The sequence below is a fragment of the Geotrypetes seraphini genome, chromosome 9, assembly GCF_902459505.1.
Source record: "Geotrypetes seraphini chromosome 9, aGeoSer1.1, whole genome shotgun sequence".
In the NCBI taxonomy this organism is placed as follows: domain Eukaryota; kingdom Metazoa; phylum Chordata; class Amphibia; order Gymnophiona; family Dermophiidae; genus Geotrypetes; species Geotrypetes seraphini.
The window spans coordinates 188,735,193-188,863,357 of record NC_047092.1 but is presented as its reverse complement, the minus strand read 5'-3'; the positions used below and the strand labels follow the sequence as shown (position 1 = coordinate 188,863,357).

Here is a 128,165-nt window from a genome sequence, read left to right as displayed (position 1 = left end):
TCTTGTGTCCATATGTCCCCTTCCTTTGGCACATATTTGCATATCATTTCCTTTCAGCATTATGGCTTGGTCCCCGAGAGAAAAGGAGAAACAGCAGCATGAACAGCTGGCAGGAGAGCGGTATTAAAAGGCTTTTCATGGGAGGCTTGGCAAGGAGCTTAGTGGGGGTTCTGCACATCATTTTCTGTAATATTTCAGCCCCTTTATGCAGACAGGGGTTGCATGCACAGTTGTACACTTAGGGCTAAATTGAATATATGACATTGAAAAAATCAGTATTCTATAAAAGATGGGCAGCCAGCATCAGAATCCACACCCAGCTTTGTGCACAAGAATTTACATCAACTGAAACCAGGTGAAAAGCTCAATGTGGATCCCCTTAATTCTATAACATAAGAATTACCTTACTGGGACAGACTGAAGGTCCATCAAGCCCAGTATCCTGTTTCCAACACTGGCCAATCCAGGTCACAAGTACCTGGTTAGAGCCCAAGTAGTAAAACAGATTTTATGTCGCTTATCCTAGGACTAAGCAGTGGATTTCCCCAAGCCATCACAATAATGGCCTATGGACTTCTTTTTTAAGAAATTATCCAAACTTTTTTTAAACCCCGCTAAGCTAACGGATTTCACCACATTCTCCAGCAACAAATTCCAGAATATAATTACATGTTATGTGAATAAATATTTTCTCCAGTTTGTTTTAAATCTACTATTTAGTAGCTTTATCGCATGTCCCCTAGTCCTAGTATTTTTGAAAAGCGTGAACAAGTGATTCACATCTACCCTTTCTACTCCACTCATTTTATAGACCTTTGTCCTATCACCCCTGAGCTGAAAAGACTTAGCTTCTTTAGCCTTTCCTCATAGGGAAGTTGTCCCATCCCTTCTCTGTACCTTTTCTAGTTCCGCTATATCTTTTTTGAGAACTGAACACAGTATTTGAGGTGTGGCCGTACCATAGAGCGATACAAGGGCATTATAACATTTTCATCTTTGTTTTCCATTTCTTTCCAGATAATTCCTAACATTCTATTTGCTTTCTTTGCAGCCGCCGCACATTGGATTAGATTTATTGCATTAAATATACAACTTCAGCATAGATATTAAGTGGTTTACAATACTAAATTATAGGCATTGAGTTGAGGGTTTCAATGTATCCTCAACAATGACACCTAGATCCTTTTCTTGGGCAGTGACTCTTAACACAGAACCCAGCATCATCATAGCTATAGTTCAAGTTCCTCTTTCTCAGGTGCATCACTTTGCATTTGCCCACATTAGTCATCTGTCAGGCGGTATATTAAGTTTTTAAATAAATGCATACATTTCCCTAGGCACATTAGACAGATTGTGAGCCCACCAGGAAAGACAGTGAAAATGTTTGAGTACCTGATTGTAAATTGTGATTCAGTGTAGGAGGGTATCAATGAGAATTCCACTAACTTGGAACATAAAGATGTTACTGGCCAGACTTTACAATGGAGGGTGATAGCGATGGGCACATGCGCAGAATAAATGCAAACACCCCTAAAAACAAACTGAAGATCGGCAGAAGGGAGGGATGCTCCCTGACACCCCCATGGCAGCGGGAGATGCCCACTCCTTCCCACCACCAAGCAACGCCTCCCCCCCCCAACCCCTCCCCTCCCTGGCAGCAGGAGAATTGCCCAATCCCTCCTGCCGCCATGCAACCCACCCTGACAACCCCCCATTCTTCTGACGATCCCCATCTCCTCCCCCTATTAATGATGGCTGGCCAGAGGGATGCCTACTCCCACCAGCCAGCAGGCCCACCTCTTCAAATTGGTGGGCCTTCCCCTCCCTGGTGCATCCTGGGCCAATCAGAGCCTTAGGCCCCTGCCCAGTGCATCCGGGGCGAGCTTGAGTATCTGATTTGCCCAGATGCCTAAGGCCATTCCCATAGGAAGGGACTTAAAAACAACCTGGGCCAATCAGAGCCTTAGGCTCCTCACAGGTGCATCTCAAGATGCACCAGGAAGGAGAAAGTCTGCCATTTTGAAGAGGTGGACCTGCTGGCTGGAGTAGGCATCCCTCTGGCCAGCCATTATTAACAAGGTAAAGGGGAGGGGTAGGGGTCTTTGGGGGTGGTTGCATGGCAGTGTGTGTGTGTGGGGGGGGGGGTGTCAGGGGAAGAGAGTGTTGCTTGGCAGTGGAAGGGAGTGGGCATCTCTCCCGCTGCAGTTTTGTTTAAATTTTCTTCTCTTTGTTTTAAATTAATATTTGGCTTAGCCCCTGCGTATTTGATCTCTCATTTTATTTTGGATTGTTCCAACAGGCCTACACGTAGAATTCATATGTTCACTTATCCAATAATAAAGGCCTGCCATTATAAAAGATTCCTGGACAGAGAACTCTTGCTTTCCAGGCAGGTAAACTGAATGATTGGCTGGGTAATATTATGCATTCCTCATCCTACTTTAGTTTTAGAAAATCAGTAAAAACAAAATTGTTTAATCGATTTATAAACCTAAGGATTCATTGTTTTACTTCTTTTTATCCTGTATGTATATATTTCTGATGATTTTATATTGTGCTTTTTCTCTGATTGTCCAGAACTTCTTATTGTAAACCGCCTTGAACTATTATGGCTTTGGCGGTATATAAGAATAAAATTATTATTATTATAGGGTGGGTGAAGTATAGCTCTGGGCTGGGTCCTTGTTGTTCCACATGAAGGGCCACACAAAGGGCCCTTTGGCGTAGCCCTTCAGTGGGGCCTGCCAGCGGAGCAGGCCCACCTGTTAGGTGGCCCTTTAAGGGCCGATGGGAGGCCTGAAACTGGTAGGCGGGGCCTTCCTTGCCGCTGCATGGGAGATCAGCACTGGTAGGGAGAGGAGGGATGATTTTCCAGTTCCCTTCCTCTTCTCCTTGCTGGGGACTTGCATGCATTGGTGCCCTGGGAGAGTTCTTTTTTTAGTTTTTAAAGGGCCAATGGGAGGCCTGAAGCTGGTGGGCAGGGCCTTTCTTGCCACCGCATGGGAAATCAGCTCCGGTAGGGAGAGGAGGGAAAATTCTCTGGCTCCCTTCCTCCTCTTTTTGCTGGTGGTTCGTGTATGTTGGCGCACTGAGAGAATTGTTGAAATTTAACTTTACAGCATACTTAAGGATGAAAATCCTGTAAAGCACAAAGTCAATGCATCTGAAAAACTTTCCTCGCACTTGTTTTCCTTTTAGGAGGTTCTATGGTTTCTTCAGTTTCAATTAATTCAACATTACCTGAAAGTTGGAATGAAGCATGCGAATATTCAAGAAGCTCATGTGCAGTTGAGAAGAATTTCATTTTCATCTCAAACCGTTTTAGTTTAGTTTATTTGAGAGACTACAAATATATACAAAGGAGTAAAATCTCTTCGGTTTACAATTTAAAAGAAGATACAAGGAAGGGACCTTAAGTTAGCACACATGACAACTGTAAAAAATGCATCTTCAAACAGATTCATAAATTATTCTGTAACAGATTTGTCTCTAAGAGTGTTTTCTTTATTCTATCATCAGAAAGGATGTTGATGGGAGTATCCCTATTGCAGGGTCTTTAGAAATAGGAATCCTGGATTCTCTACAAGGAGAACTGTTCCAGCACCCACGTGGGATGGGGTCATTCTGGACTTAGTGCTTACAAACGGGGAAAGTGTTTCTGATGTTACAGTGGGTGATCAAGAACTAGTTGAGTGGAAGGCGACAGAGGGTAGTGATCAATGTGCCTCAAGGTTCTGTTCTTGGACCTGTTCTTTTTAACATTTTTATAAACAATATTGCTGAAGATTTGCCTCTTTGTGGATGATACCAAAATCAGCAATAGAATACACATGCTGGATGGTGTGAATAAGAAAGAAAGACCTGGCGACGCTTGAAGAATGGTCTGAAATTTGGCAGCTAAAATTTAAAGCTAAGAAATGCAAGGTCATGCATTTGGGCTGCAAAAACCCAAGGGAAGGGTACAGTTTCGGGGCTAAAGAACTTATATGTACAACAAAAGAACGGGACTTGGGTGTGATTGTATGTGATGATCTTAAGGAGGCCAAACAGGTTGAAAAGGTGATAGCGAAAGCTAAAAGAATGCTAGGTTGCATAGGGAGAGGTATGGCTAGTAGGAAAAAGGAGGTAATGATGCCCCTGTATAAGACTTTGGTGAGACTTCATTTAGAATATTGTGTACAATTCTGGAGGCCACACCTTCAACAAGATATAAAAAGGATGGAGTCGGTCCAGAAGAAGGCTACTAAAATGGTGCGTGGTCTTCGTCATAAGGAGTATGGGGCAGACTTAAAGATATCAATCTGTATACTTTGAAGGAAAGGCAGGAGCAGGGCAGGATTAACCAATAGGCCAAGTAGGCACGTGCCTAGGGCCCAAAATGGTCAGGGGGGCCTGATGAAGGAGGACATCAATATTGTTTTTCCAAACAGCGATGGGCCCCTCCAGCATCGATCGGCAACGTGCCCCCCCCACGATCAGCAACGCAGGCCCCCCCCTCCATAGATGGAAAGTAAGACAAGCAAGCAACGCGGGTAAGAAAGGCAACGGGAACTGTAATTGTGCAAGCGGTGCTGTTTGCCCAAAGCTTCCCTCTGACGCAGCTTCCTGTTTCCGCATGGGCGCATGGTGGGAGGGGGGGCGAGGGAGGGGACCCAGTGTTCTTGTCTGCCTAGGGGCCCTCAATGAATTAATCCTGCCCTGGGCAGGACAGGGGAGATATGATAGAGACGTTTAAATACTTACATAATGTAAATGAGCATGAGTCGAGTCTCTTTCATTTGAAAGGAAGCTCTGGAATGAGAGGGAATAGGATGAAGTTAAGAGGTGATCTAAGGAAATACTTTTTTACAGAAAGGGTGGTAGATGCATGGAACAGTCTCCCAGAAGAGGTGGTAGAGACAGAGACTGTGTTTGAATTCAAGAGGGCCTGGGATAGGCACATTGGATCTCTCGGACAGAGAAAGAGATAATGGTTACTACGGATGGGCAGACTAGATGGGCCATTTGGCCTTTATCTGCCATCATGTTTCTATACTTCTCGATGCATTCAATGCTGACAGTAAATGTGATAAGCTCTGAGCACTTAAAAACACTGAACAAAAATCAAAAACACTGAATAAAATAATAAAAAGTGAGAGCCAAACAGAAACACTCCTTAACATAAGAACAGCCTTACTGGGTCACACCAATGGTCTATCAAGCCCAGTAGCCCGTTCTCACAGTGGCCAATCCAGGTCCCTAGTTCCTGGTCAAAACCCAAGGAGTAGCAACATTCTATGCTATCAGCTCTCATACAGAAAGGAAAAACTGCAGGTGGCAGTAGAGCTCTCGGTGAAGTAGGAGGGTCACAGAAAAAATCTGGAGTGGATTCCTTCTGCATATGGTTTGTGGCCATGGGGAGATAACCCGCTTGCCCAGAATGACACACCTATTGCACTGGAAAAAGGTTTTACTGTGTGTTTTTGTTTCCAGCGCAATCTTCTTTTCAAGGTCTCTCTTTACCTTCCTTATTAGTGCTTGGTATTTGACTTGCTGTTTACAATTATTTTCAATTTGGATCTTTCTTTCACTTTCTTAAGAATTCTTCAACTCACTCGTTAACCACACCAGTTGCCGTTTGGTCTTCCTTCTTTCTTTTTTAATACATGGATTATATCTAGTCTGGTCTTCCAGGATGGTATTTTTGAATAACCTGATATAAATTTTTGACCTTTAAAGCTGCTCCTCAACTTCTTTTTTACCATTCTTTTCATGTTATCATAGACTCCTTTTTTTAAGTTAAATACTGTTGTATTGGATTTCCTGTGTGAACTTATTCCAGGGATTATATCAAATCTGATCATGTTATGATCAATGTTATCAAGTGGCAGCACCATTACCTTCTGCCCCAATTCATGCACTCCACCAAGAACTAGGTCAAGAATCGCTTTGCCTGTTGTTGGTTCCAGAACCAGCTGCCCCATAAAGCAGTCCTTGATTTCATCAAGTAATATTATCTTCCTAGCATGCCCTGATGTTACATAGAAACATGACGGCAGATAAAGGCCAAATGGCCCATCTAGTCTGCCACATTTACCCAGCCAATATCTGGGTAGTTGAAATCACCAATTATTATGATGTTACCCAGGTTGTTAACTTCCCTAATTTCTGATAACATTTCAGCATCTGCCCATTCATCCCAGTCAGGTGGATGGTTTTGCACTCCTATTGTGTCAAACCATGTAGCTCAGAACAGTTTATGGATCAATAAAAACAATACATACACTTATGAAATAAAAATGATCTATAACTAACAAAGAATCCCTAACATTTTAAGTATTTATTGAACAGCCAATTGTTTAACTGTTTACCCCTTTACCATCAGCCTGTACCTCATCATACACATTGCATTTTATTCCCATTACAATATACCTCCCTCACATCAGCCTGTATCTCCACAGGAGCCAGCTCTGTGGGTGCTTGAGCACCTCCAATATTGAACAGACTCTGACTAGTACATAGGTTTGTCGTGCCACTGGGGCTTATGTGCATCTGACAAGCTGAAAGCTATGCCTTCACTACCAGAGGGCCTCCCAAGGCGGACAGATTTCAGTGGAGATGTCAGACTAAAGATGCACCACCCATCTGGGCAGCAGCAGATGGCAAGTATTGGAGGCAACAATGGCGACACCATCAAATTTATACTGCGCAGAAGGCCCGGCAATCTACTTCTGTATTCTGCCACGAAAACTTGATGTTCATCCAGTCGCTAGGACTCGAACACGAGTTGATGGCACCTAACAACAATTCCCACTGGGTTCAGCACCCTCTATTTTAAAAACTTGGCTCCTCTGTTTACCTCATCATACAAATAGACCTTTCCCAACACTGGCTGCTGCTAGGCTCTTTTCTTTACCTCATACACAAGATGTTTAATTTGTGTGCTGGTAGTTTGCGTATGTGTATAGAGCCTTCTGTCATGTGACACCATAGAACTAAAGAATAACAGGCAACATCTGTTCTCATTTCAAGTACCTGCAAAGCTCTTAAAGGTCAGTCCACCTCCAGGCTTACTATGATGCTTGTTTCCCAGAGAAACACCAAAATACCCAACAGGGAAATACAATGAAAAGAACTGGAAGGTGCCTTTAGGGAAGTTTACAAAGGAGTGTGTCTTTGTAGAGCATACCATCTGGCAATAGCATACCCTAGGGCGACACACCCCCTCCATCAGTCAGAGGGATGTGTGGATCAGCCGCAGTCTGTATACGTACAGCTGTCAGCCCTGCTGGACCCTCACCCCAGAACAGGAAATTGATATCAAAGGGGGAGGTGCTGGCAGAGCTGATGGCTGTGCCCCATTATCATTTCAGTACCCCCCTGCACCTGGGGTGGCCCCCCGCCCTTCCTAAACTAGAGCCATCTATTATTATACCCCTACCGGATGTTCATACAGTGGTTCAATCTAGAGTTTATATCACTGAGGAACCCCTAGTGTCCATATGAGTTTTGAGTTGGAATTTTAGGGAGAAGGTGTTTTGATTCTTTCCTCCATTGAGACCTTGCAGGCCCTGATGCTTTGCTGTTCGATACTTCAGGTTCATTTTGCTACTAAACCACATGTAGGGCTGGTGATCTGTTCCACTGTTTTTGTACAAGGATTAATTTTTTCATTTGTAGAATTGTTTATTGAAACTCAGGTACAACATTACAGGATAATAATGCAAACAGTAGCAAAAAGTATATAAATACGTTCTCACCAGATTATACCACAGAGTCAGACAAACATAAAAGTAGCAAATATAATGTTTCCAAACATTTATAAGATTTTGTTGTATGGAGGAGTTAAGTAGCACAGCCATGCCACATTTTTTTATCATCACATGAATTAGAAACAAAATATTGTACAGGAAAATTAGGATGGGCTAACTATCTTCCATATCGCTTGAACAAACGAGTTTCTTGCGACAACACTATACGAGGTTGAACCAATGGTGTAGAAAGGGGGGGGGGGCGGTCTACCCTGGGTGGTCTTGGTAGGGGCACCAGCACCTGTTCTCCTCTCCACCCCCCTGCCACGCCTCTTCCCTTCCCTCGTGTCTATTTAATTGTCCCTGCGCGAGCAGCATTGCAACCTTGCTGCCCACATCGGTGTTGCCTCTCTTTGACATTACTTCTGGGCCCCGCCCCTAGGAAGGATAACCCACACAATGCGGGCAGCAAGTTTGTGAGGTTGCTCGTGCCTGGAAAATAAAAAAATATATGGGGGAAGGAAGGGGGTGCGTGTGAGGCAAGGGGGGTCGAGAAGGAGCAGAGGGGGACACAAAGAAGAGGGGTACCACTCACCCTCGCTATGCCACTGAGTTGAACCCTCAGCAATTCTCGAAACAAAGAATGCCTTATAAGGAGAGCTGAAGTTTTTAACATCAGCATCTTCCTTCATATCAAGCAGCAGCATGGGCAAAGATCCAGATCAATCGCTCATTTTTACTGAAATTTATGGGGAATTTAGAAAACATCTAAAAACACATTTATTTCTGAAGTACTTAGGTAGTTAATTTATAAAAAATTTATATTATGTAATTATCAGATTTTAGGGTTTTAGTCATTGGTTTTTACTTTCTAATTTCCTTCTGCTTTTATTGTATTTCAAATGTATTTTAAATTGTGTAAACCGCATAGAACTTCACAGTTTTGCGGTATATAATTACACTGTTGTTATTATTATTATTAAACTGTTATTATTGTAAGGACTTTCAAGTCAACACTCAACTTAAGAACATAAGAATAGCCTCACTGGATCACACTAGTAGCCCATTCTCAACAGCACCTGACCAAAACCCAAGGTGTAGAAATATTCCATGCTACTGATCCAGGGCAAGCCGTGACTTCCCCTGTGTCTTTGTCAATACTGTACAATCACACCCCATACTCATCACTACCACCCAGTTCTCCTCCAGAAACCCATCTTACACGTCCATGAGGCTTCCAACCATCAAAAAAGAAAGAAAGGGAAACCACAAGGTGGGACCAAGCGATGCACCAAACACACTCACTCCCCATCACCACCATACACAAGTTCCTAATAAAAGAAATCTCAATTCTTTGAACAAGTAAAACTGGGAAAAGCAAATGAGCAGTTTAATCACCAATCCATAAACAAAAGACTGTTTGTCAAGTCAAGCACAAAAACGCAAACAGTAAGTCAAGTTTGACTCACCAGAGAACCACTTGCAGCCAACATCTGTTTAGAGCTAGCAGACACCCTCTGCCACTGCTAGGAGGCTGAGCACTAGAAGCAAGACCAGCCTCATGCAAAATTTGTCAGGCTTCCCCCAGAAAACACACTTGATGTAACTTGCTGGTAATCACAGGGCGAAAGGAAAAGCGTTATTCAGAACTTCAAGAGCAAAGCAACAGACATAGTAAATGAGGGCAGATAAAGACCAGAGGGGTCCACCCAGTCTGCCCAACCATACATGCTCCATAAATTAATTTAGTTTAAATGGTCTTTTTCTCATATATTTCTGGGCCAGAGGGTGCTTAGGTTCCATCTACTGGAGTCTCCATCAGGTTTCAAAGTTCATCATTGCTGTAAAGTGTAAGTGGATAAGACTAACTTTAGCATCATTGTAAAGATCAGAAGTTTGTCATGCTTTCCTAAAATCCACTCCTCAGCAAAATGTGAAAACCTAATGATTATACCCTGAGGTCTGTTCTCTTGCGGATTTCCCAAGGAGTGATGCGCTCGCTCTAAAAGCAAAGAAGCCAATCCCTAGTCTTAGGTCTACTGGACTATTGCAATTCCTTTCTATCCTAACTCTGTAAACCGTGCCGAGCTCTACGCCTGTGGAGATGGCGTGGTATACAAACCTAAGGTATACAAACCTATCCCCTACCCTCTTCAATCTCTACACTGCTTCTCTAGGAACGCATCTGGATAATCTAGGCATAACCTCCTATAGTTATGCGGATGACATCACCATCCTCGTCCCATACGATCATTCTAAACCTACCATGACAGACAAACTTCACCAAACACTTGAAGCAGTCACAACCTGGATGAAAAATCACAAACTTAAACTCAACCAAGACAAAACCAAATTCATCCTCCTAGAAAATGACAAAATCCAAACCACAACCAACCTAGACATAAACGCAACCAAATATCCCATCCAAACCACCATAAAACTACTAGGCATGACCATAGACAGATGTTGCACAATGCAACCGCAAATAAATAAAACAATTCAAAAATCATTCGCAATCATGAGAAACCTGAGACAAGTCCGAAAATTCTTTGAAAGAACACAATTCCAACTTATAGTACAATCCCTAATACTAGGTATATTGGACTACTGTAACATACTCTTCCTTCCATGTCCTGCAACTACGATAAGACAACTCCAAACAATCCAAAATACAGCTTTGAGACTCATCTACTCATTGAAAAAACATGACCACATCACTGAAGCCTTCATCAACTCACACTGGCTCCCAATCCAAGAAAGAATCCATTTCAAATTTTACTGCATATTATTTAAAACCCTACACGGAGACAGCCCATCATACCTGAACAATCGCCTCATCCAAGCACCCAGTACCAGACACAGAAAAACGCACTCACCATTCATACCCCCCCTAATCAAAGAAGTAAAAAGAACAAAACTACACGACGGCCTCCTAGCCACTCAAGCCGCAAGACTGGACAACCAGATCTCCAACCTTCTGATGACCACCCCAGACTATAGGACATTCAGAAAAGAAATAAAAACCACACTTTTCAAGAAATTCCTGAAACAGCAATAACAACACGACCTCTAAATGCTCTTAAGATCTACAACTTACCTCTCTAGCTAATCATTGTAATTCTGTCTTTTTTAAATTAACCTTTTGTAATCCGCCTTGAACCGCAAGGTAATGGCGGAATAGAAATCCCTAATGTAATGTAATGTAATGTAATGTAAGGTTTAGTTTAGTTTAGTTTATCTACCTTATCCTGCCAACATGATAAAACAACTTCAGACTATACAAAACTACTCCCTGAGAAAATATGATCATATTACAACTGCCTTCCTAGACTCTCACTGGCTACCTATGCAAGCACAAATTCTACTGTCTATTATTCAAAGCATTAAACGGCTCCGCCCCCCCCCCCCCCATCTAATCAACCGCCTGAACCAGATCCTCACCTCAAGACAAAGAAGAACTCCGAACCCTTTTGCCTTCCCTCCACTCAAGGGCACTCAGCGCAAAAAGATGTTTGATAACCTTCTGACGACGCAAGCAGCAAAACTTAACCACTCCATCTCCAACCTGTTGATGGCAACGGGCGACTTCAAAACTTTTAGAAAAGAAATCAAAACTCTACTTTTCAAAAAATTTATCCAGATATCTTAACCCAACCCTTCCCTCTCCTCCTAGATAAATTCTCCCCCAAAACCTCCACTTAAATAATCTCTTCCTCCCCAAAACACCAGCCAAGTATTCAGATCCCTGAAATGTAACGTAATCTTATTTGTACTCTAACTGTAATCTATTTGTTATATCACACAGTAACGTACAGTCAATTTAATATCCAATTTGCAAGTTCTTCCGGAATTAATCCAGCTACCTCTCCTCCCTTGTAACAAAAAAAACAAAACAACCAAAACTGTTGTAACTTCACTGGAAATGTCCAGTTAGCTCTTTTGTAATCCGCCTTGAACTGCAAGGTATAGGCGGAATAGAAGTCCCTAATGTAATGTAATGTAATTCTCCCTCTGGACTCAGCAGTGGTCTGCTGCTTGCTTTTTTATTTGAAATCTGTTTTCATTGGCAAAAAGAATAACATCCAACAACCACATGTGACAAAGAAGAATTGGTACATTTCCAACTGTATACAAACAGAGGGTCACCCACCACCAGGAACAAACCCCTACCCTCACAACCCCCCAACCCCCTCCCCTCCCAAAGGCCCCAGAACAAAGAAAACCAAGGTCAGACAGATGGGGTAAGATACAACTGCAGTCTGTTCAAAATTTGACTGCGACTTCTTGGAGACAAAGGCCCTGATTCTCTAAAGTGCATCCCGATTTTAGGCGTCCTACAGCTGTCTAATCAGCCAATCGGGATGCACGTTTTTTAAAAAAAAATGCTTCCCAGGCAAGCCTGAAAGCACCTCCGGGAGCCTAGGGAGACCCGCAAGATGCCTAAGCTCGTCTAAGGGCCTTAGGCGGGCCTTAGGCTGAACCTAGGCGGCCCTACGCGTCTCCCTAGTAGAGGAGAAGCTTAAAATGTAGACCAGCAAAATGCTGGCCTACATTGTAAGTAGACACGGCCGCTATACTTATCGCGGCAAGGGATCTCTCTGCCGCTATAAGTATAGAGACCCTCAGGCACCTCCCATATATCCGTGAACATCTTGACTATGCCGGATGACAGGAAAAGAAGCCACCTGTAGTCATTACTCATAAGAGAGCATTCTACAAGCTTGGAATGCAACTGCAAGGAGGAGCATAGACATGGCAGGGTGGCATGGGCAAAGGAAGGCCCAACTTACAGAATACTATATGTTACATGCACTAAAGTGCAACATTTACTTGCTAATATTTACATCTGCTTTTTGCATTGAATGGTAGCCATCTAAATGTTGGTGTGCAACAGTCAAGGTACGGAGTGGCCATGGTAGAGCTGCTGCCTCAGCACACTGATATTGTGAGATCAATCCCAGCGCTGTTTCTTGTGACCCTGGGCTTCTTTTACAAAGCTGCACAGCAACAGAGGACAGCAGTGAGGCACTTTCGGAACTTTTCAGTCTTTCAGCTCAGCAAATGATACTCCTTCGATTTCACCTACTGAGCCTCCAGGATTGTCAACCAGGGCCTAATTTGGACATTTTGGCAGCCTCCTGAGCAGAAGATCTGCATTGCTCACTGACTGCCCAACAAGTGCAACAAGTTTTAAAAAACATTAGGAAGGTTTCTTCCAACGTTCTTCACTGGGAATTACAATTTAAGATTGTACTGCGATTTTACTTCTCCCCCGAGCAAGCTGCTCGGATGGAGATTACTCCTACCCAAAATTGCCCAAAGTGTGCTCAGGCCCACACTTCTTTGGGACATATGCTTTGGACATGTCCCCGTATTCTACAGTTTTGGCATGGTCTTGGACATTATACAACATCTCTCTGGGGAAGGCGATGGTCTCCTACGCCAAGAGCACTCTTCAGATATTATACTATCACAACGCCGAAACCTAAAGGGATGACAGCCTTTGTGACTAGAGTGTTGCTCATGGGCAAAAAAGCGATATTGGCCAACTGGCTGTCCCAGGACCCACCATCATATAGCCAATGGAGATCCTTGATGATCGTTCACGCCTCTTTGGAGCGGGGACAGGTTGGGGATCTTGACTGAGGCCCAGGTCATCGCTTTTGTCAGATTTGGGAACACTTCTGGATGGACCTTACTCCTCATGCTCGCGGTAGATTACTGAACTTATGAGGTTTAACACATGCTACCTGAGTTGTTGTTAGACTTTACTCTAGACGTGGGGGGATTGGTTTGTGCACATATGTAAGACTTTGGTTCATGTTTGTTACTGCTTTACTTGCACTTTCATGAAACTTTAATAATAAATACTTTAACATACACAGCTGCACAGCAAACACTCCATCCATTAATTCCCTATGCAACGTCGGAATGATTACTGCAGCAGCAGCCCCTAGAACAGCTTTGTAAAAGAGGGTTCAATCCTCCATTGCCCCGGGTACAAAATAAGTACATATACGGTATATGTAAACCACTTTGAATGTGTAACCACAAAAAGGTGGTATACAAATCCCATTCCCTGTTATAATATTTGCGTTCTATTTAACACCCAGATTTGGTCGACCTCTATTGAATTACCCCTTAAGTTTGTTCCTGAGGCAATGAAGGTTAAGTGATCACAAAGAGCAACAGCAGGATTTGAACTGAGCTTCCCCGATTCTTAGCCTGGTACTCTGACCACTGGGCTGCTCCAACTCTTAAACATTACTTTTTACATAGAAACATGACAGCAGATAAAGGCCAAAGGGCCCATCCGCAGTAACCATTATCTCTTTCTCTCTCCGAGTTCTATTCTTTCTTTAAATTTGTTTGATGATGAAATAATTATACAGCCTAATCATCAATGCAAACTGTTTCTAGCATGTTTAGCTTATCAATATTTAAGTAATCTGATTTATATTAACTCACTTTGATTGGGTTCCACCACTTTTCTCTTTTCTAAGAATAGTAAAAGGGATTAAAACAAATAAAGAAGGATTGTTACTTATGTATTTATTTATGAAAACGCTTACATCTCCAATTAAAACTGTTGTCTTTCAGCTGTAAACACAAAAGAACATAATTAAAATGTAACAGTATCAACATACCATGCAAACAAATTCACAGCATTCTCTGGGTTCTTTTGCTGTAGCACTTCCATGTTTTAGTCTCCAGCTTCAAGGGTTTTTTTTTTCTTAATTAAGATAGTAATATAGTTATATGCAACTCGATTTACCTATAATAATTGTATGTGGTTCTTTCCATAATGAGGTGTACATATTCTCTGATGTACAATTCTCTGATGTACAATTTGTTTCTTGTACTTGTGAACTGTTTTATTCATATTAAATAAATTAAACTTTTTGAACTGAAAAAAAAGATAGTAATCTAGATCCAGGTCATCGTATTGTCCAGTTGACATCATTTCCTGTCCAGATCACCCAGATAAGTCCTCGAGATCAGTTTGAGTTCTTGCTTGGTTTCCCAGTGGTTCAATAAGGAATGGCTGGGGAGTTTCATTAGTTTCTCATTTATGGAGTCCTGCAAAGAAAGGTGCCAGTAAAATCCACTGTATTCTCAGACTAGAGATAAAAGCTACACAGTTTTGTCCAGGATGTACTAAGTTTGTCCCTCAGCAAAGAAAGCAATATAAAGATGTGAATCATCAGTATGCAGAGTGCACCCTGCAGTAGGTCATTAATGGTGACACCATGCATCTCTGGAAAATTCCCTAGATCAGAGGGACCTTTACTCCCTAGTAGAGAATGACACGGGGAAAAAATCTGTCCCCGTCACTGCCCATCACTGGACTACTGTCCCCTTCACTGCCCCGTCCCCGCCATCCCCTTCACCATTCTGACCCCATCGCATCCACCCTTCCCTCTCGCCACCTCACTGCCCTTCAGCAGCCCAAGAATCTCCCTCCCTCCCCTTACCTTTGCGGCACATTAGTAAAGAATTGAAACTAAGGGGAGGGAAGGAGCGTGGTCCCCTCCCTAACTACGGCCAAATCTATCTCCCTCCCTCCCCCTTACCTTCACGGTGCTTTCGTAAAAAACTTACTGAAGCCGGTGAAGCTTGCCTGCAGTCGTGTGTGTGTGGGTGGAAGCTTCTCCTCTGATGCAACTTCTGGTTACATAGAAACATAGAAGATGAACCTGAGCTCCCTTCAGTTATTCCGCAAACAACTGAAAACCTGGCTTTTCAGCAAATTGTAGCTCTATCCTTCCCCCCTTCTACACATAAGTTCATGTAATCCTTTTTCTTCTTCTCTACCCACTATTTTAAGTTCTTGTAAACCGTGTCGAGCTCCATTCTCATGGAGATGATGCGGTATATAAACTTAAGGTTTAGATTAGATTAGATTAGATGACGGCAGATAAGGGCCATAGCCCATCAGGTCTGCCCACTCTACTGACCCACCCCCAAGTCTACTATCCTAGGGATCCCACTCCTGGTGACAGGTTCCCTTGGCTTAACCCTCTAAGGGATCCCACATGGGCATCCCATTTGCTCTTAAATTCTTGCACGCTGTTTGCCTCGATCACCTGCACCGGGAGCTCGTTCCAAGGATCAACCACTCTCTTGGTGAAGAAATATTTCCTGGTGTTGCCATGAAATTTCACGCCCCTGAGTTTGAGCGGATGCCCTCTTGTGGCTGAGGGTCCTTTGAGAAAGAGAATCTCTTCTTCCATCTCGATACGGCCGGTAATATACTTAAACGTCTCGATCATGTCTCCTCTCTCCCTACGTTCCTCAAGTGAGTACAGCCGCAAATTTTTCAGCCTTTCCTCGCACGATAGATTCTTGAGCCCCGAGACCATCTTGGTGGCCGTCCGTTGCACCGACTCTACTCTCAGCACATCTTTTCGGTAGTGTGGCCTCCAGAATTGCACACAGTATTCCAAATGAGGTCTCAGCATGGTTCTGTATAATGGCATTATGACTTCAGGCTTCCGGCTGACGAAACTCCTGCGGATGCAACCTAACAACTGTCTTGCCTTAGATGAAGTCTTCTCCACATGATCAGCAGTTTTCATGTCTGCGCAGATGATCACTCCCAAGTTGTGTCAGAGGAGAAGCTTCTGCCCACACACATGCGACTGCAAGCAGGCAGGCTTCGCCAGCTTCAGTACATTTTTTACAAAAGCGTCGTGAAGGTAAGGGGGAGGGAGGGAGATAGTTTTGGCCATAGGGAGGGGGGCCACGCGCGATCGGTGACCGTGCATCTTCCCTCCCTTAACTGCGGGGACAAGGCCATTCACTGCTCCACGGGGTGGTGGATGGCCTTGTCCCCATGCCCGCAGTGAGCACTCCCCCCCCCTCCGTTTTGGCGGGTTACTCGTGGCTAGCCGCAGGTAACTGCCACCGTGTCATTCTCTAGAACTTATGTCAATACCCAGTTTCAGTGCTTCCAGAGCCCTGAATCTCTCTTCCACCCTCCTCCCTTCGTACTTACTTTTGTTCCTTCTCTCAGAGCAGCCTTCATTCTCTCTTCCACTCGGATCCCCCCACCACATTTCTCACACTTATTCCACTTTTGATTCTTCATTAATTCTTGCTGCAAATTGTCAAACTTGGTTTTAAACAAGCAGTGTGCTTCTTCTAGATTGACAGAAATCTGCATGGATTCAGAAGCAGCAGATAGTTTAGGCTATATTATATGCACTGGGATATGGAATGGAAACAGTCAAATAAGTATTACATATGTTGCACCTAGTGATATGAGATATAAATTACAGAGGGTGTACAACGTTCATATAAACTAAGTGAAGGAGAGCTCCTCAGGGGTGATCTCCCTTCATGGGGAGAGGAGGGGTCTGACAGGATACCAAGGGAGCCTTCCTCCGAGAGAACCTCTGGACCCTGGAGCAGTCCATAACAGCCTCTCAGAAGTAGTCCTGAGTCAGTGCCTGTCTCAGTCCACCAGGCTGCTGGCCAGGCTCTGTGCGGGAGCACTGAGAAATGGGCATCCTCTTGTGCTCGAAGGAAACTTCCTTCCCTGAAGGACTGGACAAGGACACCGTCTCAGTCAGTGTGAATTCTGTTGCCCTTCAATGCATCGGCATCAATACTCGCTGAACCAGCAGGGCATAGGCCTACAGGATAGCTTCATGTTGAGCGCTTCATCTCCTCCTGAAGCATGGTCCAGATTCATTCCTTGAGACCGCTCACTCATAAATGCTGGGCCACAGCTAGTATGGTCACATCCCCAGTAGGAATCAGGGCTAAATCGGAGGCCTGTTCCCACTTGACAGAGGCCAACACATCCAGCCTGGAGACTTGGAGAAAGAGCTATCCTCACAATGTGGACTGCTTTTTGGATATCACCATTGATACCCCGATTCTTCCAGTGCTGTACTTTGAAAAGGACTGATGCTGATGCTTCTTGGTCGCCACCTAATGCATGGCACTGGTGTCCCTCAGTACCAATGAGGATGATGTTGAATCCTTATATGTCCTCTGGATAGATCAGAAGATGCCTGATGCTGGTGGGAATTACCGATATTCATTATCAAGGCAGGGGGAGACCTCCTCTATGCCGCTACATCCCCAGTGTCCAATGCAGTTCTGGGAGCAAAAAGGACTGATGGCAATATTGATGGACTAAACTTGTTCATGCTAAAAATATTTCTGTGTTGGTATTTGACTCTTAATACTTCTTGAAGAAAGCTGTGAATACAGTTTACAAAAAGACTGGGCATGCAAATGGCAGAAGAAATTTAATGTGATATGTAATACAATTGCTACTTTTTGGAAGGACAGGTCATCTTTTGTTCATTGATATGAACAGGTAGTGGAGATAAGTTATCTACTGAGGCTATCTCACTTGCTTAAAGGGCAATATGTATTATAAAATTTGGGTTAAATATTGAGGACACCAGGAATGCATGGCTCAACATCAAATATGCTACCTTTCTACTTCTCATAACTATTTATATATATTAATGGATGGTTTAGCATATGGATGTTTGTTTTGGTTTGCATGGTGAATAGTGTGGCCTATATGCAAAACGTATTATAAGTAAAAATGTATCTATTGCTTGTCAAATTAAATAAGGAGAAATTAGGTTCTTACCTGCTAATTTTCTTTCTTTTAGTCCCTCCAGACCGGCACAGAACTGATGGGTTATAATGCACCTCTACCAGACACTAACTTTTTGCTGTAGTATAAGTTGGCTGTGCAGTCCTAAGTACAATCAGTCTAACGAATAGCCAAGCAGATCTAAGAAAAAATTACTAACTGTGAACTATAAACAGCAACATCACTCCCACAAGGAGATTAGCAACTAACATAGAGAATACTTTTGGATATTGATTAGAATAAGAACCTTCAAAAAACGTCCCCACAGCTTGCCAGCTATGACAGATGAACCAAACACCACTGTTCTTATAATCTCCCCTAACAATCCAGATAAAAAGACACCGCAAGAAAAAACCATACTCTGTACAAAACCCCGGATAAAAAACAACAGGGTGGGGTCTTTGCCGATCTGGAGGGACTAAAAGAATGAAAATTAGCAGGTAAGAACCTAATTTCTCCTTCTTTATCATCTCTCCAGATCGGCATAGAACTGCCCCGAAGAGCTGCCACAAAAACACGCTCACCGAACACCGTGAACGTCCACACGGTAATGACAAATAAAGGAATGGAGAGAAGACCAAACAGCCGCCTTAGAGATATCCACCGGAGACACAAGACGACTCAGCCCAAGAAGCCACCTGCCCCCCCGAGTGGAATTAGGTTTGAGAAAATCTGGAACAGGCATCTTCTGAAGAAGGTACGTTGAAACGATAGCCTCCTTGTTCCAACACGCAATGGTAGCCTTGGAAGCACCGTCCCCCTTACGAGGACTGGCTGAAAGGACAAAAAAACAATCTGACTGATGGAACTCCTGGGTTTACTGAAGATAAGCGTGAAAAACCCTACGGACATCCAACTTGCACAACTGCCTCTGCTCCAAAGAGCCCTCCCAACTACCCAAAACCGGCAGGAAAACAAACTGGTTGACATGAAAAAGGCAAAATCACCTTCAGCAGAAAAGAGGGGACCGGCCGCAGCACGACCTGCTCCCTACAGAACTCCAGGAAGGGAGGCCTTCACGAAAAGGCCTGCAGTTCGGAAACGTGTCTCGTGGAAGTAATGGCCACCAGGATAACTACCTTAAGAGTAAGGTCCTTCAACATGCAGGAGCCTAGAGGCTCCAAAGGAGGACGAATGAGCACCGAGAGCACCAGATTGAGATCCCAGGCCAGAACCGAAAGACGTACTGGAGACCAGAACAATTTTGCCGCTCGCAAGAAACGAACCACAACCAGAGAAGAGCCCAAATGCTGACCATGTAACAAGCCACAAAAAAGAAGACAAATCTGCAAGCTGAACCCGGAGGGAGGACCGGACTAGGCCCCTGTCCAGGCCATCCTGCAAAAGCTCCAAGATGTGTGGCAAAGAAATACGAAAAGGAACCATGCCATGTGCAGAACACTACTCTTCAAAAAGATGTAAAATAGGCATATAGACCTGAAAGGTGGAAAGTCTCCAAGAACCCAAGAGGGTGGAGATTACCTTTCCTGAATAACCTTTCTTACTTATGCGTTCCTTTTCAAGATCTGCCATGAGAAGACAAACCAGATATGCATACCACGGGTGCCTGGGCCAAACCGGAGCCACCAGGATCATGCAGCCTGCATGTTGAGCAATGCAAAGAATTACTCTGCAAACCATTGACCACGGGAGAAAAACATACAGAAAGCCGTCCATCAGTCAAAGCTGCACCACAGCATCCAGCCCCTCGGCTTGATAATCTCTGCACCAACTGAAGAACCTTAGTGCTTTGGTATTGACACTCGTGGCCATCAGGTCCATGACCAGCTGGTCTCAGGCCTGCACAGCCAACTCGAAGGTTGCGGGACCAAGACATCACTCGCAGGGATCTAGCACATGATGACTGAGGAAATCTGCCTGGATGTTCTCCAATCCCGTTATGTGGGAAGCCAAGATGTCCATGAGCAGAGATGCTTCCTGTGCTATCAGATGACTCCTATTTCCTCTCTGATGACTGACGAAAGCCACCGCCGTGGCATTTTCCGAGAGAACCCAACCGATTTGCCCTCCAGCAACAACTGGAAAGCTAGTAACGCCAACAGGATGGCTCTGGTCTCCAGAACACTGATTGACCAGCTGCCCTGAGCCGATAGACCGAGACATTGAGCTCCCCAACCAAGAAGATTGGCGTCTGTAAGAAGCACTTTCAAATGAGACTGAACCAGACTCACTCCCTGCACCAGATTGGAAGAGCGTAGCCAATCAGCGGAGGCTGCGACGAACTAACCCCTAAAGAGGAACAGGAGATCCTAACAGACTACTGTCGTCCTCCCCAGCATGTTCCCTCTGCCGTGATCCCACCCCTGATGTTAGAGGATGAGCAGAACCATGGCAGAGGGAATGTGCTGGGGAGGCCAATGGCTAGGATCGCTACAGCATCGTCAATCCTCTGCAGGCTGCCCTAATTAGCTGAAGGTGAGACCGGGAGGCCAGGGGGGAAGCCAGAGGACGCTACAAAGAAGGGGGGAACATGCAGGCCTTCGGGGGGCCCTTGTGTAGAAGTACACAGAGGGAGGGAGGGAAGAGGGGGTCCAAAGAAACGTGCATATGCCGGACTGGGGAGGGATGGAGGGGGGAAAGAAATAATGGGTCTAAAAACAGAGGAGAGGGAGAGAGATGGTGGACAATGGGATAAGGGATGGTGTAGAGGGGGGAGGGTAGTTAGGAAGAGAAAGGAAAAGCTGGTGGACCCTGGGGTAGTGGGGAAGGAGGGAGAGATGCTGGATGAAAGGGTAGTTGAGAAAAGGAGAGATGGTGGATCTAGGGATGATGGGGTCCATCGCTGCAGCTGCCAGGATGGAGACGAAAAAAGGAAAAATGCCAGACCTCCGGGGGAAGGAAGGGAAACAGAAGGGGAGGACAGAGATGGAAGATGGATGGTTAGCACGGAGAAAGAAGAAAACAACAAATGGGCAGGAGACCTTGGCAGAAGATGTTTATCGCAGAACATGGGACCAACATGATTTGAATGATGACCAGACAACAAATGGTAGAAAAAATATTTTATTTTCTGTTTTGTGATTACATTGTGTCACATTTGAAATGTGTATCCTGCCAGAGCTGGTATTAGACCGCGAACGTGAGCTAGGATTTAACAGAGAGAGGAAAAGTCTCTTTTGTTTATACCACAGTGCCAGTATGGATATGAAAGGGAAAAGGGGGTGAGGTAGGTGAAGAGGCTATAAAATAAACCCACCAGGATGTTTGAAAAAACACCCAATTGGGCAGAAAAATCAAACAAATCAAAAAATCAATTCAATAGGCTGAAACAAATAGAAATTTTTTCCCTGAATCGGGCAGCACTGCTTGGGACTACACAGCCTACTTATACTACAGCCAAAATTTAGTGTCTCAGTCTCCACCTGCTGGTAGAGGTATGTTATAACCCATCAGTTCAGGGCCAGTCTAGAGGGATGATAAAGAAAAGGTTTTAAAGTGAATTTAAAGTGGACAAAGGCAAAGTGATGTCCAGTGGGGAAAATAACCCAAATTATAGCTAGATAATGCTAGGATTCACAGGAAAAGGATCTAGGTGTCATCATGGGCAATATTTTGAAATCTACTACTACTACTTATCTTCTGGCCTAGTAAGCAGCAGTAGCCCAAAAAGCAAAAAAGAATGCTAGAAATTATTAGGAAAGGAATGGAAAATAAAACAAAGAATATTATAATTCCTCTGTATCACTCCATAGAAAAGGTACAGAGAAAAGTCCCTAAAATGATTAAGGAGATATCTTACATTACATTACATTACATTAGTGATTTCTATTCCGCCAATACCTTGCGGTTCAAGGTGGATTACATAAGATTTATCAGGAGTTACAAGAATTGTAACTTTACATAAGAATTGTCATAGGAATTACATAGGAGTTATATAAGAATTGTCGGGAACTTGAGGCGATACATGTTGGGTAATTAGAAACATTTTAGATTTGAAAGGGGTAGTGGGTGGAGATTGGGAAGGAACTGGTTGTGTTAAATAGGTTTTATGTATTTTTTGAAGAGTAGGGTTTTAGTTATCTCATCTTATATGAAGAAAGGCTAAAGAGACTAGGGTTTTTCAACTTGGAGAACAGTTGGCTAAGGGGGGGATATGACAGAAATCCATAAAATTCTGAGTGAAAAGTAATAAACACAGATTGGCTATTTACTCTTTCAGAAAGTACAATACTAGGGAACATATGAAGATACAAACTGGTACATTTAAAACAAATTGAAGAAAATATTTTTTTCAATCAATGCATAGTTAGGCTCTGAAACTCATTTCTGAAGGATGATAATAGCTATGTTTGGACAAATTCCTGGAAGTCCATAAACTGTTATTAAGGTAGACCTGGGAAAACCCACTGCTTATCCCTAGGGATAAGTAGCACGGAATCTTGCTTCTTTTTAGACTTAATTTGTCAGACATGCTTTGGTTTGGCCACTGCTAATTAGACACAGACCATTGGGCCCATATGTCCACTCATGTTTCTTTTATAGAACAAAGTACAGGATGTGTAGGACATCAGCTTGGCTCTTTAGCAATGATTCCACATCTCATCTCTACTTGTCCCCATTCCAATAATGGCTCTCCTACCCTCTTTGCCCCAGGACCCACTTCAGCTCTTCTACTCACCTGTTCAGATTCTTTGCTGGCTGCCTTCAGTTTGTATTCCATTGCCTCCTTTAATTTCTTTAGCTGTCTGACTTTATCTTCCAAGATCTGTAAAGATTTACCACAAACTCAGAATGTTGCCTTCTTAGTCTGTGGTCCTCTCCTCACCAGCTCCCTTCCCAATCTAACACCCTCAACATGTCCCATACCCTTCATTCTGCTTTATTCTAACATGATTCTCATGTACAGCACTTATCTCTCTTAAGACTCACTCTCTCACTCTTTACAGCCTTCACGTTCTACCTTGCCACTCTCAACCTACACCCCAATGTCAGCTCTCACACCTTATCTACTTATTTTATCCTTCTGTAACCATGCTCTGCTATAATCCCTTGATTCTTCCAACCTGTATACTATCCTAATCTTTACCAGCCCACATCCCATTCTCAGCATTTCCTCTCCCAACCTGTGTCCTATCATCATTGCTTTCTCTTTTCTGTTCTTAGCCCACACTTTTTGAAGCAAAGAAAAAAGCACCAAGAGCCTATCTTTATTACATGACGTGATGCGGGCCATGTTTTCACATCTATACCTCGAGGACGGTGGTGCTATGACATAAATGGCAAGGTATGGCAGACCTTTTGTATCTTGGGGAGTATAAAGGAGCAAATTGTCGGTATATGCAAACAAAAATTAAGAACAGGAGAATGTAGATCTTTTTACATACAAGAAAGGATGCAGCCAGCAGATGACTAAGAAAAAAACTGTGCATAAGTAATGCGATCTGAAAAGAATCAATATAAAAATATGTGAGCTCTTGTTGCATCTTTAATAAGAATTCAGGTAATTAAAGTAGAATTAGAAACTAAAATTTGCAGAGGCAGATATTCAGAACTTTGCCTTATAACCAAAAGACTTTGCCCCCTCTCCCCCCCACCTTCTTTACTTCTTGTCTTTAGCCCTGGGTATGTTAGCTGATTCCAGTTTTTCAGTCTTTGCTCTTTGTTGCTTCCCTTTTGCAGGATTAAGGCTCCTGAGGCAGGCCATATTGGCTGAAACACATGCGTGTTGAGCCATTGCACAGACTTTTATGATTATTGAATAAGCTGCACACCAACATTTCATCTCTCCACTGTGTTGTGTTTGTTTCCACTTGGTTTGTTTTACCTTAAGGAAGAGACATCTTACCCCCGGATTCTCTAACTGATCACAAAGAAAGGCGGCTCAGCTACTTATCTTTGAAAAGGGATCCCTTGCCAACAGCTGATCATGGCATGGGAATCCCCAATCAGCTGAGCTGGCAGAACTCCCTGAAACCGTGGCTCAGCTGATCAGGGGGGAATTCCCCTGCCATGATCAGCTCAGCCAGCTGCAGAAGGAAGAGGACCCCCCCCCCAACATCCACAACCCGAGATCGGAAGGAGGGAAGTCAAGCACATTTGCATGAGTGACTGTCATTTTCTAAATTTAGTTTTATTAAAAGCAAAGTGGATTGAATTATAGAGTAATAAATCTGATAGGATAAAAACATTAATGGTAGTTCCATTCATTGTAGTTACAATATTTTTACTGTTCACTCAAAAAATATTATACTAGGCTATAACTTTCTTACTTGCATTTAAGTAAAATTAATGTTTTCTTCACTGTACATTTACTTAAGTATCAAAAATACATGTATTTTTACTTTTACTTAAGCACTTTGAACAACACTGAGTATTTCAAAGGAACGCTGATGGCATGTCTGGTTTTCTACTTGTGATCTGGCTTGGAAAGAGGATACTGGACTAGATGGACCATTGGTCTGACCTAGTATGGCTATTCAGGAAGGAGCAGCTACCATCAGATTTTGCTATGAGGAGAAGAGGGCGAGGAAAGAAAGAAATACCTGCTCTTGCTCTCTTTTTCCTGCTCTCAACCCTCTTTTGTCCTGTGCTCTGCACCCTGTCTTCAAGCTTTGCCTCCTTCCTAGGCTCTGTCCTCAGCCCTCGCTTTGTTCTTCTCCCAACCCTTTTTCATTCTTACCTTGCCCTCAGCCCTTAATCACTCCCTCTCCACCCTGTGCTGTGTCCTTGCCCTCACTCCTCTGCATCTTCCATTCTGTCTTCAGCCCTCATTCCTTCCTGGATCCCTATTCTCAAGCATTTCCACTTCATGCCTTATCTTTCTTATGCCCTACCTTAGGCCTTGCTCTCTTCTTCCTAGTTCCTGTCTTCATTCTTTCCTGCTCCATCCGCCATGCCCTCAGCCTTCCTTCTTGCTCTCTATCTGGCATCCTGCATTTCGCCCATTTTCCTCCCTAAATGCATTACATGCAGATGGTTTTCTAAGGAGGACCATTTGTAACACCCACAGACTACACTCAGTGTGTGTGTCATGTGAAATACTCTCACCTGGCACTTGTTTTCTAGTTCTAGCCGTTGTCTCTTTTCAACTTGTAGTTGACTCTCTTGCTCTTTACTCTCTAGTTCAGCTTCTTGCTTACTCTCTTTCAGCTTCTGCACCTCACTTTGAAGGCTCATCATTTCCATCATAAACTTCTGGATTTTCTGTAACTAAGAAAGAAATAAAAGCAAATGCTACCTTCCAAGCAATAGGAATGTATTCTCCATTTCAAACATCATCTGCATGCCACGTTCTAGCATATTTTCTTCTCACCCAATGTTCCAGCAATAAGAACATAAGAATTGCCACTGCTGAGTCAGACCAGTGGTCCCTCATGCCCAGCAGTCCGCTCACGCGGCGGCCCTCTGGTCAAAGACCAGCACCCTTACTGAGACTAGCCCTACCAGCGCACGTTCTTGTTCAACAGAAACTTGTCTAACTTTGTCTTGAATCCTTGGAGGGTGTTTTCCCCTATAACAGCCTCTGGAAGAGCGTTCCAGCTTTCTACCACTCTCTGGGTGAAGAAGAACTTCCTTAGGTTTGTACGGAATCTATCCCCTTTCAACTTTAGAGAGTGCCCTCTTGTTCTCCCTACCTTGGAGAGGGTGAACAACCTGTCCTTATCTACTAAGTCTATCCCCTTCAGTACCTTGAATGTTTCGACCAAGGAATGGAGAAGAAAGGATCTTCATACACCAAAAGTACTACTCACTTGTTTTGTATACCCTAAAGTAAAGTCAATACAGTCAAACCTCGGTTTGCAAGTAACGCGGTTTGCGAGTGTTTTGCAAGACGAGCAAAACATTCTCGTAAATCTTGTCTCGCAAACCGAGCATTGACTCGGTTTGTGAGCACCGCCCCAAGAACTGGCATCTCTCCCTCCCTGCTCACGAATGACCCCCCCACCACGGCACCCCCCGCCCGAACAGCATTCAGCCTTACCCCCCATCTGGCACCGGCATGCAGCCTACAGGACGAGCCAGTGCCGGTGAAAGAAGTTCCTGCCTCTTGCGGGGGAGGATGAGGGAGCGTTCGCGAGTGGGGGTGGGGTGGAAGCGATTTCCAAAAAGCCTTTGACAAGGTACCACATGAACGCCTACTTCGGAAACTGAAGAACCATGGGGTGGAAGGAGACGTACATAGATGGATCAGAAACTGGTTGGTGGGCAGGAAACAGAGGGTAGGAGTAAAGGGCCACTACTCAGACTGGAGGAGGGTCATGAGTGGTGTCCCGCAGGGCTCGGTGCTTGGGCCGCTGCTATTTAATATATTCATAAATGATCTAGAAACAGGGATGAAGTGTGACATAATAAAATTTGCGGAGGACACCAAACTATTTAGTGGAGCTCGGACTAAAGAGGACTGCGAAGAATTGCAAAGGGACTTGAACAAACTAGGGGAATGGGTGACGAGATGGCAGATGAAGTTCAACGTTGAGAAATGTAAAGTATACATGTGGGAAGCAGAAACCCGAGGTACAACTATACGATGGGAGGGATGTTACTGAATGAGAGTACCCAAGAAAGGGACTTGGGGGTAATGGTGGACATGACAATGAAGCCAACGGCACAGTGTGCAGCGGCCGCTAAGAGAGCAAATAGAATGCTAGGTATAATCAAGAAGGGTATTACTACCAGAATGAAAGAAGTTATCCTGCTGTGGTATCGGGCGATGGTGCATCCGCTTCTGGAGTACTGCATCCAATATTGGTCACCGTACCTTAAGAAGCATATGGCGTTACTCGAGAGGGTTCAGAGGAGAGCGACACATCTGATAAAAGGTATGGAAAACCTTTCATACGCTGAGAGATTGGAGAAACTGGGACTCTTTTCCATGGAGAAGAGGAGACTTAAGAGGGGATATGATAGAGACTTACAAGATCATGAAGGGCATAGAGAGAGTAGAGAGGGACAGATTCTTCAAACTTTCGAAAAATAAAAGAACAAGAGGGCATTCGGAAAAGTTGAAAGGGGACAGATTCAAAACGAATGCTAGGAAGTTCTTCTTTACCCAATGTGTGGTGGACACCTGGAATGCGCTTCCAGAGGGCGTAATAGGGCAGAGTACAGTACTGGGGTTCAAGAAAGGATTGGACAATTTCCTGCTGGCAAAGGGGGATAGAGGGGTATAGACAGAGGATTACTATACAGGTCCTGGACCTGTTGGGCCGCCGCGTGAGTGGACTGCTGGGCAAGATGGACCTCAGGTCTGACCCAGCGGAGGCATTGCTTATGTTCTTATGTTCTCGGAAGGGGGGGAGTGGATCAGCGCCACTGGCCTCGGGGGGTTGGGGGGTGGGAATGTATCAAGTGAGTTTCCCTTACTTCCTATGGGGAAACTCGCTTTGATATACGAGTAATTTGATTTACGAGCATGCTTCTAGAACGAATTATGCTCGCAAACCAAGGTTCCACTGTATGTAGAATGGACAGAACGGTGATTTCTGTTTTCAGACATAATGAAGAAATGGAAAAAAACTTTGCTTTCTCCGTAGACAAACAGGGGATATGAAGGCACACTTGTAGGTGAGTCCCAAGTTGCAATTAAGACCTGGGTGGTGAAAAAGAAAATTACAGTGCGAACAGGTTCCTTAAGACTGGCCATATCGCACATCTTGAGCAAAACTCTGATCTAGATACTGAGGACCAAGTTGCAGATTTGCAAATATCTTGAATAGAAATGGATTTTAAGTTGGCTTTTGAAGAAGCTGTTGCTGTGACCTTATGAGCTCTAATCGTACCAAGCGACTGAAGTTGCGCTCTTGTGTAGCAAAAATTGATGCACTTTGCTATCCAAGAGGATAGAGCTCTTTTTGATGCTGGTTTTCCTCGAGTAGCTGGGTTATAGGAAATGAAAAGTTGGCCTCGCTGCGCTCATGTCACCCCTCTCCTTAAGTCACTTCATTGTCTCCCAATCTGCCATCGCATTTGGTCCTCGGAATGGGCTACCAGAAGCTAGTCATCTAGGTAAGGAAGAACCATATGATGATGCTTTCTTAGGTGCGCTGCCACTACGGTGAGGCACTTTGTGAAAACCCTCAGAGCTGATGACAGGCCAAAGGGTAGTACTTTGTATTGGAAATTATGATTTAGGAACGTGAAGCATAGGAAATGCCAGTAGGAAGGATGAATTGGCATGTGAGTATATGCATCCTTGGAGTCCAGAGCGGCTAGCCAATCATATTGCTTCAGTAGTGGTAAAATTGTCAGAAGTGAAATCATTCTGAATTTTTCCTTCTTGAAGCAGGCGTTGAGGGAACGGAGATTGAGAATAGGCCGGAGACATTGCGTCTTCTTGGGAATAAGGAAGAACTTTGAGTAGAAGCTTTGGGTTGTTATGGAGTGTGCTACTTCTTCGACTGCATTGCTATGAAGAAGGGAGACTTCTGCTGCAAGTTGTGGAAAGTGATGGTGCGGAATATTGGAAGGAAGAGGAAGGTGGAATGAAATGGGCTTTGAAAGGATGCTGAGGAAGTATCCCTGGCCAATGATACGGAGCACCCACTGATCCGTCGTGATGGCCTGCCAGACCGGAAGAAATGGGATAGCCCCCTCTAGACCCCACATACGTTTTTCCATTTAGGGGAAAAAAGATTGTCCAAACATACTTGATAAGATTGAGACTTTAAGAAACCTTTAAACCAATTTAACACATTGCCAGTCAACCATATAGCTTCCAAACATCCCAAAAAGATACGATGGTCAACTAAATCAAAAGTGCTGCTAAGATCGAACTGCACGATCAAAGCACTTCCCTATGAGGAAAGGCTAAAGCAACTAGGGTTCTTCAGCTTGGAGAAGAGAAGGTTCAGGGGAGATATGATAGCGGTCTATAAAATAATGAGTGGAGTGAAAAGGGTAGATGTAAATTACTTGTTCACTCTTTCCAAAAATACTAGCATTAGAGGACATGCAATGAAGCTATTAAGTAGTAGATTTAAAACAAACCAGAGAAAATAGTTCTTCACACGACGTGTAATTAAACTCTGGAATTCATTGCCAGAGAATGTGGTGAAATCAGTTAGCTTAGCGGGGTTTAAAAAGAGGTTTGGCTAATTTCCTAAAAGAGAAGTCCATAGGCCATTATTGAGATAGCTTGGGGAACTCCACTGCTTATTCCTAGGATAAGCAGCATAAAATTTGTTTTACTACTTGGGATCTAGCTGTTTACTTGGGACCTGGGTTGACCACTGTTGGAAACAGGATACTGGGCTTGATGGGCCTTCAGTCTGTCCCAGTATGGCAATTCTTATCCTTACTTAGCAATCAGTTTAACATACAAGGTGTCCACAAAAACACGCCTTGATTTTAAATGGTTACAAAAGCAAAACTTATTGGAATATGTTTATAAATAAGATGCCAGCAAATGCAAGTCCCAAAAAGCACAGTTAGCAAGATCTTACACAATTGCTTGCTTATAAGCTGCAATTGGTGCAGAAGTTACAACCTATATAGCTTCTTATACCTCACAAATTTTAACACGGATTCATTGAGGTTTACAATAAGATTCTTAGGTAATCAGCAGATATCATATGAGACTTTATGAGTTAATGAAATTGTAGCCTCAAAGGTGAACGAATAGTCCAATAAATTTTGGTTTTGCAAAGGCGTGTTTTTGTGGGTGCTCCATTACAGCTCGTTTGAACTCATCTCACCAATGCCCTCTCTCCAACACTGTCCATCCTCAGGGCAGAACCACCTCCTCACATTTCTAAATTCATACCTGCTCATAATTCTTCTTTTGATATTCCTCCTTCACCAGCTCCATCTGCTTTAGCTCAGTTTCAATCTCCTAAAAAATATAGGAGAATGTTGGAATAATCTACATTATGCATTCTATCACAGTGCCCTATGCAATGCCCACTTCCTCCTATTCCTCCACTCTCTCTCTGCTGCTATAGTGCCCCATTCCCTCCATTCGGTCCCTGTTAGTAAGGTAAGTGAAACACATATTTTCTCCCTATATTCTTCCATTTTGTATTCTTTCTTTCCTGGAATGGTATCCCGTGCAGTGTATTAATTATGGTTTACTGAGACTTGATTGTTTGTTTTTATTAGGATTGCTATTAGAATCATTATTATGGAGATGTTAACTGCTAAGTATTTTAGAGGAAAAAAATTATTATTTTAACTTTTGTTTTTATTCTTTTCTATCCTATTTTTAAATGGAGTTCCTTTTTTAATGTATGTGTATTATATATTGTCTACCACTTGGATCCTTTTTTAGGTTCTGATAGTATGTGACCTGTGCAATGCTCATGTCTCTTCGTTCTGTCATCTGTTTTCTCATATACCTTCATTCGTTCTATGTTTTGCCCACTGCTTGTCTTGGCATCCTGCTGCTGCTGCTGGATCTGTTTCTTCTGGCTCTTTAGCTTCACTTGTTGATTGCTCACTGTTTTTCCCAGGTTTGCTACTTTCTGGTGCAGTTCTCTGTTAGCCCGTGAAAGTTCAGCAGATTTGGAAGTAGCCTCATTGAGAGCATTTCTCAGCTATTGAAGGAGAGGTATAATCATTTTTTAAACTAATCAACTCTCCTCTCAGCAAAAGACTCAAAGGTTCTTTATCGTTCTCAATAAAGTGATACACAGTGATCATTAAGCTGAATCTCAAATGTCTACAAAATAAGAAAAAATTAAATATCACCTGCTAATTTTCTTTCTTTGTCTCTCTTCACACCAGTCCATACACATAGGTTTATGCTCTCCTACAAGCAGATGGAGATAGAGTACCACTGGTTTGATGATTCTACCCTATAAAGCAGGGCTGCCCAAGTCCGAGATCTACTGGCAGGCCAGGTTTTCTGGATATCCGCAATGAACATGCATGAGAGAGATTTGCATATCAAGAAGGCGGTGCAGGTAAATCTCTCTCATGCATATTCATTGCGGATATCCAGAAAACCTGGCCTACCAGTAGATCTCGAGGACCGGACTTGGGCAGCCCTGCTATAAAGGGTCCTATACAGTTCACAGCCAGCCAATATTTTTTCTGAAAGCAACATAACTACATATCTCTTCACATAAATGAAGGGAAAGGCACAACTGAAAACCTAAAAAGGTCTAGCAAGCAAAATCAAACTAAAACAGCTCTACATTACCAGAGATTAATTCCCTCTAGCTCCCTCACAATACTACTCACTAAATATTCCAGGCAGGGTATACAACTGGTTCCAAGGATTCCTTAAATCTAGAACATATAGAGTAAAGACAAACAATCTTAAATCAGAACCCTGGTCCAACCCCTGTGGAGTTCCTCAAGGCTCACCTCTCTCACCTACCCTCTTCAATCTCTTTTTATCCTCCCTTGGTTCTACCCTAGATAACCTAAATGTAACTTCATTTAGCTATGCAGATGATATCACCATACTCCTACCCTTCGATTCTCCTGATCCCCCCCATCAACAGAAAAACTGGAAAAAACTCTACAAGCAGTGGAAAAATGGATGGCAGACCACAAATTGAAGCTGAACACAGACAAAACAAAATTTCTATTGCTCGAAAAGGACAAAACCCTTCCATCACAGAACTAGAAATTAACACCACCAAATACCTTATACAAACTGCCCTCAAACTCCTAGGAGTAATGATAGATAGATGCTGCACTATGAAGGTCCAAATCAACAAGGCCACCCAGAAAGCATTTCTAACCATGCGTAACTTACGAAAAATTAGAAAATTCTTCGACAAAGAGCAATATAGGCTCATAGTCCAATCCCTAGTCCTAGGTCTATTGGACTACTGCAACATCCTCTATCTACCATGCCCTGCAACCATGATAAAGCAACTACAGACAGTCCAAAACACTGCACTCAGATTGATCTACTCGCTAAGTAAATTTGACCACCTCACCACTGCCTACCTAGACTCACACTGGTTACCTATACAAGCACGAATTCAATTCAAATTATACTGTCTACTATTCAAAGCAATAAATGGCACAGCCTCTGTTTACCTAAACAATTGCCTGAACCATAACCTCTCTACTAGACAAAGAAGAACTCAGACCCCATTTACCTACCCTCCACTCAAAGGCACTCAGCACAAGAAGATGTTTGACAACCTACTAGTGACGCAGGCAGCGAAACTTGACCATACCATCTCCAACCTTCTGATAACTACGAGCGACTTCAAATCTTTTCGAAAAGAAATCAAAACCCTACTATTCAAAAAATTTATCCAGATATCTTAACTCTAACCATGAAGACCATATAATTCCCCCCAACCTCTCCTCATCGCCAGCTATCCTTTCTCGTCAAAACTTCAAGCATGTCAATTGCCTCCCAAATTGTACATTTACGGGAATTGCACTATCTCCTAATCGTACAGCTCCCCAAATTGTAAATCTACTGGAATAGCCCAGTCATCTTTTCTGTATCCTATTCACTAAATTGTAATTCTCCAATCTTCTTGTAATTCTCCTGGAAATGTCCAGATGTTTCTTTTGTAATCCGCCCAGAACTGCAAGGTACGGGCGGAATAGAAGCCATTAATGTAATGTAATGTAATGTAATATGGAAGGAATTTTAAAAATTGAAATGTAAAATCTAATTTTTTCTCTCTCTTCGTTCCTTCAGTCTAGTCGAAACATATGGAAAGTACCAAAGCAGTATCTACTGAAGGAGGAACCTGGACAAATCTGCCTCCAATAGCCTGTATATCAAGTTTGCAGTGGGATACAAAGGAATGTAAGGACAACCATGTGGCCACTTTACAAATATCCTTTGGCAGAACATGACTATGATCTGCCCAAGAGGAAGCTTGAACTCTACTTGGGTGCATCTTCAGAGCCATAGTCATTGCCTGCTTCTGAAGAATGCATGCTGAAGTGATGGCTTCCTTAATCTAGCAGGCCACTGTCACCTTCAACACTGCTTCTCCCTTCCTCAGTTTCCTAAATAATATGAACTGTGATAGGCCAGAACACATTGCAGGGGTTCAAGGAAGGTTTGGATAGGTTCCTAGAGGATAAGGGGATTGAGGGGTACAGATAGAACTAGTGGTAGGTTATAGATAGAACTAGAGGTAGGTTATGGAATAGTCAGAAATCACTTCACAGGTCACAGACCTGATGGGCCGCCGCGGGAGCGGACCGCTGGGCGCGATGGACCTCTGGTCTGACCCAGTGGAGGCAACTTCTTATGTTCTTATGAACTGATGATCTATCATCAAAACTCTTTAATTCTCTTCAAGTAACAATACAATAGTTGGAGTCACCTCATGTTCTTTCATCTCCAAGTTTCCAAGTTTATTATGTTTTTTCTACCCTGCGCCTTGGGGAAACTTTCTGGGCAGCTTACAGTCTAAAGTACAGTAAGATACATACAGTAGGTACAATAATCATAGTTAGACATAATGAGCAGGTGCACAAGTAGGTCATGTGGATGAACTACATAATACAGTAGAGAAAAGAGAGGGGAGGAAACATAAGGGGAGGTTCAATTTTACTTGATGCTCTCTGCGCTATATATTCAGACATCAGAAAACAATTTGACTGGTGGCGATATTTTAGACAAAAAGGAAGAAACAACTCTTTCATATGATATCACCAAAATGTGCTCAAGGAGGAGGGGGTAGTCTATCCCGTGTATTCATTGGAGGGGGTGCTCCAGTCCAGAGTCTTGTTCTTCCACACTGCAGCCTGCAAGCTTCGGGCCATCAACATTGTTAATGTGCTGAACACACTGCCTTTGGCAGCCCAGAAGCTTTCTCTCTGCTACAACATCTTGCCTCTTCAGGGAAAGGAAGCTGAAGCAAAGTTTCCAGGGCCATTGGCAACAGCATGTTCAGCTCATTAACGTTGCCAGCGGCCCAAAGCTTACAAGTGGCTGAAAGAGAGGCACGAGAAATGTCACACCCAGTTGGAACAAGGGAGAGGTAGGTAAAGGAGAAATTTGCCAAATTGGAAGGGAGGAAGGAAGAAAGAAGGACCTCCAGGAAAGGGAGAGGAGAAAGAGATGCCAGGCTATGAGGGATGCGAAGCAGAGAAGAGGAGAGGGGAGGATGGAGGAGAATAGACAGAGATGCCAAAAGGTGAGGTGAGGTGAAGGAAGGAAGGAAAGGTTTAACCAAGGATGAGAAAAATATCAGGCTGTCTACCGCAGGAAGTTTCAAGTTTAATGAAAATTTGATATACCTCTAAGCGGTTTGTACATAATAAAGATAGTCAAATAGGTTAACATATATTAAAACATACTGGACCTACTGGAACGATAGGATTAAGGTAAAGAATTACATCATAAAATAAAAAAGAGAGCCATATAGGGGAAATACAAAAGGAAGGGGGATTCCATCTGATAACCAAAGCAGAAATGAAGCTAATGTTGCATAAGATAAGTGCATTAGAGGTTGAACGCATCTTTAAAAAGAAAGATTTTTAGTTTTCCTTAGAAACGATCTAGCATGGATTCATCCTATAGTTCCGAGGGCAATGAGTGACGGAGACAGAGAAGTTTATTGTTCATGTAGCGCTAATAATATGGAGAGATGGAACCAGGATGGAATGGAAACAAGGCCTTTAACCGCCCTGTGGGAGTGGTAAAAGGTCTTGCTCCCCTGGAAAAATAAAAAAAATTTGCACCCGGGTTGGCATCTCAGTGAGTCGTTCAAGTGTCACTGTCACTATAACATGCTTTCTAATCTTAAACCTCCTTCCTTACCAGACCTCCTCAAAGCCTTCCAATCGATAAACACCCCTAATAATCCAACTGAAAGCATCCCTTCTTCAATTCTAAAAAAATTATTTGCGATTTTCGGCCCATTCATCTAGTACTGAACCAGCTCACAGAATTCCTCGACAAAACCAACGCGCTTCACTCATACCAAAACAGCTTCCGCTACAACTACTCCACAGAATTATCATTACTTGGTCTCACCTCTACTATACACTACTTCCATGATCACCGAAAATCCGTCCTTCTTATCTCTCTAGACTTGTCAGCTGCTTTTGACACTGTTGACCATCACCTCCTTATTGATCCTCTTAAAACCTGCAGTATCACAGGTTCTGCCCTCTCATGGTTTGTTTCCTACTTTCAACACCGTAATTTCAAAGTCCACTCGAAAGAGAAAATCTCATCTCCTATTATTCAAACTTTTGGCGTTCCTCAAAGCTCTATTCTTTCTCCTTTACTATTCAATATTTTTCTTGCCCCTCTTCTCACTCTAGCTCAGTCCATCGGCTTTACTATCTTTGCTTAACGCAGATGACATCCAACTTCTTCACCCTGTTGATCCTTCTTCACCCTGTTGATCAAATATTTGCGAAATACAAGAAATAAACACCAAATCTGATAAAATCAGTGACTGGCTCCGCATAAATAAACTTTCCCTCAACATCAATAAATTCTGTGGTATACTTTTCCCGATCAGGAACAATGATATGATAAATGGACAAATCTTTATTAAATCTTGCCCGATAAAAATGGAATCAAAAATAAAATTGCTCTGAGTTATTCTAGACAAAGATTTAACCTTCCATGACCAGATAAGCTCCATCGTAAAAATCTGTTTCCACAAACTTCGGCTCATTCGTTCTTTAACTTCAATTCTTGAAACTGATGCTATCACAACCCTCATTCACTCACTGGCCATTTCTCATTTAGATTACTGCAACTTCCTATACAATGGAATTACTCAAAAAGAATTACGTCATCTGCAGCTCATTCAAAATATGGCAATCAAACTTATCTATAAGGTTGGGAAATATGATTATGTTACTCCTCTTCTGCAAGAAGCTCACTGGCTACCCATCACCCAACGCATCACCTATAAAACTTTAATGCTGGTCTTTATAATCAAACTTTCGCGTCTCCTATCTTTTCTTGATAAACTCATCATCCCCTTTTGCCCTCACCGGACCCTTAGATTGGCTGATCAGAATTTACTGACCATACCTTCCATCAAAGAATTCTACTACACTAGAAAAACTAACTTTTTCGTTGTAGCTCCAACTTTATGGAACCTCAACTCCACCTTGAAAATTCACTCGACAAATTCAAGACTAAACGAAAAACATTCTTATTCCAAGACGCATACCATAGTGTCTAACTATTTCCTTTCCAACAGTCTGAAAAATAAACACGAACCACTTTTAAGAAGCGATCCCCATTCCAGGTGTTTTATCCTCCCCCTCTTCCCTTTAATTAATTTGTTTTTAATGATGTAATTATTAATTTTCCCCTCCCCCTTTACCCTCAAGCTCATGTTCGTATTTGTAATTTGTCTATTTAATGTTCACATTTCCCCCCCCCCCTACAAAAATTTATTTTAACCTTTCATTTTTAGCATTGTAAACTGGCCAGGTGCACGTCGATGGTCGGTATATTAAAATTAATTAAACTTGAAACTTAAACTTGAAGCTATTATGTTTTACAAAGAATTCTTAAGACAATGTATTAGACGTGGAGGGGCATAATCGAAAGGGACGTCTAAGTCCGTTTACGTCCAACTCGCAAGTCGTCCAAAGTAAAAAACAGCCTAGGACATTTTCGAAAAATACGTCCAAAATTTTTTTACTTTCGAAAATTGTCTAATTATACGTCCTGCAGATCTGATCATCCAAGTCACTAAATCGTCCATATAAATCAATATAAATCCAAGTCCGTATAAATCGTTTATACCACATTTTCTTCTAACTTTTTGTCCAAGTCCAAAACGTCTAGAACAAGCCCTATTGAATTTGGGAGGGGTCTGCAAAGTGATGGACTGAACACCCAAACATGCCACCTAAATAGTGGGATACCTTACAGGGCACTGCTGTGAACTTCACAAAAAGGGTGCCATGGCTTCTCCTCACTCCCTTATAGGTCACGGTGAACCCCCCAAACCACCTCTAGAATCCCCTAGACCCACTTATCTACCACCCCAATAGCCCTTATGGCTGCAGGAGCCATTTATATGCCAGTACAAAAGGGTTTTGGGGGTGTATAGGGGAGTGCACATGTTTCATTATCAATGCAGTGATTACAGGGGCTTATGGGCATGGGTCCTCCTTTCCATGAGTCCCTAACCCATCCCCCAAGATGACTTAAGCTGCCTCTGTGCTGGACAACTAGGCTTTCCTATACCAGATGATGATGGTCTGGAGGCTGAATTTTAAAGGTGTGTTTATATTTTTAGGGGTGGGGGGGGTGGTCGGAGATCACTGGAGTAGTATGTGTGAGTCTGTTTTATGTGTTTGCAGTGCTTCTCAGGTGACTTTAGATGGGTTTTTGTGACTTAGACCATGTTTTACATGGTTTAAGTCACAACGTCCAAGTTCTGTCAATCCTGGGCTGTATAACTTTCGGTTATACATGCTGTCTAAGCCGGCCCTTTTTGATTTAATAGGTTCTTTTTCTCTCTATTCTGGTTACAAAATTAATCAACATAAAACAGAAGTTTTACCTCTTAACACTTATTCTCAACTGGCTTTAGTTCAACCTTTTCATCTTCTTTGGTCTCCCACAAGTATGAGATACATAGGAATTGATTTATAAGCTACTCTGCCTATTACAATACACCACAATAGTGAAAACTTATTGCTTATATCAAGACTCTATTACATTCCTGGCACCCTCTTCATATCTCTTGGTGGGGCAGAATTGAAACAATTAAAATGATCATAGCTCCTAAGATTAATTTTATCCTTAGTATGATCCCACATTTATTTTCAACTTTGTTTTACAAAACGATTGACAAACATATTTCATCCTTTCTATGGAATCAAAAACCACCGAAAAATGCCTTAAAAAACTTAAGACTCTCAAAACTGCGGCAGGTGTATTACTACCTGATTTTCTGACATACCACAAGGCTTTTATTCTACAACAATCAGGCCAATGGTTTTCATTGTCCTCTGACTATTGTCCTCTCTGGCTACAGTTGATACACTCCCTCTGTACTTTCTCTCCGTCGCTAATTGCACTGCTGACATCCCACTCAAAACTTCACGAGAACAACCATATCATCTCCCAATCTGTTTCTTGTCTACTTGAGCTAGATAAACTACTTGAAATTTCTATTTGTACCTCTTCTTTAACTTCACTATGGTTCAATCCGCATTTCTTAATTGACAAAGTACCAATTTTATGGTCTTCTTCGGCTAAATTGGGGATATGGTCCCTCAACGACATATGTACGCCAGCCTTACAATTGCTAACATTTGCAGAACTAAGTAGCAAATTTGCTCTACTGGCTTCGGCTTTTTACCAGTGGTTACAGCTAACTAGTGTAATCACTAAATCAAAATTTTTACAATCAGTAGTTGTTGGAACCCCTTCTTTGCTCTCACACTGTTCCCTGCTTATTACAACAAATTATGTTGCGTCCCGAATGTATAAATTACTTATCATCCCTTATACAAAAACTGACACCTCACTACGTAAAACCTGGGAACTTGATGTGGGACACCCAATATCAGACAGGCAATGGACGACTCTTTGGTCTACAGTCATCAGAACAGTTTCCTCTGCAAACTCGACCCAATCAATGTTTTTATTACATCATAGAATGAACTGGATACCCCAAAAGCTACATATTGCTGGTCTCCTTCCATCAAATAGATGTTGGAATTGTAAATCTCTCCCTGGCACATTGCTTCATATGTTGTATGAATGTCCTCTGCTTCAATCCTTCTGGTCGGACATATGATCTCATCTTAGTTGGATTTTTAACATCCAAGCTGCTCTTTCTCCTTCAATTATTTTACTAAAATCTGAGGCTCCTATGCTTAATTTACCTCAAACTCAACACTTTATTTGATACACTTATTATTATAGCATTAAGACTTATACTCTCTAATTGGAAATCATTTGAATCTATTTCAATCCATTTTTGGTTTCAGTCAGTGCTTCTTCAATATAAACGTGAAATGTTGATTTCCACTTATACACCTATGTCTTCCAAGGCTCGTCTAAAATGGTCTGCCTTTATAGACTATCTTAACCTTCTTTGAGTCTCTCTTCTAGCTTTCTCTTCTCTTTCTCTCCTTCTTCTCCTTTCTTTCCTTGACCTCTGAGGGATTTTCTTTTCTACCCTCTCCTTCCCCTTTTTTTTCCCTTCGTTTAGCCTCTCCTCCCCTCCCTCTTTACTTTTTTTTCCCTCACCCCCCTTGTCTTCTCTTCCTACCACTTTTACCTTCCCTTTTTGTGTAACATAATTGGACATGCTTGACCATTGTACTGTATTATATTATCTATTATCATTAATCCCTGATTTCTTTGATATTGCCTTTATATGATTGTCCTTGATTGTTCTTATGACCCTTGTACACCTTTTTCCTTTTTGTATTTCACTAAAACTCAATAAAATTTCAAGTTTAAAAAAAAAAAAAAACATACATACTACAGTTTACGAGTGCACCGGTTTACGAGTGTTTTGCAAGAAGAGCAAAACATTTGCAAAATCAGCACCTCGGAAACAGAGCGTGCCTCGATTTGTGAGCAGTGCCCCCCGCGATCCGGCACCCTACCCCCTGTGATCCGGCCTTCCCACCGCGATTGGGCACCCCCCCGCCGCTGCTTACTGTCATCTGGGTACCAGCACCGACATGTCCTGTGCGTTGGTGCTGGTGCCCAAAGAACAGCCTCCTCTTCTTGCTGGGCCTTGAGCATCTGCGCATGCTCAAGGCCTGCGAGTTCATGGAGAGAACGGTGGTTATTTTACTATTTGTATCACACAGGCATTTGTTTGTTACCTTTATTTACTTTGTGGTTAATTCTACACCTTATTGACTATGGACCCCTGAGGAAGGTGTGTTGTCCGAAACACGGACCGTGTCGGGTCCCTTGATTGGTAATAAGGTTGTATATTACTGCATTCTAGTTTGGTACAATAAACATTGCCTGCATCTTGTACATAGCCTGTAGTTTCTTTTGGTTTCTTCTTGCTGTTTGGTTCACTGCAGACTACGTTGGATTTTTTCCTTGTTACTCTATTCCTCCTAACAGATGGTGCAATAGAACCTGTTCCACTACAGGAAAGAGGGATTTTACTCCAAGTATTTCCTGATCATAAAGAAGATAGGAAGATTCCATGCCATCCTATATCTGAGGGCCCTGAAGAAATACCTCCCCGGATGCTTTCTTTAGGCTCCTTTTTGCCACTTCTCCAAGGAGACCAACTAAATTCTTGCTGGAGTTGTTAGGGTTATCAAAACCGTCCCAAATTTCATTTAAACTCAACACCGTCACCATTTGCTCTCATTGTACACAAAACACATGTAGGAAAGTACTTTATCTAAATGTCTGGGGCTTCTATCTATTTCTGTCACTTTTTCCCTAGTATTTTTTTTTTAAATGACACATAGGTGCCTATCAGGCTCATAATCAAAAAATATAGACATCCAAAGAGCATCCTAAATTGGCACTTGGATGTCTTAATTGCCAGAACGCCCTAGTGCCGATAATCGAAGCCGTCTTTCTGTACATCTAGCGAGGTGTTCCGGCCTCTGTGCGTCCAGAGCATGAGATGGATTTGGTGGAGGCGTGTTATGGGTGGGCTTTGGGCAGTCTCAAAGGCGGGTTATTGATATGGACATCTTGCAGCGATAATTATTTTGCAAGACATCCTGAATGGAACATATACATTTGGAACTAGACCTGTTTTAGAAGGGTCTAAGTGCCACAAAGGTGCCAAAACTGACCAGATAACCACTGCATATGTTAAGGTAAGACACCCCCACACTCCCCCAGTGCTCACTGACTCCCCTTCCATCAAACAAAAATGAGAACAAAAAGGTAAATACCTGTCTCTAAAATAGTAGCATCTGGTATGGGGAAGCCTAGTAGAACTGTACACAGGTATCTTAAGTAGCCTGGTGGATGGGCTAATGAACCATAGAGAGGACAACCCAGGCCCATAAGTCACTCTAACCACTACATGTGAGCCCACTTAAATCCTACTATACTACCATATAGATGCCACCTACAGCCATCAGTGCTATTGGGATGGTACACAGAAGGGTATACACTTCCCCATCCGTACTTGCGGGGGTTAGGGGTGGAGCCGGCCCGCAAATATTAAAAAACCGCAAATAATATTCAGGCCGGTTCTGCCCCTAACCCCCGGTTATTTTAAACCCTGAAAGCCCTCCCCCTTAAGCCTTACCTGGTGGTCTAGTGGGTTTTCGGGGCAGGAGTGATCTTCCTATGCTCCTGCTCCGTACAGATTGCTCACAGGAAATGGCTGCCTTGAGCTCCCGTAGTCTCTCGAGCCATTTCCTGTGAGCGATCTGCATGGGGCAGAAGCTTGGAAAGATAGCTCCTGCCCCGAATACCCACCAGACCACCGGGTAAGGCTTTCAGGGCTTAAAATAGCCCAAAAAATTAAAATGTATTCTTTGATTTAAAACCATGAATAAGGAAATCCATAGATACGGAATTCGCGAATACTGAGGGGGAAGTGTAGTAGGTTTTGGGGGGCTCACCCTAAATTATAAGGGGGTTATGGTGAAATATACAGCTGGCAACCTTGATGTGAAGTTCACAGCAGTGCCCTCTAAGATGTCCCATTGCTCTATTGCGATGTCTATGTGGCCTGTCCATTACTATGCTGGCCACACCCACATCCAAGTGGTCAGGATTAGGACGCTTTCAACCTGGATGTTTTTCTGATCAAAATAGGGTATATAGTTAGACGTCCTAGTGGCCGAGACGTCTAAATAGAAGATTTAAAAAAAATATATATATATATATATTTGGACATCCAGCAGTTTGCCATTCAAAAATGGCCATTTTTGTTCCTCCAACTCTGGACGTTCAGCTGGAAACATCAAAGTTGGACTCAAGACTTTTTTTTATTTTTAAAATGCCCCTCCATGTGTCTTTATAAACTAGGCTTGGACCAGGCACCTACTTTGCCCTCATATATAGGCAACCTATTATAAAATAACCCCCTACATATGCACATTTGTTGTCATGTCTGCAGTAACACACCACCAAAAGCAGGTCTTTAAATCAGCAGCATCTAAGCAAAGGGGCAGAGAGCGGAAGCTAAGTCAGCAAAACCCCCCATGTCCCTCCAGATAAAGTCAAATGAAACCACACTCACCTAGCTGTTCACACACACATGAAGATGCCAGCAGAGGTATTAGGACTTGTATACTGAGCAGATTCAACAGCAGGAAAAGCAAATTGCAAAACAAATACTACAGACTATTTTAGACCTCACCTCTGCAAGGTCCTTCTGGACTGCTTTCCTGGCTCCAGCTTGTTCCAGCTGAAATTGCTTCTTCAACGATTCCAAATGCTGACTAAACAACTTGGCCTCCATCTTGGCCTCCTCAGCTACCTGTTCCCTGAGACAGAAGCAATAGAACTGCATGATTCAATGAGGGGAGTGGATTGTTCATCAACAGTTACAGGATTCCTGGGTACTACTGACTACTATTTATCACTTATATAGCACTGAAAGGTGTATGCAGCACTGTACATTTTGACATGAAATAGACGTTCCCTGTTCAGAAGGGCTTACAATCTAACTTGGATAGACAGGGTTAAAGATGTGGAACCCAAGGTGAGAGGAGTTAGGAGTTGAAGGCAGTCTCGAAGAGGTGGGCTTTTAACTGGGCCTTAAACACTGCCAGAGATGGAGCCTGCCGTAGGGATTTGGGCAGCTTGCTCCAAGCATATGGTGCAGCAAGGTAGAAAGGATGGAGTCTGCAGGAGGAAGAAGAGAAGGGCTCTCTCATCAATTTTCTGTGTGACTATGAAAAGATGCTCTTTAGGTAGGAAAGTAAGAGAGTCTGTGGAGGTGTTTAAAACTGAGCACCATAAAAGGAGCTGGGGAAAAATTTAAGGAATATATAGTAAGTTAGTAATAAAAAATCAAAACAAAAAACCACAGCTCTTTTAGTCTGCCCAGTTATTCTTAATATATCTTAGCTATAGATGCTTGAGCACTTATAGAACAATTTTTTGGTTCAGGTTCCTGTGTTATTTCAATCTGGAGACTCTCAAAATAGAATTCAATAAGCCAAGATCTATATTTTATGTTTCAACAATTTTTATTGCTGATTTCACAACAGTACAGCAATAAAGAAAATATAACATTACAACCCTTGTCATCCTCTTTTTTGTATACAGAAAAAAAAAAGTTTTTGTAGCAAGTCCATCTAATAAATAAAGGAGACTTCTTTAATGTTGGATGGGAGAAAATACATCATTAACCCCAGTATAAAAATCTTAGGCGTTACTCTAGATCAGATGTGAAATTTGAAGCTCATCCAGATATTCTGGTTAAGAAATGCTAAATACTCTCTGGAAACTGTATTTTTTAAAATCATATTTTGATTTTTCATCTTTCAGGTTACTGGTTCAGTCTCTCATATTGAGTACTTTGGATTATTGTAATATCATCTACTTGGAATTTTATTTTAAAAAACCATCAAGAGATTGAGAATTATTCAAAATACAGCGATACGATTGATTTTTGGTCAAAAAAATCTAAACATATTACTCCATATTACAAAAAATTACACTGGTTACCAGCTGAGGCTACAATCATATTTAAATTTGTATGTCTATGCCAGGGGTGGGCAACTCCGGTCCTCGAGGGCCGGAATCCAGTCAGGTTTTCAGGATTTCCTCAATGAATATGCATGAGATCTATTTGAATGCATTGCTTTCATTGCATATTCATTGGGGAAATCCTGAAAACCTGACTGGATTCTGGCCCTTGAGGACCGGAGTTGTCCGCCCCTGGTCTATGCTATAAGACATTGTTATGCTTTGCACCTATTGATCTTCTAAACCACATTGATCTTTCAGTAAATTTACGACATCCATGTGGAGCTTCCTTGTTCTCATTTCCAATGTTGAAGGATGTGTTTACAAAAGATTTTTAGATAAAACTTTATCTTACCAGGCTGGTGTCTGGAGCAAAACCATAATTGATCTGCTCCTAAATTCTTTATCATATCAAACATTTAGAAGATCTTTGAAGACTTATATATTTGATAAATTTGTTGTTTTTTTAAAATTTTATTTATTTATAAGATTTTCAATTTTTAATGCAAGCATTGCATTTGCAAATTGCTACAGATCCAGAAATTATATTCAATAAAACATATGAAGGAAACATTAACTATCTCTTATTTAGTCCACCAAAATGAGGATCAAGAAAAGAAATAAACTTCCATCAGAAATAACAAAAATTAGCTTAAGGTCACGGCATTAGATTCCCGAATTACAACCAGATGGTAGGTCATACATCACTAGACATGGTTACCAACCTTTCTTTTGATTCAATAAATTCTAAAAGTTGTTTAGGCTCAAAGAAAAGAAAATTCTTACCTTGGTAAGATACATAACACTTTGCAGGAAATTTAACAAGAAATAAAGCCCCCAAAGCAAGAGTTCTTGGCCTCAAGGTCAAGAACTCTTTCCTACATCTCTGGGTTTTATGAGCCAAATCTGGAAAAACACGAACATTTGAGCCTAAGAACTTATCATTTATATGACGAAAATACAAGCGGAGGATAAATTCCCTATCACTCTCCAAGGCTAGAGTTAACAGCATGGTAGTTCTTTGGGTGACAACCTCAAGGGAACTTTCCAGAAATGAAGACAAATTCATGTCCACTGCTTTATCTACCGGAATGTTTGTAGGAGTGGATTCCCCTTGTGGCATCTTTATATTCAAATAATAAGCACTAACAATTGGAGGTAAATTTTCTGATGGAATGGCTAAAAGTTTCATGGAAATATTTTCTAGCCATCTCAACTGGTGATATAATAGGGCACTTTGGAAAATTCAAAAATCTTAAGTTATTTTTCCTCAGTTGATTTTCAAAATTCTCCATCTTACGAGAAACATAAGATCTCTCTTTAACCAATTCCATTTGAACCTTCTTCACTTCACTCAAATTATTATCTTCTTCCTCCAACTTTTCACTCAAATTAGTTAGATGTTCTACCTTGGAGAAGACCATTCCATAGTCTGTTTTAATAGTAGAAAGACTCAATTTAAGGTTGGAGTCCATGACTGATAAGGCCTGCCACAACGCCTCCATATCTATTTTCTCTGGTTTCTTCATCTCCCCAAAGCTGATAACATTCCTTCCCGAAGCACCTCTCACTTCCTCCTCTCTACTGCAGGGAGACTTCTGATGATTCCCATCTCCACCTTCTTTCAAAGAGTTCAGTAGAGATGTCCCTCCTGTACGGAGGTTGAGTTCTCCCTCTCGGGGCTGCCGGACTCCAGACATTCCCTGCAATGGAGTAGTTCCGGGTTGGGGAGGAACCAGCCTAAGCTCAGGGCTTAACGAAGCCTGGCTCACTGTGCTGAGGTCGCCCAAAAATTCTGGGTTTTCCCCTGAAATAGTTCGGGTCACTTCACCCAAATGAGCAAAGTCGCTCTAAGCATCGTCTGAACCAGCCGTTGAGGGGAGTCCACCGCTGGAGGGACAAGGTGGGGAACACCCTTTCTCTTCCCCATATCACTGCCGGAAAAGAGAATCACAACGCGGCTCCAGGTGAGACGAGCAGCACAGCTCGTTCAGGCATCTGCTCCTGACGCCATCTTGATCCCGACTCAATAAAAATCTTATCTTTGATAAATTTGTTTAAGCTATTTGAGTGATGTATTTTCTGCATATGTTCATGTATGTATCTTCGCTGCATTTTTTGCAGACCTTCTTGATGTTAACCATTCTGAACTGTAAGGTAGTGCAGGATATAAATAAATTTTTTAATTATTATTATTTTAAGTACATCCTACCCCCCTCTCTCTCATTTTTATGTTTAGACAGTTATTGGATTTCAATAAAATACAATATAAAACCAACAATGAACAGTCTATTTACTTGTCTTGTGTTAAACCGCTATGAAACTACCCTATCTCTCACATACCACCCCCCTATTGCCATATTACATTCCCCATCCTCCGGTACAAAGTTTATGGTAGCAACTTGTATGAATTTTTCCATTCAAGAATTATATAGATAATCAAGTGAACAAAACTGAAATTTGCGTCACTTTGGAAAGAAAGAGAAACCCCTCTCCCTCCCCCTTCTTTAGTAATCCTATCCTGTGAGAGTGTTGTGGATGGAAAAATACAATTACCCTCTGGGTACCATTCATAATGCATTCAAAATTTGATTAGGTGCTCTGTGGGGAAGGGATTGTAGATAAGGGTTCCAAGTGAGCATAGATTGTTTTTTTCACTTATGGATAACCTTAGCATCTTGGGCTTCCCAGCTCATTAATTCTATCAGTTTCGGTTTCGGGTCTGTTACCAGGTTATCTTGTGTCTCATTTTTCTTTGAGTCATGCCACGTAGAGTGCACTTGTTTTCATATCCCTCCATAAAATCCTGTCATTATAAGAAGTTCCTCGAGAGAACCCTCTCATTTCAAGCCGCTAAATTGAATGTATGGCTTGGAAAAATTATGTTAGAGGTCTCTTCCTATCTTGATTTTAGAAAATTGTTAAAGACTCAACTCTTTGATAGGCTGGTATCTTAATGCATTCTGCTCCATTTTTTCAATCAATTCCTTATATTCAACTTGATATATTTTATCTGTTCTATGTATTACTTCTTTCCCTGAGTGTATGTGAACACTTTACTTACTTTATAAGCCAGATATATGTTTTGCTTATTTTTATACTGAGAAGTCTTATCCAGTTATAAGGTATTACTTCTTTCCCTGCCATGGCGGTATTTTCTGCATTATATTGCAAATGCTTTCTGTCTTTATCTGTTTTTAAGTCCATTATTCTAATTTGTATTTTATCTGTATCCCATGTATCCCATTGTATCTGTATCCCTTGTTGTGAACCACCTAGAACTTTTTCGGTATGGCGGTATATAAGAATAAAATTATTTTTATTATTAAATACTCGCTCTCCATTTCCAATAGAAAGAGGGTTATGTTGTCCATACCTGCAGTATTATTTTCAGTCCCAGTAAACTCAACTTCTGGACCCAATGTTTTGGGCCCTTCTCTTTGATCCCAGGAAACCTCTGTAGGCCCAATAAAAAAAAAAATAAAAAACCAACTTCAGAAGAGAGAGATATTCTGTCCCGTAACCGCCTTAAGTAAGCACATGCCCACTTGCAAAATAAATGGGTATCCTGTCATGTCCTTTCATGAATCTGGAAATCAGAGGATGAGCAGTAAGAGGTATACCGTTCACTGGTTGATGAAAGGCAATGATAATACTGATATAGACTCTAATGGATGTAGACTTGAGACCAGAGTCAGATAAAATAAAGAAGATAATCCAAAACTAATGAAACAGAGATGGATTTTGGATCATAGTTTAAAAATTTGATTAAACAGTTAACATAAAATTCAAAGCATTGTACAGTAAAAGTTGTTTAAAATATTAATTAGGGAACAGACTACAAATAATAAACATAATCTTACGAGACAAACAAATTTGGAGGGGAAGAGGACAAGAAAACAAAAAGGGAAAAAAGGGGAGAATTACAATTTATGAGAAAAGAGAACAAATGGATAGAAACAGTGGGATATGATAAGGTTGGGATTGCAAGAAAGAGATGAAGGAGACAGGAAACACCAGGAAGGAAAAATGTGTCCACTGTTTCTGTTAACACTGCTGAGTGGCTGGTTTTTTGGAAGCTTCTGAAATGAGCCTGACAGGCTGCCCTTACTGAAGTCTGCAGGGAGGCGCTTTCGGAACTCTTCAGCCCAACAGAGGATTCCTCTACAATTTCATATTGTGGGGATCCGGGATTGCCAACCAAGTACGAATCTGGATATATTAGCGACAGCGTGGGCTGAGGACTTGCATTGCCAGTTGACTGCTCAACAGTTACAACGGGTCCTGAAGAACATTCAGAAGGTGTCACCCAATATTACTCACTGGGAAATGCAATTGAAAATTGTTCTTAGACTTTACATTCCACCGGAACGTGCAGCCCGGATGGGGATTACTGCATCGCATTCTTGCCCGAAATGCAATCAGGCTCATGCATCTTTGAGTCACATGTATCTTTGAGTCACATGTTTTGGGCCTGCCCTGCAATCCAACAGTTTTGGAGACATCTTGGCCTATATACCACATCGCTTTGGGGAAGGCGATGGCTTCCACAACCGAGGGCGTTATTTGGATTTTATAATATAGCCTCGTCCAAACCCAGGGGAATGTCAGCATTTATCTCCAGAGCCCTTTTGATGGGAAAAAAGCCATCCTCACCAACTGGCTCTCCCGTGATCCCCCGTCATATGCACAATGGAGATCCCTAATGATAGTGCACGCAACACTGGAGAGACGCATGGTGGGAGACTTGACTCTTGGCCCGGGTCGCAAATTTTGTCAGGTGTGGGAGCACTTCTGGCAGGACCTCACACCGCGTGCTCGCAGTAGACTTTTGAATCTTTAAGATTTTATTCCCACTCTCAGCTGTTGGACGGCCATGGATTCTTGGGGAGGGGAGGGGAACTGATTATATTGTTGAAAATGTTATTTCCTGAATGGTACTACTGTTTGTATTTGCTTCTTACTGCTGGAATAATAAAAATCATTTAAACATAAAATGAGCCTGACAGGCTGGGATGGATAAAGATCAGTTGAATTCAGCCCGAGAAATACCAAGCTGTCAGGTGTAAAGACCGAAGGTTGGGATGTAGAAGAGAACCGTGACTCTGCATAAGGAGAGATGGAAAAATCAGCAGAGGTATTGGTTCCTTGATACTGAGAGCTGAAGTAGAAGATAGAACCAAGGCTGCCTGGGCCACCGAGGATCCATGAGTATCATAGTGGCCGACTCCTGCTTGGCTTTGACAAGTGTCTTGAGAATGAGAGGAATGGGTGGAAATGCATAGAGGAACTTGTGCGTCCAATCCAGAAGAAAAGCGTCTGCCTCCAGATGGTGAGGAGAGTACAGACTGGAACAGAAATGGGGCAACTTGCTGTTGTGGGGAGATGCAAACAGATGCAATTGGGGCATCCCCCATTGAGAAAAAAGGGGATGGAGAACGGCAGAATTAAGCGTCCACTCGTGAGGATGAAAAATTCTACTAAGTTTGTCTGCCAAGGAATTCTGGTCTCCTTGAATATAGACTGTTTTGAGAAAGATGTTATGAGCAATCGTCCAAAGCCAGATCTTTTTAAGACTCCTGACAGAGAAGGAGAGAACCTGTGCCTCCTTGCTGGTTTATATAGTACATGGCTACTTGATTGTTCATGTGAAGCAGAAGGACATGGTTGCCTAGTAAATGCTGGAAAGCTGTGAGGGGTCGCTCTTCTTTGAACCTTTTCTAGCACTGCTATATCTTTCTTGAGATAAGGAGACCAGAATTGAACACAATACTCCAGGTGAGGTTGCACCATGGAGTGATACAGAGGCATTATAATATCCTTAGTCTTGTTAACCATCCCTTTTTTAATAATTCCTAGCATCTTGTTTGCTTTTTTGGCTGCCATTGCACATTGGGTGGAAGGTTTCATCATAGACAATATGATGTGACCTTCCGGCCAATGTGTGGCAGCAGCCAAACAAGCAAACAAGATGCTAGGAATTATTAGTACCAACTTAGATCTTAAGCCTTCTGGTGTAGGACGATATTTACTATACCAGAATTGTTTCTTGCCTTAAACTCAGGTTTAATTATTCACCTTTTCAAATCAAATTCCCATCTCCTGCCAGTGCTGTATTCCTGCATTTGTCTTTTATTGTTGTACAAATGCTTGCATACAGAATGAACTCATGTCTCCCTCCCTCAGTCCTTACCTGCAGGCCTCCAGGTGCTGTTGTAAAATGTTCTTGCTATCCAGCTGATCCTGGGTCTTGGATAGTTTACTCTTTATGCTGCTGTTATTCTTCAGAACCTGCTCCAAACTCAAGGCAAGTTTTTTATTACCTTCTTGTGACACATCTAGAGCTCTTCGCAGGGACTCTACCTAGATGTCAGCAAAGAGGGACAGCAATGTGCATTTCCAATAAAATACAATACAATGCACCTTATTATCAAAGTTACACTGGCTTCCTGTGAAAGCGAGGATTATCTTCAAATTTGCATGCTTATGTTCAATATCATCAAAATTTGCCCCTTCCTCTCTGAGCATACTATCCGGACCCTTGTCCAAGCTCTTGTAACCTCACGCTTAGATCCCTCAGTGTTGCCTCTCCCCCTTGCAATCTGTGCAAAACTCTGCTGTGCGACTCTTCTTCTACCAACCTCGCTATGCTCATGTCACCCCTTTCCTTAAGTCATTTCACTGGCTCCCTATCTGCCATCGCATACAGTTCAAGATCTTATTGCTGACCTACAAGTGTGTTCATTCTGCTGCCTCTCAATATCTCTCCTCACTTCTCTCTCCTTATAAACCTCCCAGAGAACTCTGTTCCTCAGATAAGTCACTCTTAGCAGTACCCTTCTCCTCCACTGCCAATTCCAGACTTCGTTCCGTTCATCTAGTTGCCCCCTTTGTCTGGAATAAATTACCCAAGTTTGTCCGTCAAGCCCCTTCCCTTCCCTTGTTAAAAGCAGACTGAAAACCTACCTTTTGATATAACTTTCAATCCTTAACCCTTCTCCTCTGCCCTCCAACCCAGCCCGCTGATTGACCATTCCCTTTGACATCCTGCTTGTCTGTCTTGCCTGTTTAAATTTTAAGCTCTTTCGAGCAGGGACTGTTTTCTTATTCTTTGTGACTCTGTGCAGTGCTGCATTGTCTGATAGCACTATAGAAATAATTAATAGTAGTAGTAGTATGTTACAAAACAATATTTGGTCTGGCTCCCAATTATCTGTTGAAACACTGTGCTGCCTCAAATTAATCGTAGAACCTGTAATATTACGTCCTTGAAAGGTTGTACATGTAAAAGGTTTCTGGAAAGGATTTAGCCTTTCAAGCGGATAAATGGAATGGGAATTTAAGTGGATTGTTCATGTCTTCTTTTTCTTATCAAGAGTTCAGAAAATCATTAAAAACTTATCTATGAGAACGCCAGCCCAAGCTGGATCCAAGATGGTCGTTGCATGTCTGCTGCAGTGAGGATGCCGTCAAAAGTTTCCTCTAACTATGCCGAAAAGACGGGGAAGGAAAGTCGGAGGAGCCTCCCGGCGACCCTTAACTCCAGCGGTTACCATTGATGATTTTCTCCGACGCCTACAACGGGAGCAAGAAGAGTCGGGTGCCAGCTCGCTGGGGACGCCACCGGAGAGTAGCGCGGTGGTGAGATCCCCTGGGCTCGATGTCACTCTTAGCCCCGACGTCAGGACGCCACCCCTTCAACCGACGCCGCAAGCAGCTAGCTCTCCACGGGACCAGAATGCACCCAAGGAGGTAGCTTCTTCTTCGTTCCCAGAGGCTAGCATGGAGGGCTCGCCGAACATAACAACGCAGAGTGACATGCTCTTTCTGCAAGGACTTGCGACCGGGACAACAGAGGCTGGGGGAATACAAGACGCCACTGAGGTAAAGCTAATTTCAGAACATTTAGATATTACACCATTACAACTTTTTTCACCTACAAAACCCCCTAAAGTCACACTTGATGCATTATGGGACTTGGTAGTGAATTTGGGGAATTCTTTAAATCCTCAAATAAAAAGTTTGGACAAAGAATTAAAAGAACAAAAAGAAAAAATAAATGTCTTAAAGCAGGATATTTCTCAATTAAAAATAGAGTCACAAAATACAAGTAAGGAGCTAATGTTTTTGAAACAAAATCAAGATTTGTTGGTTAAAGATAATATAATACTCAGGAGGAAGTTGGAAGCGCAGGAGAATAATGGTCGAATTAATAATTTGAGATTTATAAATTTTCCAAAGATCTTGTCAACTTCTCCTAGAGAAATGGTGAAAAGGTATTTTATGGAAATATTGGAAATTCCTGAAAGCTCCTTACCTCCTCTTACAAGAGTGTATTACCTTCCTGCCAAGCCCCAATCCAAAGAAGAAGAAAAAATTGAGGAACCCCGGGAGAGATCATTGGACATTTCCGCAATACTGGAACAATCGGATAGAGAATTGGCTGATCCAGCCACTCTCTTGTTGTCTGTGGCTTTGGCTCCAGACAAGGATTGGAGATTAAAACTTTTCTTTAAAAATAGGTCCAAAGACTTCCTGGGACATCATATTCAGATTTTCCCTGATGTCTCCAGAGAGACTCAAAAAAGAAGGAAAGAATTTCTACTTCTAAAACCTGGAGTGACTCAAATAGGGGGTATTTTCTTTCTGAGATATCCATGTAAATGTGTGGTTAGATATTTATCATTGAAGTATATTTTTACAGAACCATCTCAACTGATTAGTTTTCTCTCAGCGAAACGTCTTGAAAAAGGAATAACAGCGTCCATGGAAGGTTAGCTCCCCACACTGTAGTAAGACATGGATTTTCTTTTAATTAATTTGATTTATATTTGTCCTACTCTTTAAATCTTGGATCCAATATATGGAGGACTAGTGTGTGATCAGCTAGATTATTATTACTTTATTTATCTATTTTTATTTTCAACTGAATTATGATTGTGGTATATCTTAATTTTGGAAACTTAGTTCAGTATGTTGTTTGATCTCACTTTACTGTACAAGATGTATATGCTTGGTAATATTGTAAAATTCTATAAATAAATAAATAAATAAAAAAAAACTTATCTATTTGGTAAATTTGTACCATGACTTGTTAGTTTATCACATCAATGATATTGTTGATATTATCTTACAAACTGTGCACAGAGATGGGCGGAGGTGCGAAAACGTAGCCTGTATGCTGTGGAACACCACTGAGCCCCCTAAGCATGCTGAACAGTCTGAACTCGACCCTCCCCTACTTAACAGGGAGTGAGAAGATCAGGGACGACCCTGACATCCAAGGAAGACTAGCAGACTGGCTGACAGGTACCCCGAAGGGATCATGGATTGGCCTGTCAGCTACAAACCGAAGTCTGTGAATTCTCAAGCAGGCAGCACTTCAAATGTCCTTAGAATGCAAAAGAACCGCAAAATGGAATGATGAAACTATGTCAAATAAAAAATAAATTGGAGAAAACAGAGCACACTGTAAGCACATGCAGAAGAGAAAGACTAATGGGAGGAGCTCAGCTAGCCTGTGATGTACCCTAGAGGCGGAATGAAAAATGTATAATTCTCTTCTGCAACCCATGCGAGTAAAGGGAAATAACCTTATGGTCTAGAATGTTTCACCTATTGCACTGATATGGAGGTTTACTCGGTCTTAGAAGTACCTGCCTGTCAGCATTTTTCACTGCAGCTGAATTGAAGAAAAAGATTTTCTGTCTCAGAACAGCTCCAAAAAGATCAGGCCTGAAGATCTGTAATCTCCGCCACACAAATCCTCTCTATACAACTGGGTGTGGGAAATGCAGCCTGCACCCTGAAACCCAGAAGAGTTTTACTCAAGATGCATAAAACCTGTGCTTAAACCCCTGTCAAGGTCAGAGGGCAAGCGAGCTTCCAGGGGAATGGACCCCAAGTCCACAAAAGGCTGGCTCCACAGATCCACCAAAGTTTCTCAGTGAAGCAGCAGTCTGGCTCAGCGGGACTGCGTCTTTCTTCTGACAGACAAATTTTAAAAAAATGTTTGTAGACTCCTGAGGCAGGTCTTATGTCCAAACTCGCACAATTTGAGTCTTGACTACAATAAAAATATTGAGTACTACAGGTCGCCTTCTCTGTTTTCTTTGGGTAACTGTGTTACCGATAGGTCTGCCTGTTTTTTTTGGGGGGGTTCATATAGGCACAGAAAATGGCCTCCCATGCTATACCCCCGATGATCCCAGTACCAAAAGAATCAGATGGGATACCCACTTCCTCCTGCTGCTACAACACCCCCCTTCCCCCCCCCCCCCCCCGGCTGAACTTACTGCCTCGCCAGGCCCCCCATGGCCAAGTTTCAAGTTTCAAGTTTAATATTTTTCTTGATTTATTGCTTAATCTTTTATGTTTTAAGTTTTTTATTGATTTTTTCACATATCAACAAGTGTTATAAATTTTCCATACATTTATCTTAACAATACACTTGATATCTCTATAATGTATTTTATATAAACCATATTTTATATTATTTTTCTTATGAATTTATATAACATATATATTGTAATGATTTTATCAATTATTATTTAATTATGAACTTTTTTCCCTCCCTTTATCACATTAATTTCTCATAAGACTATCATTCATTCACACATTCAGGCATGTGAGCTCCTCCCTCTGCAGTCCATTGGAGAGATCAATCTACCTGCTTTTAAATATCAGCAACAGTGGAAAATCAACTGCTTTTACACCTCAGCAGCAGCGGAACTATCCGCAACTACCAAGAGCACACAGACCCGATCCAGCCAAAAGTGTGAGCTCCACCTCCTCCTGCAGTCCACTAGGAAGATCAACTGTTTTTTACACCTAAGCAGCAACAGGACCAGCCACCATTACCGAGAGCCCTTTGCCCTGATCCAGCCAGACAAGTAAGCTCTTCCCCCAGCATTCCGTAGGAAAAATCAATATGCTTGCTTTTAAATATCATCAGAAGGAGGAGATCCTGCCAGGATTGTGAACTCCTCCCCCTGCAGTCCATTGGAGAGATCAATCTGCCTGCTTTTAAATATCAGCAGCAGTGGAGATCAACTGCTTTTACACCTAAGCAGCAACGAGACCAGCCACAACCACCGAGAGAACACAGACCCGATCCTACCAAGAGTGTGAACTCTTCCCCCCCTGCAATCCGCTATGAAGATCGACTGTCGGCTCCGGGCGGCTTTCCCGCAGAGGAGAGAATCCTGCATTCACCGTGGGCCTCATCTGGGGCAGCCTCCTTGGAGTGGCTGGGGCACGGGCAGTGTGTCTGGGAGGGAATGCATGGATGGGAGAACATCGCAGGGGAGGAGACATAGACATCCTGTGACTGTCGGCCAAGTCTCTTCCCTGAAGAAGCCCTTTTTCTGGAAACGTCATCGCTCCTCCTAAACTTACTTGCTCCACTTCATCACTGACGCTGAAACCGTGGATTGAAGACAAAGTTTTATTTTATTTTTCTTTCCAGCTTATGATTTATCTTTAATCTTATCTATTGTTTTGCATTTTGTCTTTGTTTTGTTCTATTTCTATCATTTAAATTTCTCCAGAATTCTACTGTTCAACGTCTCCCCCTTCTGCTTCTATTCCTTTCTCTCCTCTCTTCTACCTCCCAAAGTATTTAGATCAATGCTGTCTTGTTAAAATGTTTATTTTATTTTTATTTTTCCTCTAACTCTACTTTTCACTTCTCTATTACCCTCCAGGTACTTTAGTTAGATTGTGAGCCTTCGGGACAGTAAGGGAATTTTTCAAGTACCTTTCCTATTTCTAATCTTAATGTATATTTTCTGTAAACCGCTTAGAACCTAACGGATGTAGCGGTATATAAGAAATAAATTACATTACATTACATTACATTATGATATATTTTTTATAATGTATAATAAAGAGAATAAATTCTTTACCCCTTCCCTCCCTCCCTTCTTTAACCATTATCTTATTATGGGAAAAAATTAAAATCAGTCATTGCAAAAATCTGTTAATGGTCCCCAAATCTTCTTGAACTTATCCATATATCCTTTTTGTGTTGCAAATGTACGCTCCATCTTATATATATGGCAAACTGAGTTCCACCAAAAATTATAGTTCAATCTGTCATAATTTTTCCAATTATGTGTAATTTGTTGTACTGCTACTCCAGTCAATATATTTATTGCTTAATCAAATTCTAAGCGATGAACATATTAAAATATAGTCAAATAGAGACAAAACATTACAGACTTTAAATAATAACATCCCTACCTCCCCAGAAATAAAAGAGGCAAGGGGGATGCCCACTCCCTCCTGCCATGGTGAGCCCCCTCTGCTGAACTTAACCCCCACCAGGCCCCCCCTCACACTGACCCCTCCGCTCTCCTTCCCTGCTCCCTTTCATTAAAAAACAAAATCAGAATGAAGGATGCCCACTCTCTCCTGCCACCGGATACACCCCGCCCCTGGTACCTTGAAATTAGTTGACAACAGGAGAGATGTGCAGTGCCTCCTATTCAGGCCTGCCACTGCAAAATGGTGGGCCTTCCCCTTCCTGGTGCCGGGGAAAGGGGCCTAAGGCCCTGATTGGCTCAGATGCTTGTGAACCTATCTATAAGTTCTCTTTCACCAGCAATGATGAAGAGATGGTTGTCTTAAGATAACAAAGTACCAGTGTTGTCACAAGACCCTTGGGTATCCCCTGTAGTTTCTGCATAAACATTTTCCTTCAAAAGAGTCCAGTCCATCTATAAAGCCTTGTCAAATAGGAACATCTGGGAAATGTGACTGGAAAAGCAATAGTAACTCATCACCCAACAAAAAGGCATAGGGGGCTCAGCAGCACTGCACCACCAAGTATGAGCCGGGGCTTGGCAGCATGGCACTACTAAGAAAAGGAGGGACTAGTAGGTGAATGAAGGCCATCTACCTTACCAGATATACACACATACCTGAGGGAGGCAGAGAGAAAAGAGCAGAGGTGGGAGTGGGAAGGATTTATGAAAAGGAGTCAAGCTTGAAAAAGAAAATAAGGCATTAAAAAATCTGGTAAATGTGGACAAAGAGAAGAGGAACGTCTAAAACTGCTTTTCACAGTTTACACTGTATACCACCTTTTTTGTAGTTTTACAGCCACACTGAAAGCGGTTTGCATATATGTACTTCAAGCATTTTCCCTATCTGTCGGTCAGTCTAGAAGAAAAATGCAGGCAGATTGATAGGCTTAAGAGCAACAAATCTCCGGGACTGGATGGCATCCATCCGAGGGTCATTAAGGAACTGAAAGGGACTATAGCTGAACTGCTTCAACTAATAGCTAATCTGTCGATCAGATCGGGAAAGATTCTGGAAGACTGGAAGGTGGCGAATGTTATGCTGATCTTTAAAAAAGGTTCGAGGGGAGTTCCGGGAAACTAGACCGGTGAGTCTGACCTCAGAACCAGGAAAGATGGTAGAGGCGCTGATAAAGGACCGCATCATTGATCACTTTGACGGACACAATTTGATGAGGACCAGTCAGCACGGCTTCAGCAAAGGATGATCTTGCTTGACGAACTTGCTGCACTTCTTCGAAAGGGTAAACAGGCAGATAGACAAGAGTGACCCGGTCGACATTGTATATCTGGATTTTCAGAAGGCGTTTGACAAGGTTCCACTTCTACTTCAAAAAATTGATAGCCATGGAATAGAGGGTGAAATACTCACATGGATTAAAAACTAGCTAGTGGATAGGAAACAGAGAGTGGTGAGGTAAATGGACAATACTCGGACTGGAAGAACGTCACCAATGGGGTGCCGTAGGGCTCGGTGCTTGGACCCATGCTCTTCAACATATTCATAAACGATCTGGAAATGGGTATGAAGAGTGAGATGGTTAAATTTGCAGATGATACGAAGTTATTTAGAGTAGTGAAGACGCAGGGGGATTGTGAAGATCTGCAACCCGACATAACCACACTTGAGAAATGGGCAGCGACATGGCAAATGAGGTTCAACGTGGATAAGTGTAAGGTAATGCATGTCGGTATCAAACTCCCATACACGAATACAAGGTGTCCGGGGTGATACTTGGAGAGAACCCCCCCAGGAAAGAGACCTGGGAGTACTGGTTGACAAGTGAATGAAGCCATCTGCGCAATGCGCGGCAATGGTGAAAAGGGCAAACAGAATGCTAGGAATGATTAAGAAAAGGATCACAAACAGATCGGAGAAGGTTATCATGCCGCTCTACTGGGCCATAGTACGCCCTCACCTGGAATACTGCGACCAGCACTGGTTGCCATACATGAAGAAGGACACGGTACTACTCGAAAGGGTCCAGAGAAGAGCGACTAAAATGGTTAAGGGGCTGGAGGAGTTGCCATACAGTGAGAGATTAAGGAAGCTGGACCTCTTCTCCCTTGAAAAGAGGAGACTGAGAGGAGACATGATCGAAACATTCAAGATAATGAAGGGAATAGACTTAGTAGATAAAGACAGGTTGTTCACTCTCTCCAAGGCAGAGAGAACGAGGGCACTCTCTAAAGTTAAAAGGGGATACATTCCGTATAAACGTAAGGAAGTTCTTCTTCACCCAGAGAGTGGTAGAGAACTGGAATGCTCTTCCGGAGTCTGTTATAAGGGAAAATACCCTCCAGGGATTCAAGACAAGGTTGGACAAGTTCCTGCTGAGGCAGAACGAACGTAGGTAGGGCTGGTCTCGGTTAGGGGCGCAGGTCTTTGACCTAGGGGCCACCGCATGAGCGGACTGCTGGGTGCGTTGGACCACTGGTCTGACCCAGCAGCGGCAATTCTTATGTTCTTATGTTCAATCTATCTAATGTACCTGAGGCAATGGGAGATTAAGTAAATTGCCCAGGGTCACAAGGAGCAGCATGGGATTTGAACCCACAACCTCAGGGTCCTGAGGTTGTAGCTCTAACCACTGTACTAAACAGGGTAGGTTTCATGTAATCTTAGCTGGCAGGAATGACACACTGGTGTATATCCGATGATTTTTGGACATCATGCATACCAGCTATCACTGAGTAAAGTCCCTTACCAGAAAAATTTAAGAATTTTGGCTGGTTTGTAATAAGCCCTGTTTAGGAAATATGATGGTGTTGTTGCCACTACTTGATAAGAGCTGCAAGATCAGGGAGAAATGAAAGGAATATGGAAAATTTAGCTAGATGCCAAGGGTCTTTATGGAAATGCATTTGGAAATTACTGTTATAACTATTTGTCAAACCTCTTTCCTCCAATTATTCTGCAAGGAGTTATCTCCTTTCAACTCTGTCTTGTGCAGTTACCTCCTCTGCAAGAAGCTCTTTTTGTCTCAGTAGTTTCTCTTCCTCCTCTCTTGCTACTTCCAGGTTCCTCTCTAATTCAGCAATGGTCGATTCCTGAAGCTCCTTCTGTGTGACCAATTTTTCTTCGGCAAGACAGGCCTTCCTCTTGCAGTCAGTATGCTGGGTATGCAGCGACTTTCTGTATTGGACAATATGTACAAATGAAGCAAGACAAATGGGCAGAATGAGGAAGCAAGTGATTGCTACACAGGTCCTTCATTTACAAGTAGGGGAATTCAGGCAGATCCCTAAGCTATCATATCACAGGGCAGTCAGAGACACCTGCCTGGAAGTTGCTATAGCTCAATAAGTAAAAGCTCTGTGCTTCTCTTCCAGAGGTCATAAGTTCAAATCCCAACCAGCTCCTCCAGGACATATTTTAATTGTGGCATTCTACCTTGCAGGTGTACCTTGATGATCTCACAATAAGGTCAGCATTGTGCAGCTGCAGACCTCCATTTGCAATGAAGTAGAAGCCATGCTAAGGTCTGTATCTGGTTTTTTCTGTTTTTAACCTTGTGCAAATGAAGTTATGTATGTTCCCCGTTTATGTGGTGCCTTATTAAATGTATTTTGAGCTTAATAAAGCAAAAATAAAAACCCATTGAGCTATTAAGCTGATCGCATTAAGGACATCCAAACTGTGCCTAAGTTCTGGAAGAACATCCAAAGAGTGCCTAAGTTCCGTTCATAGAACTAAGATCTATTTGAAGCCCAAACTAAGCTCAAAAGTAGACCTGGTTTTCATTCGCCTACAATATATGCATGATATGGACGCTCTAGGTCGCTCAGTGTTATGTAAATTAATCAAAGGTCGCTCAAATTGAGTCATTACACAAACCACACCCATGCCTATTGAGTTAGGCGCAAGTTTTAAACATGGGTGTCCATGAAATTGTGGCTGCATCTACAAAGTAGCATCTATGTCCTCTGGACGTCTATCTACCAATTATTGCTTGTTAAGACCCTTAATTGGCTCATTAATTACCTAGTTAGATTGGATGCCTAAAGCACACCTAACGTTAGGCATGACTTAGGCACCCTTTAAAGAATCGGGGCCTAAGAGTCTTTATTTGAAACTCTCAGATCTACCTTGTTCGCTTTTACTCAAGGTAAATTAATCATAGTGGGAGATTTTTATGCTAACATGTAACTTGTATTTGATCACACAGCTATATCACTAAGCTTTAGGAAATTGGTTTATGATTTAGGCTTGTTTGACACCTGGCACCTTTACTCTCACTGAAGGTCAATTCCCGCAGCACCTAGGAGAAATCATAATCACTCCAATTGTGAAGGATCACAAAGGCCTAATAGATAACCCCGCTAACTATAGACCCATCGCCTCAATACCAATATATGTCAAAATTATAGAAGGACTTGTTGCCCAATACCTCACAAATTACCTGGAAGACCATAATCTTCTCCACCCCTCTCAATCGGGGTTAAGATCCAACCACAGCACGGACACCCTACTAGTAACCCTACCGACAGCACCTCAGCAAAGGCAGAAGGATGCTGATAATTCAAGTTGATCTATCCACAGCATTCGATCTGGTTGACCACACCATCCTACTAGACACTAGAAGCCATAAGGATTTCAGGCAGGGTATATAACTGGTTCCAAGGATTCCTTAAAATCAGATCTTATAGAGTTAAATCAAACAATCTTAAATCAGATCCATGGTCCAACCCCTGCGGGGTACCTCAAGGATCACCACTCTCACCTACTCTCTTCAACCTCTTTTTATCATCTCTGGGTTCCTAAATGTAACCTCTTTCAGCTACGCTGATGATATCACCATACTTCTACCCTTTGATTCTCCTGACCCCACTTCTACAGAAAAATTGGAAAAAACCCTACAAGCAGTGGAAAAATGGATGACAGACCACAAACTGAAACTGAACACGGACAAAACAAAATTTCTACTCCTCGAAAAGGATAAGAACCCCTCCACCTCAGAACTAGAAATTAACTCCACCAAATACCATATACAACCCACCCTTAAATTCCTGGGAGTAACAATAGACAGATGCTGCACAATGCAAGCCCATATCAACAAGACCACCCAGAGAGCATTTCTAGCCATGCACAATTTACGTAAAATCAGAAAATTCTTCAACAAAGAGCAATATAGGCTCGTAGTCCAATCCCTAGTACTAGATCTACTGGACTACTGCAACATCTTCTACCTGCCTTGCCCTGCAACAATGATAAAACAATTACACAATCCAAAACACTGCACTCAGACTGATCTACTCGCTAAGAAAATTTGACCACGTCACCACTGCCTACCTAGACTCACACTGGTTACCAATACAAGCGCGAATCCAATTCAAATTATACTGTCTATTATTCAAAGCAATAAATGGCTCAGCCCCCAATTACCTAAACAACCGCCTGAACCAAAATCTCACCGCTAGACAATGAAGATCTAAGACTCCATTTACCTACCCCCCACTCAAAGGCACCAGCATAAGAAGATGTTTGACAGTCTGCTAGCGACACAAGCAGCGAAATTGGACCATGCCATCTCCAACCTGCTGATGACAACAAGCGATTTCAAATCTTTTTGCAAAGAAATCAAAACCCATCTATTCAAAAAATTTATACAGATGTCATAACTCCAACCTGGATTCCCCTCAGTGTGACTCCCCCATCCTCCCTTCTTCACCAGTTACCCTTCCCCTCAAAGCCCAAGCTTGTCAACTGCTTCCCTAACTGCATATATACTGAAACTGCACTATATCCTATCTGTACAGCATCCCGAATTGTATATCCACTGGAATATCCTAATCCTCCTTGCCGTATCCCATTCCCTAAACTATACTACACCATTCTTCTTGTAACTCCTCTGGAAATGTTCTTATTCTTGTAACTCTTCTGGAAAAGTCCAGAAGTCTCTTTGTAATCATCCTGGAAATGTCCAGATGTCTCTTTTGTAATCCGCCCAGAACTGCAAGGTTGAGGTGGAATAGAAATCAGTAATGTAATGTAATGTATTTGGATTACTTTTTCCCATACTCATGGTTCTTATTCTAGATTGGATTACATATTTTTGGATAGGACATTGCTGGATAGTGGGGGTGGCTCCGGCCTAGGCAACACTACTGTTTCTGATCATACCCCGGGTTAATAGTCCCTCCCTCCATGTAACATCTTTTACAAAAGGCAGAACCCAGAATGTGGACTAATTTAAGAGCGAAATTTTGTTTAATTATGAAATGGACAGTATCCAGATATATTTTTCCTTTAAAAAAATATGTGGAAGTTCTCTCTTTATTTTCTTATACAAGCAATGTATATGTATCTATATATAAAATGATAAAAAAAAAAAAAAAAAAAAGAAGGCGTTCGACAAGGTTCCACGTGAACGACTACTTCGGAAGATTGCGAGTCATGGAATCGAGGGTGAAATACTCACGTGGATCAAAAACTGGCTGGAGCATAGGAAACAGAGAGTGGGGATAAATGGACAATACTCGGACTGGAAGAGCGTCAACAGTGGGGTGCCGTAGGGCTCGGTGCTTGGACCCGTGCTCTTCAACATATTTATAAATGATATGGAAACTGGTACGATGAGCGAGGTGATTAAATTTGCGGATGATACTAAGCTATTCAGAGTAGTGAAGACGCAAGAGGATTGCGAAGATCTGCAACGTGACATAAACATGCTTGAGAAATGGGCTGCGACATGGCAAATGAGGTTCAATGTGGATAAGTGTAAGGTGATGCATGCCGGTAACAAAAATCTCATGCATGAATACAGGATGTCCAGGGCTGTACTTGGAGAGACCTCTGGGTCAGTTAGAGCGGGGGCTCTAGAGCAGACTTAGGGGGTGGGTCTATGGAGTGGGCAGACTTGATGGGCTATGGCCCTTATCTGCCGTCATTTTCTATGTTTCTATGTTTCCCAGGAAAGAGACTTGGGAGTTCTGATCGACAAGTCGATGAAGCCATCTGTGCAATGTGCGGCGGCGGCAAAAAGGGTGAACAGAATGCTAGGAATGATTAAAAAGGGGATCACGAACAGATCGGAGAGGGTTATCATGCCGCTGTACTGGGACATGGTACACCCTCACCTGGAATACTGCGTCCAGCACTGGTCGCCGTACATGAAGAAGGACACGGTACTACTCGAAAGGGTCCAGAGAAGAGCGACTAAAATGGTTAAGGGGCTGGAGAAGTTGCTGTACAGTGAGAGATTGAAGAAACTTTGCCTCTTCTCCCTTGAAAAGAGGAGACTTGATCAAAACGTTAAAAATATTGAAGGGAATAGACTTAGTAGATAAAAACAGACTGTTCACCCTTTCCAAGGTAGGGAGAACGAGAGGGCACTCTCTAAAGTTGAAAGGGGATAGATTCTGTACAAACATAAGGAAATTCTTCTTCACCCAGAGAGTGGTGGAAAACTGGAACACTCTTCCGGAATCTGTTATAGGGGAAAACACACTTCTAAATACACTGCTAAACTGAATGTATGCAGGTGAGGCTAGACTCATTTAGAGCACTGGTCTTTGACCTGAGGGCCACCGCGTGAGCAGACTACTGGGCAGGATGGACCACTGGTCTGACCCAGCAGTGGCAATTCTTATGTTCTTATCCCCCAAATATAAGGGATCTGCAAAATGATCATCATCATTAGTATTTGCCTGAGCAGGGTCTCCCAAATAAAGAATAGTAACAGACTGCAAAGTAGATGTGCCCTGTGAGGCAAAGCCACTGGGAGACAAATCCGAGGAAGAGCAAGACTGTGCAGGTGAAGCCTGGCTCTCATGAAAGGCATTTCACAAAAATTTCATAAAGTCTGAGAAAGCCTCTGAACCCTAGAGTCACCCCCCAAAGGACTTATTCTTGCGTTTCTTGGGCTTCAGGGCATCCGCATCCTTTCATGTGGATCTGTCAGCTTTATGGGCCCCCAAAATAAATAAGGCCGCCTGTTTTGTCCCCTCCTGAGTCAGGGGAGAGTCTAAGCTTGGCGCTCCCGTCTCTCCCAGCCGCGCCATGCTGCAAAAGGACACTCCTGTTGCACATATTTTATGCAATCCTTTCAAGCATTCAAGTTATCAGAGTCCAAGGACTCCATCTCAACAAATTTTGAGGCAAAAATTGAAGTTATGGCAGTGCAGGAAACTTGTGAAAATAATGGCTGCCACTAGGATTTTTGCGCCAAAAATCATGATTTAAATACATTTAGCAAAGTTCAAAAACAATGATTTTAGGACTTTTCAGGTGGGGGAACACAGGGGGACATGCAGAAACCTTCAAAACTTTGAATTTAAGACTTCCCCCCGTCCCCAAATCACCTCATAGGCTGTAACAGCCTTACTTATTGTGACTTGTGCTGGAAATGTGCTGCAGCCTGTCTCAGCTCTGAACAGTAACTGAATAGAGAAGAATCACTGCTTCAATCTGCCTCCTCAACATTGATCTTCGGGCTGCCGGTCACACACGGAGCCTAACTGTACCCCCTACTCCTGCGGACCGACAGATATGCACTCAGAAGGTGGGGGAGGCAAAAAATGCAGCTGCCACTTTGCGAGACACTGCTGAGCCTCCAAAGGTGCCCAACAGCCTGCGTTGAAATCCCTGATTGGCAGTGGATGAAAAAAGATGGGAATGGCACCGAGCTCCTGCACTCATGCAGGCTAACACTAGGGATTGGCCTGACAGCTGCAGACCGTAGTCTGCTTCTCTCTGTAGGCCGAGCTAAATGGGAAAGCTCAGAGCACTGAAACTCTGAGAAACTTCGAAAAACACCGAAGAAAATAACAGAGAGAGAACAGAACAGAAACACTCCTTCCAGCTTGACTGCAGAAGAGAAAAACTGCAAGTGGCAGCAGAGTTCCCTGTGAAGAACAAGAGAGTAAGAGAAAAAATCTGGAGTGGATTACTTCTGCAAATGCATGTGGCCATTGGGAGAGAACCCGCTTGTCATAGAAACATAGAAGATGACGGCAGATAAGGGCCATAGCCCATCAGGTCTGCCCACTCTACTGACCCACCCCCAAGTCTACTATCCTAGGGATCCCACTCCCGGTGACAGATTTCCTTGGCTTAACCCTCTAAGGGATCCCACATGGGCATCCCATTTGCTCTTAAATTCTTGCACGCTGTTTGCCTCGATCACCTGCACCGGAAGCTCGTTCCAAGGATCAACCACTCTCTCGGTGACTCATCTATTGCACTGGAAATAAAAATTGGGGAGGTGAGGGAATGGGGAGAGGGACTCAGTCTCCCGAGTGTGTCATCCACAAGGTTTAATGCCCCCCCCCCGCCCCCCCAGAACCAAAGCTCAATCCGAGCAATAAAAGGCCAAAAACATCAATCCCTAAGGCAAGGCCCTAGAAAATAGAACAGAACTTACAGGCTTACCACCTCTCCCTGCAGTAGACTGAGAATACACAGTCCACTTGTACTGCTGATAGAATTAAGTCTGTTCTCAGTCTCCATCTGCTAGTAGAGGAGCATTAACCCATCCGTTTGTGCTGGTTTGGAGGGATGCTAAAGAATGATTTATGGTTTGTTTGTGATCTAGGTCAGTCCTCAGAGACTATCTGGCCAGTCGGGTTTTCAAAGTCTCTGTCATCTATATTCATTGTGGATATTCTGAAAACCTGACTGGCCAAGTGGTCCCTGAGATCTGGGTTGAATGCCACTGTTCTAGATGATACATATACCCCTGAGGCAGGCCTTCAAGTCAAACTACGACCAATATGTATAACCTTCAGCTTTGTAAACATCAGTAAGCTCATTTCCCCTGTCTGTTGATGTAGAAAGTGAAGTTGCTTACTTTAATTGGGGGTTTTCTGTAGACAGCATGGCATTCAGCCACACTTTCCTGGTTTCCTTCCTTTCTCAACTGTAAAATTCATAGCTTTAGTATCGACTGAGGAATAAGAGGAAGCTATCTAGTAAGGAAACCCATATAAACCTCTTAAGGTTCTCCGAAGAGCACCATCTGAGCCTGAAGTCCCCTGCTTGTCTATGAAGAACCCCTGTTCTTCTAGTTCAACAATTCTTACCTCAAGAGGCAATGTGAAGAAAAATAAACAGTGCGAGAGTTGCTCTTTTCAAAGCAGTCTCTTTGCCTAGACTCACAGTTCTTTCTCAAGGTTCAGACGCTCACTATGTGCATTCTGCAGCTCTGCTGTGATGTTGGCACGGGCTGCATCCAGAAGAATATCCTGCTCATGGAGTTTCTGTATCATCTGTTCCTGCTCTGCCTGCAGGAATGCAACAACAACAAAAAAACAGGGCTTATACACAGCTCTCCTACAGGACTTGGGGCAATGGGGGCAATTTAAGCACCCCAAAGAAGGCCAATGGCAGATGCCTATTCTATAACACAAGTGAAGCACTTATGTTCACAGAATACAAGTGTAATCTAGTATTGCTACACCTAATATTTAGGTGCTTGTGTTCACTCAAACCATAGAGCTGGTATAAGCGTATGCAAATAAATAAAAGCATGAAATTGACAGTTAAACACATCTGTGCCTATGTATAGCTCCTCCCCCCTTTTGCAAATACAAGTCACATAAATACTAGTATTCTAAAATTTGTATTGTGTACATGTGGGTACCTATGATATCAACTCTAATCTAATCTAATGCTTAGTTTTGTATACCGAGATTCAATCCAGGAAAGCTCGACTCGGCTTACAATGATGAAGTTAGGCCAATAAGGGCATATAGAGAATTCTCAAGAAAGATTAGTTTCCAAAATATTTAGTAAACAGAATGGTTTTCAGAGACTTATGAAAAAAGGGAAGGGAACCAGAACTTCTTAAGTGAAGTGGAAGGTCGTTCCAAAGTTGAGTAAACTTAAAAGACAGAGATTGACCAAGAAGAGAATCTATAAGAGTTCCAAGATAAAGGAACTAGGGGAGTAAAAATACCACAGAGGATTTTAAAAACATAGAAATAGATGGCAGATAAGTGCCATGGCCCATCTAGTCTGCCCACCCCAATGACCCTCCCCTACCTTTGCCCTGTGAATAGATCCCATGTGTCGATCCCATTTGGCCTTAAAATCAGGCACGCTGCTGGCCTCAATAACCTGAAGTGGAAGACTATTCCAGCGATCAACCACCCTTTCGGTGAAAAAGAATTTCCTGGTGTCCCCGTGCAGTTTCCCGCCCCTGATTTTCCACGGATGCCCCCTTGTTGCTGCGGGACCCTTGAAAAAGAAGATATCTTCTTCCACCTCGATGCGGCCCGTGAGATACTTGAATGACTCGATCATGTCACCCTCTCTCTGCGTTCCTCGAGTGAGTACAGGCACATTTAAACTGGATTCTAAAATATACAGGGAGCCAGTGGAGATTATAGCAGTGGGGTCACATGATCAAACTTGCATTTCCTGAAAATCAATCTAGCAGCTGTATTCTGGACCAATCAAACTAGGAATCCCACTGGGATACAGGTACATTAGCTAGAGTCCACCAGGACAGACAGGGAAAAATGCTTTGAGTACCTGAATGTAAACCACTTAGACCATAAGTGGTATAGAAATACTTAAAGAAATAAATAAAAATACATACAAACTGGAGTTTCTGTACACCCTGCCTCAACAGTGGCATGAAGTTTGTTATTCTTACTCCCTGAACAACTTTAAATAACTAAACAACTTATCAACCCTAAGATTTAGACAACTTTTGGAAGGAAGGAGGGGACAGCCCGGAGAATAAAACCCACCTCTGTGATCCTGAGAAAGCTTGCAATTCCGAGATACATCTCACCGAGATGACTGCCACCAGGAACACTGTCTTGACTGAATTCAAAAGGGATGCATCTTTGAGTTGCTCATATGGGGCTTTAGTGAGGCCCTTTAAGAACATAAGAACATAAGCGTTGCCTCCTCTGAGGCAGACCATAGGTCCATCTTGCCCAGCGGTTCGCACCCGCGGCGGCCCATCAGGCCTATTGCCTGAAACAGTGGTCCCTGACTAATTTTTTAACTTACCTCTACCTCTATTCTTATCTGTACCCTTCTATCCCTTTGTCCTCCAAGTACCTATCCAAAGCTTCTTTGAAGCCCTGTAGCGTGCTTCTGCTTACTACATCCTCCAGCAGCGCATTCCATGTATCCACCACCCTCTGTGTGAAGAAGAACTTCCTGGCGTTTGATCTAAACCTCTCCCCTTTCAATTTCTCTGAGTGCCCCCTTGTACGTGTGGTTCCCCTTAATTTGAAAAGTCTGTCCCTGTTTATTTCTGGCACAGGTGTCAAACCTTAAAAAAGGAAGTCATAATGAGCATTGGAAAATAATTAATAATAATAATAATAGGGTAAAATGCTTGAGTACCTGAATAAACTCATGTAAACCGTTCTGAGCTCTCCTGGGAGAACGGTATAGAAAATTTAATAAATAAATAATAAAAATAGTACACATTTAATTTTCCCCAACACCAAATTTCCCCGTCCTGCCCCATCCAGCTAGAAAAACTTTCTGGGGAGAATACTGTAAAGGCTCATTTCAGGTTGTTATAAGAGCCTGTTTATAACTGTAATAGCATGATATAAGGATCTAATATTCCCCTCAAGAGATTAACTCTGGAAGGCATCGTTAAAAAGAAAACTTTTAAGAATGCTATTACATAGAAAGCTAACCAGGTAATGAGTATAGAAACCCAACAGGTCGTGCAGGGTTAGGACTTAGATGGGAAGATAGGACTTCAATGAGAAACCAAGGTGGCAAGGGAGCCCCTTCTGGTGATTCAGACAGGTCGTGATCTGTTTGGGCCGCCGCGGGAGCAGACTGCCGGGCAGGATGGACCTATGGTCTGACCCGGCGGAGGCACTGCTTATGTTCTTATGTTCTTATTTATTTAATTATGTTTCTTCTCTCATGAATGTTGGAAGGTGATTCCAAGTTTATGGCACAGTTATAGAGTCCTTGGCTGGGCCAGGGTTGAACCAACGTGTCCAACCCTAAGCTTCCTGGTTCTTCTCTTCAACTAAGAAGTGCTTCACTTTCGAGTTTTTGGCAGAAGTCATCAAATCCATTACCGGTCTGCACCAGCTATGCACAATGAGATTAAATGTCCTTTGGGATAGAAACTATTCCCCTGGGTTCAGGAACTGCTGACTGAGAAAGTCAGCCTGAACATTTTCCACTCCGGCCACTTATTTATAAATGATCTGGAAATTGGAATGATGAGTGAGGTGATTAAATTTGCAGATGACACTAAACTGTTCAAAGTTGTTAAAACGCATGCAAACTGTGAAATACTGCAGGAAAACCTTAGGAAATTGGAAGACTGGGCGTCCAAGTGGCAGATAAAATTTAATGTTGACAAATTCAAAGTGATACACATCGGGAAGAATAATCCAAATCATGGTTATTGGATGCTAGAGTCCACCTTACGGGTCAGCGCGCAAGATAAAGATTTGAGTGTCACCATTGACAATACACTGAAACCTTCCACCCAATATGCGGCAGCAGCCAAGAAAGCAAACAAGGTGCTAAGAATTATTAGAAAAGGGATGGTAAACAAGACTAAGAATGTTATAATGTTTGCATCCGCTCAATCGTGCGACCTCACCTTGAGATGCTTGCTTGGTCTCTCCTGCTCTGAGACCCACCAGTCCAAAATGACAGGCCTTCCCCTCCCTGGTGCATCATGAGACGCACGGGTCATATAAAAAAAAAAGTCCCAACAGCTGAGGGGTTCCCTCTTCCACTCAGGGCTTCCCCACTCTTAGAGCAACTGTTTGGACAGGGATTACCACAAACCTCCATGCAAATAATTTGCATGGAGGTTTGTTGGTGCATCAATCGCTGGACCAAAGTTGGCAAAAAAATCAGCCAACAATGATTCATAATATGGTCTTGACTGTTTTATGCTTTCAAGTTTCAAGTTTATTAGTTTTTAATATACCGACCATCAAACAAATATCTGGCCGGTTAACAATAAAATTTAAAAATAATAAAGATAAGAAAATAAAATAATTGCATTTTAAAATAAATAGTGCGAACATAAATGATATCGACAAGACAAACTTGAGAGTGAGGGTAAAAGGGAGGGGGGGGGAAAAGTTACATGTTTGAGAAGAAAAGGAGAAAGTAGGAATGGGATAAAACGTATAGGGAAGGGTCGCTTTGTTAAAGCGGTTGGTTGCTTGGAGAGGAAATGGAAGTAAGAAAAAGAAGAGAGAAAGAAAAAGAAGAGAAGAAAAGGAAAAAAAAAAAAACCCACCATAGAAGATAAGTCTAGGCACAGCCAAATGCGTCACAAAATAAAAAAGTCTTTAGGCTTGTCTTGAATTTATCTAGATGTTGTTCATCGCGGAGTTGCTGTGGCAGAGAATTCCATAGAGTTGGAGCAGCTACTGCAAAATTTATTTTCCGTGTATAGTAGAAGTCTTTTATGGAGGGAATATAGAGAAGTTTTTGATCAGTTGACCTTAAGAGTGCGTGGGGAACTTTTGGGGATGAGAAGTTTATCAAGAAATGAGGGCTGGTGAGAGAGTTTTATTTTGAAAGAAAGTAAGATGATTTTATAGGTGATACGGTGAGTGATGGGGAGCCAGTGTGCCTCTTTTAGAAGAGGAGTGACATGGTCGAATTTGCCTATTTTATAAATGAGTTTTATTGCAGTGTTTTGTATTAATTGTAGGCGTCGGATTTCTTTTTTTTTTTTTTTTAATTTTATTTATTAATTTTCCATTCTTACAACAACTGAATCACAATTAATATAATTAAATACTATACGGATTTCTTTTTGAAGGAGACCGTTGAGAAGCGAATTGCAGTAATCTAAATGTGAGATAACTAAAGAGTGAATCAGGATGTTGATTGAATTGGTCTCTAGAATTGGAATTAGCGACCGAATGATGCGGAGTTTGTAGAAACAGATTTTTACGACCGAACTAATATGGTCGTGGAAGGTAAGATCCCTATCAATGATGACGCCTAATAGTTTTACTTTTGTTTCCATTTGTATTGGAGTGGATTTGATAGAAATTTTTTCCAATAAGGATTCGCAAGTTTTGATTGAAAGTAGAAGGCCTCGGGATTTATCTATATTAAGGGAAAGTTTATTTGAGTAGAGCCAATCATTTATGATGTCCAGTTTGTTATTTATGTCTTTTATGTCTGAAATGTATGAAGTGTTGACTGGGTGAAGAAATTGTATGTCGTCTGCATAAGCAAAGATTGTGAATCCGATAGATTGAGCCAATGTAAGAAGAGGGGAAAGAAAGATATTAAATAGTAATGGGGATAGAATCGAACCTTGCGGGACTCCATAGGATTGTGATATAGCTGAAGAAGTTTCATTATTTACATGGACTTTAAAGTTGCGTTCGTTAAAGTAAGATATGAACCATGAAAGAGCTGGACCTGTAATACCGCAGTCTTTGAGTCTATTAATAAGAAGAGAGTGATCGATAGTATCAAAGGCTGCTGATAGGTCAAGAGAGATAAGAATGACAGATTTTTGATGGTCGTGGTAATAATGTATGGTTGAGATAAGGCCTAGCAGAGACAATTCTGTTGAATGTGAAGAACGGAAACCAGTTTGGCATGGATGTAAAGCATGGGTTTTTTCAATAAACTCTGTAAGTTGGGAGTGAGATTTGAGTGTTTCAGGGACAGGATTTTGGTTTAGCTAGATAGTAGTGGAACAGAGAGGAACAGGTTCATTATCTAAACTCCAGCAGGTTTTTTTTTTTATGCTATTGCACATACAAGAGATTGTTAAGAAATCTAGACAGCCTGAAAATGTCAGAAAGTTGTAAATTGGTGGGAAACTGGACAAGAGTATGAATAGTGGTGATCAAATTGTGGCAGGCACAGAGCCTGGGGTTTCCCAATCCACGGCTGCAACATTGACTGGCACATAGACCAGAAGCTTACACACACACTACCACTGCCCCATGTACTAGTGCTACACTGGCAAGCAGAAAGACTGCTGTTTTCACACTACATTAAATTTCACAGTATACTGAAACTCACCTTCAGTATAGTTTGATGATCTATGATGAGCTTTGCAGTCTCCAAAGTAATCTTTTGCAGTGAGGCTCCCAATTCAACACACTGATTGTTCAGCTGCTCATTCAGTGCCTAGGACAGGATGGTAGATTGTCACTGATGTGCAGAAAGGAATGGAATGCTTTTAGAGTTATCTGCCATCACCCATATCCAACAATAGCTAAGTACTAGGATGAAGGTGGAGATATGTTCACATTACACCCTATCTCCAGCAATTATACTAGCTGCCAGTTGCATTCAGAATTCAGTACAAAGCAGTGATGATTTGTCACCAATTCCTGTACGGTACTATACCTGAATTATTTAAGAATAATATGACCAACTATTTATCAAATAGATCACTGCACTCTGAGAATTCAGTCTTATTAAAGGCAAATGTTAACTCAAAATATGTTAAGACCAGCTCAATGACCTTTTGTTTTGCAGGGGTCAAACTGTAGAACTGCTGAAGCCACTGCAGGGGATCCCTCCCTGCTTGCCCGTCTGCCCACCCGCTGCACCACCCCCCACCCCTGAAGCCGACCCTATTACTTCATTGGAGCCGAACTAGCTCCCTCCTTCCCCAGCAGTACTTTGTGCAGGGATGCAGGCAGTGACTCACCAATGTCAGAATTGATGTCAGAGGGAAGGCTTGTGGGACAGCCACGTGCAGTGTGTGAATCGCTGCACATGCTGTCCCTGCACAGAGTTGTTGCTGGGTGATAGAGCAAGTCCGGCTCCAACAAAGTAACAGAGTCGGCTTCGGGGGTGGGAAGTGGTGCAGTGGGCAGCCAGACAGGCAGGCAGGCAGGGAGGGATCTCCGGCAGTGGCTTCAGGGGGCAGGGATCCCCGGCGGTGCCTGCAGCTTCTGTGGACGTGTTGGCTTCGGGGGCGGGTAGGCAGGGATCCCCGGTGTGCAACTTAATTTTGGGACAAAGCTGGAAGGCAGGGAGGGGGAAGGAGCATGAACTCGACACAGAAGGAAGGGAAGGGGCACTAACTTGGGATATAGGACAGAGGAAATAGAAAAAAAGAATTGATGGGCATGAGTGTGTGAGCAAGAGATGGTGCTCATGGGGAAAGGAAGAAAGGAAAATTGGACATAGAGAGGAGTGAGGTAGAGATGCATGGGGAATAGAAGGATGAGAAGGAGAAATGTTGTATATGGTGGTGGAGAAGGCAGATGGAAGGGGATGCAAGGGGGAGGAATGTTGGACATAGTGATGGAGGGAGAAATGTGGCATTGTGCTGGAGAGGGTGATAGAAGGAGAAATGGGCATGGGGCAGGTGGGCAGGTGAAAAATGCTGCACATGATCTGAGGGATGAGAAAGGCAGAAATGTTGGATGTGGCAGTAGAGGGAGTGGGAAAGATGCCTGGATCTCTCAAGACAGATAGACAGTGAGAGAGAAAGGGGGACACATTGCCAATTTGGGGGGAGGACAGAGGAAGAAAAGTTGGACTCATGGAGGGACAACGAGAGAGAGATATTGGCTGGGGAAGGGAATGGAGTCCGGAGGAGAGGAAGCATGCAGGAGGCAGAAAGAAAGAAATATTGGATACACAGTCAGAAGGAAATGCAACCAGAGACTCATGAAATCATCGGACAACAAAGGTAGGAAAAATAATTTTATTTTCAATTTAGTGATCAAAATGTGTTAGTTTTGTGAATTTATATCTGCTTTCTACATTTTGCTCTATATTTGTCTATTTTTCTATAGTTGTTACTGATTGCATATTTTAAAGTCATCTGCCTTGACCTCTTTAAATAAAACCTAGAATATAAATTATAATTAACATTTTCTATGTGTACAGTGTGCTTTATGTTTTTTTTTAATTTTGTAGTTACCATTATGTATTAATAAGATTATATTGTGCGTATATGAAAAAGGGATGGAAGAAATTGTGTTACAATTAGTACTATAACTTGGGGGTGGGATCAGGGGCGGAGCTTGGGCAGGGGTACTTGGTTGGTATTTGTTAGGCTTAGGGGGTACTTGGCTTGAAGTTGAGAAACACTGCTCTAAACTGTAGTCAGTGCCAGTATTGGTGGCAAGTCGTACAGTTGAAGCTCCTCTAGATTCATAAAAACCTGTGGAGGTGGGGGATATAGGGAGATGGACTCAACCCTTCCGAGTGTGACACTCTCTCCCCTCCCTGTGGTCAGTAGGACCCCTGAAAAGGTCCCCCAAGCTCAGTCCAGACAAAGGGACAACAAAGATTCACTTAACAAACCTCAGCACAAACAGACCACTCTACCTGCTGGAGACTGAGAAAAGATCGATTGCAAAGCCCACTTGTACCAATGCCAAAAGTCAGTATCTCAGTCTCCATCAGCTGGCAGAGGAGCGTAAACCCATCCATTTCTGTGCTGGTCTGGAGGGACGATAAAGAAGGAGAAATTAGGTTCTTACCTGCTAATTTACTTTCTTTTAGCTTCTCCAGACCAGTAGAGGTTAACTTTACGAATGGGTATATATCTAATCATGACCAGCAGGTGGAGACTGAAAACAAAACTTTGGGACAGTATATCCTAGCCCCTCCTCTCTATTTCCCTCAGTCTGCCGAATAGCCAAGCAGAACCAAGAACTGGAAAACAACAGAGAGAAAAAACAATACTCCAAAAGGAGTAACAAATAACATACCCAAAATGCTGTTGGAAAATGCAGAGGAGAAATTCCCGAAGGAAGAATGTCCCCACAGCTCGCCAGCTAAGCCAGCCGAGCCACAGCCGCTGTTCTTCAATTCTCCCCGGCCCTAGAAAAATACTAGAACCCGCAGCAAAAACCAAAAACTGCCCGCGCAACAGCCCCAACAACAACAACAACAGACAGGGTGGGGACCTCTACTGGTCTGGAGAAGCTAAAAGAAAGTAAATTAGCAGGTAAGAACCTAATTTCTCCTTCTTTAGCACTCTCCAGACCAGTAGAGGTTAACTTTACGAATGGGACGTACCAAAGCAGTCCCTCTCACGGGCGGGACCCCCGAAGGGCCGATACCAGTACACGCTCACCGAACACCGCGTCCCGACGCGCCTGCACATCAACCCGATAATGACGAACAAAGGAATGCAAGGAGGACCAAACCGCAGCATTACAAATATCCACTGGAGGCACGAGCGACGACTCAGCCCAAGAAGCCGCCTGACCCCGAGTGGAATGAGCCTTGAGAAACTCCGGAACAGGCTGCTGTTTCAGAAGATAAGCGGAAGCAATCGTCTCCGTGATCCAGCGCGCAATAGTAGCCTTAGAAGCGCCCGCTCCCCGACGAGGACCCGCCAGGAGGACAAAGAGATGATCGGACTTCCGGAATTTCTGGGTCCGCTGCACATAAGAGCGAAGGACCCGACCGACATCCAACTTGCGCAGCTGCCGTTGCTCAGAAGAGCCCTCCCGACCACCCAAGACCGGGAGAACCACCGATTGATTGACATGAAAAGGAGAAACAACCTTCGGCAGAAAGGAAGGAACAGGCCGCAAGACGACCCGCTCCCTAGAAAACTCCAAGAAGGGAGCCCTACAAGAGAAAGCCTGCAGCTCAGAAACACGCCTAGCAGAAGTAATGGCCACCAAAAAGACCGCCTTCAAAGTAAGGTCCTTCAAAGAACAGTCGTCCAAGGGCTCGAAAGGCGGACGCACCAAAACAGAGAGAACCAGATTAAGATCCCAAGAGGGAACCGAGGGCCGTAGGGGAGGCCTAAGCAACTTGGCCGCCCGCAAAAACCGAATCACATCAGGAAGAGCCGATAAACGCTGACCTGACACCAACCCTCGAAAGGCCTACAGGGCCGCAATATGAACCCGGAGAGAAGACCAAGCCAGGCCTCTATCCAGGCCATCCTGCAAGAACTCCAGAATGTTAGGCAGATAAGCGCGAAAAGAGGTCACTCCCCGCGCCCGACACCATTCCTCAAAGAGACGCCAAACCCGCACATAAGCCCGAGAGGTAGAAAGCCTCCGGGACCCCAACAGTGTAGAGATCACCTTGTCTGAATATCCCTTCTTGCTAAGGCGACCCCTTTCAAGAGCCACGCCGTAAGACAGAAGGGAGACGGGTCGAACATGGGAATGGGACCCTGCATCAGAAGGTCGTCCGAGAGAGGCAGAGGAAGAGGATCCGCTACCAGGTGCCTCACCAGATCCGCATACCACGGACGGCGAGGCCAATCCGGCGCCACCAGCACCACCAAACCCGGATGGTGAACAATGCGAAGAAGCACTCTGCCCACCAGCGGCCAAGGAGGGAACACATACAACAGCCCCTCCGTTGGCCACTGCTGGACCAGAGCATCCAGACCCTCGGCCAGACCGTCCCTGCGACGACTGAAGAAGCGGGGCACTTTGGCGTTGCCACCCGTGGCCATCAGGTCCATCAGGGGCTGCCCCCAAGCCTGCACTATCAACTGAAACGCCTCGGCGCCGAGACACCACTCTCCTGGATCTAGAAAGTGACGACTGAGGAAGTCTGCCTGAACATTTTCTACTCCGGCTATATGAGAGGCCGAGAGGTCCAGCAGATGGGATTCCGCCCAAACCATGAGCAGAGCCGCCTCCTGCGCCACCTGAGTGCTCTTGGTGCCCCCCTGACGATTGACCTAAGCCACCGCCGTGGCATTGTCCGACAGCACTCTGACCGACTTGCCCAGCAACAGGGAGTGGAAAACCAACAGCGCCAGACGGACCGCTCTGGTCTCCAACACGTTGATCGACCAGGCGGCCTCCTCCGCGGACCAGGTGCCCTGAGCTGAGTGACCCAAACACTGAGCCCCCCAACCCAGGAGACTCGCATCCGTCAGGAGCACCGTCCACTGCGGGAGATCCAGACCCACCCCCTGAACTAGGTGAGGGGTCTGGAGCCACCAACGCAGACTGCAGCGCGCCAAGTCTCGCAGGGGGACCGGAACATCCATCCCGTGCCTCTGGGGAGACCACCTCCGGAGCAGAGCATACTGGAGAGGACGCATGTGGGCCCGCGCCCACCTCACCACGTCCAGGGATGCCGCCATCGACCCCAAGACCTGGAGGAAATCTCGCGCCCGAGGACACCGGGACGCCAAAAGCAGGCGAATCTGAGATTGCAATTTGCTCACCCGGCCCTCTGGGAGGAAGACCCTCCCCAAGGAGGTGTCGAACAGCACCCCTAGGTACTCCAGACGCTGAGCCGGGACCAACCGACTCTTGGAAAGGTTGACCACCCAGCCCAGCGACCGGAGAAACTCCACCACCCGAGCAGTAACCCGGGAGCTTTCCTGCAACGACTTTGCCCGAATTAACCAGTCGTCCAGGTAGGGGTGTACCAGGATGCCCTCCGACCGCAAGGCTGCCGCGACGACCACCATCACCTTGGTGAACGTCCGAGGAGCCGTGGCCAGCCCAAAGGGAAGCGCACAGAACTGAAAGTGCCGACCCAAGATCGCAAAGCGCAGGAAACGCTGATGAGAGGCCCGAATGGGAACATGCAAGTAGGCCTCCGTCAGATCGAGAGAAGTGAGAAACTCCCCCGGCTGAACCGCCAGAATGACCGACCGCAGAGTTTCCATACGGAAAGAGGGAATCTTGAGAGCCCTGTTGACCCCTTTCAAATCGAGGATGGGCCGAAAGGTCCCCTCCTTCTTGGGCACCACAAAGTAAATGGAGTACCTGCCCGTGCCCCACTCCGGAGGGGGCACCGGAACAACTGCCCTGAGATCTAGCAAGCGTTGAAGGGTCTGGCGAAAAGCCTGCGTCTTCCCCGGAGTCTGACATGGAGAAGCGAGGAAAAAAAAAATCCGGCAGAGAGCGGGCGAACTCCAGGGCATAACCGTCCCGCACCACCTCCAGGACCCACTGATCGGACGTGATCTCGGCCCATTTGGGGAAAAATTCGCGCAGCCGGGCCCCCACCGGAACCAAAGGGGGCGCCGGCAAGGCGTCATTGTGCAGGACGGGAAGCGGGGGAACCGGCGGAGGGATTCCCTGCCCCCCGACGGGCCCCCCGAAAGGGCTGCATGCGCTGGAAGAACCGACCCCGGGAAAATCCCGGAGACTGGAAAGAAGCAGCCCCACGCCCAGGGCGATACTTGCGAAAATCCCGCAAACGCCCCCGGGCCGCACCCCCCCGAGACGCCGGACGGGCACGGTCCTCCAGCAGACGGGGAACTTTCGAGTCCGACAAAGTCTGAATCAACTTATCCAAGTCCTCTCCAAACAAAAACGACCCCCGAAAGGGAAATTTAGTAAGCTTAGCTTTGGACGCAGCATCCGCCGCCCAAGCGCGCAGCCACAACACACGCCTTGCGGCCACGCCAAAAGCCATAGACTTAGCCGAGATCCGCACCAAGTCATATAGAGCATCTGAGAGGAATGAGGCCGCCATCTCAATCTTCGCTACCTCCTGATCCACCAGAGACCAGTCGTCAGACTCTCGATCCAAGACCCGCTCCGCCCACCGAAACACGGCGCGAGCGACCAGTCCCCCACAAATAGCCGCCTGGACCCCAAAGGCAGAGACCTGAAAATTTTGCTTAAGGATGCTCTCCAATTTGCGCTCCTCAGAGTCCCGCAAGGCAGAACCGCCCTCAACAGGCACGGTATGCCGCTTGGAAATTGCCGAGACCACCGCATCCACGACTGGCGAAGCTAACGTAGCCCGATCCCCTTCCGGAATGGGATACAGGCGAGCCATGCTGCGCGCCAGCCGAAACGGCGTCTCCGGCGTTTTCCACTGCTCCAGAATAATATCCCGAATATCCTGATGCATAGGAAAAGAGCGGGAAACGGAACGGATCCCCCGTAACAGGGGGTCCCCCACACGCGGAGTCTCCGGCGGCGCGTCCTCAAAACGCAAAACCGAAGAAACCTGCTGAATAAGGTCAGGCAGCTCATCTTTCTGAAAAAAGGCGCACCACGGACGCCTCGTCACTGGAGAACGGGAAATCCGACAACCCGCCGCCAGCTTCCGTCCCCTCCAGAGAGTCCTGGAACTCCTCAGAAGGGTCCAGGTCCTCCTCCAGACCGACCCGTTCCTCCGACCACAAATTCTCGTCCCACGACACCCGCGGACGCTTGGACAAGGGAGGCGGCGGAGGGGACGTCACGCCAGACGAAAGAGGCAAAGCCGCAGGGAGCGCGGAGGAAAACCCACCCCCCGAAACCCCCTGGGCGCAACCGGGACCCCCAGCTGCCTGAAAATAGGCTCTGCATAAAGAAAAGAAAAATTCAGGAGAAAACCCCCCCGAGGGTCCCAAGGGACTCCCTGCCACAGCAGGGGACCCAGCAGAACCTTGCCCCTGCATAGTCAAAACAGGGGGAAGGTCACCTGAGGTGGAAGACAAAATGGAGGGGCCAGACAGAGAAGATGGCGGTTTTCCCGCCAAAAAAGCTCCCTCCATAGCCTGAAGCGGCTGAGAAACCTGAATAGTCTCAGCCGCTAAAGCAGGCAAGCCGGCATCAGCTGTCAACAAATCAGCTGAGAGGGAATCCTTCGGGGAATCCCTCCGTGGGCGGTTGTGGAAGACCGGGCTTCCCCACTGCTCCAAGCCGACTCGCGAGGCACCATCGGCGGGGAGCTCTGGGCGCCTGCAGCCGCTGCCGACGGAGCTCCACCACCTCACCGACCCAAACCGCCGAGTTCAGGCCGGCCGCGAGTGCCTCGCGGCTGGACTAAAATTGTGGCCTACTCCCCCGGAGAAGGGCACAATTGCTCCATAAGCGACCTAGCTATAAAAAAGTGCTGGTTACATGAAAAAATACAGTAAAATACAGTTTTCTTAAAGGGAAACAACCCTTCAGACCAGCACTACCTCAGGATTTTTTTTTTTTTTTTTTTTTTTTTACAGAACAGACTCCACAGGCTCTCGAAGCAATATGCCTTGCTTGATTTAGGGGGCAAGGGATACTGCTGAGGCTCCTCTAAAAAAATGTGGGGAGGTGGAGGAAGTGGGGGGAGGGACCCCGCTCGTGACCCGCCGGGTTTGACACCCCCGAGGTCGGACGAACCCCCAAACAGAGTCCGCCCAAGCTCCGTCCGGCTAAAAACAGGGACAATAAACCCCCTAAACAAATTCCAACAGCCCTACCAAGGGAGATGGGTACAGATCACTCAACACCTGCTGGAGACTGAAAGAAGACTGAGGGAAATAGAGAGGAGGGGCTAGGATATACTGTCCCAAAGTTTTGTTTTCAGTCTCCACCTGCTGGTCATGATTAGATATATACCCATTCGTAAAGTTAACCTCTACTGGTCTGGAGGGACGATAAAGAATTGGCAGTTACACTTGTAAATACACTAGGCTATAGTCTATAAGATTGTTCCTAAATGCTATAGCACGTAACTGCTTGCATGTCATTTATACAATACGCATATTAATGCTTGCCATTATTAACATAAATGGTACCACCCAAATTAAGTGTGCCAATTCAAGTCTACACTAATATTCTATAACAGAATCTTACCACACAGATGCCATTATAGCAGCATTAGTCCACCTAAGTGGAGGTGCAAAGTTATAGAATTTCCCCCATACTTGTTTAGGGTTCTATCAGTCTCTGCCATATACTTTGGGAACGTAAGATCAGGCTTTACCTGCAATCTTTCTGCTATCTCTCTTAATGATGCTAATTCAAACCGTAGCTGCATGTTATCCTCGTTTTCTTTATTAAGAGATGATAATGTATTCTGAAAACAAATAGAAGGTCATAAGAGGGAGTAAGATACAGGAGTCCTTGTTAGTGTTGATATTACTAGTTACTTAGTCACTGTTCTGCAAGCTAGTTGCCAATATCCAACAACACTTAACTGGACAATGCCACTGACTATCCACTTTTTAAGTAGGCTGGGGAGGAGTTGGCAACTAATAAAACCAGGTTGAGGAATTATGCTGTCCAGTTTGGGTGGAAGTTTGGAGTTAATAGCCTCTGACGCAGCTGAACAATGAAACATAGCCATGTCAAGCTAAACTTGGGAGCTTTAGAAATGATCTAATTAAAGGACTATTTCACTGGTGAATTTGTAAATTTACAATGATTAATTTTCATTTTCTTCCATCTTGAATATTGTAAATCGATTGCCTTGTTGTTTTATTGGCCAACACCTGCATTGTTTCCAGATACTCACCTGAAAGTATGCCAATCCTTCTACTCATTCCTGGAACATGAAGATACCTTACAATCCCCCCTCCTTCCTTCCCATCCCTCCGGAACATGAAAAGCCCCCTCCAGGATCCCCCCCCCCAAGTCTACCTGCCCATTCCCTGGTAGTCTAGCGATGAACAGGCAGGAGTGATGTCCAGTCAATTTTGCTCATCATGGTTGCTCACAACCTCTAGGAAGACCAAACGAGGCCCTTCTCCAAACCTTCCTGCAAAAAATCCAAGATACAGGACAAGGACATCCAGGATGGTGTGAATAGCATGAAGAATGACCTGGCGAAGCTTGAAGAATGGTCTGAAATTTGGCAGCTAAGATTTAATGCTAAGAAATGCAAGGTCATGCATTTTGGCTGCAAAAACCCGAGGGAAAGGTACAGTTTAGGGGGTGAAGACCTTATGTGCATGACAGAGGAGCGGGACTTCTGTGTGATTGTATGTGATGATCTTAAGATGGCTAAACAGGTTGAAAAGGTGATGGTGAAAGCTAGAAGGATGCTATTGAGCATAGGGTGAGGTCTGGCCAGTAGGAAAAAGGGAGGAATGGATGCCCCTGTTTAAGACTCTGGTGAGACCTCATTTAGAATATTGTGTACAATTCTGGAGACCGTACCTTCAAAAAGATATAAAAAGGATGGAGTCGGTACAGAAGAAGGCTACTAAAATGGTGCATGGTCTTTGTCATAAGGCATAGGGGAGCAGACTTAAAAATCTCAATCTGTATACTTTGGAGGGAGAGGGGAGATATGATAGAGACGTTTAAATACCTACGTGATATAAATGTGCGTGAATTGAATCTCTTTCATTTGAAAGGAAGCTCTGGAATGAGAGGGCATAGGATGAAGTTAAGAGGTGATAGGCTCAGGAGTAATCTATGGAAATACTTTTTTACAGAAAAGGTGGTAGATGCGTGGAACAGTCTCTCGGAAGAGGTAGTGGAGACAGAGTTTGTGTCTGAATTCAAGAGGGCCTGGGATAGGCACGTGGGATCTCTTAGAGAGAGGAAGAGATAATGGTTACTGTGGATGGGCACATTGGATGGGCCATTTGGCCTTTATCTGACATCATGTTTCTATGTTTCTATTTGTAAACCGAGTGGCACACCAGATTTCAAACAATCTTCAAATCTGCATATAGGCCTGAGAAGTAGAAATTTTCCTGGACTCCAAAAGGGTGGAAACAAATCTGCTTGAGAAGCCATTCCTACTTAGCCATAAGACAAAAGGGACCCAGATCGAACATCTGAATGGGTCCCTGAGACAAGCTTCTGAAGCTCCTCCCAGTGAAGAATGCATATGACTGAAGCATCCTCGCCAACAGGTGGTTCCGAACTCCAGTTATCTGCCTCATCCCTCCACCCCCCACTCCCTCCCTCACCCCCGAGAAGGTCCTGGGGATCTCCCAAGAATATAAGAATAGCCTTACTGGGTCAGAACAATGGTCCATCAAACCCAGTAGTCTGTTTTCATGATGGCCAATCCAGTTCCCTGCTACCTGGCCAAAACCCAAAGTGTAGCAACATTCCATGCTATCGAACCAGGGCAAGCAGTAGTTTCCCCCATGTCTTTCTCAATAAAAAACTATGGACATTGATACACATTGGGAAGAATAACCTGAATTACAATTACCGGATGCTAGGGTCCACCTTGGGGATTAGCACCCAAGAAAAGGATCTGGGTGTCATCGTAGACAATACGATGAAACCTTCCGCCCAATGTGCGGTGGCAGCCAAAAAAATAGGATGCCAGGACAGCTTTAGCGGTCAGGGAAATTTAAGACCACCGGTAGAAGAGACGGCTGGGAAAATCCCTGTGTGGGTGGTGGGGAAAGCCCGGGCCTCCCTGCTGCCCACAGCCAACAAACTGCAATCGGCTGAAGAAGAATCCTGCCAGCCGGCATGCAAAGTTGACCCGATGAGGGTTCTGCAAAATGGTGGGCCTTCCCCTTCCTGGTGCCGGGGAAAGGGGCCTAAGGCCCTGATTGGCTCAGATGCTTGTGAACCTATCTATAAGTTCTCTTTCACCAGCAATGATGAAGAGATGGTTGTCTTAAGATAACAAAGTACCCGTGTTGTCACAAGACCCTTGGGTATCCCCTGTAGTTTCTGCATAAACATTTTCCAGTAGCCCGTCATTTTTAGAGCGGTTTTTTAAAGAATCTAGGCCTTAGCATGCATTAACCTCTGAATTAACATGCATGAATTCTATTAGTGAACCTTAAAAATTTCTTACATGCATTAAATTTTTTAATTAAACAAATATGTGAAACAAACAAAAAGTTAAAATCAGGAGAAATGCTCAAAATAACCAAAGACAGACTCTGAAAATGTTTACCCTGTGCACATCCCTAAAAGATACTGCCACTCAAAATCCACTTAACTATATGTATGACAGCAATATTCAGCCACTCTGTATAGTGAAGAGGTTTAACTTATGCCAGAAAAAAGGCTGTTATTAATGCAGTGGCTGAATATCACCACTGTACCACTGCCACCAGCATCATTACACAAATAATCAGCACTACTGTCTATTCAGATAGTGACACTGAATATATGCATTTTTTTAAATGCCACAACTGCCACGGCTGTAAATTGCTCTATTAATGAGTGCAGTTTTAAACCCCCAATCTGAACACCCCCCCCCTCCCCAGAATGCTCTCTTTTTAATCTGTGGAAGCCTATTTGTACTTTTAATCAAGCAGAACAAGGCACTTCTGCAGACAAGTCAATCTACCCAGGTAAAAAGCACTGAAAAATAACCTATTAAGCAATATTTTCCTGAGATGCATTTTTTTACCTTTTCTTCTTCTTGAAGTCGACAAATGGTGGCATCTTGAGCATCTATAAACATAAAAAATAATTCAAATATATTAGCAATGGCAAAATATTATTGTTAGATTAAATACCTCCCTAAAGACCTGATCAAAAACTACAGAGATTTATTATCTAGATATATCATTCTTTAGAAGCCTTTCAAACTGTTTTCAGATGTATTAATATCTGATAGTGAAAATATGAAAGGAAACGAGAGTAGAGAGGATACAGTCCGTATTGCAGATCACCCAAGGCAACCCCGGGAGTGAAAGCAATCACAACAGCATCATGGAATAGAAGTGTTTTCAGATTGCTTTTAAACTGTACGAGAAAGTGCACTTCAGAGAGAAGGTCCGATAACACTAGAAATTTAAGATCTAATAAAGCCATGTGAGATTTGCCGAAGGGAGAGAATCAGAAGAGTGTCAGACTGAGAAGTACATAGTAACACAGTAAATAACAGCAGTAACATAGTAGATGACGGCAGATAAAGAACCGAATGGTCCATCCAGTCTGCCCAACCTGATTCAATTTAAATTTTTTTTTATTTTTTCTTCTTAGCTATTTCTGGGCATGAATCCAAAGCTCTACCCGGTTCTGTGCTTGGGTTCCAACTGCTGAAGTCTCCATCAAAGCTCACTCCAGCCCATCTACACCCTTCAAGCCATTGAAGCCCTCCCCAGTAGAGAGCTGCACGGGAACGGGGACGACGGAAATCCCACGGGACCTGTGGGGATCCCGGGGGGACGCCCCCTAGGGTCGCTGGGATCCCATGGGGATGCCCCCTAGGCGGGGTTCCTGCGGGTTGGATGTACTCGCGAGACTCGTCTTCTCCCAGCTGCCCTGCCACAGCACACAGCCAATCGGAAGTCTTCCACGATGTCAGCGCTGACGTCGGAGGGAGGGCTTAAGCAAAGCCCTCCCTTCCTCCGACGTCAGCGCTGACATCGGGAAGATTTCCGGTCGGCTGTGTGCTGCGGCAGGGCAGGTAGGGAAAGGCAGTGGTGTACCAAGAGGGGGCGTGGAGGGCGGTCCACCCCGGGTGCAGCCTTAGGGGGGGGGTGTGCACAGCCGGCCAGGTCCCCTTACCTTTGTGGCGCTTCCCCTGACCAACCGACAACAGGCCCAGTCCGACAAACCTCCCTGCCCTGTAGCCGCGAATCTAAATTACCTTCTTACAGCAGCTTCAATACTCCAGCTCCTGCTCCGTGAAAAAGAATTTCCTAACATTACTCTAAGTCTGCCACCCCGCAACCACAATCAATGTCCTCTAGTTTTACCAATTTCCCTTCTCTGAAAAAGATATTAATACCTTTCAAATACTTAAATGCCTATATCATATCACCCTTCTCTCTATACAGCCTCATATCCTCCTGGCTACAGCTATCGCCTTGTCACACTACTTTGTTGCCTTCAGACCTCAGATACTATCACCCTAAGGTCCCTCTTCCTGTTCGAGCATATCAGCCTCTCACCTCCCAGCACATACATCTCCTTCAGATTTCTGCTCCCCAAATGCATCTTTCTGCACTTCTTTGCATTGAATTTTAGTTGCCAGATATCAGACAATTCTTCTAACTTTTGCAGATCCTTTTTCATGATGTCCACTCCCTTTGGAGTGTCCACTCTGTTACCAATCTTGGTATCATCTGCAAAAATTCCAAAGCGTGGGGGCTACTCCTGAGAAGGCTCACTGGCGGGTATTACATTATACAATTTCTTTTGATGAAGGTACGAAGAGTGATGCTCCATGAGAAGACCTTGGCCCATCTGGTCTGAAGACCTTGTGTGCATGGCATTGCAATTGTATTTATTTTTGCATTTCTATTCCTCTCTATCCAATGTTCTAGACGGATGGCAAAGGACTCTCACAATAACAATCTGACAATAGACACTGATCAGTGATGTTTACAGTAATCCCTAGATTTGTATAGGTGGGTTATAAATTGGATTGATTGATGTTGAAAAGAGGACACAAAAGGTAGTAGTTTGACAATGAACAATCTGTAATGCTTTCAGTCAGAGTGGAATAGAAAACTGAATAAATAAATATGTTTATGTTTTATTAACATTTGATATACCGCTTAAGCATATTACAGATCTAAGCGGTTTACAATAAAATACAGGCACTTAGAACTTCCCTATATGTTCCGAAGGCTCACAATCTAGCTAAAGTACTCGAGTAAACAATTAATAATAATAATTTTATTTCTTATATACCGCCCAACCAGAAGATCCAGGCGGTTCACAGCAAGAGAACTGAGGCATATCAGTGAAGATGTAAGATACAGTACGAATCAGTAGAATTCAATGCTATACAATACAATAAAATACAACATGATGCAATGTAGAGTGATATAAAGCAAAGTCATCGCATGAATTTACCAAACAGATTGGGCAATCAGAGAACACATCCAAGAGTTCATTCTCCCTGCTTGAAAGGCTAGAGTTTTGTCTAAGAAACTTTTAAAATGGCAGGCTGGGAGGGAAGGGGATAAATTTAATTTGATAAGATTAATTGTAGAATTTCAAGTGATATAGCTATGTTAAAATGTTAATACCAATGTTGATGTACTTGATGTAAGTTATAAAATGAATAAAGAATTATAAAAATAATAATAATAATAATAATGAAAAGAAAAGAAAAGAAAAAGATAAATAATGCCACTTCTCCGTCCTTTTTACCTACCCTATCCCTCATGAATAGATTATAGCCAGGTATAGCTACATCCCATGGTTGTACTACATCTCCATGACCACCACTAAATCCAATTCAGCTTCTAGATCTGGAAACTTTGCTATCCATGTTAACAGTGATACAGTCTTTTCTGAACTCAATCCCTACATGTAATGTGTTCTGGTTTCTATCTAGAAGTGGTAACACACCAAGATTACTTTTCAGCTGCTTGCATTCCTCCTCCAATTGTCTGTTTTTCTCTTCCTCAGTCTGCAGCCTGTGCCGGAAGATCTGTCCTTCATCCCTCAGGCTCTGGCAATCCTGCTGCAATACCTGCACCTGTAACACATTTCCAAATAAGCACATTTACTCCTGGTGCTAGCACAGGAGTGGAACGGAAGGTCCTTTCCGTTCAGTCTGAGATGGGGAAAGCTTTCTTCAATGCAAGATTGCTTTATCCCTTGGATATCTCTGGACAAAGTTAGTAAACTATAGCAGGTATTCTCTGAGAAGAAGAAATTAGGTCTTACCTGCTCATGTTCTCTCTTTTAGTCCCTTCAGACCAGCACAGATGGATGGGTTTATGCTCCTCTGCCAGCAGGCAAAGACTGAGAACAAACTGAACGGTATAAGTAGGCTGTGCAGTCCCCTTGAGATCAGCCCATGAATAGCAAAAGCAGGAACCACAAAAGTAAAAATGTCCTTTTTAAAAAATAAAAATAACGTGAACAGTTGAAGGAAAAATAGAACAGGTAACCATTTTGAAAACCACAGTTCACTAGCTAAACCAGTCGAATCAGAGCACGCTGCTCTGCTCATTCATTTCCTTTTTTAAGAAATACTCCCCAAAAGACCACGATATGCAAAAACCAACTCTTAGTATCACCAAGCAAAATCACCAAAAAAAGTCACAGGCCAAGTTCTGTGGTAATCTGGAGGACTAAAAGAAAGAAAATTAGCAGGTAAGACCTAATTTCTCCTTCTTTAGCATCTCTCCAGACTGGCACAGAAGGATGGGACCCATTCCAAGCAGTGCCCATCATGGGTGGAATCCCCAAAGAGCAGCAACAAGAACCCGTTCACCAAAATCCGCATCCCGACAAGCCTAAATGTCAACCTGGTAGTGACACACAAAGGAATGTAGAGACGACCAAACAACAAACTTACAAATATCCGCCAGGGGCACAAGAGAACTCTTTGTCCAAGAGGCTGCCTGACAATGCATAGAGTGAGCCTTGAGAAAGTCATGGACTGATTTCTTCTGAAGAAAATATGCTGTAGCAATAGCTTCCTTAATCCAGCGTGAAATAGAAGCCTTAGAAGCACCTTCCCCCTTACAACTGCCCGCTAACAACACAAAGAGACGATCCGTCTACCTGAACTCTTGAGTCCTCTTCACATAAGCCCAGAGGACTCTGTGGACATCTAACTTGTGCAACTACTTCTGCTCCAAAGAACCTTCCCAACTCCTCAAGACTGGGAAGGAAAATGTCTGACTCACATGAAAAGGGAAAAGTACCTTTGAGAGAAAAGATTGAACGGGCCACAGAATCACTAGAAAATTACAAGAAGGGAGCCCGACAAGAAAAAGCTTGCAACTCCAACAAACGTTACCATAAACACTGCCTTCAAAGTAAGGCCTTTCATTGTGTAGGAATGCAATGGCTCAAATGGAGGATGAACCAACACCGACAAGACCAAATTGAGATCCCAAGCTGGAATCGAAGGCCGAAACGGTGGCCAAAGCAGCTTCACTGCTCTCAAAAAACGGATGACATCAGGAAGAGAGGACAACCATTGCCCTTGCACTAAACCTCTGAAAGATGCCAATGTTGCAACTTGAAGCCATAAGGAAGACTAAACAAGGCCCCTCTCTAGGCCATCCTGTAAAAAATCCAGAATGTAAGGCAAAGACGCATGAAGAGGAAACACCAACATCAATATGGAACACCAATCTTCAAAGAGGCGCCAGATGCATACATAGGCCCAGAAAGTCGAGAACCAATGAGACCCCAGGAGAGATCACCTTATCCGAATATCCTTTTCTATTTAGATGTTCTCTTTCAAAAGCCAAGCCATAAGAAAAAAGGGACCCTGATTGAACAAGGGAATGGGACCATGAGTCAGAAGGTTGTCCAAAAGGGGCAGAGGAAGGGGCTCTACGACAAGAAGATGAACCAAGTCCCAATACCATGGGCAATTGGGTCAATCCAGTGCCACCAGAATCACACAGAAGGGCACAGTATGAAGAAGAACTCTGCCCACCAGAGGCCACGGAGGAAAGATATAGAAGGCTGTCTTTCGGCCAACTCTGCACAAAAGCATCCAGCCCCTTGGCCTGAAAATCCCTGCGCCAACTGAAGAATCGCTTCACTTTGGTGTTGAAGCATTTGGCCATAAGGTCCATCATCGGCTGACCCCACGACCAAACTATCAGATTGAAGGCCTCCATTCCTAGGTACTACTTGCCAGGCTCTAGCACATGATGACTCAGAAAATCAGTTTGGACGTTCTCCACTCCCACTATATGGGATGCCGAGAGGCCGAGCAGGTGAGTCTCCACCCAGGCCATGAGGAGTGCTGCCTCCTGAGCCACTAACCAACACTTGATTCCTTACTGCTGATTGACATAGGCCACCGCTGTAGCATTGTTGGAGAGAACCCTGACTGTCTTGCGTGCCAGCAAAGACAGAAAGGCTGAAAGTGCCAGCCAAATGGCTTTGGTTTCCAGAAAGTTGATCGGCCAGAGACCAACTGCCCTGAGTTGATCGACCGAGACACTGGGCTTCCCAGCTGAGAAGACTGGCATCCGTTAGGAGAACTGTCCATTGAGGCTGATCCAGACTCACTCCCTGGACCAGACTTTGTAAGTGAAGCCACAAACGCAGACGGTGGCAAGCTAGCCCATGAAGGGGTACCAGCATTTCCAAATCATGAGCCTGTGGAGACCACCTCTGAAGGAGCGTGTACTGCAGGGGACGCATGTGAGCTCACACCCACTGGACAACCTGTAACAAAGCTGCCATCAATTTCAAATCCTAAAGGAATTCCGGAGCTTGAGGACGAGAGCCCATAAGACTGCGAATCTGCAACTGCAACTTCTGCACCCGGGTCTTGGGAAGAAACATTCTTCCTAGACCATTGTCAAAGAGAAATCTAAGATCGTTACTAAGCCACGGAATAGGGGGAGAAGTGCATAGATGGATCGGTAAATGGTTAGAGAACAGAATGCAGAGGGTTAACATAAAAGGGAAATTCTCGGACTGGGTGAAAGTGACTAGTGGAGTGCCCCAGGGCTCGGTTCTTGGGCCTATTTTGTTCAATATTTTTATAAATGATCTTGAGGAGGAAATAACAAGTAATATAATAAAGTTCGCCGATGATACAAAATTATGTCGGGCAGTTGGCTCTCAAAGGGACTGCGAGGAGCTTCAGAAGGGTGGAAACATGGGCGACAAAGTGGCAGATGAATTTTAACATTAATAAATGCAAGGTGATGCATCTAGGAAAAAAGAATAAAGAACACGAGTATAAAATGTTTGGGGTAACACTAGCAAAATGCGAACAGGAAAGGGATTTGGGGGTACTGATTGACAGAACCCTGAAGCCATCGGCACAGTGTGTGGCGGCAGCGAAGAGAGCAAACAGGATATTGGGCATAATTAGGAAAGGGATCACAAGTAGATCTGAAGAAGTCATAATGCCGCTTTATAGAGCAATGGTTAGACCACACTTGGAGTACTGTGTCCAACACTGTTCTCCTTATCTTAAGAAGGACATAACTCTGTTGGAGAAGGTGCAAAGGCGAGCCACGAAACTAGTCAAAGGTATGAAAAAGTTGAGCTATGAAGAACGCCTCAAGAAACTGGGACTGTTCACACTCGAGAGGAGAAGACTGAGAGGCGATTTGAAAGAGACTTTTAAAATATTAAAAGGATTTGATGACATAGACCAAGAAGCAACATTACTAAGATTTTCAGATGTGACAAGGACAAGAGGTCATAGCCTGAAACTGGGTGGCAGCAGGTTCAGGACGAATGCCAGAAAGTTCTGTTTCTCACAACGAGTGGTGGGCGCTTGGAATTCTCTTCCTGAGGGTGTTGTGGCGGAGCCTACTCTTCGGGGTTTCAAGCACAAGTTGGATATACACCTTCTTGCAAATCATATTGAGAGATACGGTAATTTCAGGTTTTCATAATAGAGAACTAAATGGGCCGCCGCGTGAGCGGATCGCCGGACTTGATGGACCTCGGTCTGATCCGGTGAGGGCATTTCTTATGTTCTTATGTTCCTGGAAGGATTTCACCCAAATCAACCAGTCATCCAGTCAACCAGTCATCTAGATAAACCAAAATTCCCTCTCTGCATAAGGCCACCGCCACACCACCATAATCTTTCTGAAGGTACACGGAGCCATGGCTAGGCCAAGCAGAAGCGTACAGAATTGATAATGCTGTCTCCAAATCACAAAGTGAAGGAATCGCTGATGAGCTTCTTGAATAGAAATGTGCGGAAACACCTCCGTCAGATTGAAAGAGGTCAAGAATTCACCCAGTTGGACCACGAGAACCAAGGACCTGAGCGTCCAGCTCATCCCCTTAAGATCCAGAATGGGATGAAAGGATACCTCTTTCTTGGGAACCAGAAAGTAAATGGAATATCTCCCGGTATGAATTTCATTGGGTGGAACCGGAACCACAGTCTGGAGGTCCAACAACCTCTATAGAGTGGCAAAATGCCTGCTTCTTCCAGGAGGACTGTCAAGGAGAGGTAGGGAAAAGATCTGGTACAGGCCAGTTGAACTTGAAGGTATAACCTTTGCGGATCACCTTCAGAACCCACTGATCTGCTGTAATTGTGTTCCACCCCCGATAGAAAACTCGTAACCTAGCTCTTACTAGAACCGGGGAAAGGACCTGAGCACCGTCACTGTGCTGGAGGAGAGACCAGAAGAGTCATGGTTGCCACAGTGCATGACCCGAAAGGACTGCATCCACTGGAATAAACAACCTCTGTAAGCAGAAGACAACACTCTACCAGGGCGATAACAGAAAGACTCCCAAAATCATTCCCAGCCTAAACCTCCTCTACCAGATTACCGAGGTTTGTCCTCTGGCAAGCAAGGGAGCTTAGAGTCCCCTAAACTCTAAACCAGCTTTTCTAGTTCCTCTCCAAAGAGAAAGGAACCCTTAAAGAGAAACCTACTGAGCTTAGACTTTGAGGTACAATCCGCCAAACAACCACAGAGCCACAAAGACCATCTAGTAACCACACTTAAGGCTATAGATTTAGCTAAAGAATGCAACAAATCATATATAGCAAATGAGATTTAACGTGAGAGGGGACATGATAGAAACATTCAAGATAATGAAGGGAACAGACTTAGTAGAAACAGGTTATTCACCCTCTCCAAGGTAGAGAGAACGAGAGGGCACTCTCTAAAGTTAAAAGGGGATCGATTCCGTATAAACTAGAACGCTCTTCCAGAGGCTGTTATAGGGGAAAACAGCTTCCAGGGATTCAAGATAAAGTTAGACAAGTTCCTGCTGAACCAGAATGTACGCAAATAAAGCTAGTCTCAGTTAGGACACTGGTCTTTGACCAAAGGGCCGCCGCGTGAATGGACTGCTGGGCACGACGGACCACTGGTCTGACCCAGCAGTGGTAATTCTTATGTTCTTATAAGAAGAGCCTAACTTAATCTTTGCTAGCTTCTGATCCACCAGAGACCAATCACTGGACTCTTTTTTATCCAGTGTATGTTCGGCCCAATGGAAACAGGCCCTAGCCACCAGACCACCACAAATGGCTGCTTGGACCATCAAGGCTGCCACATCAACACTCTCTTTAAGAATGGATTCCATTCACCAGTCCTGAGGGTCCCTCAAGGCCGAACCTCCTATCACTGGTACTATGTGACACTTAGCAATGGCTGAGACCACAGCATCTACCACAGGAGTCCCTATCTGCATCAGGAATAAGGTACAAATAGGTCATAGAACGAACTAGCTGGAAACTGGGACTTTCCATTGTGCATGTACAATATCATGGATATCTTGATGCATGGGAAAGGACTGAGAAGCAGCCCGAATATCCTGAAGGGGGTCCAATACACGAGGGGTCTCCTTAGAGTCTTCCTCAAACCTGAGGACAGAGGACACATGAAGAATGAGCTCCTGAAGCTCTTCCTGGTGAAAAAAACACTCAACTGAAGAATCCTCACCTGCGGGCAGCTCCAAATTCCAGTCATCTGCCCCCCCCTCCCCTAAGGGTCTAGCAGATCACCAGAGACCCAAATCCTCATCAGGGGATACACTGTCCACTTAAAAACTTGGTTCTCCCAGGAGAGACATTGCCACTTGAGCAGAGGAAGTTGGGTGAATAAACCACGGAACCAGAGGAGGCAGCCATCCCTGAGGAACCCAAGGCCATCAGAGAATGTGCAGAGACACCAGCCAAGTGCATGCAATAAGCCTTGTACATGGCCAGCACAAAATCAGAAGAAACCCCCATTGTTGAAAGAAAGGCAAGCACCACCTCCAAGGAAGAGGCCTGTGAGACCTGTTCTTGTTTCTCAATGTAGGCGGGAACTCAGCAGTAGACTCAGTCAAGATAGTGGAGTTTCCCGCCAAAGAAAAAACAACCAGCAAAAAAGGTTCCCCCAAGTCATGAGTAAAGAAAAGGCCTGAGAAATCAAAGCCACAGTACAGAAATCCCCAGAAAAGCCCAATGCATTGGCAGGGGATATCTGCGGCAGTAAGGGAACCCTGGGACTCCCCACTTCCAGCTGGCGCGTCTGACAAGATAACTCCCCTGTACAAGGGAACCCCAGCCATCTCCACCGCCGATTGACTTTCCCCTTGTGATGGCCAGGGAATATCCTTTGCCAGTCAGCAGGGCAGCCCATGAAACCGACTCAGCAGAGGATTCCCCTTCTCGTGAACAAAAACCCCCCACAAATGCCAGCTTCAGTGAGGCATCGGCAGAACAAGCAGAGCACACCTTTGGCTGAGAAGTGCTCATTACAAATAGTTACGTGTTAGGCCTCCCCTCAAACAACCTGGTAGGAAGGAAAGTACAAATTAAAACAAATTAAAAGCTTTTCTTCAAACCAGCACCTTTTTGGGGGTTTTTCTAACTTAATTTAAAAAAGAGCAGATCCCCACAGGCTCACTAAGCTACAGTCACTGCCTAAATGTAGAGGTGTACAGCTGAGGCACCTCTAAAACAAAAGGGATGGGGAATTGGAAGAGGGGACTCAGTTGTCCAAGTGTGGCACCCCTGAGGTGAAAAAAAAGGGACCCTATCTCCGTCCGGGCAAAAAGGGCCAGTAATGGCCACTGCCTATCCCCTCCAACAGAGAATCACCAAATTTAAGCAAAGGCTAAACAAGGCTGCAGAGCCTTAGCACTTCCACCTATACTAAGCCAAATCAACAAGTTAAAAAGTGATAAATCGCCTGGACCGGATGGTATACATCCCAGGGTACTAAAAGAACTCAAACATGAAATTGCTGACCTGTCACTAAAATCGCTGTAGTACCTGAAGATTGGAGGGTGGCCAATGTTACACTGATTTTTAAAAAGGGCTCCAGGGGAGATCACGGAAATTACAGAGTCTAGGGGACACTTGAAGTTAAAGAGAAATACTTTTAAAACCAATAGGAGGAAATATTTTTTCACTCAGAAAATAGTTAAGCTCTGGAATGCATTGCCAGAGGTTGTGATAAGAGTGGATAGCGTAGCTGGTTTTAAGGAAGACATGGGGGAAGCCACTGCTTGCCCTGGATCGGTAGCATTGAATGTTGCAACTCTTTGAATTTTTGCCAGATACTAGTGACCTGGGTTGGCCACCGTGAGGACAGACTACTGGGCTAGATGAGCTAGATTGTGAGCCTTCAGAACAGATAGGGAAGTTCTAAGTACCTGTAACATATAACATAGTAGATGACGGCAGATAAAGACCCGAATGGTCCATCCAGTCTGCCCAACCTGATTCAACCCAAATTTTTATTTTATTTTATTTTAATTTTTCTTCCTAGCTATTTCTGGGCAAGAATCCAAAGCTCCATCCGGCACCGTGCCTGGGTTCCAACTGCCAAAATCTCCGCCAAGACCCACTCCAGCCCATCCACACCCTCCCAGCCATTGAAGCCCTCCCCTGCCCATCCTCCACCAAACGGTCATACACAGACACAGACCGTGCAAGTCTGCCCAGTAACTGGCCTAGTTCAATATTTAATATTATTTTCTGATTCTAAATCTTCTGTGTTCATCCCACGCTTCTTTGAACTCAGTCACAGTTTTACTCTCCACCACCTCTCTCGGGAGCGCATTCCAGGCATCCACTACCCTCTCCGTAAAGTAGAATTTCCTAACATTGCCCCTGAATCTACCACCCCTCAACCTCAAATTATGTCCTCTGGTTTTACCATTTTCCTTTCTCTGGAAAAGATTTTGTTCTACGTTAATACCCTTTAAGTATTTGAACGTCTGAATCATATCTCCCCTGTCTCTCCTTTCCTCTAGGGTATACATATTCAGGGCTTCCAGTATCTCCTCATACGTCTTCTGGTGCAAGCCTCCTATCATTTTCGTCGCCCTCCTCTGGACCGCCTGAAGTCTTCTTACGTCTTTCGCCAGATACGGTCTCCAAAACTGAACACAATACTCCAAGTGGGGCCTCACCAATGACCTGTACAGGGGCATCAACACCTTCTTTCTTCTACTGACTACGCCTCTCTTTATACAGCCCAGAATCCTTCTGGCAGCAGCCACTGCCTTGTCACACTGTTTTTTCGCCTTTAGATCTTCGGACACTATCACCCCAAGGTCCCTCTCCCCGTCCGTGCATATCAGCTTCTCTCCTCCCAGCATATACGGTTCCTTCCTATTATTAATCCCCAAATGCATTACTCTGCATTTCTTTGCATTGAATTTTAGTTGCCAGGCATTAGACCATTCCTCTAACTTTTGCAGATCTTTTTTCATATTTTCCACTCCCTCTTCGGTGTCTACTCTGTTACAAATCTTGGTATCATCTGCAAAAAGGCACACTTTTCCTTCTAACCCTTCGGCAATGTCACTCACATACATATTGAACAGGATTGGCCCCAGCACCGAACCCTGAGGGACTCCACTAGTCACCTTTCCTTCCTTCGAGCGACTTCCATTAACCGCTTAGATCTGTAATATGCTTAAGCGGTATATCAAATGTTAATAAAACATAAACATAAACCATTGGTTTGACCCAGTAAGGCTATTCTTATGTTCTAAGCAGTATGTTTGGATTCAGCCTAAAAAGGTGTCCTAGAAACACAACTGTTCCTTCCAGAAACTGAATCCAAAGTTAACATATTTTTTAGTATCTTCCGCAGATATAAAAAAGTAGCCTAAATAAAGGGGCCCCTTGCTCTGGACCTAGTTGGGATCATGCCCCAAAACTTTGGATATATTCATTAGAAGCCCCAAGATAACTCCTAAAAAATTTCATCAATTTCTGAGATGGACAAGTGGGGAGCTCTGGACAATTTGACATGGAATGAGCCTAAGTTAGTCACCTTTATCTATATGTTCCACCTCAGTTTAACCCCTGTGCTGTCTATTAACATGTTTTAATTTGTATTGTGTTGACATTATAAGTAGCATACTATACCATTATTGTGTACTGTTATCATGAATGTTGTAATTGTTTATTGCCTACGTCTGGGTTATATTTTATTGTAGGCTGCCTTGAATGAATCATAATAAATAAATAAAACAGTAGTCTTCAATGAATCCCAATAAATAAACAAAATACAGTAGCCTCTCTTGAAAAGGAAAGCAACAAAAATATGGTGATCGTTTCAGTATTCACCTCTTTGCGCTCCAACTCAACTACTTTTTCCATGTCCTGGATACTAAGTAGTTGGGCAGCCTGTGACTCCTCCAAAGATAAGCGAAAGCTTCTCTCTTGTGACAGCTGCTCCTCCACCTGCATCAGAAGAATATCCATAAATCATTCTGGTCCAATGTTTTTTATACACTGTGAAATGGAACCTGGATAGCAGCAGAATCTGTACTGGGTTTCCTACATTTTTGCTAAGCTTGGCAACAGATGTCTTTCACAGGAAATATTCATTTAATTCTAGATTGAAATGTTGCAACAGAAAATAGATTTGCTTACCTGAAATGGTAGTTCTTTGTAGACAGACAATCTTACAGTCACATAAGTGGGGTGAAGTCACGAAGGTGGAACCATCCCAGCCAGTACAAAGCACAGAAAACCCCAGGCCTCCTCACCGCTGGCTGACACAATGGCCAGGGAATCCCCAGAGCCACTGGCGATTAGGGAAACCTGAGCCTCCCTGCTGACCACAGCCTACTCTGCCAACCAGGGAGTCCCTCTTGTTGGCTCGCAAAGCAAACCTTGATTAGGATTCCTCTTTGCATGGCCGTGAACATAAATTATACACACCGGCATCTTTGAGGTCTCAGCGGGAGCACACTGAGCACTTCTTCGGTCCAGATGTGCTCACTGCTCCAGTTGCAGTTGAACCAGGTCAGCATACCAAGGGTGCCCTGGCCAATCGGGCACCACAAGAATCACCTGACCCTGGTGTGTCTTGATTCTCTGCAGAAGGCAGCCTATCATGGGCAATAGAGGGAAGACAGAGAAGTCCTTCTTGGGGTAATGGCTGCACCATGGCGTCCAACCCTTGGCTTCCGGGTTCGTGACGGCAACTGAAGAAATGAGCCGCCTTCTTGTTGACTGCCAACACCATCAGGTTGAACATCGGGCATCCCCATCTCTCTTCAATGTATTGGAAGGCTCTGTAGAACAGGGACCATTTTTCTTAATCCAGAGTTTGATGGCTGAGATAATTTGCTTGAATGTTGTCTGCTCCTGCTATATGCACCACTGAAAGAGCCAGAAGATGCTTTTCCACTCAGCGAAAGAGCATTTTAGTCTCCTGCTACAGAGGCGTGCTTCAGGTGCTCCCTTGTTGACTGACATAGGCCACCACTGTAATATTGTCTGAGAAGACTCAAACCACCTTGTTCTAGAGCGCACGATTGAAGTGCAGGAGAATCAGCTGGATCGCTTGAAGCTCCAAATGATTAATCAACCACTTTCTCTCAGAAGGGGACCAACAGCCTTATACCAGACTGTCTGCGCAAAACATCCCCTAACCCAGCCATAAACACTGGCGTCCATCATCAAGATCACCTACACGGAGATCTGGAGGGGAACGCCTCTGGACAGAGAGGGATCAACCATCAAGCTAGAATGTGCCAAGCTTCCATCATCTAGGAGAGCCGAACATACAGCGGATCTCTCTACGGACTCCAATGGGAGATAAGATAGTCTTGCAACAGGCATAAGTGCGCCCTCACCCAAGGAGCTACATCGATGGCTTTCAGGAATTGAGAGTCCAGAAAGGTACATATCAACTGCCAAAGCTTCTCCTGGTGCAACTTGGTAAGAAACACTTTGTTAATTCCCATGGCAAAACAGATCCCCAGGTCTTGCATCGGAACAAGGTAACTTCTGAAAGTTGACTACCCAGCCTAGTCTCTGAAGCAACTGAAAGGCTTGGCGCACTGCTAGGTACCTCTTGGATTCTGAATGGGTTCTGATAAGCCAATCGTCCATACAGAAAGACTTGGGTCCCGAGTTTCCGTAGGTGGGCTGCCACCACCACCATCACCTTGGTAAATGTCTGGGGCACTGTCGCCAGCCCAAAGGGCAAGGCCGCAAACTGCAAACTTTTGGGGAGGTATGCTGGGGGAGACAGAGGTGAGGAGAGGCACCAATCATCACAGCTGATGAAACAACCCACAATGAAACGACTGCAATGAATCGTCCCATTCCGATTAACAACCACTATGTAAATTTGTATTGCGCACAGAGAAAACTGGGAAAAAATATAAACTGACTGTTACATTTGGATATGGTAATTTGGGAATACCCAGCACACGTGCAGAAAGCTTTTCTAGAGTTTCTGTGCTTTGTACTGGCCATCACCGTAACATCACCCCATTTGTGTGGCTGTAAAATATAGTCTAAGAAGGACCCAAATGCAGACAGGTATAACAACTCCATTGCACTAGTAATAGCAACTTCAGATGTCAGTAGCAGAGCATGTTTTTCCCATCCTCAAACAGCTCCTGAGGAAGAATTGATGGATCTTCATCCAATTTTGATCTCCACAGAGGGATAAAAGTTCTGAGATCAATTATATGATAGAATAGCTTGCATTATACAGCAAAGCTGCTAAAAACGTGTCTTTCTAAAGTTTGATCTGTTCTGTGCCTCTTTTGACTTTGCCTCATTAAAAAAGTCTCTTTGAATGAGGCACCTGTTCACAAACTGCAGCAGTACATTGACATGTGACAGATTCCATAAAAGCTGGGATAACCTCCATGGAGTGGCCATGATTCTAAACCTAGTATCTTAGGGTCTTAACTGTTTTGAATAAAAGCCACATTACTTTTGGCAGCTGTCTAAATTACAAAGCATGCTGATAAGACATGGCATGGGACTTAGGTGTTAGCTTAAGTATGGAACTTGTAAGACCCAAAGAAGAAGATAAAGCCAGGACTAGGCCATCAGGGGAGGAGTTGGAGGCCAATACGGCTTAGGACTATTGCAAGGGGCAGAAGCTGGAAAGGGGTTGACAGGGTAATCAACAACAGGGGATGAGGAAAGAAATAGGCTCATCTACCCAAGGTGGTAAAGAACCAGAGAAAAGGCAACCAAGTGGCTTGCTCAGAGTTCCCAATTCCATTCCCTCATATGAATACAACATAAAGGACTGCTGGATCCACTTTCTGAACTTACCTCCTGAAGCCTGAGACTTATTTGATTTTTTGTAGACCTCAGCAAATCTGCAGCAATTGTAACATCTGACTAGATACAAAACAAATATACAGAAGAGATGTAATGATATCCCTGAAACATGGAGATATACAAGTCAATATTCAGCCATAGTGGTCAATGCGTTTTTTTTTAAACATTGGCTGCAACATTAGAAAAAAAAAAACCAACCCAACACACAACCACAGTGAGCACCACTATCTACTAAATATGACAACTAAACACCCATATCTATACACACAGCAGCTGAGTAGTTTAATTTAGAACAACTTTTTTCTATCCTAACTTAAACCCACTCAGCAATATGGATAGTGGCTGAATAATGTCACTAAATTTACAGCTAGACAAACTAGCTGCATTTAGAGGGAATTTTCATCAGTACTTTCTCTGCATAGTGTCACTAAAAATTCAGACAAAGAGGACTTGTAATTTTCCTGCCTTTGTGGCCGTGGCGATCTCCAGGGCAGCACTAAGTCTCTCTTTTTCATCCTGAACCATCTCCTTCTCCTCACTCTTCTCATGCAGCTTTTGGCGTAATTGCATCATTTCCAGCTGCATCTCCTTCAGTTCCTGTGCATGTTCTTCCTGCAGCATATTCAGATGCTTCTCCAGCTGAGCTGTGTTAGACAGCACAAGACATTAAGGAAGCAAGTTTACTACAGTTGATTAGTATGTAGTACACAGATAGGTTTTAAAATTCACTAACATGTACATGGATACAAATTTTTCTCTGCTAGAGTTTGATAAGACAAATAATGCATGTCAACTAAAATATTCAGCTGCAGTGGGTTTCTTCACACCTAGGAACACCTACATTTGGTTTCACTAGGCAACAAGATTCAACCAATCTGCACAGGGCAATTTTTATTAAATGAAAAGTTGCAAAATGGTACATTTAATAAGTCAGGAGAAAATGTATTATTGACTCCAACAATGAAAAATCAAAAACAAACAATACAAGATGTAATAAATTATAGACTAGTAGCTTCAGTACCTTTGTTTACTAAGATAATTGAAGGCTGGGTTGCAATAAAATTGACATAATATTTGGACAAATTTGATCTGTTACACCCAATTCAAATCAGGGTTTAGAAACATAGAAAAAGCGGCAGAAAAGGGCTATAGCCCACCAAGTCTGCCCATTCCAAGTATCCTCCCCCCCTGAGTTTACTCCCTTAAAGATCCCACGTGAGTATCCCATTTTCTCTTAAAATCCGTCACGCTGCTGGCCTTTATCACCTGGAGTGGGAGTCTGTTCCAATGATCCACAACTCTCTCGGTGAAGAAATACTTCCTGAAGTCGCCATGAAACTTCCCTCCCCTGATTTTTAGCGGATGCCCTCTGGTGGTTGAGGGTCCCATGAGCCGGAATATATCATCTTCTGACTCGATGTGCCCCGTGATATACTTATACGTTTCAATCATATCTCCCCGTTCCCTTCTTTCCTCAAGTGAGTACATCCGCAATTTCTCTAGTCTTTCTTCATACGTGAGATCCTTGAGCCCCAAGACCATCCTGGTGGCTGTTCGCTGTACCGACTCGATTCTCAGCACGTCCTTTCGGTAGTGAGGTCTCCAAAACTGAACGCAGTACTCTAAGTGAGGCCGCACCATGGCTCTGTACAACGGCATCATAACTTCAGGTCTCCTGCTGACGAAACCTCTGCGGATACACCCCATCATTTGTCTTGCTCTGGAGGAAGCCTTCTCCACTTGATTGGCAACCTTCATGTCCTCGCTAATGATCACTCCTAGATCGCATTCCGCTGTGGTCCTAACCAAGGTTTCACCATTTAGTACATAAGTTCTACGCGGGTTTCTCTTTCCCAGGTGCATTACCTTGCATTTTTTAGCATTGAAGCCAAGCTGCCAAGTACCAAAACCTTGTTCTTTTTTTTTTTTTTTATTCTGTATTGATTTTCCAAACTGCAATAGTGCAATATACAGATAAATTACATCCAATTAGTCAACAAAAGCACATTCAACTTACAAATATACATAACCAAACTATTTTCTCCCACCCACCCACCCATCCAGTGATTATTCAATACAACACAGAAACATAGATTTTTCCAATATCCTTACCCTATTCTGATTAATAATGCCCTCCCATCCTCCCACCCAACCTAAATGTAAACACTCAAAGGTCAAAATTAGGACAGAAATATCCCCCCTCCCTCCCTTCCCTAGATGTGTACAAAAATAAACAAAAACTGACTCATAATCAAAGACCTACTATAGTGAAGTAATATATGATGTCAACGGACCCCCAAACCAATTTAAATCAATTACTGTGCCCCAAACTATCTATAGTAAGAGCATAAATTTGCCCACCAGAAAGGAAAATTTAGGCAGTCATAGTTTTTCCAGTTTCGGGTTGCCATCTGCATGGCTATCCCAGTCATGACAAGAAAAAGACGGCATTTATATTGATCCATAGGGGGTAATAACCGCCTCATACGTCAGTGGAATTGATGATTCCAATATGTTAATCGTACCCCATATTGACCTCCAAAAGTTAAATATCAAACGAGATGATCCAGAGTCCCTATGTCCGTATGACAGTGCCAGCATCTATTAGTTAGAACTGTCTAACTTGTGTAACAAGAAAAACCATGTTTGTCTCATAGATGCTGACACTGTACATCTCATCCTCCAAGTCCATAATTATACTCTATTAGGAAAAAATGTTCATATTATAATAACTCCAATCCCAAAAAACCCCAAAGAATCATTAGCACTAATCACTAATTTTAGACCAGTAGCATCCATTCCATTTTTTGTAAAAATTATGGAAGGATTGGTCCATTCTCAACTAATGGAATATCTTGATCAATTTTCTCTTGCCTGAATCTCAATCTGGTTTTAGACCTTTATTTAGTACCGAGACAGTAATTGCGGCTAGTTTGGACAATTTACATTCTTTGTGTAGTGAAGGTCTTAATGCCTTGATCATGCAATTTGATATGAGTTCTGCATTTGATGGGAAATTGCTGCAATGATTGGATGCTATTGGTATTAGAGGAGAGGTGTTAGAATGGTTCCGGGGCTTTCTCAAGTTTGTTTCAGTAATTATCTTTCAGGTATTTGGAATAATTCATCTGGCGTTCCGCAAGGTTCACCATTGTCCCCATTGCTCTTTAACGTTTATATGTCACCATTAGGTGCGCAATTGTCCCAGCTGGGGGATAAAGCTGTTTAGTTATGCAGATGATTTTACGATCATTATTCCATTTGCTAGTTCTCTTTCTGAAGTTAGTCCTAAAGCAATAGAACTATTAGGTCTAATGGAGCAATGGATGACTTAACACAGAAAAAACAAAGTATTTTGTAGCTTCACCGTGCCCGTTTGATACTAAAACATCATTACGTATCAATCTACCTTTAAGGTTTTGGGAATAATACTGGACCAGGGCTTGACTATGAAGAACCAGGTGGACTCTTTGGTCAGAAAGGGATTCTTTATTCTTTGGAAGCTTCCGTCCGTTAGGGCGTATTTTGAGGTTTCATCATTTAGAGTTTTGGTACAGTCTCTTATACTAAGCCAGCTTGATTACTGCAATATTGCCTATTTGGCAGTTTCCCAGAAGAATATGCAACGATTGCGAATAGTACAAAATGCAGCGGTCAGGCTGAAGAAATACGATCACGTAACACCCTCCTATCGAGTACTTCATTGGCTGCCAATGGAGGCGCGGGTGAAGTTTAAGTTTGGTTGCTTCTGATTTAAGGCTTTGTTTGGTTTAGCTCCCAAATATATAATGGAGCTTTTCTCTTTTGCAACCAACAGACATAAGAGAAACTCACATCTGAATTTTGTTTTTCCCCCTGTTAGAGGATGTAAACTTAAAAAACATCATCAAAATCTTTTTTCGTATCAAGCAGCGTTATGGGGTAAGGATTTAGAACAATTGCTTTTGCTTATTGACACTTATGGGGAATTTAGGAGACATCTAAAAACATCTGTTTTCGAAGTATTTAGGCACTATTTTGATCATTTTATCCTAGACCGCCCATCCAAACACACTCGCAGAACCCACCTGTTTAGCCATCCAACTATAAAGGCCTACCGCTACAAAAGATATCTAAATAGAACTCTCGCCTTCCAAGCAGGTCAGCTTAATAATTGGCTGGCCGACATTATCTCACACGCTTCATCCTACCTTAACTTCAGGAAACTACTAAAAACCAATCTATTTACCCGATTTATATCCTAAGACCTCTATGTCCAACCTATGGCCCTTTTTTACCACACCGTGTCCTGTTTACCCTTTTAAACTGTATCTTCATCTGCTGATTGTACCCCCTCTGTTTTACCTATATGCCTATATTCACAGACTGTGTACCCCTTTGTTTACCAACTTTCTTGGATTGAACCTTTACGCAGACTGTCTTGCCCTTCTTTGTTGTACCTATTTTCTCTGATTGTACCATATTCGCTGATTGTCCAGTCCTTCTTCATTGTGAACTACTATGGCTTTGGCGGTATACAATAAATAAATTATTATTATTATTATTATTATTATTAATTATTGGCTTTTAACTTTATTAGTTCCATTCAACTTCTTTTATTGTTTTGTATTTTTAATCTACTGTAAACCGCACAGAATTTTACAGCCTTGCGGTATATAAACTGATTATTATTATTATTATGTGACTAGTGCTTGAAGTTCTGAAACTCTTCTGCTCGAAGTTAAGGCTGTAAGAAAAACTGTTTTCCAAGTAAGGAAGGAAAGAAAGCGAAGCAGATCTCAATGGTTCAAAAGTGTCTTGCATTAAGATGTCCAAAACTAAATTCAGGTCCCATGCTGGAGGAGGATCCAGCACTGGAGGCCATAAATCAGTAAGACCTCTGATGAATCGAGAAACCAATGGATGATGCGAAATTGGTTTACTGTCCACAAAGGTATGGAAGGCCGAGATAGATGCTAGATAAAAGCAGACGGAGTTGGATTTGAGACCAGAATCTGACAAATGTAGAAGATGTGATAAAACATAGTCAATTAGACAAAGAAGAAGATTCTGCTAATGCTTCTGTGACCAGAGACCGCACCTGGAGTACTGTGTGCAATTCTGGAGGCCGCATTACCGCAAGGATGTGCTGAGACTTGAGTCGGTCCAGAGGATGGCCACCAGGAAGGTCTCGGGACTCAGGGAGCTCCCGTACGAGGAGCGGTTGGGGAATTTGCAGCTCTACTCACTCGAGGAGCATCGAGAGAGGGGAGATATGATCGAGACATTCAAATATCTCACGGGCCGCATCAAGGTGGAAGAAGACATCTTCTTCTTCAAGGGTCCCGCGGCAACAAGGGGGCATTCGTGGAAAATCAGGGGCGGGAAACTGCACAGTGACACTAGGAAGTTCTTCTTCACTGAAAGGGTGGTTGATCGCTGGAATAGTCTTCCACTTCGGGTTATTGAGGCCACCAGTGTGGCGGATTTTAAGGCCAGATGGGATAGACATGTGGGATCTATCCGCAAAGATAGATAGCGAGGATCACTGGAGTGGGCAGACTTGATGGACCGTGGCCCTTATCTGCCGTCTATTTCTATGTTTCTATGTAGATAGAAAACCGTTTCCACTTGGATTGATAAGTCTTTCTAGTAGACGGCCGCCTTGCTGTAAGGACAGTCTTCACTGGTTGAGAAAGTGGTAAATGCGTTAGGTTTGAGCTTTCAAGTTCCTAGCTGTCAAACTGAGACTGCAATGACTGAGGAAAACGAAAGGGCCTCGCCAGCTGAAGCCTGTGAGGAGAAAAGAGAGGAAAAAAGAAGTTTCCCCACTTTTTTTTTTTAAGAAAAATAAGTATATTTAAAACAATTATTAAAACAGAAAAAAAATAACATGTGAGCGGGAAGGCAATACAAAATTTTTTGAACAGTGTTCAAAAACACAACTTCTTAGCTACGTGGAAAACTAAGAACTTAGGTACTGTGAGCCTATGTCGGGCAGGAAGGCACTTGCGCATGCGTGGTGCGGGCAGTTCGTGAACTTTCTTAAGTGCACTTTTAAAGCTGTCCGTACCAGGGCTCCATGGATGACATCACCCACATGTGAGAATATGCTGCCTGCTTGTCCTGGCACAATGTTATGCCAGTTTACCTCAACCCCACTAATATCTGAGTACCAAGGCTTCACACACAGTGCTGATAAAGCCTTCAATAAGCACCAAATATTGTCACAAATAGAATACAGAGATGAGGCACAGGAAATGAGCAACTAGCAATGTTCTTTATATCCACAAACATTTGTCTGCACCTGATTGCTTGGGGTTCAATTCCTTCTCTGTGTGTAGTCTGAAGATGTTCAGTTTCAGAGTCTGGATGACGCTTTCCATGTGACACACTTGGCTTACCAGAGATTCACAATTCTTCCACAGCATGTCACTCTCAGGCACAAAGGCTGATCTGACCTGGTAAGGACTGATGGGATGAGGCACTTCTGAAGCAGAGGGCTGGAAACTGCAGGACAGAAAACACTTCATGGAGCACAAAGCAATCTCTTTAGGCCTATCATTTCACATTGTTTTCAGATCCTTCTGTTTGATATATTTGCATTTATCAGATGCTCTTAACCAGGACACTTTACCCAACATATTGAGGGGTTGATGTAGAAAAGCTTGCATCAGTGGCATAGCTATAGGTGAACCTGGGTAGGCACTGGCCCATCTATCTTGGCTCAGGATCACCAAGTCTGGTGACCAAAGTGGCTCCCAAAACACTTCCGCTGCAGCTGCCTTGCTCTTCTCTCTCTCCTTCCCAGATTTGGCATCTGCCCCCCTTCCTTTGAAACCCCTCCTTCCCTGCTCAGTGATTTATATCCACTGCCTGCGCCAGCCCCACCAGCTTCCTAGCCCTCACTGACTTTAAGTTTCAAGTTTTATTAGTTTTAATATACTGACCATCGACGTGCATCTAGCCGGTTTACAATGCTAAAAAATTTAAAGGTTAAAAAAAAAAAATATATATATATACTGCGGCTTTGAAATTTGGCAAAGGAGCTGGTCAGAATGGGGTAGGGGACTTCTAAAATGTAAGGCTGTATGGTTTACAGATAAGGGAGAAGGGTTCCTAATGGACAGTGGGGAACGTACAGTAAGGGAGAAGGGCTACTGCTGGACAGGGGGGAGCAGGAAGTAAAGGAGAAGAGCTACTGCTGGACAGTGGGAGCAGGAAATGGGGGTGGGGTGATGCTGGACAGGGGGAGATAAAAGGAGAAGGGCTACTGCTATATAGGGGGAGCAGGGAATAGGGCGGGTGCTGCTAGACAGGGAGGAGGTAAAAGTAAGGGAGAAGGGCTGCTAGCACCCGTTAATGTAACGGGCTAAACAACTAATATATATATATATATATATATATATATGTATAATAATTATAAGAAGGGGAAGAGTGAATTAAGGACAATTTACAAATACAAACTTAGACTTGAGGGTAAAGAGGGGAAGGGGGAGTCAATAAATACATCATTAAAAACAAAGTAAAAGAACAGGAAAGGGGGGATACAACATCAAGAGTGGGGGGTCGCTTCTTGAAAGCGGTTGATGATAAGTTTTACTGGCTGTTGGAGAGGAAGTATTTAAGGGCTATGAAATAAGAACGTTTTTAGTTTAGTTTTAAATTTGTCGAGGAAATTTTTCAGATGGAGTTGAGGTGGTATAGCATTCCATAAAGTTGGTACAACTACGGAGAAGTTAGTTTTCCTAGTATAGTAGAATTCTTTAACGGAAGGGATGGTCAATAGATTCTGATCTGCTGATCTAAGTATCCGAGAAGGGCAAAGAGGAATGATGAGTTTATCGAGAAAAGATGGAAGACGGGAAAGTTTGATTTTAAAGACCAGCATTAAGATTTTATAAGTGATACGGTTTACTCCCTGTTTCCTTACTTGCAAATCAACACTGGCCACAGAGAGATTGGATAGGCTTCCCACAGTACCAGCCCCTGCCATATTGATGTATCCCAGTCTGGTCTCATCTCAAGGCCTGCGTTGACAAAGTCATCCAACCTGATCAAGGTATCAAATTTGAATCTACTGCCTATGTCAACCCTGCCAGCTACTCTGCCATGTCCTGCCCTTGCTAATGTCACTTCCAATTTCCTCGCTAGCATGATCCAGCAGATATGAACTGCTACTGCTACCAACAACAGTTCTAGAAAACAGCAAGGAAGAGAGAAGGTTCCAGAGAGGCGAAGTTGCCAGATCCAGGGGCAAAGGAGAGGGAGAGGGAAGCAGGACAAAGGAGAGGGCAGTTTTGGAAGGACTCTCCCAAAATGGCAGGTCTGACTACACCACTAGAACCATATGCTGGTAGCTGAGCACATAGTTTCTAACATGAACGTAACACAAAGGTCTGTTCACCAATGCAGAAAGCTAATTAAATGCAAATTTTAAACAAGCAGAATGCATTGGCTAATCAGAGCCTGCACATAAGGTTTTGCACTGAGGGCAGCTAATACTATGCATGTGTCTGAGCAAAATTCATACGTTGAAATATTCTGCAGATAAATATTGGGGTTCAGTTGTGGGGTGGTGTTCCTTTGTTAGCTAGGATTTTGCTGTATTAGGTAGAGAATGGCTGGGTACTAGAGCATCACGATTTGTATGACTTTTGCTTGCTCTTTATGAAAATTTAATAAAAATTTAAAATATAAAAAATATCTATATATTGGCATCACAAAAATTTCCTGTAAAAACATTTTTGAAGGCAGAGAAAGTGAAGTTACTTATTTGTAGCAGGCATTCTCTGAAGACAATAGGCCAATTATTCTCCCAAACCCTCCCTCTTCCCCTTGGAGTTGCCTTTCTCAGCTCTTTTACTAGACTGCTAGTGCCACACTTGCATGTCTGCCAAGATCTTAACTTCTTTCTGAAATCACGGGGGTAATAATAGTAAAGACTAGAAGAAGTCAGAAAATGCTTTAGTCCAAAGATCTTAACTTCAGCATTCAGCAAAGATATTGGTCTGTACGAATCCAGCAATGTTGGATCCCTCCCTGGTTTAGGTAACACCAGTATACACACCAAGTTAAACCAACTCAGTAAAGCCTCTGCCCAAATCATAATATAAAAGGCCTTTGCCAATGGGTTGGTAATCTCTACCCCCCAAGTTTTTTGTTTTTTTTTTAAATTCTTTATTCATTTTATGTTTAACATCAAGTGCACAGAAAGTAACAACAATTTGACTAATACATCACTTGAAATTCCACAACGAATTTGAGAGCCCTTTTGGACAACATTGTCTCCGGTGGCTCTTAGTCGCCTTTTGAACTGCTAGACCCCTGGTATTTGTCCTTTCCTCTGTTTACTATGTTTTATTTGGCATCAGTGAGAGTGGGAGGGGGGATGGGTTGGGGTTGGGGTGGTGGGGTGGGTTTGCTGGATTTTTGTGTGAAATATGGAGCTGCTTTGTTTTTGTACTTGTTTCTGATTGTTGTTTCTATTGGTGCTCAATAAAATATATTTGACGATAACAAACGGCAAGATAGAATAAGTTGTGCCATTCAATCTTGAGTCATCTTTGATCGAATCAGATGGAGAAGCCAAGAAAAATTTGTTTTATCTGGATTAAGCTTTAATCTGAAATCCTTCATCCATATTTCAACAACCTCAAGGACCTCATGAGCAAAAAATTTAGATGTAAAGAAGTCAGAGGGGTCATTGGCATGGATGTTGACGCCGCCGAGGATAAGGGAGGGAGATGAGGGATTCAAGAAAGAATGAGAGCCAGGAGTCAAAGTCAGTGAGGAAGAAGAAGAATTTATCAGGGGGTCAGTAAATTACTGCTACTCTGAGAGACAGGGGGCGAGTAGACAGATGGAATGAACTTCAAAGGAAGGAAAACAGTGAGATTGAGGCAGAAGAAGGGGTTGATATTTACAAGATGGTGAGAGGAAGAGTCCAACACCACCTGCATGACCATCTGGGCGAGGCATGTGTGAGAAAAGGTACCCTCCATTTCACAAGGCAGCAGCTGAAGCAGTCTTCAGGGTAGATCCAGGTTTCAGTTAGTGCTAGCAGGTGGAGCTTTCTAGAGATAAAGAGGTCGTGGATGAAGGTAAGTTTGTTGGAGGCGGTGTGGGCATTCCAAAGGGAGGAATGGGGAAGGAGAGGAACAGAAATAAGATTGGCATGATCCCCATGAGTAGACTGAGGGTTGATTGTGAGGACCGGGGTTAGAATCGATGTCCCCAGCAGAGAGCAAGAGAAGGAATAGGAGAATACGAGTGAGTGTGGGAGAGGCATGGAGGCTACGCCTTGGTCAAGATGCAAATAGGTAGAGTGGGGATCTCTGAATGAAAGGGAGAGTGTAGTAGCTGTAAGGCTTAGGAAAGGGTGGGGGAAAAGAGGGAGGGTGAGGTGGTAAAGCTGAAAAATGATTGATGTGGTAGTGGGAGGTTAAGTGGCTTGGGATGGGGAAGGCAAGTAGCAGTAAGAGGAATTGGTAAACAGGAGTCATTGGGGAGGAGAGGGCGTGAGAAGTACCTGCCTTCTAATTAAACAGTGAGAATTGTCCTGGATATGATGGTGGAAGACAGATGAGTGGTGTCAAGTCTCATAAGATGAAAGGAGGATAAAATTTTTTTAAAGCAAACTCACTATGGAGAGTCTATGCGTGAAAGCCATGGCTATGTGAGTGCCACAGCAAAGTAAGGATAAGGAAGTATAAAATTTTTCTGCTCCCATCATAACAGAATGAGTGAATGAAGCTATATAAACCTTTAAAAGTACTGCTCCATTGTGCCTGGAGGAGGGATTTTGGCAGGGAATGAGTTGGTCACAGGGATGTGTAAAGACTGGTTGGGTGAAAATCCTGTCAGTCAATAAATCTGTTCAGGTCTTTATCTGCCGTCATTTACTATGTTAGTATGTTAATGCAGGCAAGCCACACAGGAATTATGCAAAGCATGTGCCTGCGGGCTTCAGACCTCTGCCCCGATAGTCTGTATCTCCTCGCAGCCAGAGAAACCGAGAGCCTCTGAAGCACGAAAAGCTTCGCTTATAGGAGAAACCCTCTCAAAAAATAAAGAAAATTAATGTGAGCACAACAGAAAAGCTCCTACAACTTCGCTGTAGAGAGCACAGCCCAGAGAAAGAGGAGGAGGAGGAGCTGAAGAATATGGAAATTAGGCTCTCTACTGACTTTGCAGTAAAGGAGGTAAATACAGTGACAGAATTCAAAAACGCATGGGATGAACATCTTAGAATATGGTGTAAAAACCAAATATAAATGGTGCTTTGATGATGACTCCAGCTATAAAGAACTAAGGCCAGGGCCAGGCACACTTACACAGTCAATATAGGGCTCCTTTTACAAAGCCGCACCAGCCGCTGCTGCCTCCTTTTGAGCAGGCGGTAGATTTCCAGTGTGTGCGATAAAACCGCTAGCACGGCTTTGTAAAAGGACCGCATAGTTTAGAGAGGGTTATGAAAGAAACTTCAGTAATTGGAATGTGTTGGGTAGACTTTTATAGTCTGTGTCCTGCACACAGAAATGCCAAAGAAAAACAACGATGAAGTATTTTAGACCACATTTATTGTTGGTTTAATCATGAACTGATAACGTGTCACTTTTGGACAGACCGGATGGACTGTTCAAGTCTTCATTTGCCACTGTGAAAGACAGTTCTATAATCGAGTTCGTGCAAGGCACACGTGTCACATACATATGTGCATAAGTGCTATAGTGTGTAACTGCAAGGGGGCATAAACATAGGTGGATCGCATGCAATGCACTGTATGCCACACTTAGGTGCACTCTTTTATGCCTGCCTTTGAGCTGGTGGAAATGGATGTGCCTACCTTTCAGTGCACCAACACAGATTTATCTTAGACTGGGAACCCAGGTGCTCCCCATGCAGCACTTATATTGTAGAACTGCTAAAATAGTCATTAATAGACGCTTAAAATTGGTCAGGTTTCTGAAAACTGACCTGTTAGTACATAGGGCCCAAACAAATTATTTAAAGGGATGAAAGAAGCAGAGAAGAACCTTTAGCTCCCATTCTTACCTCTGCCTGCTAACTCCCAGTTTCTCAAGGTCTTGAATCAAGGACACGGCTTGCTCCTCTGCTACTCGAATCCTTTGTTGAAGGATACTGAAGGTCTCAGGTGCTGTGGCATGGACATTCATGGGAGAAATCACTGGCCTGGCCATATCCACGCTGCTGCCTGGATGGGTTTTACAAATTTCTTTTCATTTTCTGATCAAGCACAATCCAATTCACAGGAAAAACTTTAATTTGCACAGTTCTTCCAACTTGAGGTTTTTCTGGACAACCCTATTAAACATCATAACAACAATATTAAACCAAGTAATCCATTAAAAACAAATAAAAAAATTGAGAAGGGAAAAGGCATTGCACAATATCAGCAAGCTAAAGACAATGAAAGATTAGATCCTTACCTGGATAATCTTTTCTCTTAATACATTTTCTGTTAATGTACATTAGGTGATCAATCTGTGCTTGCAAACCCATTTCCTGAATTCTAGAAGTTCTTTACACCAAGCACACACATAAGACTTCAGACCAACTGGGAAATATTCAAACATTTGGCACCCAGTGCTAAAGAATGGATAGCCTCTATTCTACTGCTTGTACAGCTTCCTGGTTTTTGATGCATATCCTCCTGCTTGGATATTTGCTACCTTTGGGGTTTTCTTACGCGTGTTCTTCTGCTTGGATGCTTGCAACCTTTGGGGTTTCCTTAAGTGTGTTCTCCTGCTTGGATGTTTGCTGCCTTAGGGGTTTTCTTACGCATGTTCTCTTGCTTGGATGTTTGCAACCTTTGGGGTTTCCTTATGCTTGTTCTCCTGCTTGGATGTTTGCTACCTTTGGAATTTCCTTACGCGTGTTCTTCTGCTTGGATGTTTGCTACCTTTGGGGTTTCCTTACGCTTGTTCTCTTGCTTGGATGTTTGCTACCTTTGGGGTTTTCTTACCTGTGTTCTCCTGCTTGGATGTTTGCTACCTTTGGAATTTCCTTACGCGTGTTCTTCTGCTTGGATGTTTGCTACCTTTGGGGTTTCCTTACGCATGTTCTCTTGCTTGGATGTTTGCTACCTTTGGGGTTTCCTTAAGTGTGTTCTACTGCTTGGATGTTTGCTACCTTTGGGGTTTTCTTACGCGTGTTCTCTTGCTTGGATGTTTGCAACCTTTGGGGTTTCCTTACGCATGTTCTCTTGCTTGGATGTTTGCTGCCTTTGGGGTTTCCTTAAGTGTGTTCTCCTGCTTGGATGTTTGCTACCTTAGGGGTTTTCTTACGCATGTTCTCTTGCTTGGATGTTTGCTACCTTTGGGGATTTCTTACGCGTGTTCTTCTGCTTGGATGTTTGCAACCTTTGGGGTTTCCTTACGCATGTTCTCTTGCTTGGATGTTTGCTGCCTTTGGGGTTTTCTTACGCGTGTTCTCCTGCTTGGATGTTTGCTACCTTTGGGGTTTTCTTACGCGTGTTCTCCTGCTTGGATGTTTGCTACCTTTGGGGTTTCCTTACGCTTGTTCTCTTGCTTGGATGTTTGCTACCTTTGGGGTTTTCTTACGCGTGCTCTCCTGCTTGGATATTTGCTACCTTTGGGGTTTTCTTACGCGTGTTCTCCTGCTTGGATGTTTGCTATCTTTGGGGTTTTCTTACGCGTGTTCTCCTGCTTGGATGTTTGCTACCTTTGGGGTTTTCTTACGCGTGTTTTCCTGCTTGGATGTTTGCTACCTTAGGGGTTTTCTTACACGTGTTCTCCTGCTTGGATGTTTGCTACCTTTGGGGTTTTCTTACGCGTGTTCTCCTGCTTGGATGTTTGCTACCTTCGGGGTTTTCTTACGCGTGTTCTCCTGCTTGGATGTTTGCTACCTTAGGGGTTTTCTTACACGTGTTCTCCTGCTTGGATGTTTGCTACCTTTGGAATTTCCTTATGCTTGTTCTCCTGCTTGGATGTTTGCTACCTTTGGGGTTTTCTTACGCGTGTTCTCCTGCTTGGATGTTTGCTACCTTAGGGGTTTTCTTACGCATGTTCTCTTGCTTGGATGTTTGCTACCTTTGGGGATTTCTTACGCGTGTTCTTCTGCTTGGATGTTTGCAACCTTTGGGGTTTCCTTACGCATGTTCTCTTGCTTGGATGTTTGCTGCCTTTGGGGTTTTCTTACGCGTGTTCTCCTGCTTGGATGTTTGCTACCTTTGGGGTTTTCTTACGCGTGTTCTCCTGCTTGGATGTTTGCTACCTTTGGGGTTTTCTTACGCGTGTTCTCCTGCTTGGATGTTTGCTACCTTTGGGGTTTTCTTACGCGTGTTCTCCTGCTTGGATGTTTGCTACCTTTGGGGTTTCCTTACGCTTGTTCTCTTGCTTGGATGTTTGCTGCCTTTGGGGTTTTCTTACGCGTGTTTTCCTGCTTGGATGTTTGCTACCTTTGGGGTTTTCTTACGCGTGTTCTCCTGCTTGGATGTTTGCTACCTTTGGGGTTTTCTTACGCGTGTTCTCCTGCTTGGATGTTTGCTACCTTTGGGGTTTCCTTACGCTTGTTCTCTTGCTTGGATGTTTGCTACCTTTGGGGTTTTCTTACGCGTGCTCTCCTGCTTGGATATTTGCTACCTTTGGGGTTTTCTTACGCGTGTTCTCCTGCTTGGATGTTTGCTATCTTTGGGGTTTTCTTACGCGTGTTCTCCTGCTTGGATGTTTGCTACCTTTGGGGTTTTCTTACGCGTGCTCTCCTGCTTGGATATTTGCTACCTTTGGGGTTTTCTTACGCGTGTTCTCCTGCTTGGATGTTTGCTACCTTAGGGGTTTTCTTACACGTGTTCTCCTGCTTGGATGTTTGCTACCTTTGGAATTTCCTTATGCTTGTTCTCCTGCTTGGATGTTTGCTACCTTTGGGGTTTCCTTAAGTGTGTTCTCCTGCTTGGATGTTTGCTACCTTTGGAATTTCCTTACGCGTGTTCTTCTACTTGGATGTTTGCTACCTTTGGGGTGTTTTTGTGTATTCTTCTCACTTGTGGGCGTTTCTTATGTTTGCAGATAAACTTGATTTTGCGGGTTTGGGGCATTTAGCTTCTTGCAGTGGTGTAGTAAGGGGGGAGCGAAGTGGGTGCCCGCCCCAGGCACTCCTCCTCCTCTCTGCCCCCCTGTCTCTTCCCACTCCCCCCCTACCTCTAGTTGAAGTTCACAGCAGTCAACAACTGTGCTCCTAGCAACCCCAGTCGGGCTCTCCTGCTGATGTCACTTCCAGGTGCCGCGCATAGGAAGTGAGGTCAGAGAGAGAGCTGAGCACTACAACTTCAACTAGAGCAGGGGTTGGGAACTCCGGTCCTCGAGAGCCGTATTCCAGCCGGGTTTTCAGGATTTCCTCAATAAATATGCATGAGATCTATTTGCATGAACTGCTTTCAATGCATATTCATTGGGGAAATCCTGAAAACCCGACTGGAATCCGGCTCTCGAGGACCGGAGTTCCCTACCCCTGGGCTAGAGGTACAAGGGAAGGGGCGCGCGCCTCGAGTCCTCGCTCGAGGCATTTGCTCCCTTCGCGAGCGGCGGCGCTGGAGAACGCCTCGCGCGCCTGAACGTCACTCACCGGCTGTGAGGGAAGGAGCTCGCGACAGAGAACCTCAGTGGTCCCCGAACGACAGCTGTGGCCTCACGGCGCTCGCCCCTCGGTTTCCATGGAAACGACGACTCGGTTCGTCAACCGCCGCCGCGCACGTCACTGCGCCACGCTTGCGTCTCTCTGCTGCTGGGAGTTGTAGTTTCCCTGAGCAGCTTTCTGCAGTCCTTCTGTTCAATGGAAGCCAATGCTTCATTTCTTCCGTTTGCAGAACGTATGAATTTAGCACCAGGTTCTAAACGCTGGGCCTAGAGCTGCCATTAAGCGAGATGAGAAGGAGCAGAGTCCATAGGAACGATCCAGAGGCCCCCACCCTCAGCTGACCTATAGTGAAATGGCTCTTTTTCAAATACAAAAGTTGGTTGAGCTTCGGTGTATCGGGCTCAAGGCTAGGCTGAAGGTCCTCTTTTTCAAAACTGCATTGGCTCCTAGATATTTTTATGTGGAGTATTAAACTGTATCTTAGAACATCTCCTTCTCCACAAGTTTTTTGTTCTTTTAAGTCTTAATCCTACCATTTATTTTTATTTATTCCATTTTCTATACCGTTCTCCCAGGAGAGCTCAGAACTAGAGAATGACACGGTGACAAAATTCATCACCGTCCCCGTCCCCACGGATAACCGCGGGAAACCATCTTCATGTCATTCTTTAAGGAGAGAGGGAAGAATCAGAGTATGAATGGCCACAACCACTGACCCACAAGCTTTGCTTTGAAGAATGCTGGTGTAGAAGGACCGAGTTCGAAATAGACACTAAAAAATGACATGAGATTATTTCCCGCGGTTATCCACGGGAACAGTGATGAATTTTGTCACCGTGTCATTCTCTAAAACGATTTACATTAATTTATTCAGATACTCAAGCATTTTTCCCTGTCTGTCCCGGTAGGCTCACAATCTATCTAATGTACACGGGGCATTGCCCAGGGTCACAAGGAGCAGCGCAAGGTTTCAACCCACAACCTCAGGTTCTAACCACTGCGCCACACTCTCCCCTCAATTTATAAAGCACCATATTTGTTTGTCATTCTCTCTTTGGCCCCTTACCCTCTCTACCTCTTCTCCCTTTGTATTTCCCTACATGAGCAGCATATCACCATTTTTGTTCAGTGTGTCTTCCATAATTAGAATGTAAGCTCTTTCAAGCAGGGAATATATCTTGTGTGTGCAAAGTACAGCGTTGTGTGCGTCTGTTAGTGCTATAGAAATAATAAATAGTAATAGTAGTAGATTGGAGGGAAAAGCATGGGAGTCACAAGAGAATGGGTAGGGCAAATAGAAAAGGGCTGGAGAGGAGATGGAGCTGAGATGGTCATGAGGGAATGGGCGGGGCACAAGGAAAAGAAGGTGGAACTGAGATGGGCAGGAAAAAAGTAGGGTTCTTGATGGGATGGGCAGAGCAAAGAACATACAACATCTCCAGTGTGTACAAAATGCAGCAATAAGACTTCTAAAAACCCTCTGTGCCTGTGACCCTGTCTCCCAGGCTCTATCGTCAGCTCACTGGCTGCCCATTCAAAACCTTGCACGACATGGTGCTGGGCTACATGATGACTAAGCTTCCTCTATAAATGCCGAACAGGTCCCTCCACTCCCAGGAAGAAATACAACTCAAAACGCCCCCTGGTGGTGCCCTTCAAATGCAAATTGCCAAATAACATTCCTGCTCCCACTTTATACCGAGCCACTGGACTCAACTGGATCCCTTAAAGGACTCAACTTTAGAAAAGCAATAAAAACATACATCTTCACCTAAGGCTAATGGATTACAAAGAAATATGAATGTACTGTATATTGGTAGTAGAGCAGTGTTCTTCAACCACCGGTCCATGGACCAGTGCCGGTCCACAGGGCCAGCATGTGCATCAGGCCCAAAACAGTGTTCTTCAACCGCCGGTCCACGGTGCGATCAATGCGATGTTATCTTCGAGCCAGCTCCCTCTTCCTAACTGATTCAGTGCACAAAGCCACGGGCAGTGGCTCCTACGGGCATCCTGCGCCTGAATCGGAAGCCTTCTCTCTGACATTGCAACGTCAGAGGGAAGGCTTCCAGATGAGGCACAGGATGTGCAAGGTGCAATTAGTACTATTATGGGGGTGGAGTCTGGGGTGGACATTGGGTAGAGATGGGCAGGGTCTGGCCCAAGACTTAGCCCAGTGTTCTTCAACCACCGGTCCACGGACCGATGCTGGTCCACAGAATAATTCTTTTATTTCTGCCGGTCCATAGGTGTAAAAAGGTTGAAAAACACTGTACTAGAACCTCAGTATGTGTCAGGTTAGGATAAAAACTTATATTGATAAACCTTGCTCTCTAACTGTGGCAAATTGTAACCTGTAAACTCTATACAATGTATATTGGTATTAGATCCCTAGTATGTGTCAAATTAGGAGAAAAGTTGTATCAAAAAACCTTGTACTGTAACTATGGCAAATGGTAATCTGTGAACTGCATATGAAGTATTTTAACCTGTAACCCATTCTGAGCTCTTTGGGGAGAACGGGATAGAAAACAAATGTAAATAAGTAATAAAGAGAAAGAGTTAGAGATGAGGTGGTGCTGGGACAAGATGAGGGAATGGGCGGAGCAAAGAGGAAACTGATTTGACAAGTGTGGTCTGGTGTGGTGGCAGGAACAGCATGGCTGCAGATTGGTCGTCGGGAGAAAACTGGAAAAGAAGAGGGGCTGGATTAATTTGGGGTTCACGAGGAGATGGGCGGAGCAAAGAAAACGATTGGAAAAACGGAGGAGAGGAGGTGGAGCTGAGACAGGCGGGAAATGCGTTGGGTTCACGAGAGGATGGGCGGAGCAAAGAGAAAATAACTGGAAAAAAAGAGGGGCTGGATTAATTTGGGGTTCACGAGGAGATGGGCGGAGCAAAGAAAACGATTGGAAAAACGGAGGAGAGGAGGTGGAGCTGAGACAGGCGGGAAATGCGTTGGGTTCACGAGAGGATGGGCGGAGCAAAGAGAAAATAACTGGAAAAAAAGAGGGGCTGGATTAATTTGGGGTTCACGAGGAGATGGGCGGAGCAAAGAAAACGATTGGAAAAACAGAGGAGAGGAAGCAGAGCTGAGACAGGCGGGAAACGCGTTGGAGTCACGAGAGGATGGGCGGAGCAAAGAGAAAATAACTGGAAAAAAAGAGGGGCAGGATTAATTTGGGGTTCACGAGGAGATGGGCGGAGCAAAGAAAACGGTTGGAAAAACGGAGGAGAGGAGGCGGACCTGAGACAGGCGGGAAATGCGTTGGGTTCACGAGAGGATGGGCGGAGCAAGAAAACGGAAGAGGGGAGTTGGAGCTGAGATGGGCGGAACAAAGAAAAGGGCTGGAGAAGAGGCGGAGCTTAGACGGGCAAAGCGTGGGGTTCACGAGAGGATGGGCGGAGCAAGAAAACGGAAGAGGGGAGTTGGAGCTGAGATGGGCGGAACAAAGAAAAGGGCTGGAGAAGAGGCGGAGCTGAGACGGGCAAAGCGTGGGGTTCACGAGGGGATGGGCGGAGCAAAGGGCTGAGGAGGTGGAGCCGAGATGGAAATACACCGTGGCGTAAGCGAAGAGGACGGGACTGTCCGGGAAAGCGAAAGTTTGGGAGCGCGAGACGAGGCCAGTGGCGGAAGAGCTGCTTCTCGGTTAGTTTTCCCTGGGCCGGATCGAGGAAGGACAGGTGAGACCCTCTGGGCGTGAGGGAGGGGCGAAGAATCGGAGGAAGCGTGCAAGGCTGAGGGGATGGTCCTGGGCTTGTCCAGCGGGGGAGGGGATGTGCCTGGGCTTGTCTGTTGGGGGAGGGGATGGTCCTGGGCTTGTCTGGTGGGGGAGGGGATGGTCCTGGGCTTGTCCAACGGGGGAGGGGATGTGCCTGGGCTTGTTCATTGGAGGTGGGTGTGTGCCTGGGCTTGTCTGGTGGGGGAGGGGATGGTCCTGGGCTTGTATGGTGGGGGAGGGGATGGTCCTGGGCTTGTCCAGCGGGGGAGGGGATGTGCCTGGGCTTGTTCATTGGAGGTGGGTGTGTGCCTGGGCTTGTCTGGTGGGGGAGGGGATGGTCCTGGGCTTGTCTGGTGGGGGAGGGGATGGTCCTGGGCTTGTCTGGTGGGGGAGGGGATGGTCCTGGGCTTGTCTGGTGGGGGAGGGGATGGTCCTGGGCTTGTTCATTGGAGGTGGGTGTGTGCCTGGGCTTGTCTGGTGGGGGAGGGGATGGTCCTGGGCTTGTCTGGTGGGGGAGGGGATGGTCCTGGGCTTGTCCGGTGGGGGAGGGGATGGTCCTGGGCTTGTCTGGTGGGGGAGGGGATGGTCCTGGGCTTGTTTGGTGGGGGAGGGGATATGCCTGGGCTTGTTCATTTGAGGTGGGTGTGTGCCTGGGCTTGTCTGGTGGGGGAGGGGATGGTCCTGGGCTTGTCTGGTGGGGGAGGGGATGTGCCTGGGCTTGTTCATTGGAGGTGGGTGTGTGCCTGGGCTTGTCCGGTGGGGGAGGGGATGTGCCTGGGCTTGTCTGGTGGGGGAAGGGATGGTCCTGGGCTTGTCCGGTGGGGGTGGGCTTGTCGAGTGGGGGAGGGGATGTGCCTGGGCTTGTCTGGCGGGGGAGGGGGTGTGCCTGGGCTTGTCTGGCGGGGGAGGGGGTGTGCCTGGGCTTGTCTGGCAGGGGAGGGGATGGTCCTGGGCTTGTCTGGTGGGGGTGGGCTTGTCCAGTGGGGGAGGGGATGTGCCTGGGCTTGTTCATTGGGGGAGGGGATGTGCCTGGGCTTGTCTGCTGGGAGAGGGGATGTGCCTGAGCTTGTCCGGCGGGGGAGGGGATGGTCCTGGACTTGTCTGGCGGGTGAGGGGTTGGTCCTGGGCTTGTCCGATGGGAGTTTGTGCTTGTCCAGCGGGGTAGGGGATGTGCATGGCTTGTCCAGTGGGGGAGAGGGTGGTCCTGAGCTTGTCTGGCGGGGGAGGGGATGTGCCTGGGCTTGTCCGGTGGGGGTGGGCTTGGGCTTGTGCAGCGGGGAGGGGATGTGCCTGGGCTTGTCCGGTGGGGGGTGGAGAGAAGAGAGCCACAGCAGCTACATCCAAGGCCTCCTGCTCCAGGGGATGCAGCCAGCATGTTAAGGCCCCCCCCCAGTGGTAGTTGTTCCCAGCATTAGCCCGAGTGTCTTTTCTTTGCAGAATTGGAGCAATGGGCAGACCCCGGAAAGCAGCAGCAACAAGCACTTCTTCCCCAGCACTGAGCAGCAGCACTCCCGAATTCAAGCCAGCAGCCTCCAAGGCCTCCTCAGCCTCGACTTCAGGGAGCAGTTTTCATCCAACAGCATCTCATAGTGCTTCCACCAGGAGCAGAAAGGGGGCAGAAAGCTCCGGTGGCAGAGGAGCAGCAGTTCCACCATCTTCTGGAGACTTCAAAAATAATCAGGAAAAACTTCCCAGAGCTAAGAGCAAAGGGGAGAGTGTGAGACAAGGCTCTCCTGCACCCTGTCAGCTAGGCAAGGAGGCAGTGATGAAGATTGAGCAGGAAACTCGTGGCCAGAGGAACAACTCCAAGTGGCATGAGCACAGAGAGAACCGTATTACAGCTTCCATGGCCCACAAGATAGCAAATAGCAAATACATTAACGAGAAGAGTTCAGACGTACCACAGTCTTACCTGAAAGCTGTGGTGAATGCGGGATCCCGGGTGCAGAGCCCAGCTATGTCATGGGGCATCAAGAATGAAAAGTCAGCCATTAAGGAGTATAAAGAGCTGACTTCCAAACAAGCTGGAAAAGATGTGACAGTGAACGAGTGTGGTCTCTTTGTTCACCCAGAGAAGAGCTGGCTTGCAGCTAGCCCTGATGGCATTGTCCATGATGGCACCACAGGGAAGCCGGTCAAGCTTTTGGAGATCAAATGCCCCTACAAGCACAGAGACCATACAGTGAAAGATGCTTGTAAGGATGCATCTTTCTGCCTAGAAAAAAATGGTGATGCCTATGCCCTGAAGAAAAACCATGCCTACTACAGCCAGGTGCAATGCCAGCTGGCAGCCACTGGACTCACCAAAGCAGATCTTGTGGTTCACACCAAGAAGGAGACTGCTGTTGCCCCAGTAGAATTTGATGCCAAATTCTGGGAGAAGACAGAGCCCAAGCTGGAGAAATTCTACTATGAGGCTGTAGTCCCCCACCTGGAGAGGAAAAATCCTGTGTGGATCTCAGAAGAATAATGTACCAGTGATATTGCATACTTAAAAACGACAGCTAGGCTCCAGGTCCTTTCATTCATTTCAGATTTGTTGCCAGTGGATACAGAAACCAGGCAAGGCAAAGCAACAAATGTTGGAGCAAGAGGAAACCTTTCAGTTGTGGCTCTTCCCACAAAAAGTTTATTTCCAGTGCAATAGGGGAGTCATTCTAGACAAGTGGTTTCTATCCCAGTGGCCGTGAGCCATCTGCAGAAGGAATCCAGTCCAGATTTTTTCTCTGACTGCCTCTACTTCACAGGGAACTCTGTTGCCAACTGCAGTTTTTCCCTTCTGCTGTGCTGATGTTGAAGAAAAGTCAAAACAAAATTTTTGAAGTCATGTTGTAGTTCTTAGAAATGCTTATAAACTGATTTGTTCTGGAGGCTTCTTGGCAGAGCAGCAACAAATACATTATTTTAACAGATACTGATTTGTGTTTTCCTTCAGCCTCCCATGTACTTTTAACTAACCAAACACACAAGAGTGATTTGGGAAGATGTGGACTATGGCCATGGGGGTCTGGGGCTTATCAATCACATTCCTTGCTTGTATCATGCACCAGCTTCTCTACTCCCACGTATCCATCTCCTTGCTCTCTCATACAGTCTCTTGGTTCTGGATGCAAATACCACCCTTTAATTTTTTTCACACAACTGTGACCTGAATCTATAGAACTTAATGCAGGAGGGCTGCAGGCACAGGTGGTGGTGACAGTAGCCAGAATCAGGTCACATAGCTCTGCTTTGCAAAGAATTATTACAAAGCCTGAGCGTGATGACTAGAAAAGAGATACTGCTGAAAGGAAGGGCAGTGACGTTTCTAGAATGCTGTTGTTGCAACGAGAAGGCAACATGGCTTTTACCAAAAGAGGCTCATGGCAAACAAATCTGATTTGATTTGTTTGACCATGGCAAACTAAGCATCTTAGGTATGAGTCAAGTTGGTGTGGATTAGAAAATGGTTGTCTGACAGAGAGGGACGAGCAGATGTTCAAAAGCATGCCTTTGAGGAAGGCTGGTTGTAGCCAGTCTAGCTTTTGAGTGCACAAAAGGGTTCGCAGTGGCTTTTGCCAACAGCGGTAGTAGCCTCTGAGTACCCTGTGCTAATTGCAATACAATGAACTCATTGGTATTACAATGAGTGGAACATATCTCAATCCACTCGAGGGAGTGTCCTGTTTTGTCCCCTTTGGACAGTGTGGAAACCAGTCCTTTCTCTTTGGGGTCAAGATCCACATATCTGTGTGGGCAATGCAACCTTTCTGCCGGGACTTACACCCTCTATTTTCAGCAAGTGGGGGGAGGGGGGAGCATATTCTAACTGTGTCACGGTTTTCAGGATGGTACACTACTTTCATATGAGACATTGATTGCTAGAGGGGGGGGCGCCTTGTGCTTATCAGCAGGCCTGACATTATGTGGGGTCCCTCCCGTTGGGCTTTCTGTCCTGGGAGTTTGGGACTACGTTTGAGCTGGCAGAGAGCAGAATATCAGTTTCCTATTTCCATAAAGGCTTGCTTAAGTTACAGCCTCCTAGGAACTTCTCACATATGCTACAGCACTAGCAGAAACCTGTATATTGCTACAGGCTCTTAAGGGTATACTAGCTGTGGTGAGTAGTGCATCATGCTATGTTGTGGGCTTATGTCCCTCAAAAACCAAGCCTATTCCATGGGAAATGTCGCCACACAATGTCATTCTGCCGTGAACTCTTATGTGCACAGTCCATGGGCGTGTTCAAGAGTTCATGGTTTGCTTCCTTCTTGGAAAACACCTTAAATAGAGGTTCTATCTCTGAGCCTAGTATGCTTTTCTGCCATTTCTCTCTTTTGCATATGTATCCATCGTGGGAAAAATTGTTTTTCAGCACATGTTACATAGAAACATAGAAAAAGCGGCAGAAAAGGGCTATAGCCCACCAAGTCTGCCCATTCCAAGTATCCCCCCCCTGAATTTACTCCCTTAAAGATCCCACTGAGTATCCCATTTTTTCTTAAAATCCGTCACGCTACTGGCCTTTATCACCTGGGGTGGGAGTCTGTTCCAATGATCCACCACTCTTTCGGTGAAGAAGTACTTCCTGGGATCGCCATGAAACTTCCCTCCCCTGATTTTCAGCGGATGCCCTCTGGTGGTTGAGGGTCCCATGAGCCAGAAGATATCATCTTCTGACTCGATGCGTCCCGTGATGTACTTATACGTTTCAATCATATCTCCCCGTTCTCTTCTTTCCTCAAGTGAGTACAGCCGCAACTTCTTTAGTCTTTCTTCATACGTGAGATCCTTGAGCCCCATGACCATCCTGGTGGCCGTTCGCTGAACCGACTCAATCCTCAGCACGTCCTTTCGGTAGTGTGGGCTCCAAAACTGAACACAGTACTCTAAGTGAGGCCTCACCATGGCTCTGTTACGTTATGGGGAAGAAATGTAGTCATGTGAAAAAATTAGGACACCCCATGAAATATTCAGTTCTTTCTTAAGAAATGTTCACATATTGATGTCAAATCTTTTTTTGTATTTATCTCTGAAAAAGAAAGTAGTGTAATTGTGTGTAAACACACATTTTCCTTTACTCATGAAACAAAATATATCCACAAAAATGTGTATTCTAACTGAGGAATAAATTAGGACACCCCCACATATCCTTCCACTTAAAGTGGCTTGTATCACATTAGGTGCATGTGATTAGAACATCATTACTCAGCATTTTGAAGGAGGTTTGCCCTACTTAAACATCAGACATTTAGTTTGGTGTGCTCATGACTGCTGCGGTGAGAGTGAACACTATGGAGAGATCAAAAGAGCTGTCAGAGGCCTTCAGAAAGAAGATTGTAGCAGCTTATAAGTCTGCTAGGGATTGAAAAAGATCTCAAAAGAATTTGACATTAGCCATTCCACGATCCAGAAAATAGTGTACATGTGCACTGTCAAACCTGGGCATGTTGGCAGTTGTTTGGAAAGTCCTCCAAGCAAGTTGCCCTCCAGAGCAGACTGCAAGATGCTAAAAGACGTTTCCCAAAACCCTAAAATGTCATCACAGAATCTACAGCAGGCACTGAGGTTTTTTTTGGAGGTTGGGAGAGTACAGCAGGGCACTCAAGTCCATCATTGGAGGTCAAGTTCAGAGTTCTTGGACATGCACTCAAGAGTTGTGCCTACTGCACAGCTCGTGGGAAGGTCCCAGGAAATTCTGACTCTTTAGCGATAGATGCTCAGAAGCAACAGAATGCATAGGATTTGCATCTGTCACTAAGATTAGTGCTATAGCTTTACAGTTTTTGTGCATCTGCCCTGGAGGGGGGGGGGACATGGAATTAATTGAGCAAGTAAGGTGAGCAGTGGAGTGTTTAAAGGCTCTATCTTATTTGATACCAAAGGTTTAAAAGGGAAAGTGTGCCTTTTATGGATGATACTAGTCTTATAGCCTGTTACATTAACGGGTGCTAGAATATATGTGTGTGTGTCTGTCTTCCAGTTGGGTTTTCAGGATTTCCCCAATGAATATGCATTGAAAGCATAGCATGCACATAGATCTCATGCATATTCATTGGGGAAATCCTGAAAACCCAACTGGATTGCAGCCCTCAAGGAGGGACTTTGAGACCTCTGTTCTAGCTCATGCATATATTTATGTACATGCAACTGAGTGCTGATGCATTTCTTTGCACAAAATATAGTTTTGCCATGCTCTTCCATCTTAAAGTATATTTTTGTATGTACTTTTTTCACATACTATTTAGTTATTGCACAGACACAAAATTGTTTTATGAGTGTTAAGGAACCATGTACTGAGCTTTAGCATAGACCCACAGATCTTAAAAATTTAAAATCCACTCAAGTTCCTGTGGGCATCTGTGTTTTGTAATGGAAAACTAAATTAGTGAGGAATCATTACCCAACTTTAGAGGAAAATGAGAAAACAGTTTAAAGATCCCAAATAGTAAGAGAGACTCCAATTTGGGTCAAGGCACTTTTAAGTTGAAATTTCCTAAACAACTTTAGATTGTGGAATAAGATAAAAATTTCTACAATGTAAGGGGGTAAAGCTGTGTATGGGCAACAGTGGTGCAGAGCTTGCCCTACCATCAGGTGACCACGTGTCCACCAAGTTTGGCACTGGTGGGGCAGCCATCAGCTCTAAAGTCTAAACAACTTAGCATGGTCAGCATGACGCCTTTGATTACCTGCATGGCTCAAGTTGATGCCCAACAGGAAGTTTGGAAAGGATGGGATGCTACCAGCATCGAACATGTGCCAGCTATGTTGAGTTTTGTTTAGAGATGGTGTTCTGCATCCCAAATCATGCAACGATGAAAAGGGTGAAGAAGGAGATATGCTTGATACGTGTGTGTGTGTGTGTGGGTAGAGAGCTGCACGGGGATGATGGGAATCCCGCGGGTTCCCCCTTTGGGTCGCGGGGATCCCGTGGGGACACCTCCGAGGGTCGTGGGGTTCCTGCGGGGTTGGATGGCACTCGAGCCGCGAGGCTAGTCTCCTCCTTACCTGCCCTGCCGCAGCACACAGCCGAATGGAAGTCTTCCCGATGTCAGCGCTGATGTCGGAGGGAGGGCTTAAGCAAAGCCCTCCCTCCCTCCAACGTCAGCGCTGACATCGGGAAGACTTCCAGTCGGCTGTGTGCTGCGGCAGGGCAGGTAAAGAGAAGACTAGCCTCGCGACTCGAGTGGCGTACCAAAGGGGGCGGGGAGGGAGGTCCACTCCGGGTGCAGCCTTATGGGGGGTGCACAGCCGGCGAGGTCCCCTTTGTGACGCTTTCCCTGACCGACCGACCAACTACAGGCCCGGTCCGACAGCCCTCCCTGCCCTGTAGCCGTGAATCTAAATTACCTTCTTACAGCAGCTGTAAGAAGGTAATTTAGATTCGCGGCTACAGGGCAGGGAGGTTTGTCGGACTGGGCATGTTCTGTTGTCGGGCAGGCGGGGAAGCGCCACGAAGGTAAGAGGCAGGGAGGGATAAAATGAGGAAAGGTTCTTGCCACTGTTCTATGCATTTCCTTATAGAATTACCCCCTAAATCTCGGCCCATGTGGGGTTTCCCTTTAAAAATGTGATCAACCCAATATGCTTACTGCTGGTTGAATCACAGCTACTGCATAGTCGTTCCTCAAATACACATTTGTCTATTCACTAGACTTCCCAAATAATGATTTGTCATGGCATGAACAAACATCAGCATGAGACCTCATTAGTTTAAAAGAAATTTTGAATCCTATCATAATGAAAATATGCTGGGCTTCCTCACACGTTTAGAATTTCTTTCAAATTTATCTAGTCATGCTTCATATAATGGTTTTCTTTAGAAGTGACTGTGGTATCTGATATATAAAAATAGCCCTCGAGCAATAGATGTGAAATCATCAGAAAGAATCTGAAAAAATATCATGCGTTGTGAATCCCGCACTTGTCTGGTGCATTGTGTGCTGCTTACGTATGCTGTTTTATTTTTTGCATCAAAATGTGTTGCCAGAAACAGTTATGTGACATCATAGATGTTATTTTGCAAGGAAGAAATCTAAGTGGTTCAAAATCTAAAAGAAGGTGGGGTGGAGAGGAAAAGACGCTGAAGGGAAATGGGTAAAACTGAGGAGGGAGAAGGACGCTGAAAGCACATGGGGAAGACAAAGGGGTGGAGAAGGACGCTGAAAGGACATGGGGAAGACAGGGGGGGAGAAGGACGCTGAAAGGACATGGGGAAGATGGGGGAGAAGGACGTTGAAAGCACATGGGGAAGACAGAGGGGGAGAAGGACAGTGAAAGCACATGGGGAAGACAGAGGGGGGAGAAGGACAGTGAAAGCACATGGGGAAGACAGAGGGGGGAGGATGCTGACAGGACATGGGGAAGATGGGGGGAGAAGGACGCTGAGAGGAAATGGGGAAGAGAGAGTGGGGCGAAGATGCTGGCAGGGAAGAAGACAGATGCCAGACTATGGGGGGAGCGGAGGGAAGAAGATGTGTGCCAGACCAATTTGGAAGGGGGGAGAATGGGAGAGGCACAGTAACAGATCAAATGGAAGACACAGAGAAAAGAGAGATAGTGGATGGAAGGAATTGAATGAACATGAAAGCAGAAACCAGGCAACAAAGGTAGGAAAAAAAATTATATTTCTTTTTTTTTTTTGCTTCAGGATAAAGTAGTATATTAGTTGTGTTGATAAAAATTTATAAACATTAGAGGCTCTGGTAGAAACCTGTTTACAAAGTATGTATTCTTCCCAATTAATATTTCCAAATTAATAAAGTCTCTTTGCTTATTTGTAAATGGGTCTCTACCAGAGCCTTTAATTCAGTAGCATAATTAAATGAAATAACTATTTCTGAAGTTTATAGGGACGGGTGGGGATGGAGGGGATTCCTTGTGGGGATGGAGGGATTCCTCATGGGGACGGATGGGACTTTGACTTTGTCCCCGCACAACTCTCTATGGGGGGGGGGGGAGGGGGGATAAGGTAGTGGTTGATGGTTGAGCTTGAAGGAGAGAATAAGGAAAGGAAGAGGCTGGTGCTATTCCTGGGTGTGGGCCCATGGCTGAAAGTTCGCTTAAGAGATCAGATACCTTTAGGCTGGTCCTAGAAGGGTGGCTGCAAACGGAGTTAAAGTTGAGATAAAGAGGGCACTAAAGAAAAAAGCTTAAAAAAAAAAGTTCATTCAAAGTGGTTTGCATTTAGTATATGTGTTGTTTTAGGTTTCATTTAATACAGCTATTGCCCGGGTTTCGAAATACAGTATACCCTCCGCCGTTTCTCTCGGCTTCAGCGGCCACGTAAATCACCTCTC

At 44.1% G+C, this 128,165-nt stretch overlaps 2 protein-coding genes across 15 annotated transcripts; one reads left to right on the top strand and one right to left on the bottom strand.

Annotated features, from left to right (window-relative positions):
• Nucleotides 1–14,241: 14,241 nt before the first annotated feature.
• On the bottom strand, nt 14,242–115,292 carry CCDC150 (coiled-coil domain containing 150). 14 transcript variants are annotated; one of them, XM_033959525.1, is made up of 20 exons: nt 115,151–115,292; nt 111,602–111,871; nt 105,852–106,054; nt 100,031–100,209; nt 99,557–99,625; nt 96,590–96,706; nt 86,944–87,073; nt 84,041–84,084; nt 80,684–80,776; nt 72,107–72,214; nt 66,245–66,369; nt 59,104–59,281; nt 50,034–50,203; nt 42,504–42,630; nt 30,648–30,845; nt 30,077–30,145; nt 25,363–25,524; nt 22,994–23,080; nt 16,729–16,830; nt 14,244–14,810 (listed from the first exon to the last, which is right to left on the bottom strand). In XM_033959525.1, exons 2-20 carry the CDS (start codon nt 111,745–111,747, stop codon nt 14,691–14,693), a joined length of 2,427 nt encoding a protein of 808 aa, XP_033815416.1. In that variant the 5' UTR covers nt 111,748–111,871; nt 115,151–115,292; the 3' UTR covers nt 14,244–14,690. The 14 variants fall into 14 exon arrangements, with proteins under 14 accessions (XP_033815424.1, XP_033815419.1, XP_033815420.1 ...); XM_033959524.1 differs by having other exon boundaries at nt 16,729–16,890; nt 86,953–87,073; XM_033959520.1 differs by having other exon boundaries at nt 14,245–14,810; nt 16,729–16,890.
• Nucleotides 115,293–118,594: 3,302 nt separating this feature from the next.
• LOC117367259 lies at nt 118,595–121,798 on the top strand. Its single transcript, XM_033959697.1, has 2 exons — nt 118,595–118,846; nt 120,322–121,798. Exon 2 carries the CDS (start codon nt 120,332–120,334, stop codon nt 121,352–121,354), a length of 1,023 nt encoding a protein of 340 aa, XP_033815588.1. The 5' UTR covers nt 118,595–118,846; nt 120,322–120,331; the 3' UTR covers nt 121,355–121,798.
• The last annotated feature ends 6,367 nt before the right edge of the window (nt 121,799–128,165 follow it).

Coding starts and splice junctions, on each gene's coding strand:
- CCDC150 (XM_033959520.1), bottom strand. CDS start 111,747: ATGGCCAGGCCAGTGATTTCTCCCATGAATGTCCATGCCACAGCACCT. Junction 42,631..50,033: donor CAGCACCTGGAGGCCTGCAG/GTAAGGACTGAG, acceptor CTTCTGTCTCAG/GGAACAGGTAGCTGAGGAGG. Junction 30,846..42,503: donor TCCAGAAGGACCTTGCAGAG/GTGAGGTCTAAA, acceptor CTCCTTCAATAG/CTGAGAAATGCTCTCAATGA.
- LOC117367259 (XM_033959697.1), top strand. CDS start 120,332: ATGGGCAGACCCCGGAAAGCAGCAGCAACAAGCACTTCTTCCCCAGCA.